This window comes from Myxine glutinosa, chromosome 2, assembly GCF_964187855.1.
Source record: "Myxine glutinosa chromosome 2, kmMyxGlut1.1, whole genome shotgun sequence".
NCBI classification, from domain to species: Eukaryota; Metazoa; Chordata; class Myxini; order Myxiniformes; family Myxinidae; genus Myxine; species Myxine glutinosa.
In genome coordinates this window covers 232,018,410-232,162,588 of record NC_136262.1, presented here as the reverse complement: position 1 = coordinate 232,162,588, position 144,179 = coordinate 232,018,410, and positions in this window count along the sequence as shown.

The following is a 144,179-nucleotide window of genomic DNA, read 5'->3' as shown; positions in this document are numbered from 1 at the left end:
AGAGTTGTGCCAGAGATGGCAGACGCGTCCTGAGGTGAGCCAGAGAAGCAGCTTTGGCTCCACCAGCAGCGTTGACTCCACCAGGCAGCTTCAACCCGTTACCCCGCGGGAACCAGATAGCGGTGGCATCGGTGGCCGTCGAGGTCCAGCCGACGTCCCGTGCGTGATCAAACCCGAACCATCTGCCCCAGCTGAACCTTCCCATTCCTCCTTCCAGCATCCATTCCTGCCATTCCATCCTTCTTGTGTACGTGAGTTTGTTTTGTTTGTCTTGTCCCAGGGTTAATTAAGCTTGTATAGTTAAGCTAGTATTTTCACTGTGTCACCTGCGTTTTCCATTTTCCCTGTATATAACCTTGACTGCTCCTTTTGCTTAGTGTGTGTAAATAATAAACCCTGTTATTCTTCTGTACGTCTTCTTCTTCCTCTTTACATTCGGTCGCTTTAGAGATTTCCAAATTGAATAACTGTGGCGCGATTTTGGCCAACGTCCAGGAATCGGGTTAGTCGGGGTAACTGTTAGGGTCGCGGCGCCATCCGCTCGGCAAATCAACATCCTAGCCGCGGTCCGTAACAATACATTTCGTGGTTTCTTTGAGTTAAGTCTTCTATTTAACATCTCTTCCGTTTTAAGATTAGGAGTATATTCACTAATATACCAACACAAATCATTAATAACAAATTTATTATTATCACCAAAAGCATTTTGAGCCCCAAAAAGTAATCTATTTACATTATCATTCCTTTGTAGTTGAAATCTAATTTTAAGCCCATACAAAACTTTATCATAATCACAAAATCCAAATATACCTTTAAGAGGTACTGCTACGGTAAAAATATTCTCTGCTTTTGTTTCATCATTATACATTGCCTTCCTTTGACTATAACCAGAGTCAGCATTTGTTCCCGTTGACATATCAGGAATAAAACCTTCAACAGCTCCCTTACCCATTCTATCACTAAACGAATATAGTGTAAATTTCATCATTTCAGATGTAGCAGAGACATAATCAACCGCTTCAACCTCTTGTGTTCCAATATACAGGCGAACACTATCAAACATTTTCCAGAAGAAATCATTTACGAGTGTAGCATTAGTATTATTCGCAGCCTTAGTGAATTTAAATTTACACAGCAAGAAACTATCAGCTACATTCAAGTAAGTTTGTTGATTATTTATTTCAAAACTTTTTGTTCCGTTTGAATTCCAGTCTGTTCCTGTTATAGCATTTACCTTGAAATAGTCTTCCTTTTTAGTGGAGTTTGAAATGATAATCGCATCATCCAAATCATAGATACTATCAATCGCTTCCATACTTGTATTTATATAGTATTAAAATCGTTGAAACCCTGACCCAAGTATTTTAATGATTTTTTGTCGTTCTTGTGAAGATAGATGAGTTTTACCTTTTTTTATTTCTTTGATTGCTTGTAATTTATGAGACTCCTTTTGAGCATCTTTTATACTCTTTATAGCACCCGCAACTGAGCCCACGGCAGAAGCAGTTGAACCAATTAGGTCTTTATGTTTAAGAATGGTTGAACCAATACCCATTAGAGTATCAATTATCCCATCTCCTTTATTTCTAAATTGATGTCCCACACCCCGTTGTCTCTTTGGTTTATAGTACCCTCTACCAAGAAACATACCTTCACCCTTATAGTATGGTGAAAGGAACATCCCATCCCCTGTAATTACTTTATATTTTCCCAACTCGTGTTTTCTCACAATAACCATTATTTATTTATTGAAAAACTTCACGTAGGTGAATTCTGATGGATATAATTTCTTCATTAAAGGAGATCATACGATTATCTTGATCGGTTATCCTAAAATTTACTCTGTATATGGTTTTTCCTGACACAGGTAAATAGACAAGATTTTTTGGTTCCATATTAAATTTATAACCAATCGGGGTTGAGTATGCGCTGAATGAAAATATTGTATTTGTTCTTATTCCATCGTTATAAGCACCATCAATCAAATCACAATGAATTAATACTGAATTTATACCGGAGGATATTTGAATGACATTATCACTGTAAGATGTCCCGTTAGTTTCAATCTTTTTTGAAGAGAAACCCAATAGCTCTCTAAACGATTTTTCAATCGTGAAATCAACTTTATAATTATTTTTAAGTTTAATAGTTGATTTTGAAGTGTGTTTTTGAATATCTATTACCATATTTTTTGGTTCATCACCTTGTTCTTTCATAAGGCAAGAGACTTCAGAAGATATTTGAGAAATCTCGTAAGCTCCGAGTGAAACGGTTATAGTTTTATATCCACTTCCTGGATTATAACTAAACTTGTTGTTTTTCTCTGTGATATTAAACAAGGTATTATAAGTTTCCATCGACAATAAAGATGCCTCAAATTCTTTTGTGGGGTCAAGTTGTAGTGGGTAAGGGAATATAAATTTAAAAAACCACCTTTAGAGGCCATTTTTCCCCGCAAAGCGGGGGTTGGCCTTTTTCGGGAACCGTGGTTGTTGTTGTTTTTCGGTCCCCTTTTTGAAGCGATGTTTTACAGCCGGATGCCCTTCCTGACGCCAACCCTTTTTGCCGCCTTTAACAACAAACAGGGAATTACCAGTGAACTGGTACTCAATTAGCCGACCTCGGAAGGATAAGAGGCTGAGTCAACCCCCCTGGCGTTAATTCAGCGATCGACCAGGATTCGAACCCAGGATCCTAGGTATCCTAAGCTGGCACCCTAGCCGCTAGCCTAAGCTGGCACCCTAGCCGCTAGCCCAACACCAGGGATTGTAGTGGGTAAGGGAATGATGCTGTGTAATCACTCGTTGTGAAATTAAAACTAGGAATTGTGCTTCTCATCTTATTTAATATCTAATAAAATATCTTTGTATTGATATTTATTAATTATTTTCATATTCATCAACTGGTCTAAAATGGCGGATGTTTCATTCAAACAATTGTTGTTTCCAGCCTTCTTACTACCTAACAACAATAATAGTCTATTAACTAATTGTGATGGGTCATTTGGAAGAAAGCTAACACCAGAACCAAGCTTACTTAAAGCATCAATAATATGTTTCTCCTTCTCATTCTTCTTACTTTTACCAGCAACAGAAACTCCATAATCAAGTGCATTTAGCAACTCAATATACTCTCTATCTTCCTCTCTTTCCATATCAAGTGGTTCCTCAAAATATTTTGAACCGCTAAATCCGGAGTTTGTTAGAAGAAACATTAATCTTGGAGTTAATTCAACATTTGGTTGAGCAGAACTTAAGAACACCAATTTATCATTAAATATCAATAACTTTTCTTTCACAAGATGAAACTGTACTGGTTCTTCTGTTGGAATGAGACCTGCTCTGGTTTTTGAACCCGCCGAATATTCATTGTTTTGAAGAGCTTCCACAACATAATTATGGGGTTGATTTACCTCCTCAAGTTTCCGAAATAATCCTTCATCATCATATTCTAATTCTCCAAGTTCTTGCTCTGTCATTTGACTGAAATCTTTGAGTATTTGAAGTTTTTTCGGAGTAAATTCTAACGTGGGAACTGTAGGTGAAATCGTTTGTTGAGTTTTTAAAAGTGGTTGAAAAAATTTCTCTTGTTTTCTTTCAAAGGCTTCTTCACCAGTTAGTTTCTGTCTCCGTTTCTTCTTTATCTCTTCCTGTTGCTTTACAACTTTTGAAACCAACTCTTGATGTTCTTTAAACTTTCTTGCTCTTTCTTCGGTATTCATTTTCTGTATTTATTTATTGAAAAATATCATTTTATGAATTGTAAAGGTCAATGGGAAAATTTTCCTTTTCTTCGTCATTATAGTAAATGTGTTGAAATAAATCCTTTTCTTTAAATATTTCATCAAATTCTTTATTGGTATTAATACGAGTTGTTATTTCTTCTTCACTAATACTTGTATCTCTGCTTTTCATACATTTGCGTTGAGTCTCCTCATCGATATCAAAACCGAATGATAAAATCTTAACTCCATCACCACACAAATGTTTAATAATTTGTCTCATTCGTTCAGGATTAGTTTCTAAAATCCCAAGACCATTAGATTTTACTTTATTTAACTCACTCTTACAATGTGAATATTTTGTAGAACCAAGAGAAATCTCCTCAAATATTTGACCTTCGTTCCTCAATCGCATATGTTCCTCCATTGAAATGTAGTAATAATCTTTCCCTTATACTTCTCCTGGTCGCATTGCTCTGGTTGTAGTACCTACAAAACGAATCATAGGGTGTTTTAAAAAAAAACTTACCATCTTTTCATTTTTACTATTCAAGAGTTTAGATTTATGAAAGTTCTTTCCTGAAGCAGATTTACCCACAAGATTAATAATAGGTGTCATTTATGTGTGTAAAATATCAGTTAGTATCTCATCTTGTTTCACAACAATATATTTATATTTTCCAATCGTGTGTTTCATATAATTTTCAAATTCTTTTTTACGACATAACGTAGAGCAATTATCTCTCCAAAAATTATTTACATCTATTGAATTTAACTTAAATAAAATAAAAGTATTGGCATTGTTTCTTATTGAGCGTCGAGGGAGTTGAAAATATGACTGACTAAGATAAATACAATTACAAGAAGAATGTCTCCCTCTTGTATAGTAGCTATCCATTACTGTTTGGTTTCTCTCATTAACACAATCATCAAAGATGACGAGGTTCTTTTTTGATTTATCTAAATCTTGAGGTGAAGGTATATCATCCGTATTATCACTGAGAATACAAGTTATGGGTTTTGGTTTCGGTTTTGATTTCTGTGTATCACAAAATAATTGTATTATATCTTCAATATTATAATCATTTAGTTTGTTTTGAAGTTTAAATAAACCGATAATGTCTTCCTTTTTAAGACCCGCATTAAAACCCTGTGATAGTAGTTGATACTTGGGTTGAAAACTTGACTTCGTAAAAATTATTAAATTATCATAATCTAAAAAGTTGGGGGTAAGGAGCATCTTTAAAAGCAAACAGGTTTTTCCACATCTGCTTGAACCGACTATTAGACATCTTAATGAATTTGGAAGATTTTTATGGTTGTTAAATTTTATCTTGTTTTCCCAAACAGGTAAAAAATCATTCATTTATATATTTGGAAAACAAGTCATCTAACTTTTTTTGAGCTATTTTAGAAACTCCATATTTTATCCTGAGTTCAGGTTTAATTTTAAAATAATTCATTATTTTATTTATATAGTATCTTGAATTAACATTTCCATTAAAATTATTTTGAATAATAAATATCATTAAACCCTTATACATTTCCTCAATACAAAGAGTCTCTTCCCTTGAAAGAAATGGTGTATTATCATCATAATACTTAACATTCATCTCTCTTATTAATCTTGTAAAGTAATTCATTTTTGGTTCTAATTTAAAAGAGTTATATATATTTTTATATTTTTTATTATCATTAATTAGAAGATAATCACAGAAAATACAATGTTTATATGAACCCTCATTATTAAGCCCTATTCTATCACAAGCTGGACAATTCTCTAATTTATCATATGGAGAGTCTGGAAATTCTAAATATCCTTCAGAACTTATCATATTTATATGGTAAATTTTTACTTAAACTAAACGCAAGTTTATTCGTTAATAAATACAATGTTTCAAAGCACAAAAGACAAATTTCAATCAATCTCTACTTCGGTGGAAGATATAGAAAAATATGTCAAAGATGTTAAATTGAACAGAGATAAATATGGAAATTTTTGGGTAAAACCAGTTATGGAAAATAACATGAGCCCCTCTATTTCATTTAAAGGAAGAGCTCTAACTATACCTGGAAAGACATCCATTAAAGTAAATCTAACAAAAGTTTCTCCTCTACTCCTGGCAATTTATTCAAAGCTTGAAAAAGTGATCGATCGCGATACTTTGAAAAAGAATGATAAGACCATCAACAATACTCGTGGAGAAATTTGTATTTACTTTAATAATCCAAAGGGTGTAGATCTAAGTAAAATGAATGATGTTAATATTTCTGGTGAAATGTCATTTCGTTCTATGATAGTTAGAGATTATTTAAAGATAACTTTTGATATTAAAAATGTAGAGATTGAATCTGTTAATGAAAGAAAGTATATAGATATTGATGGGAATATTTTTCCTGCTAATTAAATATGAGTCATTACAGCAGTGAAGATTTTACTATTTTATTGAACTCGGACGATAGTGATGATAGTATTTCATTGAACTCGGACGATGGTGATGATAGTATTTCATTGAACTCAGATGGTAGTTATGATGCTAATAGTTTGTGCTCAAATGATAGTTATGAGAGTAGCTGTATTGTTGACTCTGAGTATGATTCTGAGTATTCATGTGATAGTTATGACTCAGATGATTCTGAGTGAAAAAGTGTTTTAGTTTAAGTATAGTTTCATATAGAAAAAGCCTGTAAAAAGGCACTTTCTTCTATAAGTGTTTTACTTTAAGCACAGTTTCATCTTTAAAAAAGCCTCTAAAAAGGTGTTTTACTTTAAGTATAATTTTGCTATATAAATATGATCAAAGCAATGTATTGCGACGTTTGTGAACAAGAATATAAACAATACAAAAGACACCTTAAAACTAACAAACACACATTTAATCTACTTCACCTACTATCTCCTATTCAGAAGGAAACAAAACACTGTTCTGCCTGTAATAAAAATATCCTCAAGAAAGGCTTCGAAATACATCTTAAAACAAATCAACATTTATCAAATTTTATTACAACTAAAAACAGTGATGGAGCATTTAAAGGACATATTAAAATAAGAGTCTTTGACTTCAAACCTTCCGAACCAAAGTCCATAGTTGATGCTGTAGAAATAGTTAAACATGCTGTTCAAACATTGATTGAAAAAACACTAAAAGAAATGAAACCACTTAAATTTTATATGGGAGTAAAATTAGAAATGACAAAGGATGAAGGAGTTATAGATACACCAAACATGAGAACTGAGCCACACTTTATATTTTCATATCAAGATTTTAAAACATCAGGAGTCTATGATGAACTTATTAAACAAGAGCAAGATGTGGATAATTCAATCGTAGGAAGTGGATTCAATATAGGAAAAATTATTTTCATAGACATTCATATTCTTAAATCAGATCCTCTAAAAGTTTCTTCTTACATTGATTTACCTAGTGTTATCAAAAATAGAAAAGCAGTTATCAATATCAAAAATAAAGACAATAAATGTTTTCTCTGGTCTATTCTAGCACACTTACATCCTCCACATTTTCATGATGAAAGAGTATCTCATTATAAAAAATATGAGAATACATTAAATACGAAATATCTAAAGTTTCCTATGGCTTTAAATGATATTCCTAAATTTGAAAAGATGAATAATTTATCAGTTAATGTTTATGGTCTAACAGAAACAAACAACATTCAGGTTTTAAAGCTTTCTGACAATTGTAAACAAACTCATATTAATCTTCTATATTTTATTTCAGAGGAAAATTCACATTATACATACATCAAAGATATTGCTAAATTAATAAAACCACAAGTATGTAAAAGAACAAATAAAATATATATTTGTTTGCATTGTCTTAACTTCTTCAATTCACAAGAAAGATTAGATAAACATTCAAATTATTGTGGTGATCATAAATCAACGGTAATCAATATGCCTAAGGAAGGCTCAAAGATCACATTCAAATATGAAAAGAAAAAGATCAAACATCCGTTTGTAATATATGCTGATTTTGAAAGTATCCTAGAAAAAATAAATACTGCTTCTCCAGATCCAAAAGAATCATACACAAATAAATATCAAAAACATACTCCTTGTGGTTTTTGTTATTATATCAAATCATCCGTTGGTGATAAATATAACAAGTTAGAGGAGTATAGAGGCTCAAATACCCCAGAGGAGTTTGTGAAACGACTAGAAAAAGACTGTGTTCGATTAACCAAGATAATGAGAGAAACCAATAAACCAATGTCCTTAGACGAGTGAAGAGAAAAGGGAATTTAGAAAAAACAATGTTTGCCATATTTGTGTGGAAAAAATTGGTGAAGGTCTAAAGGTTAGAGATCATTGTCATCTCACTGGTAAATATAGAGGTCCGGCTCATCAAAGTTGTAATATTAATTATAAACTCCCCTCTTTCATTCCTGTATTTCTTCATAACAATGCTCATTATGATACGCATCTATTTATTAATGAACTTTCAAAGACATCTGGACACATTTCAGCAATTCTTAACACCGATCAGAAATACATTTCATTCACAAAAACAATTCACACATCTCCTATTACTCATATCAGATTTCTTGATACATTTAAATTCATGGCAAGTCCATTGGCCAACTTGATTCAAAATCTAAAAGAGTTTCCATGTCTTTCAGAGTATTTTTCAGATAAAGATTTACTAACACAAAAGGGAATTTACCCCTATGACTATATGGACTCATTTGAGAGATTCAATGAAACACAACTTCCTTCAAAAGAAAATTTCAATAACAAATTAAACAACAGTCATATATCTGATAAAGATTATGTACACGCACAAAATGTTTGGGAAAAATATAACATCAAGAATCTTGGCGAGTATCACGATTTGTATCTCAAAACTGATGTGCTTTTATTGGCCGATGTATTTGAAGCCTTTAGATCTGTTTGTCGCACTGGATATGGATTGGATCCTGCTCACTACTACACAGCACCTGGATTGGCTTGGAGCGCGATGTTGAAAATGACAAAACAAGCTTTGGATTTGATAACCGATGTTGATATGCTTTTGATGATTGAAAAGGCAAAAAGAGGTGGAATTTCACAAGTCTGCTCGAGCAGATATGCAAAAGCAAATAACAAATATCTTCCAAATTATGATTCAACGAAAGAGAGTTCTTCCTTGATGTACTATGACGCAAACAACTTGTATGGCTGGGCAATGTCTCAGGCTCTTCCTTATGGAAAACCTAGATGGGTAAAGGAAAAAGACTACAAAAAGGTTTTACAAGATGTCTGTATCTCTACACAAAAAGAATTGGATGATTCAAAGGTTGGTTATTATTTTGAGGTCGATTTAAAATATCCTGAAGAACTTCATATCAAACATGAAGATCTTCCATTTGCTTGTGAGAAATAAAGTCCAAAGAAAGAATGGTTGAGTGATTATCAACGATCGTTTGATATAGGTGAATCAACAGAAAAATTACTTTCTACATTATATCACAAGAAAAATTATGTTCTACACCAAAGAAATTTGTGACAATATTTATCAAAAGGTCTAAGAGTAGAGAAGATCCATAGGGTTCTAAAGTTCAATCAAAGACATTGGCTAAAGGAGTACATCTATCTATATAATTCCAGTAATCTCTGTACGTTTGTACGTTTGTACGTTTGTCTGTCTGTGACCGCTGTTTCTCGGCAACCACGGGTCCGATATACTTTTCACTTGCCAGGTATATTGCTGGGGACCCGAGGATGTGCCTTTTCAAGGTTTCATATTAATCGGACAATTACTTACCGAGCTATGTCCAAAAAACGATTCAACCAATCAGAGAGCAGCGAACGATCGCGTGTGCCGGCGTTGCGAATGGACCAAACCATTCCATGTAAATAGAGGGGGGGGTTCTGTGGTCGTTGCGAATGGACGAAACCATTTCATGTAAATAGAGGGGGGGGGGATTGTCACTGTACTCGCAAGCCGTTCGCCGTTCGCTTTGGCGTTGCGAATGGACCAAACCATTTCATGTAAATAGAGGGGGGGGATATAATTTTAGATAGATATATAGTACGGGCATATATATAGTACGGGCATGCCCTAGTTGATTTTAATACACAAAGAAGAACAGAGTCAAAAACAGATTTGGAGAAAGACTTTTATAAATTGATGAATAATGCGGTCTTTGGTAAGACCATGGAGAACGTGAGGAAAAGACAAAATATCAGACTATCAACATCTTGGGAACAAGCATCAAAATTAATTAATAGACCGAGTTTTATAAGAGCCGAGGTCTTTACTGAGAACTTTTGTGCGATCCATTTGGTTAAAGAGAGTATTGAAATGGACAAACCTATTTATATTGGAACATCAATTCTTGATTTATCAAAGTCATTAATGTATGATTACTTCTATAATAACTTGAGGAAGAAATATCAAAATGATGTTAATCTACTTTATATGGATACAGATAGTTTTATTTTGAAAATTAATACTGATGATGTTTATTCAGACATGAAAAAGGACATTAATATCTATGATACAAGTAATTACAGTCCAGAGAGTGAGTTGTTCTCTTCTAAAAATAAAAAGGTGATTGGAAAGTTCAAGGATGAATTAGGAGGAAATGTTATGAGTGAATTTGTGGGATTGAGGGCCAAGGCTTATGCTTATAAATACTGTTACAGATACGACTTTGATGGTATGGTGGGCCGAGCGGGATGGCCGCCGTATCCGTACAAGTTACCCGATTGTGCCCGAACGTTGACTAGCCGCGCTATGCTGGCTCAATAAGAAAAAGAAGACACCCGGCTGGATTACAATCACACAATACGACACCAACGTTTCGATTCTCAAGTATATTCGTACGGAAAAAGGTTAGATTACAGGGGCTAGAGGTATATTACAGGAAGACAGGCACTTAGACACACTCTTATATTATCCCCGGACAGACGACAGACACACGGGACAAAATGCTGACTCACACGGGGGTTGATGAAAAGGAAAGGCAGGTCGCGATGGCTCAAGGTGCACTCTTGGCTCAAGGCAGAATCGACTCGGTCCGGTCCAGAGATGCGGGGAGGTATCGTCGCACTGGGGGTGGCGGTGGCTTCTCTCTCCAGTCTCCAAGCTGAGGCGCATCTGACGTCACGTCCGGCAAGCGGCTGCGTATATCCGGCGGGGAGTGACACGCCCTCGGCTCGTTAGCTCCGCCTCGTGGAATCGGCACGTTGCTTCTCATTGGGTGCGTGCGGGGGGGGTTACTGGCTCCGCCCCTGACGAGGAGCTGACAGCCAGCCCCTTCGGGGTAACCCCGTGGAGCGCATGGTCTGGAGCTAATCGAGCCGGTGTGAGGACGCATCCTCCCCCGCTCCGCCGCCATCTCCTCTGTTGTTGTTGTAATTGTTGTTGTAGTTGTTGTTATTGTTGTTGTTTGGGGAAGAAGATGGGAGGAGGTATGGGAAAGGTCCTAAACTCACTACTGATGCCATATAATCACATTCTGGTGCAACGAAGAGTCATAATTAATGGAGACGAGGCCTTAACTGACATAGAATAAGAATAACTAGGAAGATGTCCGAAAGTTGTCTACGTGTGGTGCGGTGGACCTGGGCACGACATTTAATGGGGGAATAAGGGGAAGGTCGGCTCTACTGATTGTTATTTACATGCAATGGGACTAGGGAATGGGGGACTGGGGAAAGTTGGGGAGTATTGGAGAAAATAGGGGAATATTTACAAGCGGATATGGAGGCCAAATTCCATATTCGCAACAATACATTGTGAATAACGTTGAAAAGACTGATAAGAAGTTAAAAGGTGTAAAGAAAAATGTTATTAAAGAAACAATAAACTTTAAGGATTATTATAACTGTTTAACAACAAAGAAAGAAGAGTTTAGAAAGATTAATGGAATAAGAAGTTATAAACATCAATTATATTCAGAAGAGGTGAATAAGAAAGCATTGGGGGCTTTTGATGATAAGAGGTTTATTTTAGAAAATGGAATTGATAGTCTCCCTTATGGTTATACTAGCAGAAGTACCCGGCATTGCCGGGCGGGGGAGGAGGAGGGGAGGGGGAAGAGGAGGGGAGGGGGAAGAGGAGGGGAGGGGAGGGGGGGGAGGGGGGAGAGGGAGGGGGAAGGGGGGGAGGGGAAGAGGGGAAGGGGGGGAGGGGAGGGTGTGGGGGTGCCCGGGGGAAGAAGGGCCCCTCCCCCCTACCCCTTCCCTTCCCCCTCCTCCCCTCCTCTCCCCCCCCCTCCCCCCTCCCCCTCCCCCCTCCCCCCCATTCCCCTCCCCTCCTCTTCCCCCTCCCCTCCTCCTCCCCCTTAACACCAGGGGGGTTGACTCAGCCTGTCATCCTACCGAGGTCGGCAAATTGAGTACCAGTTCACTGGTAATTCCCTGTGTGCTGCAAGAAGCGCCTAACAGGGTTGGCGGCACGAACCCGGAAGTCGGAACTCATTGTCGTCAAATAAATGTAGCATGTATGTTTCACTCTCTGTCACATGCCGTTGGTCCCATGTCAATCGGATGAAGTTGAAAAATTAACATTACGAAGTTTCTCTGGGACGTACTGATTCCGAATAATGAAGTTGAAAAATTAACGTTCCGAAATACGCTAATTACGCTAACAGAAGCGCTGGTGCTGCAAAGCGCTAGAGGGAGCGCTGCGCTCCCTCCCTTCGATTCCCTCCCTCTTCTGCTAGCACTTCTGTGCTAATACGCTAATTTTAAAACCCGAAGTTTTTTTAAATTTAAGGTGTGCTGTAGTTGCTCTGAGACGTACTGATTCCGAATATGCCTTTGGGTTTTCTCTGCGATGAGTAGTTCTCGAGTTATAAGAGGACAAACAAACATACTTTACTGCTTTATATATATAGATAAGTATATAAGTGATAAGTTAAAAAGGGGATTAGGGATTTTAACAGGCTACCGCCGCCTTTTTTTACTATTATATAAATGATAGAACCAAGTATCAACCAGACTAAAGAGTGGAGGTGTAATCAACCTTGGTATATAAATGGAAAACATAATGAATGTGAAAAATATCAAATAAGACTTATTGAAAAGGCAACTGGTAAAAAAGTTCACAAAACAAATAAGAGAATTAATTTAAATACTGGTGAGTTGGGTAAAAAAGATGGAAATATTTTTGAGTGGACGGAAAACTTTGATGGTTGTCAGGAAAATATATACTTTAATTAAAAAATGGTGTGTGGCACAGGAGGCGCTCAAACAAGAACATTGAGGGAGGTTTATCATTTTATCTCAGCTCAGTTAAAATATCTTGACAAAGAACCAAACTCAAACATATACTTTGTTAATGTATTAGATGGTGATGGAAGTTGTAGGAGAATTAAATTATTTCCCACACATAAACAAATATTTGTAGGATCATTGTTTCAGTGGTCTACTAAACAACAATGATCATTGATAGTAAGAGTAAAAGGCCCATAAGACCAAGGGGGGCAGGAATCGAGGTGTTAAGGGGAAATGAAGAAAAGTGATGGTGAGAGGAAAATTTACATGTAAGTGAATGGAGATTTGGAGGTTCAATGAAGGATTGGTTCCAAGCTGTTAGTGTTCAGCCTGGTACATCAAGATGGGTTTACCATTCGACCCTAGCTCAATTAAAATATCTTCATTATGTATTAGCCCAAGTATATTAATTGGCTCATAAGGCCAATAAGCTCATGGTTCAAAAGGCCAAAAGGCTCATAGAGTCTTTTGGATTAATAGGGGTGTTTTCCAAAAGTGGGAAAAGACAAGGGGGTAAACGACATTAGATAGGGATTTCCCATGTTAAATGGGTTTGTCCCAGGAACAACATTTATCATCTACTCACGTGATACGCACACCGCTCAGGCGTACTCGATTAGCGTGGCTTGTGCGAGGTCTGGCCCCCGTTTTCGCAGTAGCGTGGGTCAAAGGTACGTGCGGCGTCGACCCGATACCCTTTCCCACGTTCGCTGCGGAAGTGGCGATTCGGAATCGTGGACACGTAGTCCCAAGGCGAAAAAGGGGTTTAATACCCCCTTTGTAACGTGGACGGGCTTCGGGAGATCCGCAACAAATTGGTGTCAGGAGTGGGATAATTGGACCTAGAGTGCGCTTCACGCACTCAAAAATTACAAGCGCACAAAATTTAGTGTAAAACCAAATTATATTCGTATCATGGCTGGCCAAGGTGGTCAAATGCCGGTGGGGGTAGTAGAGGAGGAATTAATGACCCAGGACCAACAGGAGCAGTTCATAGAGGAGGAAGTTGAAGTATGGGTGGCAGCAGGTGAGGAAAATGGCGGCACCTCACACGTGGCGGCGGAAGCCGAGGCCGCGGTGCCAGCGGGTTTGGACATGCCGCTACTCGTGGCGCAAATGATGGCGTACATGAAAGAAATGAGGGACAAAGCAAGGTGCAACATGGAAGGGTTGGAAAGCACAATGGGTGGCCAAATGAAAGAAATGAAGGAAGGGTTGGAAAACAAAATGGGTGGTCAAATGGAAAAATTGGGGGACGAAATAAAAGAATCCAGGTGTGAAATGGAAAAAATGAGGGCAACGTCCAAAAGGGAGATAAAAAAAATGGGGGAGGACATTGGGCGCAGGTTAAGCGGGAAGGTCGCGGTGGTAGGCGACGAGGTGATATGGTGTGTAGAACGCATGGGGTGCGAGCTTGAGCGAAGGACAGCCAAGTTGACCGGGGCTATGGGAATCGTGACGTGGGGTGTAGAGGAGCCGGCGGTCGTCGCATTGGAAACCCAAATTTTGGGGGCGCCGGCGAAGGTCGAGAGGGAAAAGAAAATTTCGTGCGTGCCGACGATCGTCGAGGAAAAAGAAATAATTGGGGTTAAAAAGACGGGAGAGAAAGTGAACAAATCAAGGGAGAAAGTAATGGAACACGCGCAGAGTCTGTGTTTGCACCGTGATGCCGGGCTTGCTAAATCAATAAAAAGTTTGCAGGTGCTGGCGGAGAATGAGGGCCCCGCGGTGAGTAGCGAAAATGGCGCGAATGGTGTTTGGCGCGAACGGGTGCTCGGCGTGCTTGGGGGAAAGGCGAGACCCGGGCGTTCATGATGGGCCCATTGTACGGTGTACGAGTGAGGGTGGCACGGAGTATGAGAGGGAGTACGTGGAGCGAGAGTGTGTTACAGAGTGTGTAATGGAAGAGTGTGCACCAGAGTGTGCGAGGGCCGAGTGTGCACCGGAGTGTGCGAGGGCCGAGTGTGTGAGAGACGAGTGTGCACCGGAGTGTACAAGTACGAAGTGTGAGGGAGAATGCACACTGGAGAGTGTGTGGGTAGAGTGTGCGATGGCCGAGTGTGCACCGGAGTGTGCGAGGGCTGAGTGTGTGGAAGAAAGGTGTGCATGGGAGGGTGCGACACCAGAGTGTGTGGAAGGTGTGAGTGCACCTGGGTGGTGTGCACCCGAGTGTGTAAGAAAAGGGTGTGCACAGGAGTGTGCGATAGCGGAGTCCGAGAAAGAATACATAGCGTAGTGTGTGGGGGCCGCATGTGCGCCTGGGTGTGCGAGTATGGAGTGAGTCGTGTGTGGTGAGGACGTGGCTCAAGCATCGACCCAGACCGGGGTAGTCCTTAGTGGGACAGGTAGCGTACGTGAGCCCCCGGTGAGTTGTGTGCAGCAGGGCCCGGAGGGAATCCGTGCTGCGTCGGTCTCACAAGGACCGGCGTGCACGATTCGTACCGGCCCCCGCACTGTATGGTTGGTGCCGTATGGCGGCAAGGCTGATCGGCCGGGTTCAAGGGGAGGTAGGAGTTCTCGGAGCCCTGCACCTTATCGGGTGCGGTGCGCTGACCGTGGCCGGCTGGGTCATCGTGCGTGCGACCGCGAGGCCCCACGCAGGGATGGAGCCCGGCACTTGGGCCCATCAATCCCTCCCCCCTTGGATCGAAATGCCGGACGGAGACCCCACACAGGCGACCAACCACCCCCATGGATCGCTCGGCCCTTCGAGGCTGAGGTGTGATGACGTACATCCACTTGGAGAGGCTCGTAGTGTAGAGGACTGTGGAGAGTAGTGTACCCCACGTGGGGGAATGTTAGTGTGACCATTCCTCACATGGGAGGGCCCATGATCATTAGTTTAGGGGGATGGCAGTGTTAGGCACATGGAGGGGCCAGCCCTGGTGGCCTCCATGGGGCACCGAAGCTAGCCGAGGGAGGGCTAGGATAATTGTTAGGGATCTAGAAGACTGCAGAGACTGAGAATTAAGTAGTGACACCTGAAATATAGGGGGAACGTAGACAGTTTAGGTGGTTGTTAAAGGAAAGGGAGTGCATAGTTTAAAGGGACGACGGGGAAGTACGAATTTAGGGGAAATTAGTTAGGTAGATGATGCTGTGTGTTTGAGGAATTGTGAGATAAATGGAATTGTATTGAGGTGTGTGTGTAAAAGTAGTGGTGTGAGAAAATGGTGTGTAAGATAAATGGTGTGGAATGATTGGTGTGGAGTGCATGGTGCGAAGGATTGAATGGGGGAGAAGTGGAACCCATTCGCGAAAGCCCGTGGGGTTAGTGTAAAGCCAGGTAGAGGGCATAGGTAAATTGTATGAATATTGACACCTGTGGTGTGGGTAGTAGCAAGAAGTGCTTTGTTGGGTGCAGTAGTCTGTGGAATGGCTGGGTGTGTGGCTTACTTAGTGCGTATGGTTATTGGGGCACTCCGCCACTGGTAGTTTGTCGGCCAGGTGAGGCCGTAGGTAGGCTCTGGGAGCCGATTAGGTTAGTTGTGAGTGGGGCCTGAGGATCCCAGGAGAGGACCCGGGTTGCCCGATGCCAAGGTGGGCAAAGAGGGGGTAAGTGCCAGGGAGGGTCTTCCCCAGTTAGGTAGTCGTGAGGAGCAGGTAAGCACGGGTGGCGGCATCAGTGGCGGAGGTGCGCAGGTAGGTAGACCTGCTGGTAAGGCCACACGACCCAGCCCCAAAATTGTGCGAGGGCACGAGTGAAAATTTGCGGGAGTGAGACCCAAATTTGGAGGGCACCACAGTGTAGGCAATGGGAATTCGGGTTCTTAGAACCACATAGTTTAAAGAGGCCAATTGGCAGGGTACGACCCCGGGTAGTGTAAAAGAGTAATGTTAGTGGTGTAGTTAGGATGAGAAATCCCTTCGCACCATCCACAGCCATTCACTGAGGAGGACGAGCTCCACACCAAGGCTCTGTAAATGATTGGGAGTAAGACGCATCACGACGTAAGAGTGACATTGTGTTTGTTCCATCCATTCCTTCCTGGGAGGGATTGGGAGACGAATTCGGAATTAGAGGGGGATATTGGAGACAAGACGTAGTGACGGATTGTAAATACAAGGGGGGCTAGTGTAGTGTAGGCAACGGTGGGTTGTACGGACGGCGAGGGACAAGTTTGCTCTGCTCGCTCTTCCGCGTCCCTCACACCGCACCAGGCATGGTCGTGCCTGGTCACCTTGTTTTTCTATGTGCCACTGCGTCCTTTCCGCTTGCTTGTTGTGCCTTGTGTGCAGCACGAACTGTGCAGCACCATCACACCTGAGCAGCATCCATTCTGCACCCTTGTTCCATCTGTGCAGCCAAACTGTGCAGCACCTTGCTGCCAGTCATTTTGTTGCACCCTTGCTACATATGTGCAGCCGACCTGTGCAGCACTTTGCTGCCAAACACCTCTTGCTGCACCTTGTCACACTTAAGGACCACAAGCCTTGTGGCCTTGCACCTCTGCTGTGCAGCATCTTGCAGCAAAATCATCTTGCAACTTCGGACCACTTGTTTGAGTGGCATTGATGCCACGCAGTTGGACCACATGGGAGTGGCCCTGCTTGGCAGTGAAAAATAAAAAGCATTTTTATTATTGTGTGCTAGGGATGAAGAAGATGTGTAAGTTTATATGGCCCTGATGCTTAAAATGGCCTGTATGCCGGTCAGGGCCAGCCACTTTTGTTAGATGCACACGGAAGAAGCAAGAAGCAAGATGCAAGATGCAAGCAGCAAGTGCCACATTTTTGAGTGTTTTGTTGTTTCTCTCCCCTCCAATCTTCTCTTCCTAAAAGTACAGGTCCTGGGTCATAGCATTGTAAATAAAGTTAAGTTCTGTGCTTGTAAATATAAGAATGTTGCCCACCGGCTATGTGTTTAGTTTGAAAATTCCGGAAATACTCGGGTAGTTGTGGGTGTGAAACTGTTAGATAGCTGCTCAACGCAATAGGAGGGACATATTTAGTGCCAAAACTGTCGTACACATGGGTCAGAGTAAATGCTAGGGGGAACCACACCTATGTGTCACATTTAAACGTAATGGTAATTTTGCATGCCAGGCTCTACCGGTCGTTCCATTGTTGGGGTCGACTCGGGACGAGTCTGGCGAGAGAGGGGTGTAGTGTTGTGGTTTTGAGAATAAAGGATGACCCCCCACCCCCCTTGTAGGTAGACGCACCACAACATGTAGCCTCGCTGTAGTTCAGTTATTTCTTAGTAAATGTAAGCATAATGTCCTTTCCTGTGTTAGTTTTGCGTTGAGCAGGCCAGTGAGCTTAGGTGTTCTTTTGAGCTGGAATCCCACGTGCTCGGCCTGAACAAGTCTGGCAAGGCCGAAGGGAGGAGCTGCAGGAGGGAGTGGCCAGTAAGCAACGAGCCGCCAATCAGAGCTCGAGGGGAGTGGCTAACCACGGCAACGGGAGGCGGGGCATGGAACATTCGAGTAAGGCCGGGGCGGAGCCATAAAACCCTGCTCCGGGCCACCCACCTCAATTCAGTCGCGCAGCCCTTGAGTCGAGTCAGTTGAGAGGGAAGCGAGAATGCATGAGGTCGAGGCATCAAGTCAGAGTCAGGGTATCAGAGAGAACGAGTCAGAATGCTTGTAACTGCTCGAACTGCTTGTACTAGTGTCGTTGTACACGAACATTCCCCGTGCCCCGTGCCCTGTGCTCTACCTGTATTAATCACGCTTGAGAAGACGACCCATTCCAGGCCACAGATGCGCAACCTCCTTGCCTGTGCTCCCTGCACATGCTGTGACTGCCAGAGGGCCACGCGGAGCGAGCTGTCCGGAGTGGACGACGTCAGGACGCGTTTGGGAACGCGAACTCTTCCTTCCTCCTTTTTCCCCATGTGAGTGAGTGGGCCCTTTGTCTGGGACTTTAAGTTAACATTGCTTTAGTGCCTGCTCTGTGTCTCTTCGGATCATTGTACATTAATAATAAATCGTGTTCTTCCTCTTATTTGACCGTTCCCGTCCCTTCCATCAATTGGCCTAGCATAGTACGAATAGAACCGCTCGAATCGGGATCAATAAAAGTAACGGCATGAGTCACGTGATATGCACACCGCTCGGGCGTACTCGATTATCGTGGCTTGTGCGAGGTCCGGTCCCCGTTTTTGCGGCAGCGTGGGTCAAAGGTACGTGCGGCGTCGACCCGATACCGTTTTCCACATTCGCTGCGGAAGTGGCGATTCGGCCTCGTGGACACGAATACCCAAGGGAAAAAAGGGGTTTAATCCCCCCGTTATAACGTGGATGGGCTTCGGGAGATCTGCAACAATATATATATATATTTATATATATACACAGTCGTGGCAAAAAAAATTTTTTTGGCACTCTTGCACTTTTTTCAAATAATTCACCATTTCTTCCAGAAAATTGTTGAAATTAAAAAATATTTTGGTATCCACAAATGTATTTCATTGGTTTGCAGTGGAACAAAACAAGCTGAGAAAATTACTAAATCTTAGCTTATTCCACAAAGAAATCCTAAAATAACCTGGACAATATTATTGGCACCTTTTAGAAATTGTTAGAAATAATTAGATTTCAAGCAGGTGATTCTCCTTTACTTTGGAATTGAACTCACCTATGGTGAGTTGCAGGTGCCTGCAATATAAAAATAAATAGCACCGCAAAGCGGGCACAACCCCTCGGCCCATGCATGGTGGAAACCAATTTCAAGATGGCTGCCGTGGCCGCCATATTAAAAATCGCCGCGCGCCCATGAACCTTCCACTACTCAACCCCAACACACACTGCAAAAATGGATTTAATCAGACAAGCCGTTCTGCTCGAAATTGATGGAAACCAATTTCAAGATGGCTAATGTGGCGGCCATATTGAAAATAACAGCGCGCCCATTTTCGAAAGGCACCTTCATCAACTCAACCCCAACACACACTGCAAACATGGATTTAATCGGACAAGCCGTTCTGCTTGAAATTGACGGAAACCAATTTCAAGATGGCTGCCATGGCGGCCATATTGAAAATCGCAGCGCGCCCATTTGCGAAAGGAACCTTCTTCTACTCAACCCCAACACACACTGCAAAAATGGATTTAATCGGAAAAGCCGTTCTGCTTGAAATTGACGGAAACCAATTTCAAGATGGCTGCCATGGTGGCCATATTGAAAATCGTAGCGCGCCCATGAACCTTCCTCGACTCAACCCCAACACACACTGCAATAATGGATTTCATCGGAAAAGCCGTTCTGCTTGAAATTGACGGAAACCAATTTCAAGATGGCTGCCGTGGTGGCCATATTGAAAATCGCAGCGTGCCCATGAACCTTCCTCTACTCAACCCCAACAAACACTGCAATAATGGATTTAATCGGAAAAGCCGTTCTGCTTGAAATTGACGGAAACCAATTTCAAGATGGCTGCCGTGACGGCCATATTGAAAATCGCAGCGTGCCCATTTTCGAAAGACACCTTCCTCTACTCAACCCTAACACACACTGCAAACATGGATTTAATCGGACAAGCTGTTCTGCTCGAAATTGACGGAAACTAAAAGTTGACGGACGCCCGGATGGCTGCCGTGGCGGCCATATTGAAAATCGCAGCGCGCCCATTTTCGAAAAGAACCTTCCTCTGCTCAACCCCAACACACACTGCAAAAACGAATTTAATCGGACAAGCTGTTCTGCTCGAAATTGACGGAAACTAAAAGTTGACGGACGCCCAGATGGCTGCCGTGGCGGCCATATTGAAAATCGCAACGCGTCCATTTTCGAAAGGAACCTTCCTCTACTCAACCGCAACACACACTACAAAAATGGATTTAATCGGACAAGCCGTTCTTCTTGAAATTGACGGAAACCAAAAGTTGCCGGATGCCCGGACACCCGCCCGTGACGACAATACCCCTTAGCCCAATTTGGGCTGAGGGGTGATCACTCTTTCAACCAGTTTTAATCGAGGAAAGGAGTCATTCTGCTGTTTTGTGTCACTTTGTGTACCGCAATGAGCATGGAGAAAAGAAAGAAAACCAGAGAATTGTCTGAGGATGTCAGACACAAGATTATAGCCAAGCATGGACAATCTCGAGGCTACAAGTCCATCTCCAGAGACCTTGATGAGGACTGGAGTAGTTTTCACAAGAAGAGTGGGCCAAACTACCAGTAGAGAGGTGTAGGAAGCTCATTCATGGATATAGGAAGCGCTTGACTGCAGTTATTTTATCCAAAGGTTGTGCTACCAAATATTAAGTCTCGTGTGTCAATAATTTTGTCAATGTCTTTGCTATTTCTTTTCTGATTTAAAAGGATATATTAAGTTCTGAATCAAAAACAAAGGTTCTGCAATATTAACAGTGAAATAAAGAATTGTGTAGATTAAATACTTTTGAGAATTTCAACTTATTTTTAGGGAAACTTGTTTTCGGGAAAAAAGTGCAAGAATGCCAATCTTTTTGGCCACGACTGTGTCTATATATATATATACACAAGGTGAGCCAGAAATAGTCATTTTTAACACTCGTGTAAAGGTAATAAAAAGTTGTATTTTAAAACAAATTCTTACAAGAAAGTGAAGTCCATAACATGCCATTTACTTGTGGAAAAGAACATCGAGGAGATGCGCACAATTTCGTCAGACACATTCCTCCAATCTTGGACGCCAATTATTCATGACTTTCTGCAACATGGCAACGTCAATATCATTGATTTCACATCTGATGTTTTCCTTAAGTTCATGAAGAGTTTGTGGACGGTTAACATACACTTTGTCCTTTAGATATGACCACAATAAATAATCACATGCAGTCAAATCGGGTGACCTCGCTGGCCATGGAATATCGCCGTTTCTGGAAATGACATGCTCTGGAAAGAGCACCCTTACAGTAGTCATGGACACCCTGGCGGTGTGGGAGGTTGCACCATCTTGCTGAAACCACGTCATTGGGCTCACTTCTGCAAATCAGTTTAATTCACTGGAGAGGAAGTTAGAAACCATATCGATATATCGAGCTGCAGTAACAGCTAACCCCCGCTCTTGCAAGGAAAATGGCATTAAAATGCATGTTGTTGTTGTTGTTGTTGTAGTAGTAACAGTGACGGCATTTCCGTTATTGTTCTCAAAGAAGTAAGGCCCTGTGATGCTGAATGACGAAAGGTCACACCACACTGTGACTTTGGGACTGTGTAACGTTTCGTGTGCATTTCTCTTGGGTTTTCGCTGCCCCAAAAACAAGTATTTTGCTTGTTGACAGAGCCACCCAGATGAAAATGTGCTTCATCAGACATGAACAAATTGTTAGCAATGTTTTGGTTTTCATTTCCGTCCATAAATGAAAGCATTCCCTCACAGAAATTATTGCGGGCAATCTCATCGTCTTGGCTTAATTCCTGGACAGTTTGAATTTTATAGGGATAAAAGTTTAAATCCTTATGCAATATGCGGCGTAGTGGCGTGTGAGAAATTCTTAAGGCTGATGCATGCTTATGGCTGGAGCGATGCAGCCTTCTCAAAACTGACTCCCTGACATGCTCAATGTTTTGTGCCGTTCTTACTGATTTGGGTGCTCCCGGCGGTTTCTCTTTTAAAGATGAACCAGTCCTCTCAAACTTCTGAACCCATAACTTGATAGCACTTGATTGAATTGACGTTGTGCAGCAGTTGCACTATCATTATTCTTGTAAAAAGCTTTGATAGCTAAAGCACGTTCTACACCCGACCAGTTCTACATGGTCACTCAAATGTTCTGCCTGCAAAAAATTAAACTAAATCAGTAAAAAAAAAAAAAAAACTGCATGTTATGTACTTCAATATCATGAATGAATTTATTTTGAAATACAATTTTTTATTTCCTTCACACAAATTTCAAAAATGACAATATTTCTGGCTCACCCTGTATATATACTGTCTATATATATATATATATATATTATATATATATATATATATATATATATATATATACATATATATATGTATATATATATATATATATATATATATATATATATATATATATATACATATATATATGTATATATATATATATATATATATATATATATATATATATATATATGTATATATGTATATGTATATATATATGTATATGTATATATATATATACACAAAGAATTAAGTTAAGCACCCCCCCCGTTTTTTTACAACCTCGCACATTACAAGTTTGTTGTCGTCAAAACAGTGTAATATACCCATGATATTGCTATATTTTCTGGAGAAGTGATATTATGGTCACATAAAAACATAACAATCATGCCGTTTTCAATATTTTATTCTGAATAATTTAAGGTGAAATTTTTTGGGAATTTTAGGCATATTTTCACCTCAATTTAAGTATGGAGCTATAGGTCCATCACGGACAGTGTGGATGACGTTTATGTTTTCTAACGTACAGTCATTGTTCTGAGAAGACCTCTAGCGATCTTTGCGTCAATAACGTGTGTAGGACCCACGTGATCGGATCACTGACTCAACCCTACGTCTCATAGACCCTGTAAGCCGTCGTATGCGTTGCTGTGGCAGGTTGTTCCATTCCCGATGTAATGCACGTTCCAATTCATCCAGATTGGCTATTGGAGGGACCATCTTCGCAATTTGTCGTCCCAACATGTCCCAAACGTGCTCGAGGGGGTTCAGGTCAGGACTGTACGCAGGCCAGGGGATGGTTGTCACAGCACCTTGCTCCAGCAAGGCTCGGACGCGTCTCGCACGGTGAGGCCTGGCGTTGTCCGGAAATCCTGAATACCACCGTAATCCCGCACTTCGATGACCACACCCTCGCCAGCAGACCCATCTTCATGGATGACAACGCCAGGCCTCACCGTGCGAGACGCGTCCGAGCCTTGCTGGAGCAAGGTGCTGTGACAACCATCCCCTGGCCTGCGTACAGTCCTGACCTGAACCCCCTCGAGCACGTTTGGGACATGTTGGGACGACAAATTGCGAAGATGGTCCCTCCAATAGCCAATCTGGATGAATTGGAACGTGCATTACATCGGGAATGGAACAACCTGCCACAGCAACGCATACGACGGCTTACAGGGTCTATGAGACGTAGGGTTGAGTCAGTGATCCGATCACGTGGGTCCTACACACGTTATTGACGCAAAGATCGCTAGAGGTCTTCTCAGAACAATGACTGTACGTTAGAAAACATAAACGTCATCCACACTGTCCGTGATGGACCTATAGCTCCATACTTAAATTGAGGTGAAAATATGCCTAAAATTCCCAAAAAATTTCACCTTAAATTATTCAGAATAAAATATTGAAAACGGCATGATTGTTATGTTTTTATGTGACCATAATATCACTTCTCCAGAAAATATAGCAATATCATGGGTATATTACACTGTTTTGACGACAACAAACTTGTAATGTGCGAGGTTGTAAAAAAACGGGGGGGGGGGGGGGGGGTGCTTAACTTAATTCTTTGTGTATATATATATATGTATATATATATATATATATATATATATATATATATATATATATATATATATATATATATATATAACGTTTATGGGGGTAGGCAATGGAATATAGTAGTCCAGGTAGAATTGTATAGGTAGTGTGGTCCGAATGTCGTGAAGAAGAAGAAACCCCCACATACCATAAGTAGGGAATCCGTTCGACCGGATGTCGCGTAAGAGTGTATCTTTGTGCCCATGACAAGGAGTGGGGTTATGTTACTTAGTTAGGGATTAATGGTAAATCCCCTGGATGTAAATGGCCTCTGTGATTTCTCCTCTTTCCTTTTGACACACACCACACCAGCCATGCAGGCTACACCTAAAATAAACATTTAATAAAAGTACCTGGAACCAGGACATTGAGCACCGCGAATGATACCCCCAAACAGCATCACAAAGGCAGGCAGGTCCGTGAGGCCATGCCCCAAAGAACGATTGGTTAGGGTACCATAGAGTGATGAGAGGGACTCGCTGATTGGAGATCGCACAGGGATCGTCAGATGACGTCAGAGCCTTGAGAACAAAAGACTGGAGTCCCGACATTTTGCCCTCTTGGGTCCTGGCTTTGGTGGCGAGCAAACGTGGACATTTACTCCTCTTATGCCAGGGACATTGCAAGCAAAGGGGCACATACACGGTGCTCTATTGCTTTGGGTCCTCGCTGTGTGCGGTTGGAGTTCGGGCTCGCTCTTGGTGGTGGCATTCGCACACCACACCCTCTCAGTTCCTGGTGTTTGCATAAGGCGGATGCAGTCACGCATGTTTTCCTCTTGGGTCCTGGCTTTGGTGACGAGCTGCTGCATGTACCTCTCTCTCGTCATCTGGATTTCATCGCGGGCGGTCGTGTCCCGGCATTTTGTCTCGTGGTCCCTGGCTTTCATCGGTTCGAGCGACCACTTTGTCCTTTCCTTGGCTCATCGGTGCTGACTGGGCGTCATCTGGGTGCTGTGTGGAGCAGACGGCGAGCAGACAGATGCAGCCTGCTTGCATCGCGCTCGGGTGCTGGAGGAGCGAACTGCGCACCAAGCCCTGTCCCCGCAAACGGACTTCGCGTCAAGGCGTGCAGTGTGGGACATTCGACGGCCCCGGACGGTCATGGACGCCAGATGGAGTGCAGGCAAACACACCACACAAACACTACACATTATTTTCACCTTTATTTTTCCCTTTGTGTTGTATACGAGTCCGTGGGGGAGGGTCCCTCGATTATGAATTTTAGTTTACTGTGCATTCTTCTGTTAGCGGCATTCCTTTCAATAAAGCCAGTATCTGTACATTTTAATTCGGTGTCGGTTTGAATTGATCAACAGGGTCGAAGACGATCGGTGGAGTCCGTACAGGTAAGAGCTTCGCTATCCCCCGCTGCTCTCCCCAGCGCGTATAAGGAAGGTCCGCCATCATTGACTGAACACCTCGACTGAGTGTTAAGCTTGCTCGGCTATCCATCCCCAGGGGTGTTCACCCTGGGAACACAACAACCAGTGTCAAAGAGTGGAATATGAACTTTCTGACACCACGACAACTGGTGTCAAGAGTGTGGGATTTGGACTCGTCGGTGGACACTCGGTGTCTGAGAGTTGGCTGGTCGACACCGGCTGGGTGCAAATTGCGCTCAGCATTTGGAATCCAATTTTTTCACGATAGTCTTTCTCTCGTCGAGGAGCAGGTGATTGTAGTACTGAGGTGTCCAAATTTTATAGTCAATTGGGTCGGGAAGAGCGCAAGACAGCACGTCGCTAAATTTAAAATCTTTTATTTTTGTCTGAGGTAAAAATATGCACGTGGGAGAACTGCTTTCTCACCCTGGATGGCGGAAGCGAGTGAGATGGCTGAGCAAATGGAGGGTCCCGAAGATTATGGAAGTGAGTCGGAGGTGAGTTTGATGAGAATAGGAGTGGAACCTCCCAAATCCCATGCATTAGTCCACCCCCATCCCCTATGAGGGAGCCGAGGACAATGGGAATAGACCCGAGGGCTTTCCAGGCCATGGTTGACCAACTAATGAGGGGAATAAACGCCAATAGTGACAAAATTGATGGCTAGAAGGGAGAGTTAAAAGAGGTAATGAATAACAATGGGGAACGGTTAGAAAACCAAATTGAAGGATTGAAAGGAGATATGAAGGGAATGAGTAAACAAATTGATAGAAATATGGCCAAATTGGATGCCTTTAGTGAACTAGCGAAGGGAAGGACTGAAGAAACAAAAACCCAAAGAGAACAAACGGATGAATTAAAGGAAGACCTAAAGAATGAAATGGGGGCTAGGGGCAGGGATGGGCATTAGAATGTGATTTCAAACGGGAAGAGATAGCATTGGAAATTGAAGGGGGTGAAACCCAGTGTGATAGACTTGGGGCACAGGAGAGGGAATGTCTAGAAGTAAATAGGGAAAGCTCAAATTTAAATGGGGAATATTTGTCTGCAAATGACCTGGAAGGTTGTCGGGCTTGCGTGGATGCCAGAATGCACCAGCAGGGGGGAGGAATTGGGACTTTTGCAGCACCAGGGCGGTGGTTCAGAGCAACAGGGGGTAAAAATATTGGAGGTTCGTGTGACGGAACCGGACCAGGTGGTTATAGATAAAGACCTGTTGGGGCCACAATTGATTGATGGGGATGAGAATGATTTAACACAGCGGATGGAGACCTTGGACAGTATCATCGAGGAAGAGATTGCTCAGGTCCAACAGAGTCTGTGGGATGAGGTGAGTCGGTCCATCACATGTCCCCAGGATGAGACTAAGGTGACAGAGGGGACCCTCACGACGAACAACAATTGGACACCAGAAGCTCCGAAATTGAATACCCAGCTGGGGGGGGGGGGGGTGTCTTGGCCCCGAGCTGGATCCAGACATGGAGGAGTCAGGAAATAGAGCCTTGGAAAAGCCAGCTGCAGGGAGGGGCAGAAAAACCCAAAGAAGGGGTTGTTACCTGCAGCTGCGGTTGTTGGGCACACGAGGCCAAAAGTTTTAAAAGGAAATTTAATTTGAGATTTAAATGGGAGTTGGATTTGGAACAGCCTTGGCGGGAGGTGGTCCCCGGGCTGTGGAATTCGGACAAGGAGAAGTCATTGGGGTCGGCCTCGTGGGAAATTGCCCCACTTGAAAATTTGTTTATGCCAGGGGGGCTGTGCGGGCAGGATTTGGACATGGGGTCTAACCGTGGGTGACATGGTACGACCTGGGCTCCACGGGGGGACTGGTGGAGTGTGGCCTCCCTTGTCCATAGTGGAGCCACCCGAGAGAGTGTCTCAGGCTGGCAGGGTCACCGGACCCTGGTGGGGGTTAAGACCTCTGGGGGTCCGACGTGGTTTCATGGGTGGTGTACCATGAGAGCCACTAGGGGGAGGTGTTGTGGGCTGCGCTTTGGTGGCGGCACCACGGATGGCCAACAAGGGCCTGATGTGGTGACCGCCCGGGCATGTGGCTGACAGCCTCTCCCTGAGACTCTGGGACAGCCAGCATGTGATGACCTGCCACGCTGTGCTGGTCTATGGACATGGGTCAATCCGCATGGACAGGGACGGATTATAGCCCACCGGACAACCATTGGGGCATGTGGATTGTGATGGTGTGAGAATGATCTTCCACAGATGATCTGTTGTGATTTGTGGACTCTCAGCTTGGGAAGAATGCCATGGGATTGAATAAGGAAATTGGAATGAGCCCGATCATACAGGGCAATGCTTGGCTGGCAAGTGTATGGAGAAGCACCCTTCTTTGGTGAAAATGGTGAAATGTGGAAAAATTGGCACGGGTAATCTGAGGGTTATATGTAAATTTAAGGGTGAATTTTGTGAAAAGGCCAGGTGGACACTGAAACCAGTGGCACCATTATTGATCCAGGTGTGTTCGACCAAAGTGTTGGAGGCTGGGATAAAATCTATAGGTTAGCAGGACACAGCCTTCAACTGGCTACAGGGGCGATGGCACCAATATTTGGACGCAAAGTTGTAGGGATGGAGTTGGGTAGTCTGGGTGTCAACGTGGTGTTATGGGTGGCGGAGGTGTGCGGGACCATGTCTTCTGGGATTGAGTCTCCTGGTGGAGCATGGCTGTCGACTGGGCCTTAGGCGTGGTGAAGTGTGGGTGGGCACTGGGGCCTGCATGTGGGTAGACTGGGGGATGTGAGAGGTGCAGGGGACATGATGAGGATGCCATGCACTGCAACCGTGCCCCCCAGGTCCGAGGCCTTGGGAATGGCGGAGTTGGCAGCAGGTGCTCACCGCATTGGCCAGCTGGGGCTGGTGGAGCCATGTTCCTCACAGGGGTCTGAAGGATGGATGGTGGGCCGCACCCTTATGGACACTCATGGGCCATGTTGGCATTTCAGCTGCTCAACTTACCCCATTGCCCTTGCACGGTAGAGGGGCCGAGCTGTTGCAGCCAAATGTAGTAGTGAAGGAGTCCGGGCTCCAGCATGATACGGACAAAAGGATGGCAAGGCACAAACTCGTCCGAGAAGATATTTATTCTCAAAACCAACTCGGGAACACTGTAAAGCCCGTTTATCGGGCTGCATTATAAAGCACAACCAGAAACCGAAACCGAAACCGAAAGCCACGCCTCTCAAGCGAGGCGTGCTTCGGCGGTCACGTGATCAACAGGTGTAGCTGATTATACCCGCATGCGCGGCACGCTTTGTTGGTCACATGACCAGCCACTCTGGCGCCGCGGATCCCCACCGGTGACGTCACCGGCTGGAGCAAGGAGATTCTGATGCTGGTCTTGCTTGGGGGCCCCATGGGTCACTAAACACGCCCCCCCCAGAATGGACTTGGTCCAGGGAGGTCAACCTGAGGGGGGCCCGGATGACCCGACCGAAACGACCCCTGGCCAGTCGCGGGGGGGGGGGGGGGGTCCTGTGTGGTGGTGGGTGGTCGGACGGGGGGTACAGGCAGGGGGGGTCCGGTGTGGTGGCGGGTGGTCGGACGGGGGGTGCAGGCAGGGGGGGGTCCGGTGTGGTGGCGGGTGGTCGGACGGGGGGTGCAGGACGGGGGGTGGCCAAGGGGCCGGGCAAGTCCTCGGGGGAGGCTGCCGAGGTTCCTCGGGGGCCTCCCGAGGTTGCAGTTCGCGGGTGCAGTGCCGAGAAGGCTCGAGCGGTGCACGCGAAAAGCGGGTGAGCCAACCGAGGGGCTGGTCAAGGCCTCGGGGGAGGCTGCCGAGGTTCCTCACGGGCCTCCCGAGGATGCCGGTCTGGTCAAGGCCTCGGGGGATGCAGTGGACGGGGGGCGGCTGAGAGCCGGGAAAGTCCTCGGGGGAGGCTGCCGAGGTTCCTCACGGGCCTCCCGAGGTTGCAGTTCGCGGGTGCAGTGCCGAGAAGGCTCGAGCGGTGCACGCGAAAAGCGGGTGAGCCAACCGAGGGGCTGGTCCAGGCCTCGGGGGAGGCTGCCGAGGTTCCTCACGGGCCACCCGAGGATGCGGGGCTGGTCAAGGCCTCGGGGGATGGGGCCTCCCGAAGATGCAGGGTCAGAGAAGTAGTTGCGGTTGTAGTTGTAGGTGCGCGAGGGTGACGAAGCGGCCGTGCCGCGAACGTCAGTGCGCGCGAAGGTGACGAAGCAGCCGTTCTGCCAACGTCAGTGCGCGCGAAGGTGACGAAGCAGCCGTGCCTTCAGAGGGTCTTGGAATAGGTTCGCCCCTCCGGTCGTAGAGGAGGAGCCGAGCGCGGTGCGCGAACCTCATAGTCATGGCCGTCGTCGTTTCCGAAACTCCGGCATTTCGAAACCGCGTTCGAAACTGCGCCCGAAGCCGTGCGGGAGAAGCCGGCGTCACCAGCCTAGGTGGCTTCCCTGGCTTGGGTGTGCTTGCCGTGTCCGTTCGCAGCCCCCGCATCCGTGCGGGGGCAGTCGGGGTTGCGTGTTCAGATCACGTCGGGAGTTCACCAGTGAAGAGCCGGGGCTCTTGCTTGATACGGACGAAATGACGGGCAGGACACAAACTCGTCCGAGAAGATATTTATTCTCAAAACCAACTCGGGAACACTGTAAAGCCCGTTTATCGGGCTGCATTATAAAGCACAACCAGAAACCGAAACCGAAACCGAAAGCCACGCCTCGCTTCGGTGGTCACGTGATCAACAGGTGTAGCTGATTATACCCGCAGGCGCGGCACGCTTTGGTGGTCACGTGACCAGCCACTCTGGCGCCGCGGATCCTCGCCGGTGACGTCACCGGCTGGAGCAAGGAGATTCTGATGCTGGTCTTGCTTGGGGGACCCATGGGTCGCTACAGTAGTGTAGTAAAGGTCACTGGAGGAGGCGGATCCACATACTTGCCAGTACAGTCGGATAAAAAGGAAATTTGGGAAATCGATTGGCCCCATGCTTAAATTTGGAATTCGGCTAGGGTGGATGACACTCTGGGACCCGACCAACCTACAACTACCTGCACGTAAAGGTGAGGCCTTGATGCTCATTGTCCCAGGGTTCAGTACTTGCTTATAGAAATTGGGACATGAGTGATTTGGAATGGGGGCAGGTGAGAGTGATGGCATAGTTGGTGAGGGGATTGGAATGTGTGCCACAAAGTGTCTTGTGTGTGGCGTTTGTTTATGTGTCAAGTTTTTTGTGTGGTCAGAAGAATGGAAATTGGGTTATGGTTGATTTATGTAATTGAAATGTGAATGGGGAATTCACATGTAAACAGGCAATGGCAGCATTTCTGTTTGACATCTTCTTATTGGAATGTGGTTGAGAATTGAATGACAGCGGGGGAGGAAATGTTATTTTGGATTTTGTGTGTGGGGAAGTGTTACGGATCCATCACTTCCGCCTTTGTTGTTATTATATCCTTGTAGGATTTTTAGTTTCAGGTAATATTGTGGTTAAGATTTTTGTGTGAAATGGAGATGACTTTAGTAAAAGGTAAAAATAAATGTTTGTGAAGGAAAAAGGAAAACGTGGCAAAGAAACCAGAAGAAGAGAGATCGAGATTGGCAGAGAGAGGAGAAGACAGCTTTTAGTCACATTGAGGATGCGAGCGGACTTTATTTGATATTGGTCGTGAATGAGTTGAGGCCTCCCGGGGGAGGGATTGCCCATGACATCGTCCTATATTGCAATTGCAATTAAACCTGCGTCTCAGGTTTTATCACCAAGTGTGAGTTATTGTTGGAGGGAGTAAGCGCCTCCATCACAGGCCTATACGCCATTTTGTCCTCGAAGATGCTGTCTGCTTGGTGCATTTGGTTTTGTCACTGGGATTCCCATATCGACATCATAGTGTGGAGATTGCCGTTGGTTTACATATCGGCTCAATTCCCATATCGACCTCTCACCTTGTAACTCCTCATTCGCCGTCGTGCAGATAACTGCCTGTTCTCGTTGTTCTGCACGGCTTCAACCAGCGTGGGGATCCGTGCACAGACTTTGGGTAATTTTACCTTTCACTCACGTTTGACGTGTCATGAGTTTATTGCTTTGAGAGCATTGGGGAATGGTGGTACCATCACATGTATTGTTCATTTGATTCAAGTGACATTTTCATTGTACTTTCTTTAATAGTGTTATTATTACCCTCGCCAGAGGAGAGGGTATTGCATTTGAGTCCGTTTTTTTTTTTTTTGTCTGTCTGTTTGTTTGTCTGTTTGTTTGTCCGCACAGAATAAATATGATTTTCTCTGCAACCTTGGTCCGATTGACAGGAAAGTTTCACCATAGGTGCAACTCCACCTGTGTAATTTTTTAATTATAATTATGATGTCATAGGTCACGTGGTTCGGCCGCCATATTGGAAAAACTGAAAAGATTTGCACCTCTATATCTCCGAAAGCGCAGAATATAAAAAATTGAGACATGGCTCATTTTAAAGAACTCTCCATGGGGGAATAAAATATGTTAATGATGATGTCATAGGTGCCTCCATTATGACGTCATAATTTGACAAGTACAAAACGTCATTCTATCAAGATCAAATTTCTTGAGCGTCATGGAGGCATAAATTGGTGGAGGAAAAAAATAATGATGACATAATCGGTTACGTGGTTCGGCCGCCATATTTGTTTTAACACAAAAGCCTGCCTGTTGTTCTTGCCATTCTGCATGACTTCGACCTTCACCCAGCATGGAGATTTGTGCACGGACTTTGGGGATTGTTACATTCCACTCACGTTTGGCGTATCGTGAGTTTATTGCTTTGAGAGCATTGGGGAATGATGGTACCATAATATGTATTGTTCATTTGATGCAAGTGATATTTTCATGGTACTTTCTTTCATAGTGTTAATATTGTGTATGTGAGAGTTATTAATACAATTACTTGTTTTGCTCGACGATTGCTTTGGTGTGGTTTTACCATGGTTTATTAGAACACTCAGAATAATAAATATTTCTGCTGCATTCCCTCACGAGACTCTGAGGTGCACTGTACCCGGGGTTTGGGGAGGAACATGTAACAGGAAGTTGTGTGTGTCTGCAGGTACAGATCCAGCTCTGAAGGAGTGGTGACTGCTGCCCTCCCCTGAGGTAGTTGCCCCTGACAGCCAGCGGTGTCTGGAAATTGGGAGCTCGTCGGCAGGGGGGGAGGGGTTCTGGTTGGGCACTCTGCGGTATGGAGACCACTGGCGACCCATGCAGCTGTGTGAGCCTGAGGCGATGGAGCCTGGAGTGGAGGCCTGCCCAGTAGGATGACAGCTAAGTAGCTGTTTGGCTGTCACGGGTCCAATAATTGACGGGATGGGTGAAGAACTCGTAAGTCAGGCGACTTGTTTTTGAACTGCAGGCACCACAGCCTGAAGCGACCCCACCATCTTACTTGTATGGTACCTCCCCGCTGCCCAGTTGAGGATCACACACACGTGTTATGACATATATGCCATGGTCTTACAGGGGTGAAATAAGTGTTGATGATTATTGCAATGTGAGTGAATGGTAATGGAATTTGTGAGTGAATGGGGGAAAAATCCACCGAGTCATGTCACTCACCTGTAACACCAAAACAGCACCTGCGGAAATTCAGGCAAATTGGGATGGCTTCACAGGTAACGTTGGGTATTGTGGCGTCCACCTGGGGACGTGGTCTGTAGAATGGGGTTGTACAAATGTTATTGAATTTTGCAATTTTTGGATAAGTTTTATGGTTAAGGTAGTTTTTTGTGTGTTGCTGACATTTGTTTTACCCACCCCAGGAGTTAGGAGCAAGGACTTCAAGTTTTGTAAATATGTGAATTGTTGCTGAAGGGGTGTATAATGATAAGGAGACTAGGTAAGTTAGCTATGGCTTGCTTCCCATAGCCCCTCCTAATTTATTTCATAGACTAATTAATTGTGAGTCGGTAAGTGTCAAGGCTGGAAAGGTAGCGCCTGCAGTGAACCTTGCGTGAGCTTCGGTTCCAGGACGGGGGGGGGGGGGGGGGGGCTGTATTACATTTATGGGGATTAGGCAATGGAATAAAGTAGTCCAGGTGGAATTGTATAGGTAGTATGCTCTGACTGTCGTGAAGAAGAAGAAACCCCCATGTACCATAAGTCGGGAATCTGTTAGACCAGCTGTCGCATAAGAATGTATCCTTGTGCCCATGACGAGGGGTGGGGTTATGTTAATTAGTTAAGGATTAATGGTAAATCCCCTGTATGTAAATGGCCTCTGTGATTTCTCCTCTGTTCCTTATGACACACACCACACCAGCAATGCACACTACACCCAAAATAACCATTAAATAAAAGTACCCGGAAGCAGGACATTGAGCACTGCCAATGATACCACCGAACACCATCACAAAGGCAGGCAGGTCCGTGAGGTCACGCCGCTTAAGAAAGATTGGGTAGGGTACCATAGAGTGATGAGAGGGACTCGCTCATTGGAGCATGCATGGGGATCGTCGGATGACGTCAGAGCCTTGAGAACAAAAGACTGGAGTCCCGACATTTTGCCCTCTTGGGTCCTGGCTTTGGTGGCGAGCAGACGTAGACATTTACTCCATGCTCTATTGTGTTGGGTCCTCGTAGTGTGCAGTTGCAGTTCGGGCTCGCTCTTGGCGGTGGCATTCGCACACCACACCCTCTCGGTTCCTGGTGTTTGCATAAGGCGGACGCAGTCACGCATTTTTTCCTTTTGGGTCCTGGCTTTTGTGACGAGCGGCTGTGTGTGCATCTCTCTCGGCATCTGGATTTCATTACGGGCGGTCGTGTCCCAGCATTTTGTCGTGTGGTCCCTGGATTTCATCATTTCGAGCGACTGCTTTGTCCTTTCCTTGGCTCGTCGGTGCCGACTGGGCGTCGTCTGGGTGCTGTGTGGAGCAGACGGCGAGTGGATGGGCAAGATCTGCTCGCTTCACGCTCGGCGGCTGGAGGAGTGAAGTGCACGCCAAGGCCTGTCCCCACGAACGGACTTCGCGCGTGGGGATGCGGGACCATTGACGGCCCCGGATGGTCACGGACGTCAGACAGAGTGCAGGCAAATGCACCTCACAAACACTACACATTATTTTCACCTTTATTTTTCCTCTTGTGTTGTATACGAGTCCATGTGGAGGGTCCCTTGATTAGGAATTATAGTTTATCGTGCATTCTTTTGTTACCGGCATTCCTTTCAATAAAGCCGGAATTTGTACATTTTAATTCTGTTGGTTTGAATTGATTAACAGGGTCGAAGACGATCGGTGGAGTCCGTACAGATAAGAGCTTCGCTACCCCCCGCTGCCCTCCCCAGCGCGTAGGTGACTAAGGGTTGGCGTCAGGAAGGGCATCCGGCCATAAAAACATGGCCTCAAACAGGGAACCATGATTGTCATGGGGCCCGCAAGGCCAACCCCCACCCTAGTGGGGAAAAATGGCCTTAAAACGATCATTCATATCGATTGATGACGCTACCTTAGTTGCTGTTTTGTCATGTTTACACCAATCATAACACAAACAATTATTTTTGCACAAATGTATTTGTATTATACTTGATATTACATTTTATGAATAATTGAAGTTGAAGATTTAAGTTGAAAAAAAATCTTTCTTTTTTTTTCAAAAAAAATTCAAAAAATTAAAATATTTTTTTTCCAAAAATTTCAAAAACAATACCCTGAGGACATACACACGGGAGAAATAGGTGCATACCAGAAGGTTGGTACGATTTTACAAAAGTTTGAGGGAGTAGTTCAGTGACAAGACAGACTGCACAGATAAACTACATGACCAAAAGTATGCGGACACCCGAACATCGAACATCTCATTCCAAAATCATGGGAATTTATATGGAGTTGGTCCCCCTTTTGCTGCTATAACAGCTTCCACTCTTCTGGGAAGGCTTTCCACAAGATGTTGGAACATTGCTGTTGGGATTTGCTTCCATTCAGCCACAAGAGCATGAGTGAGGTCGGGCACTAATGTTGGGCGATTAGGCCTGGCTCGCAGTCGGCATTCCAATTTATCCCAAAGGTGTTCGATGGGGTTGAGGTCAGGACTCTGTGCAGGCCAGTCAAGTTCTTCCACACCGATCTCGACAAACCATTTCTGTATGGACCTTGCTTTGTGCATGGGGGGGATTGTCATGCTGAAACAGGAAAGGGCCTTCCCCAAATTGTTGCCATAATGTTGGAAGCACACAATCGTCTATAATGCCATTGTATGCTGTAGCATTAAGATTTCCCTTCACTGGAACTAAAGGGCCTAGCCCGAACCATGAAAAACAGCCCCAGACCATTACTCTTCCTCCACCAAACTTTACAGTTGGCACTATGCATTCGGGCAGGTAGCATTCTCCTGCCATCTGCCAAACCCAGATTTGTCCATCGGACTGCCAGATGGTGAAGCGTGATTCATCACTCCAGATAACGCGTTTCCACTGCTCCAGAGTCCAATGGCGGCGAGCTTTACACCACTCCAGCCGACGCCTGGCATTGCACATGGTGATCTTAGGCTTCCTGGCACTTTTCTCACCAATTATACGAGGTGTTTTGCAGTTGCCTTCCCAGTGTTGTTTCTCTGTGCTCCACCCATTGCCTTCCCAGTGTTGTTTCTCTGTGCTCCACCCATTGCCTTCCCAGTGTTGTTTGTCTGTGCTCCACCCATTGCCTTCCCAGTGTTGTTTCTCTGTGCTCTACCCATTGCCTTCCCAGTTCCCAGTGTTGTTTCTCTGTGCACTACCCATTGCCTTCCCAGTGTTGTTTCTCAGTGCCCTACCCTTTTAAATCCTGAGCATCAAGCAAGGGAGCAGCATGTACCATTTGTGAAGTCTTTGATATGACTCAGATAGGTTTTCAACCACCACCACCACCACCACCACCACCACCACCACCACCACCACCAACACCACCGACCTCCTAGAATGTAAGTGGACTCTCTATCCATGACACCACCCAGTATTGCATCGATCACAGAGATCTGTCGGTGTGTTTTGTGTGAAAACTGTTTTATGTTTGGAAAGATGACTGAATTTACCGATTTGCAATGGATCAATAACTGTTGTGTTCACGTTTGAGCTTATAGTGGGGCGGCTTAGCCCAAATATTCAAAAGAATTGTGCATTTTGTGATACAAGCACCAAATTTGGCACAAATGTACATTAATATGTTGCGAACATTTTCAGATATTGGGCCACTTGAAATTCCGTAATTTTTTTTTTCAAATTTTTTCAAATTTCGTAATTTCAAATTTTTCGGGTGACACCGTCACAATTTCGGTCTTCGAGGCCGGCCGATAGGCAAAGTGTGACCGGAAGGAACGAGGTTCTCCTGACCACGTGGCCCTCGATCTGGGAAGCGAGAGGCGTTCCATTAGTGGACGCGCCCCTCACGCCCGACTTATGGGCGGCCCGGCAGGCCGTTTGTTTTGACGTTCCGTGACAGGCCCCGCACCCCCACCTCCGGGCCGACCGGAAGCTTGTGCTGAGTACATCATACCTGAACAACTCAGTGAGGCAGAACACAGCAGTGCACACCAGGGTGACCCCTTCAGTGCATAAACCAATTAACCTGTCCACTGCAGGGCATATAGAAATGAAGTTATTTTCTGCATATAATAATAATATAAGTTCAGTTCTATATAACAATTTCTGTTATCACCACTACCACTACAACTACCACTACTACAAGCTTTGTCTGGAATTTTGTGGACTAACAGACAAACAGACATACAGACAAGCTGGGATCAAAACATTACCTCCTTCCACCATTGAGTGTAGAGGTAAACATCATGGAAATTATATCATGCCCTAGATTTAATTCATGCTTACCCATGTATTTGCTTCACTGGTTCACAAGGTCTTTTGCATACATGTAATTCAGACTCTCGTCTTCATTGCTGACCACACAATGTTCGCAACATATTAATGTACATTTGTGCCAAATTTGGTGCTTGTATCACAAAATGCACAATTCTTTTGAATATTTGGGCTAAGCCGCCCCACTATATCGGCCGGCCTCGAAGACCGAAATTGTGACGGTGTCACCCGAAAAATTTGAAATGACGAAATTTGAAAAAATTTGAAAAAAAAAATTACGGAATTTCAAGTGGCCCAATATCTGAAAATGTTCGCAACATATTAATGTACATTTGTGCCAAATTTGGTGCTTGTATCACAAAATGCACAATTCTTTTGAATATTTGGGCTAAGCCGCCCCACTATATCGGCCGGCCTCGAAGACCAAAATTGTGACGGTGTCACCCGAAAAATTTGAAATGACGAAATTTGAAAAAATTTGAAAAAAAAAATTACGGAATTTCAAGTGGCCCAATATCTGAAAATGTTCGCAACATATTAATGTACATTTGTGCCAAATTTGGTGCGTGTATCACAAAATGCACAACAGGTTTGCTATGCTGCTACACTATTACGAAGGGAAACAAATCGGGTGGTCACAGGTTGCTTTTGACAGGTGATTGTTCGGTACAGGTTGTTCAGCACACGTTTTCTCTGCGTTCTGTAAAGGTGGTCACTAAGGCAGGATTGACTGTGTATATATACAGTGCATTCAGAAAGTATTCAGACCCCTTCACTTTTTTCACATTTTGTTATGTTGCAGCCTTATGCTGAAATCGTTTAAATTCATTTTTTCCCTCATCAATCTACACTCAATACCCCATAATGACAAAGACAAAATAGGATTTTAGAAAGTTTTGCAAATTTATTAAAAAGAAAAAACTGAAATATCACATAGACTCTCCATGGGGAATAACATATGTTAATGATGATGTCATATGTGCCTCCATTATGACGTCATAATTCTACAAGTACAAAACCTCATCCTTTTCGGATGAAATTTCTTGAGCGTCATCTCTGGATAAATTGCTGCAGAAAAAAAAACAAATGACGTCTTCGATCACGTGTTTCGGCCGCCATCTTTTTTTTAACATAAAAGCCTTATTAAACACCAAAAACCTTTTTTATGAAATGGCTGAACAATTCGAGGCGAAACATTACATGCATGATCGCATACCCATGACAAGCAAAAAGTTCCATGATGATGATTTCATATGTCACATGGTTTGGCAGCTTTGGTTTTTTGAAGAATAAACCTTTAAAAAGCTACTTCTCCAGAATGGCTGAACAGATCAAATGGAAACTTCATACGTATGTTCCCCATGCCTTGGGGAAACCATGGTGCCCTTGAATTTTTCATACGTCACATGGTTTGGCGGCCACATTGGATTGAACAAAAAAACTTTAAGAAATCATATCTCTTTAAGCGCTTCATTGATTGATGTGAAACTTCAAAGAAATATAGTAGTCGTAAAGTGGAACATGTGTCTGAAATTTAAACGTAATTGGTCGTACGGTCTGACAGCCAGAAGTTGTTATTGCTTGAAGAAGAAGAAACTCTACTAGATTATCTTCTCCAGCCATCTGAGTTTTCCATATATCTATTAATTATGTACTGTATGAAGTCAGTGGCATCCTGTCTATTATTTACGTACGTCTATTAATTATGTACTATCGTAATGTACCTTTCGACACTTTGGACTGCTGAGACCCATTGGACCTTTGAAGAACCTTTAAGACTCCCCCCACCCCACCCCCCAAGACCCATAAGAACACCAAGACCCCAAAATACCCTGAAGACCCTTAAATACCATGAAGAACCATAGAACCAACTCCAAAGATCCCAAATACCCCGAGAACACAAAAGAGCCATAGGACCCTTATGACCCAAATGACTCCGAGGATGAAAAAGACCCCGGGGACTCAAAAGACCCTGAAGACAGCCTCATTAAAAATATATATTTAAAATACAATTCGGAATTCAGTTTTATAAATAGGACGTCATGTGTCACATGTGTCTGATGAAAGTGGGGCAAAATAATGAAAGAATGTACAAACACACCACACAAAATACACAACACAAACACGTCCTGGTAAGGGTCTGAAATCTATGATTGCTCTTCCTTGTTTTAATTGCGTTTCGTGTGCGGATCTTCCGACTTTCATGTTTCAGTGCATTTGCATTTTCTCATTCATCAATTATGTACGCTTACCACTATCGTGTGCTCTGATCTGGATTGCGTTTTCTATCTTCAAATTCGACTCGGTTTTCAGTGTGACAACAAAGTTCAAATTTGACCAAGTGAGATATTAATTAATCACTTGAGAAAATAATTAAAAGAGTAAACTAGAACGTTACTCGGTAGAGCGCACACCTCTGCCAGAATGATCAGCTTATGGTTTGTATCCCATTGATGGGCCGGATCTGGATTCGGATCTGAAACAAAATCTAATCACTTGTTTTTGGCACCTACCCAACTCATCCACCTAGTTTTGTAATACTCCATCCATAACTTTTTAAAATATCATATTTATACATATAAACGCCATTGTGTCTCTCTTTGGCTATGTTCCTTGTGCATGGCCGCATCGTTTAAGTTACAAACATGAAACTCGGGGTACAAATAATACTTTGTGTAGAGGGTGACATAAGTTATGTGGCCGCGGACCCACGCGTGGATGTGGGCAGCGGGGAGAGGGTGGGTGGGCGTAAATTATCTATGTAAATTGTACCATGTAGCGCCACCTAGTGGTGGTGGCAAGGGTATTGCAATTTCCTTTCGTACCTGGGCAATGCTGAGGTTAAAGGATTCTTCACATGGGTAAATTTGTCCTCCTTCCCTTCCCTTCTCTTCCGATCCCCACTCAAAAAAACGTGAGTATGTGGAAGGGGATTTTGGCAAACACGGTGACTAATTGGTCATCAGCGGTGATTAGGCTCCGCTCGTGCTATATAACATTATTTGAGGCATCTCTCAATGGTGGAGAATCACTAAAAAATATATATATAAATAAATAAATAAATATATATATATATATATATATATATATATATATATATATATATATATATATATTGTATCCGGATCCACATTCTGATCTACACCGAAATACAATCAATTAGTCCTTGCCACAAACCCAACCTGTCCACCTGGTTTCATCAGATTCCGTCCACAACTTTGAGATATCCTGTTTGCAGACAGACAGATGGGTGAAAACATAATCTCTGTCCACCTTAGGTGGTGGAGGTAATAAAGGTTACCAAGGCAGGTTTTCTTACTGTATACATTTGGGTAATTGTGCTTGAATATTGTCGCTGTGCTGCAGAAAAATGGCAGTCAAGATGGTCACAAACCTGTACAGAAAGACCACCAGTCTATAAAGGCCACTTTTTCGTTTTCCTTGAGTGGTCGTTCTACACAGGTTTGAAGGTATATACATACATACATATATATCTTTTGGTGCTTTTACAATTTCATTTTGATTCTAGTTTAGTTCGACAATGTCACAATCACCTTGTAGCTCTGGCAGATTGTAATTAAGAAAGACCCTTCAGGGGTTCATATTACCCCCTTCCCTCTCGTATTGTGCCATGTCAGTTTCATTTTTGTTTGCATGTGGATGCATGGTAATCTTTCCCACTGTTGAACGTTTCCCTGATCTGTGCCTTCCTCTCGAGTCCAATCCACTGACAATCCCTGTCCATGCCACACCTTTAATGCTCAAATTTCTGCCTCTTTTCCACGTTTCCCCACCATTTTCCATGCCGAAGAGACGGTGTTAATTGGGTTTATTTGTTCGCTTCACTAATTTCTAGAAGGATATGGTTAAACTGCACACTCTTCCACTCTTGTCCAATCATAAAGTGACACTGTGAGTGTGTCCTTCTTTTAATACACATCTGGTGGATATATAAAGAGAAGCATATCCATAAGAGTCGTTCCTCTTTACATATTGAACCAGCCATGGTGGTGTAATGGTTTGAGTGTGGGAGGTTGGTGGTTCAAATCCTGGCCCAGTCATGCCAAAGACTTCACAAAAATTGTACCTACTGCTTCCTTGCTTGAAGTTCAGCATTTAAAAAGGAGGGAGCACGGACAAACAACCTGAAGTTGGTAATAACTAGTGAGGTACCCGTGTTACGCACGGGTGGGAGGCCAGAAGCAAACAGACGATGCAGAAACGGAGAATGCTAAAGCATGAAACCAATAAATTCCACATTCCTGTAGCATCTTCAGTCACACGTCAGACATGGACAGCAAGTTTGTGAAGGACTTCCATGAAAAACGTACCCGTTGGCAAACAAACAGGTACGTATTGTTGCGGATATGAGGACTGTATTTTTTTGATTGTGTGTATTATTATTATTGCTTGAGTCTGGCCCCTCCTGCCTCCAGTGTTGTATAAAGGTCAAAAGGGCGTCCCGGTAGTTAATTCCATAAAAGCATACATTGAAGGACACTATAATACCCTTGTTCAGTAGTTTATTTCCTTATTCTGTGTATCAGGTTAAGGCTTTGTCTTCCATTAAAATGACACTCCATTGCACCAAGTGAAATAGATAGATTCCCTTCATTCCCATTCCCAAAAACCTCCATTTCCCCTTTCGTCATGGCCAAGCATCAATTTGCCAATTACATCCCCTCCAAAGCCGCCATTGAACATGTGCTTGGGTCGGGGAAGAAAGGCGTGCCCGCCCGTCGTCATCAAGGGCGGAGCCAGAGGGTCGCGCGACCAACCATGGCCGAGGTGAGCACACCGATGGGCGTGTCCTGAAGGCCGGCGGCTTAATCGCCAGAGGCGTTATAAAAGCGCGGGCGCAAGAGTGATAAGGAGGGAGTCGTCAGAGCAAAGCTGCGTAGAGAGGTCCATGACAAGAGAGGTCCATGAGTAGGGAGGTCCATGACAAGAGAGGTCCATGACAAGTGCAGAGCTGAGTTGTGTGGTTTTGGGAAAGAGCTGGGTTGGTCGTCAGTGGTGGTCAGTGGTTGCGTTGAGTGGTTGCGTTGAGTTGTCGGTGGTGAAGAGTGGTTGGACCAGGAAAGAGAGAGAGGAGAGAACCCGTCACGCCAGACCCCCCACCAGCGCGTCGGCTCCACCAAGCAGCTCCGACCCGTGATCCCGCGCACACGACAGGATCGGTGGCATCAGCGGCCGTCGAGGTCCAGCCCGACGTCCCGTGCGGGATCAAGCTCCAGCCAGCTCCGTGCCGTCCTCCCCCTCCAGCCACACACCTCCTTCCAGCCAATCCACTCTGCAATTCCCCATTCGTGTACGTGAGTTTGTTCTGTTTGTTCTGTCCTGGGGATTTAATTAAGCTTGTATAAGGAATTTGCACTGTGTCTCTAAAAAGCTTCTGTATATTATTTTCTTATCTTTCCTTCTCCTTGGTTATTTTGAGCCTGTAAATAGCAAATAAATTAGATTCATATTTCCAACCTTTTTGTCTGCTTCTTCTTCACATCCGTGTCGTCTTTGTCTTTTCCCTCATTGAGTAGCTGTGGCGGGATCTGGCCAACGTTTGGGGAATCGGGTTTAGTCGGGGAAAAACTGTTCGGCCGCGGCGCCTCCGCTCGGCAAACAACATCTTATCCGCGGACCGTAACAATTGGTGTCAGGAGTGGGATTCGGACCTGGGACTAAATTTATTTAGCCCAAATTTTGGAACACCAATTGTACTATTGGCAGTAACAATTGGTGTCGGGAGCGGGGTCGGACCCGAAGCGCGCTTAACGCGCTCAAAATTACGAGCTGCTGGAAATTGTTTTGTTTTTAAAGAAAAACCCGAATTTTGAAATCGCGCCATGGCTGGTCAAGGCGACGGGATGTCGGTGGGAGAGATAGACGGGGTAGAATCGACCCAGGACCTCGGGGAAATGTATGTGGATGAAAGAGAGGAGGAGAACATTGGCAATGTGGTTGAGGAGGTTTCAGGCGCGCAAAATGGCGTCCTCGCGCACGAGGCTTCAGGCGCGCAAAATGGCACCTCGCACATGGCTACGGCGGCCGCACCCGCTGCACAAGTGGGAGGGATGGCCCAAATGCAGGCCTTCATGGAGCAATTTATGGCGCAAATGCAGGCGTCCCTCAACCTGCAGAGGGACGAGACGAGGGCTCAGGGTGAGCGATTGGAGGGCCAAATGGGAGACCAAATTGGAGGTTTGAAAAACAGTATGGGGGCAATGAGGGACGAAGCGAGGGGTACCGGTGAACGGTTAGACAAGAAATTTGAGAGGCTAGGAAGCAAAATGGAGCGAATCGGCAAAATTGCGGACAGAATGGGTGACCGCATGCAAAAATGTGGGGAGACCATAGATCGCATGGTGGGCGAAAGGGTCCCAGGGGTGCACGACGAGGTAACGCGGGTCGAGAAGCACTGGTTGAACGAAGTGGAGAAAAGCGCGGGTACAATGACGGGGGTAGAAATCGCGACACGGGGTTTGGAAAAGCCGGCGACCGATGAGGTAGAGGGAATTTTATTAAAGCCAACGGTCGTCGAGGTGAGTAAAGAAAAAGTGGAAGTGGGCATTGAAATTGAAGAGACCGGGGACTTAGAAAACCACTCGCGGCGGGAGGAAAAGATGGAATATGTACAAAGTCCCTGCTAAAATCATGATGATGTGCTCACTAACCAAATAACGAGTTTGCAGGTGCGCGTGGAGAAAAGGATCCCCCAGGTGAGTCGTGCTGTATATTGTGCAGGTAGATTTTGTAGAAGGGGGTTTGGCGCGAAGAGAATAGTCGCGCCATTGGGATCGATATGGCACCCGGGCGTTGGTAAAGGGTCCCGTGTGAGTGGAAATGGCACGCGTGTGGAAAAAAAGGGTGCGTCAACGAGTGGGTGTGTTATAAAGTGTGGGAGTGAAACCGAGTGCGAGCGAGAATGCACGTCGGGGTGTACGGAGTGTGACACGAGGAGTGAGTTGGTGGTGGAGCGGGTGCGAGAATGCACGCTTGGAATGGTTGAGGGTGTGCGAGGAAGAACACCTGAGTTGGTCATGGCGCGGGTGTGGGAGAGCACATCGGAGCGCGGTAGTGGGTGGATGCAAGAGTGCACGCCCATGGTGAGTGTTACGGAGGACGTAACGGAGGAGAGGTGTGGACCGAGGTGTGCGCAAGAGGTGTGGTGTGTAACAGGGAGTGTGTTGGTGGAATGGACGGACGGCATTGGAACGCCGGGTTTTGTGAGTGTCAAAAGGGTCGCGTGTGCGTGTGGGCATGCGAGTAAAGCATCGACGTTGGACGGGTTAGCGTTTAGGGCGACGGATAGCCGATGCGAGCACTCGGGGCGCGGTGTGCTTTGTTGGATGCCAGGCCCGGCGCGGATCGAAGCTGCGTCGTTTCTCTTCGAAGCGTCGTTGCCGATTCGGGCTTGGCCCCGCCCCGCACGGTCGAGTCCGGGCTTTGTCGGGCGAGGCGACCGGCCCGGTTCAAGGGCGAGAGGGAGGAAGCGGAACGGTGCCCCCTGGCGGGGACGGGGTTCCGACCGGGGGAGATTGAGTCATCGGGCCCGGGACCGCAAGGTACCGCGCCGAGATGGTGCTTGGAATCTCGGCCCGACCAAACCACCTCCCTTGAACCGAAAGCCGGACGGATTCAACCTGCAGGCGACCAAACCACCCGAATTCAAAGCCGAGTTTAATGATGTCATGACGCACCGAGGGTAGGATATAGCGGGGACTGTGATGATGATAATAGTGATAGTGGTTTTGATCCGAAATTTAGAAAAGTGAATAGAATTGGCAGTAATTGGAAAATTTTTGATTGGTTGGAATTTGGACGAGCCAAATTGGTAGTGGGAGATGCCCGATGTGGTGGGATGGCCAATCCACCATCCCTCACAGCGGGGGCAAAGGAGCACTAGTCTTATTGGGTTTATGGCAGTGAAAACGAGCCTGGGAGGGTTAGGATATAATGTGTAGGGCCCTAGAGATGACATTAGGTAACGTTAAGGTTAGGTAGTGACTGATACCTGTAGTGGGGACGCAGGTAGATTAGTGTGGATTATAATGACGAGGGAGCGCAATAGTTTAAAGGGACGACTGGGAAGCGCAAGTTTCAGAGGGGAGTAGTTAGATGAGATGATGCCGTGTGTTTGAGGATTGGAAGTGTAGTGTGAAAAGTGTGTGAGGAACAGGTGTGATTGCACAGGTGTGCAACTGAACAGGTGTGTGGGGCAGTGTTTGAGTGAGTGATGGTGATGAGTATTGTGCTGACCAAATGGTCCAGGAAGGAAGGAGGGTGCAGGTGGCACCAGGTGTGATTGCACAGGTGTGCAACAACAGGTGTATGGAGAATGGTTGTGTGAAATACATGGTTGTGTGGAATAAATGGTATGGAGTACATGGAGTATTGGAATGGATGGTCGTGGAGTGAGTATGGTGGAAACTGTGGAGCGGAGTGGATGGTGCGGAGGTGTGAATGGGGGAAGAGTGGACCCCCATCACGAATACCCGGGGAGGGTAGTGTAAGTGTTAGGTAGAGGGTATAGGTAAATTGTGGTTGGATATTGGCATCTGTGGTGCGGGTGAAAGAATGATATTTGGATGGGTGCATTAGTGTTGTGGAAATGGCTGGGCGTGTAGCCTGTTAGTGTGTGTAGTTGGTTTGGGCACTCCACCACTGTGAGGATGTCGGCCAGGTGAGGCCGCAGGTGGGCTCTGGGAGCCGGTAGAGTTGTTGTGGATGGGGCCCGAGGATCCGGAGGACGGACCCGGGTAGCCCAGTGCCAGAGGGCACCGAGGGGTGACAGAGCCAGGAGGGGCCTTCCCCAGTTAGTTAGGTTAGGGTGAGGAGCTAGGTAAGCTCAGGTGGCAACTGCAGTGGTGGAGGTGTGCAGGTGGGTAGACCTGCTGGGAGAGCTACACGCCCCAGCCCAGAAATTGTGCAAGGGCACCGGGAGATAAATCGGGGGAGTGAGACCCCAAATTGAGAAGCACCACAGTTTGGTCAATGGGAATTGGTTTTTAGAACCCATAGTGTAAGTTGGCCAATGGATTGGCAGGGAAAGACACCGGGTAGTGTAAAGTGTGTTAATGTCATTTAGAAAGTAGTTAGGATTGAAATCTCCTCGCACCATCTACATCCACTCACCTGAGGTAATGATGGTACTCCACACCATGCCATGGTTGTTTTAAATTATTTTTGATGCAAATGTTTTGGATTGTGAGACGCATCATGACGTGGGTGTGACATTGTGCTTGATGTTCCATCTCTTCCTCCTTATGAGGATTGATGATGAATTGGGTGATGGCAAATTTTGGATAGAGGGATTGTGGGAACGAATTTGGTATAGGGGGAAGATGTGACGGTAGCGACGGATTTGTAAACGTGTAGATTTTGTACATATGGGGTAAGGGCAAGGGTAGTGTAGGTGACAGGGGGGGTGACGTACGGTAGGGACGAGCTTTTCTCACTTCGCTCTCCGTACGCACTTCACCTTGCATTGCCTTATTGATGTGTACCCTTGAGACCTTACCCCCCGCTCATCTGTCTTCTCCCCCTTTTGTCTCCCACATGAGGGCCTGTGCGCCACTGGGCGCTGAGGGGAGCGTGCGTGAGTCCGCCATTGTGCGCCCGGAACTCCCAGAACCAGCTGTCTGCATCGATGCACCACATTATGGACCACATGTCTGTGGCCGAGCACCACTTATGGACCCCATGGGTTGGGGCATGGCCCCTCTGCTGGAACCGGCCATGAAGGCCCGAAATCTTGCTGGTGGACCTTGGCCACAGGGCACCGATGCCCCACAGGTGAACCACACTAGTCGGCCCTGTGGGCCATAAATAAAATAAATAAAAATGGACACGTTGGGTGCATTTCATTTTATGCTCAAATAGGCCGCCAGTCAGAAAATGAGAGAAAATGACAACATCTGGAAGAAAGCAAATAGCCAGCAGAGGGAGCCGAAGAGCAAGATACCACCTGCAGGGTTAGGGGTTGTTTGGTTATTTTTATTGATGAACAATGATGACTGTGCACCGATTGGTGCTTGAGGGTGCTTTGGTGCATTATGGGTGCTTTCATGGTGCATTGATGCAGAGCAGACTGTCTCCCCCCCCAGAAAGAACAATCACAGGTCCTGGGTTGCGTTTTGTAAATAAAGTAGCTTCAATTGTAAATAATGCTCCCCACCGTCAGTGTATAGTTTGAAGACCATTCCGCAATTCGGTTAGCTGTGGGCGTGAGTCTGTTAGTCAGGGTGCAATGGAGCAGCGGAACATATTTATCTATGTTTTAAAACTGTCGCACTCAGGGTCAGGTTAAAAGTAGAGGGAACTACACCTACGTGTCACACTAAATAAAAGTTGTAGGCCCGGGATGTGCCTAAGAGGAGGAGGGTGCAGTATTGCGGATATGAGGACTGTATTTTTTTGATTGTGTGTATTATTATTATTGCTTGAGTCTGGCCCCTCCTGCCTCCAGTGTTGTATAAAGGTCAAAAGGGCGTCCCGGTAGTTAATTCCATAAAAGCATACATTGAAGGACACTATAATACCCTTGTTCAGTAGTTTATTTCCTTATTCTGTGTATCAGGTTAAGGCTTTGTCTTCCATTAAAATGACACTCCATTGCACCAAGTGAAATAGATAGATTCCCTTCATTCCCATTCCCAAAAACCTCCATTTCCCCTTTCGTCATGGCCAAGCATCAATTTGCCAATTACATCCCCTCCAAAGCCGCCATTGAACATGTGCTTGGGTCGGGGAAGAAAGGCGTGCCCGCCCGTCGTCATTAAGGGCGGAGCCAGAGGGTCGCGCGACCAACCATGGCCGAGGTGAGCACACCGATGGGCGTGTCCTGAAGGCCGGCGGCTTAATCGCCAGAGGCGTTATAAAAGCGCGGGCGCAAGAGTGATAAGGAGGGAGTCGTCAGAGCAAAGCTGCGTAGAGAGGTCCATGACAAGAGAGGTCCATGAGTAGGGAGGTCCATGACAAGAGAGGTCCATGACAAGTGCAGAGCTGAGTTGTGTGGTTTTGGGAAAGAGCTGGGTTGGTCGTCAGTGGTGGTCAGTGGTTGCGTTGAGTGGTTGCGTTGAGTTGTCGGTGGTGAAGAGTGGTTGGACCAGGAAAGAGAGAGAGGAGAGAACCCGTCACGCCAGACCCCCCACCAGCGCGTCGGCTCCACCAAGCAGCTCCGACCCGTGATCCCGCGCACACGACAGGATCGGTGGCATCAGCGGCCGTCGAGGTCCAGCCCGACGTCCCGTGCGGGATCAAGCTCCAGCCAGCTCCATGCCGTCCTCCCCCTCCAGCCACACACCTCCTTCCAGCCAATCCACTCTGCAATTCCCCATTCGTGTACGTGAGTTTGTTCTGTTTGTTCTGTCCTGGGGATTTAATTAAGCTTGTATAAGGAATTTGCACTGTGTCTCTAAAAAGCTTCTGTATATTATTTTCTTATCTTTCCTTCTCCTTGGTTATTTTGAGCCTGTAAATAGCAAATAAATTAGATTCGTATTTCCAACCTTTTTGTCTGCTTCTTCTTCACATCCGTGTCGTCTTTGTCTTTTCCCTCATTGAGTAGCTGTGGCGGGATCTGGCCAACGTTTGGGGAATCGGGTTTAGTCGGGGAAAAACTGTTCGGCCGCGGCGCCTCCGCTCGGCAAACAACATCTTATCCGCGGACCGTAACAATTGGTGTCAGGAGTGGGATTCGGACCTGGGACTAAATTTATTTAGCCCAAATTTTGGAACACCAATTGTACTATTGGCAGTAACAATTGGTGTCGGGAGCGGGGTCGGACCCGAAGCGCGCTTAACGCGCTCAAAATTACGAGCTGCTGGAAATTGTTTTGTTTTTAAAGAAAAACCCGAATTTTGAAATCGCGCCATGGCTGGTCAAGGCGACGGGATGTCGGTGGGAGAGATAGATGGGGTAGAATCGACCCAGGACCTCGGGGAAATGTATGTGGATGAAAGAGAGGAGGAGAACATTGGCAATGTGGTTGAGGAGGTTTCAGGCGCGCAAAATGGCGTCCTCGCGCACGAGGCTTCAGGCGCGCAAAATGGCACCTCGCACATGGCTACGGCGGCCGCACCCGCTGCACAAGTGGGAGGGATGGCCCAAATGCAGGCCTTCATGGAGCAATTTATGGCGCAAATGCAGGCGTCCCTCAACCTGCAGAGGAACGAGACGAGGGCTCAGGGTGAGCGATTGGAGGGCCAAATGGGAGACCAAATTGGAGGTTTGAAAAACAGTATGGGGGCAATGAGGGACGAAGCGAGGGGTACCGGTGAACGGTTAGACAAGAAATTTGAGAGGCTAGGAAGCAAAATGGAGCGAATCGGCAAAATTGCGGACAGAATGGGTGACCGCATGCAAAAATGTGGGGAGACCATAGATCGCATGGTGGGCGAAAGGGTCCCAGGGGTGCACGACGAGGTAACGCGGGTCGAGAAGCACTGGTTGAACGAAGTGGAGAAAAGCGCGGGTACAATGACGGGGGTAGAAATCGCGACACGGGGTTTGGAAAAGCCGGCGACCGATGAGGTAGAGGGAATTTTATTAAAGCCAACGGTCGTCGAGGTGAGTAAAGAAAAAGTGGAAGTGGGCATTGAAATTGAAGAGACCGGGGACTTAGAAAACCACTCGCGGCGGGAGGAAAAGATGGAATATGTACAAAGTCCCTGCTAAAATCATGATGATGTGCTCACTAACCAAATAACGAGTTTGCAGGTGCGCGTGGAGAAAAGGATCCCCCAGGTGAGTCGTGCTGTATATTGTGCAGGTAGATTTTGTAGAAGGGGGTTTGGCGCGAAGAGAATAGTCGCGCCATTGGGATCGATATGGCACCCGGGCGTTGGTAAAGGGTCCCGTGTGAGTGGAAATGGCACGCGTGTGGAAAAAAAGGGTGCGTCAACGAGTGGGTGTGTTATAAAGTGTGGGAGTGAAACCGAGTGCGAGCGAGAATGCACGTCGGGGTGTACGGAGTGTGACACGAGGAGTGAGTTGGTGGTGGAGCGGGTGCGAGAATGCACGCTTGGAATGGTTGAGGGTGTGCGAGGAAGAACACCTGAGTTGGTCATGGCGCGGGTGTGGGAGAGCACATCGGAGCGCGGTAGTGGGTGGATGCAAGAGTGCACGCCCATGGTGAGTGTTACGGAGGACGTAACGGAGGAGAGGTGTGGACCGAGGTGTGCGCAAGAGGTGTGGTGTGTAACAGGGAGTGTGTTGGTGGAATGGACGGACGGCATTGGAACGCCGGGTTTTGTGAGTGTCAAAAGGGTCGCGTGTGCGTGTGGGCATGCGAGTAAAGCATCGACGTTGGACGGGTTAGCGTTTAGGGCGACGGATAGCCGATGCGAGCACTCGGGGCGCGGTGTGCTTTGTTGGATGCCAGGCCCGGCGCGGATCGAAGCTGCATCGTTTCTCTTCGAAGCGTCGTTGCCGATTCGGGCTTGGCCCCGCCCCGCACGGTCGAGTCCGGGCTTTGTCGGGCGAGGCGACCGGCCCGGTTCAAGGGCGAGAGGGAGGAAGCGGAACGGTGCCCCCTGGCGGGGACGGGGTTCCGACCGGGGGAGATTGAGTCATCGGGCCCGGGACCGCAAGGTACCGCGCCGAGATGGTGCTTGGAATCTCGGCCCGACCAAACCACCTCCCTTGAACCGAAAGCCGGACGGATTCAACCTGCAGGCGACCAAACCACCCGAATTCAAAGCCGAGTTTAATGATGTCATGACGCACCGAGGGTAGGATATAGCGGGGACTGTGATGATGATAATAGTGATAGTGGTTTTGATCCGAAATTTAGAAAAGTGAATAGAATTGGCAGTAATTGGAAAATTTTTGATTGGTTGGAATTTGGACGAGCCAAATTGGTAGTGGGAGATGCCCGATGTGGTGGGATGGCCAATCCACCATCCCTCACAGCGGGGGCAAAGGAGCACTAGTCTTATTGGGTTTATGGCAGTGAAAACGAGCCTGGGAGGGTTAGGATATAATGTGTAGGGCCCTAGAGATGACATTAGGTAACGTTAAGGTTAGGTAGTGACTGATACCTGTAGTGGGGACGCAGGTAGATTAGTGTGGATTATAATGACGAGGGAGCGCAATAGTTTAAAGGGACGACTGGGAAGCGCAAGTTTCAGAGGGGAGTAGTTAGATGAGATGATGCCGTGTGTTTGAGGATTGGAAGTGTAGTGTGAAAAGTGTGTGAGGAACAGGTGTGATTGCACAGGTGTGCAACTGAACAGGTGTGTGGGGCAGTGTTTGAGTGAGTGATGGTGATGAGTATTGTGCTGACCAAATGGTCCAGGAAGGAAGGAGGGTGCAGGTGGCACCAGGTGTGATTGCACAGGTGTGCAACAACAGGTGTATGGAGAATGGTTGTGTGAAATACATGGTTGTGTGGAATAAATGGTATGGAGTACATGGAGTATTGGAATGGATGGTCGTGGAGTGAGTATGGTGGAAACTGTGGAGCGGAGTGGATGGTGCGGAGGTGTGAATGGGGGAAGAGTGGACCCCCATCACGAATACCCGGGGAGGGTAGTGTAAGTGTTAGGTAGAGGGTATAGGTAAATTGTGGTTGGATATTGGCATCTGTGGTGCGGGTGAAAGAATGATATTTGGATGGGTGCATTAGTGTTGTGGAAATGGCTGGGCGTGTAGCCTGTTAGTGTGTGTAGTTGGTTTGGGCACTCCACCACTGTGAGGATGTCGGCCAGGTGAGGCCGCAGGTGGGCTCTGGGAGCCGGTAGAGTTGTTGTGGATGGGGCCCGAGGATCCGGAGGACGGACCCGGGTAGCCCAGTGCCAGAGGGCACCGAGGGGTGACAGAGCCAGGAGGGGCCTTCCCCAGTTAGTTAGGTTAGGGTGAGGAGCTAGGTAAGCTCAGGTGGCAACTGCAGTGGTGGAGGTGTGCAGGTGGGTAGACCTGCTGGGAGAGCTACACGCCCCAGCCCAGAAATTGTGCAAGGGCACCGGGAGATAAATCGGGGGAGTGAGACCCCAAATTGAGAAGCACCACAGTTTGGTCAATGGGAATTGGTTTTTAGAACCCATAGTGTAAGTTGGCCAATGGATTGGCAGGGAAAGACACCGGGTAGTGTAAAGTGTGTTAATGTCATTTAGAAAGTAGTTAGGATTGAAATCTCCTCGCACCATCTACATCCACTCACCTGAGGTAATGATGGTACTCCACACCATGCCATGGTTGTTTTAAATTATTTTTGATGCAAATGTTTTGGATTGTGAGACGCATCATGACGTGGGTGTGACATTGTGCTTGATGTTCCATCTCTTCCTCCTTATGAGGATTGATGATGAATTGGGTGATGGCAAATTTTGGATAGAGGGATTGTGGGAACGAATTTGGTATAGGGGGAAGATGTGACGGTAGCGACGGATTTGTAAACGTGTAGATTTTGTACATATGGGGTAAGGGCAAGGGTAGTGTAGGTGACAGGGGGGGTGACGTACGGTAGGGACGAGCTTTTCTCACTTCGCTCTCCGTACGCACTTCACCTTGCATTGCCTTATTGATGTGTACCCTTGAGACCTTACCCCCCGCTCATCTGTCTTCTCCCCCTTTTGTCTCCCACATGAGGGCCTGTGCGCCACTGGGCGCTGAGGGGAGCGTGCGTGAGTCCGCCATTGTGCGCCCGGAACTCCCAGAACCAGCTGTCTGCATCGATGCACCACATTATGGACCACATGTCTGTGGCCGAGCACCACTTATGGACCCCATGGGTTGGGGCATGGCCCCTCTGCTGGAACCGGCCATGAAGGCCCGAAATCTTGCTGGTGGACCTTGGCCACAGGGCACCGATGCCCCACAGGTGAACCACACTAGTCGGCCCTGTGGGCCATAAATAAAATAAATAAAAATGGACACGTTGGGTGCATTTCATTTTATGCTCAAATAGGCCGCCAGTCAGAAAATGAGAGAAAATGACAACATCTGGAAGAAAGCAAATAGCCAGCAGAGGGAGCCGAAGAGCAAGATACCACCTGCAGGGTTAGGGGTTGTTTGGTTATTTTTATTGATGAACAATGATGACTGTGCACCGATTGGTGCTTGAGGGTGCTTTGGTGCATTATGGGTGCTTTCATGGTGCATTGATGCAGAGCAGACTGTCTCCCCCCCCAGAAAGAACAATCACAGGTCCTGGGTTGCGTTTTGTAAATAAAGTAGCTTCAATTGTAAATAATGCTCCCCACCGTCAGTGTATAGTTTGAAGACCATTCCGCAATTCGGTTAGCTGTGGGCGTGAGTCTGTTAGTCAGGGTGCAATGGAGCAGCGGAACATATTTATCTATGTTTTAAAACTGTCGCACTCAGGGTCAGGTTAAAAGTAGAGGGAACTACACCTACGTGTCACACTAAATAAAAGTTGTAGGCCCGGGATGTGCCTAAGAGGAGGAGGGTGCAGTATTGCGGATATGAGGACTGTATTTTTTTGATTGTGTGTATTATTATTATTGCTTGAGTCTGGCCCCTCCTGCCTCCAGTGTTGTATAAAGGTCAAAAGGGCGTCCCGGTAGTTAATTCCATAAAAGCATACATTGAAGGACACTATAATACCCTTGTTCAGTAGTTTATTTCCATATTCTGTGTATCAGGTTAAGGCTTTGTCTTCCATTAAAATGACACTCCATTGCACCAAGTGAAATAGATAGATTCCCTTCATTCCCATTCCCAAAAACCTCCATTTCCCCTTTCGTCATGGCCAAGCATCAATTTGCCAATTACATCCCCTCCAAAGCCGCCATTGAACATGTGCTTGGGTCGGGGAAGAAAGGCGTGCCCGCCCGTCGTCATTAAGGGCGGAGCCAGAGGGTCGCGCGACCAACCATGGCCGAGGTGAGCACACCGATGGGCGTGTCCTGAAGGCCGGCGGCTTAATCGCCAGAGGCGTTATAAAAGCGCGGGCGCAAGAGTGATAAGGAGGGAGTCGTCAGAGCAAAGCTGCGTAGAGAGGTCCATGACAAGAGAGGTCCATGAGTAGGGAGGTCCATGACAAGAGAGGTCCATGACAAGTGCAGAGCTGAGTTGTGTGGTTTTGGGAAAGAGCTGGGTTGGTCGTCAGTGGTGGTCAGTGGTTGCGTTGAGTGGTTGCGTTGAGTTGTCGGTGGTGAAGAGTGGTTGGACCAGGAAAGAGAGAGAGGAGAGAACCCGTCACGCCAGACCCCCCACCAGCGCGTCGGCTCCACCAAGCAGCTCCGACCCGTGATCCCGCGCACACGACAGGATCGGTGGCATCAGCGGCCGTCGAGGTCCAGCCCGACGTCCCGTGCGGGATCAAGCTCCAGCCAGCTCCATGCCGTCCTCCCCCTCCAGCCACACACCTCCTTCCAGCCAATCCACTCTGCAATTCCCCATTCGTGTACGTGAGTTTGTTCTGTTTGTTCTGTCCTGGGGATTTAATTAAGCTTGTATAAGGAATTTGCACTGTGTCTCTAAAAAGATTCTGTATATTATTTTCTTATCTTTCCTTCTCCTTGGTTATTTTGAGCCTGTAAATAGCAAATAAATTAGATTCGTATTTCCAACCTTTTTGTCTGCTTCTTCTTCACATCCGTGTCGTCTTTGTCTTTTCCCTCATTGAGTAGCTGTGGCGGGATCTGGCCAACGTTTGGGGAATCGGGTTTAGTCGGGGAAAAACTGTTCGGCCGCGGCGCCTCCGCTCGGCAAACAACATCTTATCCGCGGACCGTAACAATTGGTGTCAGGAGTGGGATTCGGACCTGGGACTAAATTTATTTAGCCCAAATTTTGGAACACCAATTGTACTATTGGCAGTAACAATTGGTGTCGGGAGCGGGGTCGGACCCGAAGCGCGCTTAACGCGCTCAAAATTACGAGCTGCTGGAAATTGTTTTGTTTTTAAAGAAAAACCCGAATTTTGAAATCGCGCCATGGCTGGTCAAGGCGACGGGATGTCGGTGGGAGAGATAGACGGGGTAGAATCGACCCAGGACCTCGGGGAAATGTATGTGGATGAAAGAGAGGAGGAGAACATTGGCAATGTGGTTGAGGAGGTTTCAGGCGCGCAAAATGGCGTCCTCGCGCACGAGGCTTCAGGCGCGCAAAATGGCACCTCGCACATGGCTACGGCGGCCGCACCCGCTGCACAAGTGGAAGGGATGGCCCAAATGCAGGCCTTCATGGAGCAATTTATGGCGCAAATGCAGGCGTCCCTCAACCTGCAGAGGAACGAGACGAGGGCTCAGGGTGAGCGATTGGAGGGCCAAATGGGAGACCAAATTGGAGGTTTGAAAAACAGTATGGGGGCAATGAGGGACGAAGCGAGGGGTACCGGTGAACGGTTAGACAAGAAATTTGAGAGGCTAGGAAGCAAAATGGAGCGAATCGGCAAAATTGCGGACAGAATGGGTGACCGCATGCAAAAATGTGGGGAGACCATAGATCGCATGGTGGGCGAAAGGGTCCCAGGGGTGCACGACGAGGTAACGCGGGTCGAGAAGCACTGGTTGAACGAAGTGGAGAAAAGCGCGGGTACAATGACGGGGGTAGAAATCGCGACACGGGGTTTGGAAAAGCCGGCGACCGATGAGGTAGAGGGAATTTTATTAAAGCCAACGGTCGTCGGAGGTGAGTCGGAAAGCCAACGGAGGTGAGTAAAGAAAAAGTGGAAGTGGGCATTGAAATTGAAGAGACCGGGGACTTAGAAAACCACTCGCAGCGGGAGGAAAAGATGGAATATGTACAAAGTCCCTGCTCAAATCATGATGATGTGCTCACTAACCAAATAACGAGTTTGCAGGTGCGCGTGGAGAAAAGGATCCCCCAGGTGAGTCGTGCTGTATATTGTGCAGGTAGATTTTGTAGAAGGGGGTTTGGCGCGAAGAGAATAGTCACGCCATTGGGATCGATATGGCACCCGGGCGTTGGTAAAGGGTCCCGTGTGAGTGGAAATGGCACGCGTGTGGAAAAAAAGTGTGCGTCAACGAGTGGGTGTGTTATAAAGTGTGGGAGTGAAACCGAGTGCGAGCGAGAATGCACGTCGGGGTGTACGGAGTGTGACACGAGGAGTGAGTTGGTGGTGGAGCGGGTGTGAGAATGCACGCTTGGAATGGTTGAGGGTGTGCGAGGAAGAACACCTGAGTTGGTCATGGCGCGGGTGTGGGAGAGCACATCGGAGCGCGGTAGTGGGTGGATGCAAGAGTGCACGCCCATGGTGAGTGTTACGGAGGACGTAACGGAGGAGAGGTGTGGACCGAGGTGTGCGCAAGAGGTGTGGTGTGTAACAGGGAGTGTGTTGGTGGAATGGACGGACGGCATTGGAACGCCGGGTTTTGTGAGTGTCAAAAGGGTCGCGTGTGCGTGTGGGCATGCGAGTAAAGCATCGACGTTGGACGGGTTAGCGTTTAGGGCGACGGATAGCCGATGCGAGCACTCGGGGCGCGGTGTGCTTTGTTGGATGCCAGGCCCGGCGCGGATCGAAGCTGCGTCGTTTCTCTTCGAAGCGTCGTTGCCGATTCGGGCTTGGCCCCGCCCCGCACTGTCGAGTCCGGGCTTTGTCGGGCGAGGCGACCGGCCCGGTTCAAGGGCGAGAGGGAGGAAGCGGAACGGTGCCCCCTGGCGGGGACGGGGTTCCGACCGGGGGAGATTGAGTCATCGGGCCCGGGACCGCAAGGTACCGCGCCGAGATGGTGCTTGGAATCTCGGCCCGACCAAACCACCTCCCTTGAACCGAAAGCCGGACGGATTCAACCTGCAGGCGACCAAACCACCCGAATTCATTACTCGGCTTTACGAAGCCGAGTTTAATGATGTCATGACGCACCGAGGCTAGGATATAGCGGGGACTGTGATGATGATAATAGTGATAGTGGTTTTGATCCGAAATTTAGAAAAGTGAATAGAATTGGCAGTAATTGGAAAATTTTTGATTGGTTGGAATTTGGACGAGCCAAATTGGTAGTGGGAGATGCCCGATGTGGTGGGATGGCCAATCCACCATCCCTCACAGCGGGGGCAAAGGAGCACTAGTCTTATGGGGTTTATGGCAGTGAAAACTAGCCTGGGAGGGTTAGGATATAATGTGTAGGGCCCTAGAGATGACATTAGGTAACGTTAAGGTTAGGTAGTGACTGATACCTGTGGTGGGGACGCAGGTAGATTAGTGTGGATTATAATGACGAGGGAGCGCAATAGTTTAAAGGGACGATTGGGAAGCGCAAGTTTCAGAGGGGAGTAGTTAGATGAGATGATGCCGTGTGTTTGAGGATTGGAAGTGTAGTGTGAAAAGTGTGTGAGGAACAGGTGTGATTGCACAGGTGTGCAACTGAACAGGTGTGTGGGGCAGTGTTTGAGTGAGTGATGGTGATGAGTATTGTGCTGACCAAATGGTCCAGGAAGGAAGGAGGGTGCAGGTGGCACCAGGTGTGATTGCACAGGTGTGCAACAACAGGTGTATGGAGAATGGTTGTGTGAAATACATGGTTGTGTGGAATAAATGGTATGGAGTATATGGAGTATTGGAATGGATGGTCGTGGAGCGAGTATGGTGGAAACTGTGGAGCGGAGTGGATGGTGCGGAGGTGTGAATGGGGGAAGAGTGGACCCCCATCACGAATACCCGGGGAGGGTAGTGTAAGTGTTAGGTAGAGGGTATAGGTAAATTGTGGTTGGATATTGGCATCTGTGGTGCGGGTGAAAGAATGATATTTGGATGGGTGCATTAGTGTGGTGGAAATGGCTGGGCGTGTAGCCTGTTAGTGTGTGTAGTTGGTTTGGGCACTCCACCACTGTGAGGATGTCGGCCAGGTGAGGCCGCAGGTGGGCTCTGGGAGCCGGTAGAGTTGTTGTGGATGGGGCCCGAGGATTCGGAGGACGGACCCGGGTAGCCCAGTGCCAGAGGGCACCGAGGGGTGACAGAGCCAGGAGGGGCCTTCCCCAGTTAGTTAGGTTAGGGTGAGGAGCTAGGTAAGCTCAGGTGGCAACTGCAGTGGTGGAGGTGTGCAGGTGGGTAGACCTGCTGGGAGAGCTACACGCCCCAGCCCAGAAATTGTGCAAGGGCACCGGGAGATAAATCGGGGGAGTGAGACCCCAAATTGAGAAGCACCACAGTTTGGTCAATGGGAATTGGTTTTTAGAACCCATAGTGTAAGTTGGCCAATGGATTGGCAGGGAAAGACCCCGGGTAGTGTAAAGTGTGTTAATGTCATTTAGAAAGTAGTTAGGATTGAAATCTCCTCGCACCATCTACATCCACTCACCTGAGGTAACGATGGTACTCCACACCATGCCATGGTTGTTTTAAATTATTTTTGATGCAAATGTTTTGGATTGTGAGACGCATCATGACGTGGGTGTGACATTGTGCTTGATGTTCCATCTCTTCCTCCTTATGAGGATTGATGATGAATTGGGTGATGGCAAATTTTGGATAGAGGGATTGTGGGAACGAATTTGGTATAGGGGGAAGATGTGACGGTAGCGACGGATTTGTAAACGTGTAGATTTTGTACATATGGGGTAAGGGCAAGGGTAGTGTAGGTGACAGGGGGGTGACGTACGGTAGGGACGAGCTTTTCTCACTTCGCTCTCCGTACGCACTTCACCTTGCATTGCCTTATTGATGTGTACCCTTGAGACCTTACCCCCCGCTCATCTGTCTTCTCCCCCTTTTGTCTCCCACATGAGGGCCTGTGCGCCACTGGGCGCTGAGGGGAGCGTGCGTGAGTCCGCCATTGTGCGCCCGGAACTCCCAGAACCAGCTGTCTGCATCGATGCACCACATTATGGACCACATGTCTGTGGCCGAGCACCACTTATGGACCCCATGGGTTGGGGCATGGCCCCTCTGCTGGAACCGGCCATGAAGGCCCGAAATCTTGCTGGTGGACCTTGGCCACAGGGCACCGATGCCCCACAGGTGAACCACACTAGTCGGCCCTGTGGGCCATAAATAAAATAAATAAAAATGGACACGTTGGGTGCATTTCATTTTATGCTCAAATAGGCCGCCAGTAAGAAAATGAGAGAAAATGACAACATCTGGAAGAAAGCAAATAGCCAGCAGAGGGAGCCGAAGAGCAAGATATCACCTGCAGGGTTAGGGGTTGTTTGATTATTTTTATTGATGAACAATGATGACTGTGCACCGATTGGTGCTTGAGGGTGCTTTGGTGCATTATGGGTGCTTTCATGGTGCATTGATGCAGAGCAGACTGTCTCCCCCCCCAGAAAGAACAATCACAGGTCCTGGGTTGCGTTTTGTAAATAAAGTAGCTTCAATTGTAAATAATGCTCCCCACCGTCAGTGTATAGTTTGAAGACCATTCCGCAATTCGGTTAGCTGTGGGCGTGAGTCTGTTAGGCAGGGTGCAATGGAGCAGCGGGACATATTTATCTATGTTTTAAAACTGTCGCACTCAGGGTCAGGTTAAAAGTAGAGGGAACTACACCTACGTGTCACACTAAATAAAAGTTGTAGGCCCGGGATGTGCCTAAGAGGAGGAGGGTGCAGTGTTGCGGATATGAGGACTGTAATTTTTTGATTGTGTGTATTATTATTATTGCTTGAGTCTGGCCCCTCCTGCCTCCAGTGTTGTATAAAGGTCAAAAGGGCGTCCCGGTAGTTAATTCCATAAAAGCATACATTGAAGGACACTATAATACCCTTGTTCAGTAGTTTATTTCCTTATTCTGTGTATCAGGTTAAGGCTTTGTCTTCCATTAAAATGACACTCCATTGCACCAAGTGAAATAGATAGATTCCCTTCATTCCCATTCCCAAAAACCTCCATTTCCCCTTTTGTCATGGCCAAGCATAAATTTGCCAATTACATCCCCTCCAAAGCCGCCATTGAACATGTGCTTGGGTCGGGGAAGAAAGGCGTGCCCGCCCGTCGTCATCAAGGGCGGAGCCAGAGGGTCGCGCGACCAACCATGGCCGAGGTGAGCACACCGATGGGCGTGTCCTGAAGGCCGGCGGCTTAATCGCCGGAGGTGTTATAAAAGCACGGGCGCAAGAGTGATAAGGAGGGAGTCGTCAGAGCAAAGCTGCGTAGAGAGGTCCATGACAAGAGAGGTCCATGAGTAGGGAGGTCCATGACAAGAGAGGTCCATGACAAGAGCAGAGATGAGTTGTGTGGTTTTGGGAAAGAGCTGGCTGGGTTGGTCATCAGTGGTGGTCAGTGGTTGCGTTGAGTGGTTGCGTTGAGTTGTCGGTGGTGAAGAGTGGTTGGACCAGGAAAGAGAGAGAGGAGAGAACCCGTCACGCCAGACCCCCCACCAGCGCGTCGGCTCCACCAAGCAGCTCCGACCCGTGATCCCGCGCACACGACAGGATCGGTGGCATCAGCGGCCGTCGAGGTCCAGCCTGACGTCCCGTGCGGGATCAAGCTCCAGCCAGCTCCGTGCCGTCCTTTTTTTCTTATATTATTATATATTATTTTCTTATCTTTCCTTCTCCTTGGTTATTTTGAGCCTGTAAATAGCAAATAAATTAGATTCGTATTTCCAACCTTTTTGTCTGCTTCTTCTTCACATCCGTGTCGTCTTTGTCTTTTCCCTCATTGAGTAGCTGTGGCGCGATCTGGCCAACGTTTGGGGAATCTGGTTTAGTCGGGGAAAAACTGTTCGGCCGCGGCGCCTCCGTTCGGCAAACAACATCTTATCCGCGGACCGTAACAGTATGTTCCATACCCAGTCATTGGCGAATCTGCATATGGCAATCCGCGAATTCACGTTTAGAAAGTAGAAACCGTCACAGCATTCCATCATTCACTTGAACTCGATATCTCTTTTTTCATTCCAAACAGCATAACTCCAATCACAAATGAAATATCATTAATATAAAAAATATACTTAACAACATTCGTGACATAAACAAATATTTAAATCCTGATGTGAAGTTCCATACGGTTGGGTGAATACAATTACGAATTCAAAATCGTAATTGTATTCACTCAATTCCAATCATCAATTAATACTTTAACAAAACGATTAACACGATTAACGTTTAACGATTTAACATTACGATTGAATGACGGTTTTATTTGGATGTTATCAAACCCGCCATTGCCGTCATCTGTCCACTTCTGCATGTTCATAATTCTCATCAAAATCTAAACAGTATTAATTTTGTAGAATTTCAATAAAAGCCACATCACTGTTCATATCGGTAAATATTATTCCATCGTGTTTGGAAAAACTGCAAAATTGGAAAATTGGAAAACTTGAAAAAATTGGAAAAACAATATAGCCTATTTTACACTATAGCCTATTTTACTCCCAGGGGTCCCAGGATTACCCACCCAAAATATCGTTGCGATCGGTTGAGCCGTTTTTGCGGTACCTTCGAACGGACGGATGGACATTTGGTGAATTATAGTAAGATACCACCCCAAGCACTTCCACTCACCAGTCAGCTCACAAAAGGCTCATATATGCGATAATCAATATGGGCTTTGGGAGAGTTGAAAACAGAATTATCATTAATTAATCAACAGCTGTTTCACCTTGGCTTTACCAATTGGCTCTTACGATTACAGAAGAGGATGAAAAGAAATACTTGTCGATTGTCAACAAAATCACAAGAAGCAAGATAATAAACCACTAATTGCAGATGACATCAAATAATATATTTATTTTTAGTATCTCATCAGCTTAGGACACAAGGTGTGTGTGTTAGCTGTGAGATGTTTTTGAAAAAGGAAAGATTTCCCCAAAGACCACAACAACTCAGGGGAAACATTGAAATATTTCAAGGCGACGTTGAAAGCATCGGTCTTGGAGAGTTTTCTTTTTCTCGACAGGAGCAAAGCTCATGAAAGGCCAACGTAGTTTAGTAAGTCAATGTCACATATGGGTTGAACAACAGGGTGAGCAGACAGGATGGGATAAAATGACAGTGGGACAATCATCAAGGGAATGACTGAACAAGAAAATAGGGAAGGAAACTGAAAGCAGCAAGTAAAATGGTTCATATAGGAAAGGTTAATGTGGGTAATAAGGACCATGGGTAAGGAATGGGGATAACAAGAGATGGCGGTGCACTGGTTGTTAACCTCCTGAAGGGAAGAGCGAGACAGAACAGCCCCCTAGGCCTAGAAGGTGGTTCCATAGATGGGAGAAGTGAAGAATAGAAGAGTTAAGGAGTGCGGTCATTCTGGATTTTGGATGTTTAATCAGGAGGAGGTTCCGGGAAGATCAAACTTATCCTGGGGTAGATAGTGAGGGTAGGATGACTGCGAGCAGAGTAGACCATATGCAGAGGAGCGGAAATCGGCTTCCTTTTAGGATTTGGTGATTGATTATTCAGGATGAATTTTCTTGAGTCTTAAAATATTACTTAAAATTCATTATGTGGGGTTCAGAGTTTGAAAATTACTAACATAATTGGACAATGAGATATAGGTGAAAAAGGAGGTACAAATCAGCCCCACAATGCAGGAAGCAAATATGACAACTATGACAGCAAATATGACAGCAAATATAAACCGTCCAATGATGTGTCGGAAAGTTAAGTAATCAGACATATGAGTTCCGTAATTATTATCTTGTCATGGTTCAAGTCTTTCTACTCTTCCTGAGAAGTACTCATGAAGGGAACTGGCAATTGCATCAATCAAGTATTCATTCTATGTTGCTTAAGATTTTTGGCTATGAGCACATCATGTACAAAAGGTATCTACCTGTGTTTTGGCTAGAAATGAAGGTTGGGGAAACGTCTCTTCCTCATGTGCATGACCGATTCACTCAAGGCGAATTCACAGTGTAACGAAGCCTCACAGCATTTTCACAGACATCATGTGACCAAACAATAGAACAGACAATTGACAAGTAATCCTAGACTAATGGTGGCATGGTTGGCCTCAGCACAAATGACGGACTTATAAATCGATGGATTTGGTCTCACCATCAACATGCTTCCATCACACAAGCGACAAGTGGGAACATGGCAGGGATGAGCCAGGAAGACAGCAGGCACTTGGACTTGTCTGCAAGCCAGAATGTCACAAGACCGGAAATCGGTAAGGATCATCATAGAGATAGTCAAATCAATCCTTTCAAAAATGAACATGAAGAGCTAGTTCTCCTCAATTCTGGAACTATGGCTATCGAAGACATTTCCAGGGACATTGGTGCAGCACACAGTAAAGGAGAATAAGCCGTTGTAGAGTTTTGTGAGAAGCGTCTGCGACAAGAAACCGAGAAGTTATTTGACCCCCTTAAAAAGTTTGAGGCCAAGGTTTCCATTAAGAGTGACAGATCACTATTGGCCAGACTTGTCATTGCTGGGTGATCTCCAACTGTCATCCTGAAAGAATTGCTGACATACAACCTTGGAGCTGTGCCACTCGCTCTAGCAACAGGGCAATTAGGACTCGTAAAGACAAACAAGGCAAACCTGATGCATAGTATTGAAAAAGCTGTGAAAATGGACACTATGAGTCACCACAGGGAGGCACTCTCATCCTAGACGGCATGGCAGTGGTTCAGCCATTTAATCCTTCCCGACTACAAGGACGAAGAACCTTTGCAAACTCCGCCAACGTACTCATCCTTCGTGCAATGTAGTCAGAATATATGCAAATTAATCCAATGAAGTCCATTTTGTTACAGATACAGTGCCTTCATAAAGTATTCACACCCCCTGACTTTTCCATTTTGTTGTGTTAGAGCCTGAATTTAAAATACATCAAAATTTAAATTTTTGTCATCGATCGACACAAAATACCCCATCATGACAAAGTGAAAACTTGCTTTTGGAAATTTTTACAAAATTATTGAAAATGAAACACAGAAATATCTAATTTACAGAAGTATTGCACCCCATGAGTCAAAACTTTGTAGAAGCTCCTTTTGCAGGAATTACAGCTTTGAGTCTTCTGAGGTACATCTGTATCAGCTTTGTACATCTGAATTTGGTAAGTTTCTCTGATTCTTCCTTGCAGATTTGCTCAAGCTCTGTCAAGTTGGATGAGGAGCATCGGTAAACAACAATCGTCAAGTATTTCCACAGATAATCAATGGGATTCATGTCTGGGCTTTAGCTGGGCCACTCAAAGACATTCACATTCTTGTTCTGAAGCCATTCCAGTGTTTCTTTGGCTGTAGGTTTGAGGTCATTGTCCTGTTGGAGCATAAACCTTCGCTGCAGGCTATGGTCTTTTGCATTCTGAAGCAGGTTCTCCTCAAGGATTTGCCTGTATTTGGCTCCATTCATTGTTCCCTCTATCCTTACAAGTCTCCCAGTGCCTGCCGATGAAAAGCATACCCAAGGCATGATGCTGCCACCACCATGCTTCACAGTAGGGTTGGTATGCACCTGAGCTCAATTTGAAGTGTCATAGCAAAGGGGTTGAATACTGTTACGTATTACTTCCCCAAACCCCGGTTACGGTGCACCTCAGAGTCTGGAGCAGGAACACGGCAGAAATATTTGTTATTCTGAGTGTTCTAATAAACCATGGTAAAACCCCACCAATGCAATTGTAGAACAAAACAATTAATTGTATTAAGAACTCTCACATACACAATAATAACACTATGAAAGAAAGTACAATGAAAATGTCACTTGCATCAAATGAACAATACATGTGATGGTACCATCATCCCCCAATTCTCTCAAAGCAATAAACTCATGACACGCCAAACGTGAGTGGAATGTAACATTCCCCAAAGTCCGTGCACGGATCCCCATGCTGGTTGGAGATCAAGTTCGTGCAGAATGGCAAAACAACAGACAGGTATTAGCGCAACTGTGGATGAGGAGTTACGAGGTGAGAGGTCGCTATGGGAATTGAGTGGATATGGAAACCCACGGCAATCCACACGGTGAGGTTGACATGGGAATCCCAATGACAAAACAAGATGTACCAAGCTGACAGCCTCTTCGAGGATAAAATGGCATATCGGCCTGTAATGGAGGCGCTGGCTCCCTCCAACAATGACTCACACTTGGTGATAAAACCTGACGCAGGTTGAATTGCAATCACAATATAGGACGATGTTGCAGGCAAGCTCTTTCCCAGGAAGCCTCAACTCCTTCGCGACCAATATAATAAGAAACCGCTCGCGACCTCGATGCAACTTTACGGCTGTATCTCCCTCATGGCCGTCTCGATCTCTACCCAGCTACACCTCCTTCTCTTCCGGGTCCTTTGCGGCGTTTTCCTTTTTCCTTCACAAACATTTATTTTTACCTTGTACCATAGTCATCTCCATTTCACACAAAAATCTTAACAACAATATTACCTGAAACTAAAAATCATACAAGTAAATCATCAACAACAAAGGCGGAAGTGACGGATCCGTAACAATACTTATTCACTCAAATAATGTCAGCTTTTCAGTTTTAATTGATTTGTAAAAAATTAAATAAAATTATTCCTCCACCTTGACGGTACAAGGTATTATGTGTATATCAATGACAAAAATCTCAATTTAATCCATTTAAAATTCAGGCTGTAGCACAACAAAATGTGAAAAACGTCAAGGGGTGTGAATACTTTCTGAAGGCTCTGTACCTATCGTGACATCCCCATTAAAAAATGCAGAGCATAAACTAGCTGGTATGTCTCACAATGCATAAGAGTGTTTGGACAAAATTTGACCCAGCAATGGAAGAAATTCCTTGCAAACAGCAAGAACAAAGATAATTTCATTGACGATCTACTTGAGAGTTGGAGTGCTTACAAGCCAGAGGATCTAAGTCCTAAGAGGAGTCACTGTGGTATTTCCATGTAAATATTTATGCCATGTAATACCTCCACCAGCAAAGCTGGATGAACCGGTGGTTTTGACACTAGTTGAATATCTAGCTTGTGATCACAGAGGCCGACACAAGAATGATTCTCCATGTTTTGTAAGCTGCAAGGGCATGTGTTAAGATCATAATATGCAGTCCGGATAAGGATGTCCTTGTCATCGCTCCGTCTCTGCGATCCGATATTGATGCAAGTGTCTTCTTTGAGACTAGTGAAGGTAGTCATAAGCGTACACTCAATCACCGAGCCATCACAACTAGTACTGGGAAATCAGTCTGTAAGGCACTCATTGGCCTCCATTGCTTGACTGGGTTGTTAGTCTTCAAGCACACCTCAAGGACATGGATGGCAGATGATTGATGGTCAACTGTCCATTCTCTGGTCACTGCTTCCTCCAACTCCTGAAAGTGTGTTCGCACTTGCTCAATGCACTGGGAATTGTGGAAAGACTCGGTGCTCCCATCCATCGAAGCGCTCATGTCTGGCAAATAATCTTCCCTGTACAGATCTTTGAGACTGTGGCAGAAATGTTTGTAGCAATGTCGCTGCAACAGATGACGCAAATGATTTCGAAGATGACATTGATGATGATAGTCTTGATACATGAAATTGACTTGCAAACAATGTTCTAGGCATTATTAACACATCTGATAATACATTAGTAACTAAGTTAGTAACTGGTAATGGCATGGCAAGGGGATTCTTGTTTGTAGTGCAGTTCTGATATGAAATGTGTGGTGATGGAGGTACAGTAATGACTCAGATGGAGATAAAGATAATTGTGATGTTTAAGGGTTACAAGAAGAGAATTTTACAATTTTGAAGAGATCGGGTGTTGTGAGCACCTTTGTTTGAGTATAAACTTGCTTTCGAATGGGTTATCAGTGATGCACATGTACGTATGTATGACTCTTCTTATTATTTGTAACAGTTTCAATTGCATGCTGGTTCATAAAAGAGGGCATCAGAATAGAAGAGGTGAAGAGTGGAGAGAGAAAAGGGGAAATAAAATAATAATTGAGCCATACATGCACAGCAATAAATCAGTATACACTTCAGTGGTACTTAAATTGGCAACATATTCACCGCTAGTCTGGTCACGCTCAGTCGTGCCAAAACAAACGGTTTGCCTTACCGAAACGTGTTGATCCATTTCATATTTTAGAGTGTATTCGGTGAAATAGAAATGATAAAGATCAAACTCTTTTAAGTTATGTGAAGAAATATGTTGACAACATCGTTCCAAGATGGGCAGAAATGCGACTTTTTTAAAACCGACTTCCAATCCTTTTCTAAATAGTAAAGTGAAAACCCTCATCTTCGCTTTGTCATTAGATCATACACTACATCCATTACAGCTAATGCTGCTTGGCCAATTTAGGATCTTCATTTTAGATACAGTGCATTCAGAAAGTATTCAGACCCCTTCACTTTTTTCACATTTTGTTATGATGCAGCCTTATGCTGAAATCGTTTAAATTCATTTTTTCCCTCATCAATCTACACTCAATACCCCATAATGACAAAGAGAGAACAGGATTTTAGAAAGTTTTGCAAATTTATTAAAAAGCAAAAACTGAAATATCACATTGACATAAGTATTCAGACCCTTAACTCAGTACTTAGTTGAAGCACCTTTGGCAGTGATTATAGCCTCCAGTCTTCTTGGGTATGACGTGACAAGCTTTGCACACCTGGATTTGGGGATTTTCTGCCATTCTTCTCTGCAGATCCTCTCAAGCTCACTATAATTCACCAAATGTCCGTCCGTCCATCTGTCTGTCTGTCTGTCTGTTCGAAAGTACCACAAAAACGGCTCAACCGATCGTAAAGATATTTTGGGTGGGTAATCCTGGGATCTCCAGGAGTAAAATAGGCTATTTAGTGTTTCCAATTTCAGCTTTTTTCTCCAGCATTCTCAGGTTTGGACTCCCGCATAACATTCGCGTTTGGATAATGTTCATTGTTCTCATTGTGACGCTGTTGTTTTCCCGGGTGCTGCACAAACGGCTGCACCGATCGCTGCACAGATTCCACTCCACAAACGGCTGCACCGATCGCTGCACAGACTCGATGACCTCGGTGTTACATGCTCCTCAACGACCCCCTGGTCACGGTGTACCTCCGAGCCCCGAGAGGAGTCACGGCAGAAAAATGTGTTATTCTGTGTGTCAAAGATCAATGGAGAAGCCACACCAATGGTTACTCACAAACAAATATTGTATTAAGATCACACAAGAATAACAGTACAACAATTATAGTATTCCAAAGTACAATCAATATGTCCTATGATGGTACCATCAGTTTTGTAATATTTAACTCACTATGCTCCAAGTGAGTGAAACACGAACATTCCCCAATGTCTCTTATTCCCGGCTTCGAGACAAAATTGTTTTGCTCCTGCGATCGCCAGCCCGATGTCCAATCGAGACCAGAATCCCATGCGGATCGCAAGTACAGTAACAGTCACACAGCCAAAGCTGTACAAAGGCGCCCTCAATGCGACTGGGAAATCCAAAGGTGCCCTACAGGCGACTGAGAGATCACACCCTCGGGTATGGATGAGTTAACCTTCAAAAAGCCTCGTCACACACACGCCCCAGATCGATGTCTGAATGCGGTGAATATGGTCGAAAAGAGACAAAACCGCGAGCGAAGTACAAGTCCTGCATGAGTCAAAATGGCCGACGACCCGCTCTTGAGACGTAAAGGCCTGGCGATATTTCTCCTCGAAATCCACCGGCAAAACCCTGACATGCAGGTTGATCGGTCACAGCGATGACAACTCTGTCGCAGGGACCCCTTTCCAGGGAATCCGAAAGTTCGCTAGTGACTCTTGCTCGCCAACGTTCTCTTCAGAACCCGGAGCAACTCGGCTTTCTTGTCCGACCTCTCTCGCTCCACCCTCTTTTTCTCCTCCTCTTCCTCTTCATCGCCAACCGGTTCCTGTTTCATTTTAAAATATTCCTTTTACCTTTTGACAATAATAATTGCTATTTCCCTCAAACAACAATAATAATAATACATGGAACCAGAAATGTCTCAAGTGGATGAAAGCCACCACAATGGAAGTGACGAATCCGTAACACTTCCCCCCCTCAAGAAAGAAAGTTTGAACATAGGGAAAACTTTCTTTGCAGGCAAAACAATTTTTTTTGAATGAAGGTTAAGGGGTTGTGATCAAAAATCCAAAACAAAGCAAATCTATAGCACTTTTTTAGGGAGGCCGAGCTGAGAGCCAGGTTTCATGGTGGTTGGGTGGTGAAGCCTGGAAGTATTCACGACATGGACGCCTTTAGGAACGTGGAGTTCACGGTTAATCCATGTAGGAATCTTGGCTCGGCTGCTCCGCAGCATTCAGTGCTTCAAACTCTTCCTAACTTTCATAATAATCACGTTTGGAGCGCTTGTCGCTGTAGTCACTTGAATAGCGGTCTCCTTCTCGCCCACTACCCTGATAATCATCCCTTCGGGAGCTGCCGTAACTCTGGGAGCCTCCATAGTAATCTCGACTGCGGCCACCACCAAAACTACCACTCCCACCCCGGGAGCCATAGCCACCCCTGAAACTACCTCCACGTTTTCCTCCTCTGTAGCCCCCTCGACGCCCATGGCCTGCCTTCTCTACTATTAAGGTCCGACCATCCAAATCCTTGCCATTCAAATCCTTTTCTGCATCTTTGGCATCCTTGGTATTTTCAAACGTGACAAAGCCAAACCCTCTTGACTTTTGCATCGCCCTGTCTTTTATCAGCCGCACTTCTAAGAGTGGTCCATATTGGCCGAAGACAGAGTCCAGAAAAACTTCCCTGGTTTTGAAGTTCAGTCCACTCACAAAGAGCTTGCCAACATTGCCTCCATCCCTGACTTGGGTGTGCTGACACTTAGTTTTTGGGTACCTGACAAGACGTGCCGGTGCAAAGCGTGACGTTACTACCTTCCTCTTCTCTTCAGAGCGCTTCCTACCCATAGCACGAGTCACGGCACAGGATGGAAAGATACCCGGAATCTTCTGCTCTAACTGTGCAGTGTTATTTTCCATGCTAGGCTTTTCAACAAACATCGGGTTACCAGAGACTTGACCACCGGCCAAATCATTCCCGATAACAAAAGATATCCCCTCTACAGGTAGAGTGGCTTGTAAACCTACGGTGACCAGTCCTGGCACCAAATCAGACTTTAAATGGATAACATGGAGTGGAGCTTTAACACAGCCACCAACCCCCTGTAAAAGAACACTCACACCAGTTGCCGTCTTCTCTGACCATGGCAAAATGCCTTCCAGCATTAAAGATTGATGTGCTCCTGTGTCCCTCAATATCCTAACAGGTCTCTGGTTGGTCAAGTCTCCATCCAGTGACACAAACCCCTCTGAAATAAAAGGTTTGTACCCCTCTTGAGCAGGGTAATTCTGTGCTGCCGTAACTTTGGCATGGGAACCTTCACAATGCACTGTCCTCCAAGGACGATTTCTCGCATTTGCCAATGCATTCGGAGTTGTACTAATCTGACTCCGCTCCTGATTTTTCCTTTCCAGGGCATAACATTGGGACACCAAATGTCCAGGTTTCTTGCAAAAAGCGCAAGTAGGCCCGGAGGAAAAACTCGTGGTCTGCCTCGAGCCCCCCCGGAAGATAAGTCTGTCTTGGAACTGTAGACTTCTGATCCCTAAGAGTTGCGGCAGCAGGTCTGTCCTCATAGTCATTTCTAGGCCGCCCCCAAGAATCTTCATTCTCCGCACCAGATGTACCATAACTCCCCTGGCGAACTCAAGGCGGGAAGTTAGATTTGTGGAACCCCATCCTGTGTGTGAAGGCATAGTCATCTGCCACAGTTGCTGCCTCATACAACTTTGGTACTTTTCTCTCACCCAGATGCACTTTAATGTCTGCGTAGACACACTGTTTGAATTCCTCCACCAAGATCAATTGTCGTAACAGGTTGAAGTCTTTCCCAACCTCCTTCGAGTCGCACCACCGATCAAACATGGCTTCCTTCATTCGGGCAAACTCCACATGGGTCTCACTCTCCATCTTCCTGGCATTCCGGAATTTTTGCCGGTAAGCTTCAGGGACCAATTCATAGGCTTTGAGAATGGTTTTCTTCACTATCTCATAATCTACACAATGGTCAATCGGTAAAGCCAAAAATATATCTTGAGCTTTACCCACCAGAACACTTTGCACGAACATAGTCCAGGACTCCACAGGCCATTTTAGCATTTGAGCCACTTTCTCAAAGTGTAAAAAAAACTTGGCTACCTCTTTTTCATTGAAGGGTGGAACCAGCCTCACATGTTTACCAACATCCCAAGTGTTCTGACTAGTTGTCGAACTAGCCGGCATGGATGCTACCTCTCCCCGTTCTCTCATTAATTCCAGTTCCTTGAGTTTAATTTCCCTCTGACACTCCATGTCACGTTCCTTTAACTCCCTTTCGGCTCTTCTTTCTCCTGCTCGTTTCTCCTCGAGTTCTCGTTCCTGTTCTACACTTTTTTCCGCGAGTTCTCTTTTCTTTCCTTTTTTTTTTTGTATACAGAATCGAGGTTCGTGTAAGAGCTAACATTTATTTCACAAACAAATCAAACAGACAAACAAAATATATAAAAAGAGGGAGCGGAAGACAAGATGGGGAGAGAAGGGGAAGCACACAAACACAACATTTGAGAGCAGGGAGATGTGTGGGAGGGAGAGGGCTTGGGGGGAGGAGGCGTGGGAAATGGGGAAGGGGGGGGGGTGGGAGAAGTATAAAACACAAGGACACCAAGGACTTCCAGGACAGAAGTTGGTATTTCAAAAAAGTGGATTTGGGGTGAAATTAGCGGGGGTAGAAAAGATCAAGGTTTTGGATGGGGGAAGATAAGAGATGGTGGTGAACAGCTGTTTTAAAGACCTGGAGGGTGGAGTGGGATTTAAGAGAGTGAGGGAGTTTGTTCCAGAGGCGGGAGAAAAGAGGAATGAAGGAGTGAAGGTGAGCAGAGAGTCTTGATTTTGGCAGTTTAACCATAAGAGGGTTGCAGGCAGATCTTGTGCGACCTGTAGGAATATTTGGGGGACAGAGCCCAGAGAGAGCTGGGGGGGGCAAGGCCAGAGAGGAGTCGGTAGAAGATGGAAAGACCACCAACCTGCCTGCGGTGAGTGAGTGAAAGGCCCTTGGAGTTAGCTTCACCGCGGGAGATTCCAATGATTCTGAACGCTTTGGTTTCAACAACGTGAAGATGAGCTAGGTGTAAGGCAGGAGCACCAGCCCAGAGAGGAGAGCAGTATTCCATTGAGCTGTGGATGAAAGCCTTGTATGTGGTGAGGAGCTCAGGTGTGCCAAGGAAGGACTTCGCACGACAGAGGATGCCCAGTCGGCGACTGGCTTTGGAGGCCAGATTGGAAATGTGGTTTTCCCAGGAAAGATCATGGCAGATAGTGGGACTCAAAAGCTTGAGTGACAGAACTTCTTGGAGAGGATTATTCAGAAAGTGGAGGGGAGGGTTGTCCAGTCGGTCTTTTCAGAGAGACATCGTAAGAGTGTGAGATTTGTCCGGATTGAAAGACATGTTCCACTTGTTTGCCCAGTCTGTGATTTTGTCCAGGTCTGCAGAGAGTGAGGAGGCTGCAGACTGCCGATCTGAGGGATGAGGAATGGAGCGACAGAGAGTATAGTCATCAGCAAAGTGATAGAGAGGATTTTTAAGAGAGTCAGAGAGATCATTTATGAAGACCAGAAAAAGCACAGGGCCCAGAACACTGCCTTGGGGAACTCCAGCCTGAACTGGAAGAGGAGATGAGAGAAACCCATTCAGGGCCACACGTTGACTGCGACTAGAGAGGAAGTCCACCAGCCATGCGTGGAGATTTCCATGGATACCAAAGGAGGAGAGTTTGGTGAGCAGAGCGGGGTGCCAGACCGTATCGATGGCACGTGATATGTCAAGGGAGACAGCTCTAATTTCCTGTTTGGCATTGAGGACCTCCATCCATTGTTGAGAAAGCAGAAGCAGCATGTCCAGAGTAGAGTGACCAGGTCTGAAACCAAACTGATGATCAGAGTTCAAGCCATTGGAGAAGAGGAGAGATTTCATATATGAAGCAATGATGGATTCCATGACTTTACTGATAATTGGGAGAAGGCTGATTGGTCTGTAGCTGCTAGGATCGGTTTTTGCACCTTTTTTGTGCAGAGCGGTGATGTTGGCTGATTTCCAAGCAGATGGCAGTTGACCTTGAGCAAAAGAGAGGGTGAAGAGAACAGAGAGAGGGAGTGAAAGAGCGGAAGAACAGGATTTTAGGACCCGTGGGCTGATGCCGTCAGGTCCAGTTGCAGAATCAGAGTCGAGGGTTGACAGAAACTTTTCCACCTTGTCAGGAGGAAAGGACACAGAGTCCAGGAGCAGCTGGGTATGACTGGGTACGGTGGGTACAGAGAGGGATGGGTTTGGGACACAAGATTTAGAGGCAAACACAGAGTTGAGGCATTCAGCTTTTTCACTTGCGGAGTCAGCCGTGTAGCCATGTGAGTTGAGGGAGGGGATGGAGGGGGAACAAACACCAGAAACAGATTTGACCAGACGCCACCAGGATTTGGAAGAGGGAGACAGATAAGAGAGTTCGGTCTTGAGAACGGAGAGATATTGTTTCCTGTCTCTCCTGAGGGTGGACACACACTTGTTTCGGGCTTTGTGAAAGGAAATGAGATTTCCTTCCGTTGGATTTGCTTTCGAGGAGACGAAAGCAAGTTGTTTCTGGGCAACAGCCTCACCACAAGATTCTGTGTACCATGGACGGGAGGAAGGGTATGACAACTGAAGACGAGATGGGATAAATCTGTGCATGAGAGAGAGCAATTTACTTTGGAAGAATTCCCAGGATAAGTTGATGTCAGAGGCGGTAGAGATGGGAGACCAGTCCAGATGATTGATGGCTGCTTGAAGTCCGTGCCAGTTGGCCTGAGTTAAATGCCAGACTCGTCGACGCTGAGGAGGCTCTCTGAGAATGGTCAGAGAGATGTCCACTTCAACAAGCACATGATCAGATGAGCCGATTGGAGCAGAAGAAGAGCAGCAGACATTTTCAGGGAAGTTAGTCATAACCAAGTCCAGAAGTGAAGCTGCTCCGTTGACTGAGATCCGGGTCAGGAAATTGACAGATTGTGTCAGTCCCAGTGAGTCGCAGAAGTCCTTTGCTGAAGAGCCATGGCTGGTGAGAGAGGTACCCACACCCAGCCAACTGGAATAAATGAATGAATGATCGTTTTAAGGCCATTTCCCCCGCTAGAGCGGGGGTTAGCCTTGCGGGCCCCATGACAATCATGGTTCCCTGTTTGAGGCAATGTTTTTGTGGCCGGATGCCCTTCCTGACGCCAAGACAACTGGCATGGTGACAATTGAAATCACCACATATGAGGAAGAGAGAGTTGGGATGGGTAGATAGAAGTTGGTCCATATTATCAGACAGCGAGATGCAGATGGAGTCATCACTGTTTGGTGGACGGTACAACACACATATGAACAAAAGGTGGGAGCGAAGGGGAAGCCGTAGCCAAAGGTATTCCTGGGGTTGAGGTTGAGAGAGGGCAGTGCAGGGCGAGTGAGGAAGAGAGTTTTTTTATAAAGATAGCAATCCCACCTCCAGGACGAGGCTCAGATCTATCATACCGGGGGAGGGAGTAACCTGGGAGAGATACCAAGGAATCAGAGACATCATGAAGGAGGAAAGTTTCTGTTGAGCAGATCACGTCTGGTTTGTCAGAAGCAACCTGTATGGAGAGATCAGTCAAGTTTGAGCAAAGGCCCTGGATGTTTGAGGTCCATACCGTTAATGAAGAGGAAGGGGGAGCATCGGATACAGAACAGGGGGGGGGGGGAGGGGTATGGTAAGATGTGGAAGAGGAGGAAGTGGTAGGAAGAGCTGTTGAAGGTGTGTCAGAGATTTCAGAATAGCTTGGAGAAAGGGAAGAATGGGGCGGACAAAAGGTTTGATGGTGATTGGGTGAGGCACAGTGAGGTGTTTTTTGAGGAGGGGGACGAGCGAGGCAGAAGGTTGGGGGAGATGAAGGTGAAAGTTGGAAGGGGGAAGAAGCGGGGAGGACACTTTGAGGAGGAGGGGTGATAGGGGAGTCTAGGAGGGGAGGAGCGAGGGAGAGTCTCGGAGGGGAGGGGTGTGGGGGGAGTTTAGGAGGGAAGGGGCAAGGGGGGAGAATTGAAAGGGATGGGTGATGGGGAAGATTTGGAGGGGAGGGGCAAGGGGGAAGATTTGAAAGAGATGGGTGATGGGGAAGTTTTGGAGGGGAGGGGTGATGGGGAAGTTTTGGAGGGAAGGGGTGATGGGGAAGATTTGGAGGGGAGGGGCAAGGGGGAAGATTTGAAAGGGATGGGTGATGTGGAAGATTTGGAGGGGAGGGGCAAGGGTGAATATTTGAAAGAGATGGGTGATGGGGAAGATTTGGAGGGGAGGGGCAAGGGGGTAGATTTGAAGGGGAGGGGTGATGGGGAAGTTTTGGAGGGGAGGGATGATGGGGAAGTTTTGGAGGGAAGGGGTGATGGGGAAGATTTGGAGGGGAGGGGTGAGATTGGATTTTAGAAAGTGTACGATTAATGGGAAACGAACATTTATTGCAAAATGAGTTTCTTGTGACCTTTGAGTCAAAAATACATTTGAGGACGCTGAAGGAGGGGTGGAGTGCAGGAGAGTTTCGGGAATGTAGAAAAGAGGAACTGTAAGAGATGGAATTTTTTTTTGGAATGAATAGATTTGGTGAGCAAGTCGAAAGCATCCTTTTATAGAAGAAAAAGAAAAAGGTGTTATAATATACGACAGAATACAGTTATTCACGGGAAAGTTTAAACATTTTTAAATTGAGCAGTGAAAACTAGCTGGAGAAATGGAAAATGGAAATGGGGGTGAAACACGTGATCGAAGAATGAACGAACAAATAAGAACAACGAATAAACGAATAAGAACAGAGAAGGAAATTTTTTTTTTTTTTTTTTTTTGAGTTGAGATTTTAAACAAGGAAGTATGGGATGAAAGACTGGGACAAAAACAGAGAACGAAAGTAAGTAATTGCAGCGCAATCGACGGACTGCTGAGAGAAAAACAAAGCCTCAAGGTCGGACACGGTAGCCTACTAGTACTAGGCCTCAAAATACGCGACACAAATTAACCGACGATTTTGTATACAGGTATGAAAAATTAACACCGAGAATCTTTCTAAAGACACACTATAGACTATAGGTACACACACGGAAAGATAGATACAGTTTCGACAAAAACACAATTGTGAAAAATTACTTAACTTCGAAACCGTGAGCGCATGGACAGCTTTGAAAAAGACGTGACTTCCAATCTTGCGCATGCGCAAAAGTCCAACTTTCAGCACTCCTTTCCTCTGTTCTTCTCTCCTCGAGTTCCCTTGCAGCTCTCCTTTCCTCTGCTCTTTCCCCTGCTCTTCTTTCTTCTGCTTTCCTTTCCTCTACTTTTAACCTTTCCTGGCTCTGCAGTCGCATCTCCATTTTCCGGAGCTCCACATTTTCTTTTTCCTCTGGTAACCAATCCAAGGCTACCTCTGTCCATGTGCCCTGTCCCACCAGAGATTCTATCACCAATGTCTGGCATCTTTGCTTTCTTCATACTAGGGCATGCCCGTACTATATATATATCTAAAATTATATCCCCCCCCTCTATTTACATGAAATGGTTTGGTCCAAAGCGAACGGCTTGCGAGTACGGTGACAATCCCCCCCCTCTATTTACATGAAATGGTTTGGTCCAAAGCGAACGGCTTGCGAGTACGGTGACAATCCCCCCCCCCCCCCCCTCTATTTACATGAAATGGTTTGGTCCAAAGCGAACGGCTTGCGGCGTTTGGTAAAGAAATCGCCATAGCGTGCACAAACGCGCAGGAAAGCGAAAGAATCGCAAATTAGTTTTAATTAGTTTTAAAACATAGTTTAACGCCAACATAGCGGCAACATAGTTTGCCAACGTGAAATAAATGAATACGCTCTCAAATGTGCCGTCCGAGGCAGAGTCTGTTCGCCACGTTCGGCACACGTGATAGCTCGCTGCTCTCTGATTGGTTGAATCGTTTTTTGGACATAGCTCGGTAACTACTTCTCCGATTAATATGAAACCTTGAAAAGGCACATCCTCAGGTCCCCAGCAATATACCTGGCAAGTTTAAAGTATATCGGACCCGTGGTTGTCGAGAAACAGCGGTCACAGACATACAGACATACAGAGATTAGTGGAATTATAGATAGATTAACTCGGACCTCCAAGTTAAAATGTCTGGCCAATATCAAGAGTTCCAATTTTTTTAACGCTTGGAACTGTGCCTCACTAGGGAATGCCGCAAACTGTTCTGTGCCAAACACCATGGTGACTATCAGTTAACACCTGCTAACCTTCACACAAAAATTTCCAAATTTTTTGAAAAATTTGGGAATGTTAGGAAAAATTCAAAATTTGGGAATTTTGGGAATGCTAGGGAATTCTATCCTGGACGAATGTTATCAGGGAATTTAATCCCAGACGAAGACCCAATTTCGAGCCCCCGAGTCAATTGGACGAGCCCCCAATTTCTGTTACGTGCTCCTCCCCGACCCCCTGGTCACGGTGTACCTCCGAGCCCAGAGAGGAGTCACGGCAGAAAAATGTGTTATTGTGTGTGTCAAAGATCAATGGAGAAGCCACCCCAATGGTTACTCACAAACAAATATTGTATTAAGATCACACAAGAATAACAGTACAACAATAATAGTATTCCAAAGTACAATCAATAGGACCTCCTGTCCTATGATGGTACCATCAATTTTGTAATATTTAACTCACTGTGCTCCAAGTGAGTGAAACACAAACATTCCCCAATGGCTCTTATTCCCGGCTTCGAGACGAAATTGATTCGCTCCCGCGATCGCCAGCCCGATGTCCAATCGAGACCAGAATCCCGTGCGTATCGCAAGTACAGTAACAGTAACAGTCACACAGCCGAAGCTGTACAAAGGCAGCCTCAAGGTGACTGGGAAATCCAAAGGCGCCCTACAGGCGACTGAGAGATCACACCCTCGGGTATGGACGAGTTAACCTTCGAAAAGCCTCGTCACACACACGCCCCAGATCGACGTTTGAATGCGGTGAATATGGTCGAAAAGAGACGAAACCGTGAGCGAAGCACAAGTCCTGCGCGAGTCAAAATGGCCGACGACCCGCTCTTGAGACGTAACAGCCTGGCGATATTTCTCCTCGAAATCCACCGCCAAAACCCTGACACACAGGTTGATCGGTCACAGCGATGACAACTCTGTCGCAGATGACAACAACTCTGTCACAACTCATCCCCTTTCCCGGGAATCCGAAAGTTCGCTCGTGACTCTTGCTCGCCAACGCTCGCTTCAGAACCCGGAGCAACTCGGCTTTCTTGTCCGACCTCTCTCGCTCCGCCCTCTTTTTCTCCTCCTCTTCCTCTTCATCGCCGTCCGGTTCCTGTTTCATTTTAAAACATTCCTTTTACCTTTTGACAATAATAATTGCTATTTCCCTCAAACAACAATAATAATAATATATGGACCCAGAAATGTCTCAAGTGGATGAAAGCCACCACAACGGAAGTGACGAATCCGTAACATCGGACAAAGACCTTTTATAAGGACACGGGTTGAATCTCTGCTTGGGAGAATTCTAACCCATTTCAACTGAAGGAAACACGTATCGGGAGTACATACGACATAGCGATTGTGAACACGATTATCGATTCACGATTCACGATCATAGTGTATCGATCACTGTGGGACATTTGGTGAAATATTGTAAGATACTGTTTAGATTTTGATGATTTGCGTGTGATATGATTTAACGGATGTTTATATGAATCGTTTAAAATAAAAAAAGCCTTCAATTTCTGATATTTTACCTTTTCATTTGGGCCTACCAATTGAAGCCCCGCCCACAGGGCGGCGGGTACCGTTGTGGGCGTTGAATCCCTGCTTGAGAGAATTCCATCCCCCTCGCCACCATCACGGCCATCTATCCAACTTACAATCCCACGAGATATGCGGAAAGGACGACCCAAAACCAATATAAACATCATTCGTATATAAACATCATTAAAAGTAAATAATGACCTCGGGAAAAGTTCAAAAACATTTATTCTCTACATGAGAGAATTCCACATAGCTATTTGGGTGGTGAATACGCTAACAGATCGCTGTCTCCATCGATCTTGCCAAGGCCGTAACACCTATCGGCTCAAAATCCTTTTAACTGTTCATTTGGTAGTTTTTACAATGAAGGAAACATTAACAATGTTGTTAAAAGTTTACTTTGTGATTAATTGGAGTTATGTTGTTTGGAATTAAAAAAGAGACATCGAGTTCAAGTGAATGACGACATGCCATGATGGTTTCTACTTTCTGAACGTGAACTTCGCCGATCGCCATAAGCAGATTCGCCACGGTCCCACGATCGATGTTTCTATACATGAACGTACCCGTTTTTTTTGCGAACGGGTACGTTTTTCTTGGAAGTCCTTCACGAACTTGCTGTCCATGTCTGACGAGCGACTGAAGGTGCTACAGGAATGTGGAATTTATTGGTTTCATGCTTTAGCATTCGCCGTATCTGCATTGCCTGTTTGCTTCTGGTCTCCAACCCGTGCGTAGCATCCACACACACGGCACGTGCACGGCACACACACGTAACATCCATATACATGTGATTGTGTGGAATGTGGGGCATTTGGTGAATTATAGTAAGATACTGTTTAGATTTTGATGATTTGCATGTGATATGATTTAACGGATGTTTATGTGAATCGTTTAAAACAAAAAAAGCGTTCAATTTCTGATATTTTACCTTTTCATTTGGGCCTCCCAATTGAAGCGTTTCCCATAGGGCGGGTGCCGTTGCTAGTTGGAATAATGCATCAAATCGATGAGACTGAATCATAAAGCAGTTTAAAAATTAACATTATCCAAGCAAAAGTAATCAATAATAACACAGCCAGACTGCACCCCAAACAAATGCAATTCAAGAACATAAGCACATTTTCCTTAGAAATAAAGTAAATAAATATTGAATACAAAAGCAATTCCTTTCAACCTCAAAACAAAAAAAAGAAGCAAACACCTTTCATAGACTAGCCTGAGTTGAATTCACAGTTCTCCAATAAACAATTGCCTTTCAACTTTAAATTTAACCTTAGTAGGTCAAAACAACACAACTTCCCATATAAAACAATTCCCTTCCAAATTTATGCAACCAACCAGTTGACACTTGTGCCATTGGTTTTTTTTGTTTTTTTTTCCAAAGGACAATCCCCCCAGAAATATTTCAGCTTCTCTGGTTCACAAGAGCTCACATAGGGCACACAGCAGGACACCGAGACACATTAGCCACATTCATCATTTTACATGGCAATAGATCACATGCAGCCAAATGGGCCAAGTCACTTTGAATTCAAAGCAAGCATCTTTTTGAGATATTTTTTCCCCAAATGACAATACTATCATTTTTCGAAAACGTTTTTGAAACAACAAGACTGATAGTCTAACAACGGGATAGCCAGGCTTGTTTGATACTTTAGTTGAAGAGGATAGTATGACCTAGTTGGGGATACCAGTTAGAAGTTAACAAATAATGTCAGTATATATATATTTTGACTTCAGGCATGAACAGCGGGTTGTTGAATGACTTGGTTAAAACAATGATGAATGGCAAACGATATACCAATAAATTCCACATTCCTGTGCCACCTTCAGTCGAACGTCAGTCATGGACCGCAGGTTCGTGAAGGACTTGCACAAAAAAACGCACAGTCTGAATGTTGCTAAATCTAGTCAATGGCCAAACTGCAAATTGGGAATCCGCGAATGTCACGGATGGAAACCTTACATCATTTCCTCATTCTGCTTTAAACTCAATATCTTCATATTTTCATTTCAAACAGCATCGTTCATCATTCCAATCACAAACTAGAACGGCACTCAGTAGAGAGCATACCTCCACCTGGTTGGCCATATCACTCAATGGTGAAGATTCACTTAAAAAAATTCTACTAGCTTGATCCGGATCCGGATCTTCACCAAAATTAAATAAATTCTTCCTCGTCACACACACAACCTGTCCACCAAGTTTCGTCCAAATCCATCCATATCTTTTTGAGATATCCTGCTATATGTTTGTTTTAGCCCGATCTCCCAAAGGTGAAGAATCACTTAAAAAATTAAATTATTTTTGTATCCGAATCTATATTCACATCTTCACCAAATATTGAATCTATTTGCCCTTTTCACACATACACACAACATGTCCACCAAGTTTCGTCTAAATCCGTCCACAACTTTTTGAGATATCCTGCTATATATCATTTTTTGGCCATATCACTCAATAGTGAAGAATCACTTTAAAAGTTCCTCTAGCTGGATCCGGATCCGGATCTTCACCAAAATTGAATCAATTCTTCCTTGTCCGACACTCAACCTGTCCACTAAGTTTCGTCCAAATCCGTCCTCAACTTTTAGAGATATCCTGCTATGTATCGTTTTTGGCCCCATCTCCCAATGGTGAAGAATCACTTAAAATATCTCGTAGCCGGATCCGAATCCAGATCTTCACCAAAATGTAATAATTTCATCCTTGTCACATACGCTACATCTCTGCCAAATTTCCTCTGAATGCGTCCACAACATTTTCAGATATCTTCTTCACAAACAGACAGACAAACGGACAAACAAGCGGAAGACAGGAGTGAAAACATAACCTCCATCCACCTTTGGTGGCGGAGGTAATCATAATTGTATTGAGGAATTTTCTGAAACCTCTGACCTACCCGATGACACCCGCTGGGACCACAAAACCTTCCACAGAAGGTTATTATATTTCCTTTTCGTAAAATATGCAACTGTAATGGTTACTAGTTGGTAACCCACATCTGGTGAAACTTCCAAGATCCAGAGTCATTTTTGTGTAAAGCGGTAATGTTTGCTGATTTCCAAACTGATGGCACATGACCTTGAGCAAAAGAGAGGGTGAAGAGAACAGAGAGAGGGAGTGAAAGAGCGGCCGAGAAGGATTTTAGGACCCGTGGGCTGATGCTGTCTGGTCCAGTTGCAGAATCAGTCGAGGTTTGACAGAAACTTCTCCACCTTGTCAGGACACAGAGTCCAGGAGCAGCTGGGTTCGACTGGGTAAGGTGGGTACAGAGAGAGATGGGTTCGGGACACAAGATTTTGAGGCAAACACAGAGTTGAGGCATTCGGCTTTGTCACATGCGGAGTCAGCTTTGTAGCCATTTGAGATAAGGGAGGGGATGGAGAGGGAAGATACACAACAAACAGATTTGACCAGACGCCACCAGGATTTGGAGGAAGGAGACAGGTTTGAGAGTTCAATCTTGAGTGTGGAGAGATAGTGCTTCCTGGCACTCCTGACGGTAGACACACACTTGTTCCGAGCTTGGTGGTAGGAACTGAGATTGCCTTCAGTTGGATTAGCCTTCCGAGACGCAAAGGCAAGTTGTTTCAGGGCAACTGCCTCACCACAAGATTCAGTGTACCATGGACGGGAGGAAGGGTAAGACAACTAAAGACGAGATGGGATAAATCTGTGCATGAGAGAGAGCAGTTTACTTTGGAAGAATTCAAAGAAAGAGTTGATGTCAGAGGCAGTAGAGATGGGAGACCAGTCCAGATGATTGATGGCTGCTTGAAGACCATGCCGGCATGCCAGTCGGACTGAGTGAAATGCCAGACTCGTCAACACTGAGGAGGCTCTCTGAGAATGGCCAGAGATGTTAGTGTGTGAGAGCTAGGGTTGTGTGTGTGAGAGCACGGGTTTGGTGTGTGAGAGCTCGGGTTTGGTGTGCAAGAGCTCGGGTTTGGTGTGCAAGAGCTCGGGGTTGGTGTGTGAGAGCTCGTGTTTGGTGTGCAAGAGCTCGGGTTTGGTGTGTGAGAGTTCGGGTTTGGTGTGTGAGAGCTCCGGTTCGGTGTGCTACTCTTACTCTCCAGTGTCGAGCTCAAGCTGTCCTAACAATAGGACTCACTCTCCAAACTCGAGCTCTCATTCCCCTAACCTAGCTCTCAGTCTCAGAATCCTAGTTCTTACTCTCTAAAGCCAAGCTCTCACTCAATAAACCATAGCTCTTGCCCCCTGAAACCAATCTTTACACACTGAATCTTGCCCCCTGAAACCCCTGAACTCCATCTCTCACATCCCAAACTCCAGATTTCCTGTCTGAACCCTAGATCTTGCTTTTCAATGCCTAGCTCTCACACACCGAACCCGAGCTCTTGCATATCAAACCCGAGCTCTTGCACACCAAACCCGAGCTCGCACACCAAACACGAGCTCTCGCATACCAAACCCGAGCTCTCATACACCAACCCCGAGCTCTCACACACCAAACCCGAGCTCTCGCACACCAAACCCGAGCTCTCGCACACCAAACCCGAGCTCTCGCACACAAAACCCGAGCTCTCGCACACCAAACCCGAGCTCTCGCATACCAAACCCAAGCTCTCAAACATTGAACACGAGCTCTCACACACAGAACCCTATCTCTCACACACTAAACCCGAGCTCTCACACACAGAACCCGAGCTCTCACTCTCAGGACCTGAGCTCTCACACACCGAACCCGAGCTCTCACACACTGACCCCAAGCTCTCACACTCTGAACCCGAGCTCTCACTCTCAGGACCTGAGCTCTCACACACCGAACCGGAGCTCTCACACACTGAACCCAAGCTCTCACACTCCGAACCCGAGCTCTCACACACCGAACCCGAGTTCTCACACTCTGAACCCAAGCTCTCACACTCTGAACCCGAGCTCTTACACTCTGAACCCGAGCTCTCACACTCTGAACCCGAGCTCTCACACTCCGAACCCGAGCTCTCACTCTCAGGACCTGAGCTCTCACACTCTGAACCCGAGCTCTCACACTCTGAACCCGAGCTCTCACTCTCAGGACCTGAGCTCTCACACTCTGAACCCGAGCTCTCACACTCTGAACCCGAGCTCTCACACTCCGAACCCGAGCTGTCACACTCCGAACCTTAGCTCTCGCTTGATGAACCATAGTTATCACTCTATGAACCCTAGTTCTTGCTATACGAATGCGCCTTAGCTCATTGTTGATTAATATTTCTCTCTTTTCATTGACCCTGATCCAGGGTTAATGTCACATCTTCTAGTTAGTTCATCATATTGTGGCCATCCCTGATAAATATTGTGGCCATTCGTTCCTCGAGAAGTAACTCATGCTATCTTATTATGCCATATTTAATGAACGTATAACAACAGCATTATCAGGATCATGAAATGTGCTTCTTAAAAAGGCAGCGGATATGAAAAATATACATTGGGGCAATGCCGAAGCTGTGCTGAAGATAAGAAGAGCAATTCCCAGTGCATGCCTTGATGTTGTTATGGAATGCACTGTGTGGAGATACAAAGATTGGCTGCATTCTTGCATTGTCTCACATTGAGGTTCGACTCGGTGCAGGCCCGCTCTATGGTTATCATGGCCTGGCAGACGTGGACGTGACCACACAAATATGCGGTGAGAAATGGAAAGAGGGTCTTCATTTCATGAAATTGTTCCAGGAAAGGACAAAGGTGACAAGATTGAAAATTTCTATAATTCTCAATAATAATTATAATGAGGCAAAATTCCACCAAAAGCCCAATGAGCTCATTCAGTAGGTTTGCTCTCCTGCCCTAACGCAAACATTAACCCTGTTGACCAAACTCGTCTTCCCTGCCAGCAACATATGCTCTTGGGGCTGTTGCCTTGACAATGATAAAGCTGACTTGTTTAAAACTTAAAGCTCGTCAGTGTCTGTAACTAACAATGAAGCGTGTGTATGGCTGGCCGTTCTCTTGAGTTAAAAAGTTGCAGGATTCACACAACGTTTGACAAAATTTCTCGCATCTTAATTCCTCAGTCAACAGCAGGATGACATTGGAAGAAATCAGTAGTGACGTCACAAAGGAAAGTGGGATGCTTATTTATTATCTTATCAACCATGAGCTCATTGCTGTCGTTAGCATCTGATTGTGCTTCATTCCATCGAGCTGGAAGGTTCTAATTTATTTTTGATCTCTGACAATTAATCAAAAAGTTCCAGTATCTTATCATTTCATTAATATGCCATGGTTGACTCATTGTGCTTCCACTTATCTTCTACAATGCTTTTTCCCTTCCTTTTGTACTCGGCAAAGGAAATGCCAGCCTGTCTCAATGAGACCCAACAGCTCAATAGATCATGTAATACGTTTTATAGCAAAAATCAAATGTAATATAAATATTTTTGAGATTAAAAAGGAAAGTTTATGTGAACATTTTTGTAAATTTAATACAAATGTATGACTCTCATCCCATTGTGAGAAAATGAAAGAAATTGCAATGCTGTCTTAGTGCTTCATGGTATCTTCAACATTAGTTACTCTGGCTATTTCAAATTAGACAAGGCTTGAGGTGTTGGCATTCATTAGGTTTATGGAATACTTTCAACATAGGAGCGCCAACCTATGGATATTTTAAAAAACAACATTACATGATGATTGGATGGACAATGAGGTCAGCGTTTCAAAAAAAAAAAAAAAAAAATTTATCCAGGTATGGGTTGCAAGGTGTTTCACATACCAAGAACAAACCATCCAATACCAATGGATTTTCAAATAAATCAGACCTCCGCTTGCACGTTCAGCTTGTGTAATAATATAGCATAAACCAATTTTAATAGCATATATATATATATATACAGTGCATTCAGAAAGTATTCAGACCCCTTCACTTTTTTCACATTTTGTTATGTTGCAGCCTCATGCTGAAATCGTTTAAATTCATTTTTTCCCTCATCAATCTACACTCAATACCCCATAATGACAAAGAGAAACCAGGATTTTAGAAAGTTTTGCAAATTTATTAAAAAGAAAAAACTGAAATATCACATTGACATAAGTATTCAGACCCTTTGCTATGACACTTGAAATTTAGCTCAGGTGCCTCCCACTTCTCTTGATCATCTTTGAGATGTTTCTACACCTTGATTGGAGTCCACCTGTGGTAAATTCATTTGATTGGACATGATTTGGAAAGGCACACACCTGTCTATATAAGGTCTCACATCTGACAATGCATATCAGAGCAAAAACCAAGCCATGAGGTCGAAGGAACTGCCTGCAGAGCTCAGAGACAGGATTGTGTCGAGGCACAGATCTGGGGAAGCCTACAAAAAAATCTCTGCTGCATTGAAGGTTCCCAAGAGCACAGTGGCCTCCATAATTCTTAAATGGAAGAAGTTTGGAACAACCAGGACTCTTCCGAGAGCTGGCCGCCCCGGCCAAACTGAGCAATCGGGGGAGAAGGGCCTTGGTAAGAGAGGTGACCAAGAACCCGATGGTCACTCTGGCTGAGCTCCAGAGATCCTGTGTGGAGATGGGAGAAACTTCCAGAAGGACAACCATCACTGCAACACTCCACCGATCTGGGCTATATGGCAGAGTGGCCAGACGGAAGCCAAACAGTTCAATCTTGGTTTCATCAGACCACAGAAACTTGTTTGTCACAGTCTGAGAGTCCTTTAGCTGCTTTTTTGCAAACTCCAAGCGGGCTTTCATGTGTCTTTCACTGAGGAGAGGCTTGTGGATCCTGGTTCGATTCCCGACATACACACACGTACATGTCGAAAGATTTGTAGCTCAGGATCAGGATTTATATTGTAAATGATGGCACACTGAGCAGCAAAATAATTAAAAATTCTTTATTAATACCCTGACGTTTCAAGAACAAAAACTAGTTCTCTTCCTCAGAAGCATTGAGTGTGGTGTTAACCGTTAAGTTCCCTTGGGGGCGGTTCAGGTGATGGATTGGTCCAAGTCCTTGCCAATCACAGGGCTTCCCTGCATTCAAATGACTAGGGCATACAAAGCACCATGCAATCAATTACAACGTCAAAAACGGCAGAACTTTTTCTGTAAGGCTCACCTTGCAAAAGATTGATTTGAGGGTTGGGGAGTGGCGGCTGAAGCCCGAATCATATCCAGGTTCCTCCTGATTACTCCATCTTTGCTCTTTAGTTATTCGGGTTCCTCTGATGAATCCAAATGCAGTATTTGGTCTTCAATTTGATTAAATAAGCAAATAAAAAAAAAATTATTTCCTACCTTTAAAGTTGCTTTTTTAAGCATTCTTTGGCATATAATTTAACTGATGGCAATCTTTCCATTGCATTTTATATTGATTGTTTCCATTGTAGATTATTTGTTAAAAGTGAAAATTCAAAGGACACATTTTTTATGGCGCTGTGTTGTCCATTGCAGCTTTGTCTGTTTATTCCTATGAGTGTGATGGATCGATTTTGATGCAGACGGCTTTGACTCGTTCCATAACCTAACATCAAATCCTGCTTTCCATGAATCAATCCAGAATATATCTATCACATGCTTCCCTTAAACCCATTTAATGGGACATCATTCTGTCATCCCTAAAACGTCCGTAACTTCACGTTTCTTGACTTCCAGAAATTTATGACAGGCTTAGATTTCAGTTGCTCGAGGTTAAGCATGCCTTCTCAGAATGGACAACTCTTAGTATTAACTGGAAAGATAGAAAATAAAACATTTTTGCTTAAAGGAATTTATTCATTCTGATTAGATAACACACGTTCCTCATCATTTTCAATAAGAAATTGTGATTTCTCTCTAAATGATGGAGCAAACTGCTTCTGCTGTCTCAAAAATGGATGGAGGTCCTCAATACCAAACAGGAAATCCGAGCTGTCTCCCTTGACATATCTCGTGCCTTCGATACGGTCTGGCACCCCGCCCTGCTCACCAAACTCTCCTCCTATGGTATCCATGGAAACCTCCACGCATGGCTTGCGGACTTCCTTTCTGGTCGTAGTCAACGTGCAGCCCTGAATGGATTTCTCTCATCTCCCCTTCCTGTTCAGGCTGGATTTCCCCAAGGCAGTGTTCTGGGCCCTGTGCTTTTTCTGCTCTTCATTAATGATCTCTCCGACTCTCTGGAAAATTCTCTCCATCTCTTTGCTGATGACTCCACTATCTGCTGCTCCATATCTCAGCCCTCAAATTGGCAGGCTGCAGCCTCCTCACTCTCTGCAGACCTGGATAACATAACAAACTGGTCAAACAAGTAGAACATGCCTTTCAATCCTGACAAATCTCACACTCTCACTTTGTCTCTCCAAAAAGACCGTCTGGACAACCCTCCCATCTACTTTCTGAATAATCCACTTGAAGAAGTTCTGTCACTCAAGCTTTTGAGTCTCACTATCTTTCATGGGAAAACCACATTTCCAAGCTGGCCTCCAAAGCCAGTCGCTGACTGGGCATCCTCAGTCATGTGAAGTCCTTTCTGGGCACTTCTGAGTTCCTCACCACATACAAAGCTTTCATCTGCAGCTCAATGGAATACTGCTCTCCCATCTGGGCTGGTGCTCCTGCCTCACACCTAGCTCTCCCACGATGGTTGGTATCTCCTGCAATGAAGCTGATTCTGAGGGCCTTTCTCTCTCTCACCACAGGCAGGTTGGTGGTCTTTCTGTCTTTTACCGACTTTTCTCCGGCCTTGCTCCGTCTGTGCTCTGTCCCCCAAATATTCCTGCAGGACGCACAAGATCTGCCAGGAACCCTCTTCTGGTGGAACTGCCAAAATCAAGACTCGCTGCTCACCTTCACTCTTTCATTCCTCTTTTCTCCTGCCTCTTGAACAAACTCCCTCACTCTTTTCAATCCAACTTCTCCCTCCAGGTCTTTAAAACAGCTGTTCACCACCATCTCTTATCTTCCCCTAACCAAAACCTTGATCTTTTCTACCCCGTTAAAACACCCCAAATCTGCCTCTTTCAATCCCCAACTTCTTTCCTGAAATTCCTAGCAGTGAAATTCTTAGTTGTGTTCAATTGCCTTTTACAGTGTACCCCTTCCTCCTCCCCAGCCCTCCCCCTTCCACAGATCTACTGACGTCCCTGTTTTCTACTGGTGTTGTGCTTGTGTACTTCCATCTTTCTCCCCCTCTTGTCTCCCGTTCCCTTCATTGCATGTTTTATGTGTCTGTGCATGTTTTCATGTTCAATGTGTTAGCTCTTACACGAGTCAAGATTCTGTATACAAAAAAAACAAAACATAAAACTTTGCATATAAATGCCTTTCTCGTTGTGTGTGTGTGTGTGTGTGTGTGTGTGTGTGTGTGTGTGTGTGTGTGTGTGTGTGTGTGTGTGTGTGTGTGTGTGTGTGTGTGTCTTTCATTCTGAAACAAAAGGTCAAAAACAGGCATGCACGAGATGACATTGCATTAGGCACAGTGGTCGGTCGCATACCATCATCGTCATTGTTCGCACAGCACATGACTGCCAGTTAGCATCAGTTCTTGCAGGTGTGCAGATATGCTGCTGATGCAGCATACAAAAGTTAGTTAGACAAAAGTTAGACAAAGTCAAACTGCAGCAGTTTTGAGGCTTTTGTATGCAGTTTTGAGGCTTTTTTATGCAGTTTTGAGGCTTTTGTATGCAGTTTTGAGGCTTTTTTATGCAGTTTTGAGGCTTTTGTATGCAGTTTTGAGGCTTTTGTGTGCAGTTTTGAGGCTTTTGTATGCAGTTTTGAGGCTTTTGTATGCAGTTTTGAGTCTTTTGTGTGCAGTTTTGAGGCTTTTGTATGCAGTTTTGAGGCTTTTGTATGCAGTTTTGAGGCTTTTGTGTGCAGTTTTGAGGCTTTTGTATGCAGTTTTGAGGCTTTTGTGTGCAGTTTTGAGGCTTTTGTATGCAGTTTTGAGGCTTTTGTGAGCAGTTTTGAAGCTTTTGTATGCAGTTTTGAGGCTTTTGTATGCAGTTTTGAGGCTTTTGTGTGCAGTTTTGAGGCTTTTGTATGCAGTTTTGAGGTTTTGTGTGCAGTTTTGAGGCTTTTGTATGCAGTTTTGAGGCTTTTGTATGCAGTTTTGAGGCTTTTGTGTGCAGTTTTGAGGCTTTTGTATGCAGTTTTGAGGCTTTTGTGTGCAGTTTTGAGGCTTTTGTATGCAGTTTTGAGGCTTTTGTGAGCAGTTTTGAAGCTTTTGTATGCAGTTTTGAGGCTGTTGTATGCAGTTTTGAGGCTTTTGTATGCAGTTTTGAGGCTTTTGTATGCAGTTTTGAGGCTTTTGTATGCAGTTTTGAGGCTTTTGTATGCAGTTTTGAGTCTTTTGTATGCAGTTTTGAGGCTTTTGTATGCAGTTTTGAGGCTTTTGTGTGCAGTTTTGAGGCTTTTGTGTGCAGTTTTGAGGCTTTTGTGTGCAGTTTTGAGGCTTTTGTATGCAGTTTTGAGGCTTTTGTATGCAGTTTTGAGGCTTTTGTATGCAGTTTTGAGGCTTTTGTATGTAGTTTTGAGGCTTTTGTATGCAGTTTTGAGGCTTTTGTATGCAGTTTTGAGGCTTTTGTATGCAGTTTTGAGGCTTTTTTATGCAGTTTTGAGGCTTTTGTATGCAGTTTTGAGGCTTTTGTATGCAGTTTTGAGGCTTTTGTATGCAGTGTTGATGCTTTTGTATGCAGTTTTGAGGCTTTTGTATGCAGTTTTGAAGCTTTTGTATGCAGTTTTGAGGCTTTTGTATGCCGTTTTGAGGCTTTTGTATGCAGTTTTGAGGCTTTTGTATGCAGTTTTGAGGCTTTTGTATGCAGTTTTGAGGCTTTTGTGTGCAGTTTTGAGGCTTTTGTGTGCAGTTTTGAGGCTTTTGTGTGCAGTTTTGAGGCTTTTGTGTGCAGTTTTGAGGCTTTTGTATGCAGTTTTAAGGCTATTGTATGCAGTTTTGAGGCTTTTGTATGCAGTTTTGAGGCTTTTGTATGCAGTTTTGAGGCTTTTGTATGCAGTTTTGAGGCTTTTGTATGCAGTTTTGAGGCTTTTGTATGCAGTTTTGAGGTTTTTGTATGCAGTTTTGAGGCTTTTGTATGCAGTTTTGAGGCTTTTGTATGCCGTTTTAAGGCTTTTGTATGCAGTTTTGAGGCTTTTGTATGCAGTTTTGAGGCTTTTGTATGCAGTTTTGAGGCTTTTGTATGCAGTTTTGAGGCTTTTGTATGCAGTTTTGAGGCTTTTGTATGCAGTTTTGAGGCTTTTGTATGCAGTTTTGAGGCTTTTGTATGCAGTTTTGAGGCTTTTGTATGCAGTTTTGAGGCTTTTGTATGCAGTTTTGAGGCTTTTGTATGCAGTTTTGAGGCTTTTGTATGCAGTTTTGAGGCTTTTGTATGCAGTTTTGAGGCTTTTGTATGCAGTTTTGTAAGGCTTTTGTATGCAGTTTTAAGGCTATTGTATGCAGTTTTGTAAGGCTTTTGTATGCAGTTTTGTATGCAGTTTTGAGGCTTTTATATACAGTATGAGGCTTTTGTATGCAGTTTTGAGGCTTTTGTATGCAGTTTTGTGGCTTTTGTATGCAGTTTTGATGCTTTTGTGTGCAGTTTTAAGGCTTTTGTATGCAGTTTTGTAAGGCTTTTGTATGCAGTTTTGTATGCAGTTTTGAGGCTTTTGTATACAGTATGAGGCTTTTGAATGCAGTTTTGAGGCTTTTGAATGCAGTTTATGTTCCTAAACATGGTCAAGGATGATTGTGGACACCTATTAGTATTTCTGTATGGTTACATAAGGAATAAAAAGTGATGTAAAAAGTTATATAAAACGTTCTATCAAAAGTTATATCAGGGAAAAAGTTATATAAGAATTTAAAAAAAGAAAAAAAAAGAGCAGCACCTATTGGCTGCCCCTTGGCTCATCGGAAAATGAAATGGGACCTGAGTTCTATAAACACATATAATCCACTTACTATAGCAGTCTCGAATCATCAACCTGTTAATGGATAAGCAAAAATATATATTTCAGGCAATCACTGCTCTCTCTGTTTTGAACGCACTTCGAAATTAGCAGCCAATTTGAACGAGTAATGTGTTGTTGTCACATTATCAGTCGGAATAGAATGTCGCAAAATATTATGATTTAACATAATTTTCGTTGCCTTCCTCCTCTGAAACTGAAATATCTGAAACGAGAGCCACACCTGGTAGAAGGCATACCTCCGCCAGGCTGAACAGTTTACGTTTTATATCCAACTAGTTTAATGTGCCCGGCTTTGCAAGGGTTCTTTTTGAATGAATGTAATCTTCTGTACATAGGTCTGACGCGAGCCCAGTATCAGTTAGTACTCAACGATTCCTTGTTGTACACCGCTCCTTTCCTATGCCATCTCCAGGCATTGCAAATCGTCATTGCCGGGCACCGAAGGGGGCTCGGCAGTGACGCACGCTGAAAGAGAGTACTCAGTTTTCACTCTGGTTGTTTGTTGTACACCGCACCTTTCCTATGCCATCTCCAGGCATTGCGAAACGTCATTGCCGGGCACCGAAGGGGGCTCGGCAGTGACGCACGCTGAAAGGGAGTACTCAGTTTTCACTCTGGTTGTTTGTTGTACACCGCACCTTTCCTATGCCATCTCCAGGCATTGCGAAACGTCATTGCCGGGCACCGAAGGGGGCTCGGCAGTGACGCACGCGGAAAGGGAGTACTCAGTTTTCACTCTGGTTGTTTGTTGTACACCGCACCTTTCCTATGCCATCTCCAGGCATTGCGAAACCTCATTGCCGGGCACCGAAGGGGGCTCGGCAGTGACGCACGCTGAAAGGGAGTACTCAGTTTTCACTCTCGTTGTTTGTTTGTTTTCTTGCTTTCTTTCTTGTTTTCTTGGTTGTCCGGACGATATCTCAGCCATCCTTTGAGCTAGGAAGCTGAAATTTCGGCACAATAGTGAGCAAGTCCTTTGTCAAAAACCGTGTTTTTTGTTTTTTGAATAATCAATTAATTAAGGAGTTATTTAATTATTAGCGATTAATTAAGTACTTATTTAATTAATCAAATTTCCTTTCTCTTCTGACCATTAACTCAGGCACCTTTTGAGTTCGGAAGCTGACATTTGGACATGCCAATGACCAGGTGATTTGGCTGCAAAGGCTATTTTTGATTTTTTAATTAATCAATTAATCAATTAATCGATTAATTATTTAATTATTCGATTAATGACTAAAAAAAATTTTTTTTAAGTTACAGATTCTGATGAAATGGTAGTGGTTTATGTGTTCTCTGACCGAATTGATTAATAATTTAATTTTTTCATGATTATTATTTATTTATTTTCATTATTAATCATTTATTTATTTTCTTTCTCATTTGGCCAATATCTCAGGCACCTTTTGAGCTGGGAAGCTAATATTTGGACATGACGGTGACCAAGTGATGTGGCTATCAAGGATATTTTTGATTTATTGATTAATCATTTAATCGATTAATTATTTATTGATTGATCGATTAATTATTTATTGATTAATCAATTAATTATTTAATTTTTTCTTAATGAGTTATTTAATTAAATTTCTAAAAGATACATCTTCGGATGAAGCACTAGTGGTTTAGTTATGCTATTAGCCAATTGGTTTAGAAAATATTTTGTGATAATCTTTTATTGATTTTAATTATACAATTAATCAATCAATTAGTGTACACCTCTCCCTCCCAATGCAGCCTCTATGAGCTGCACTGCGGTATTGTCGGGCGCCGGAGGCGGCCCGGCAATGCCGCGCTGTAGGATATTTAATTATTTGGCCTGGGGGCGGTGTACTTTGAATGTATCTGTACTTGTTAATCATTTATTTATTTTCTTTCTCATTTGGCCAATATCTCAGGCACCTTTTGAGCTCAGAAGCTAATATTTGGACATGAGTGACCAAGTGATGTGGCTATCAAGGATATTTTTGATTTATTGATTAATCAATTAATCAATGAATCGATTAATTATTTAATTATTCGATTAATTACTAAAAAAAAATCTTTTTTCCCAGTAAAGGTGGTGGTTTATGTGTTCTGTGACCGCTTTTTTTATTTTCTTTTTTTTGTTGTTGTATACTGAATCGAGGCTCGTGAAAGAGCTAACATTTACCTCACAAACAAATCAACCAGACAAACAAAATATATAAAAAGAGGGAGCGGAAGACAAGATGGTGAGAGAAGGGGAAGCACACAAACACAACATTTGAGAGCAGGGAGATGTGTGGAAGGGAGAGGGCTTGGGGGGAGGAGGCGTGGGAATGGGGGGGGGGGGGGAGGGAGAAGTATAAAACACAAGGACACCAAGGACTTCCAGGACAGAAGTTGGTATTTCAAAAAAGTGGAATTGGGGTGAAATTAGCGGGGGTAGAAAAGATCAAGGTTTTGGATGGGGGAAGATAAGAGATGGTGGTGAACAGCTGTTTTAAAGACCTGGAGGGTGGAGTGGGATTGAAGAGAGTGAGGGAGTTTGTTCCAGAGGCGGGAGAAAAGAGGAATGAAGGAGTGAAGGTGAGCAGAGAGTCTTGATTTTGGCAGTTTAACCAGAAGAGGGTTGCAGGCAGATCTTGTGCGACCTGTAGGAATATTTGTGGGACAGAGCCCAGAGAGAGAGAGCTGGGGGGGGGCAAGGCCAGAGAGAAGTCGGTAGAAGACGGAAAGACCACCAACCTGCCTGCAGTGAGTGAGTGAGAGGCCCTTGGAGTTAGCTTAATCGTGGGAGATTCCAATGATTCTGAATGCTTTGGTTTCAACAGCGTGAATGATTGATAATTTAATTTTTTAATCATTATTATTTATTTATTTTCATTATTAATCATTTATTTATTTTCTTTCTCATTTGGCCAATATCTCAGGCACCTTTTGAGCTGGGAAGCTCATATTTGGACATGACAGTGACCAAGTGATGTGGCTATCAAGGATATTTTTGATTTATTGATTAATCATTTAATCGATTAATTATTTATTGGTGAATCAATTAATTATTTAATTTTTTATTAATGACATTTAATTAAATTTCTAAAAGATAAATCTTCGGATGAAGCACGAGTGGTTTAGTTATGCTATTAGCCAATTGATTAAGAAAATATTTTGTGATAATCTTTTATTGATTTTAATTATACAATTAATCAATCAATTAGCATACACCTCTCCTTGCCAATGCAGCCTCGATGAGCTGCACTGCGGTATTGCCGGGCGCCGGAGACGCCCCGGCAATGCCGCGCTGTAGCATATTTAATTATTTCGCATGTGGGCGGTGTACTTTGAATGTATCTTTACTTGTTGTACACCGCTCCTTTCCTATGCCATCTCCAGGCATTGCAAATCGTCATTGCTGGGCACCGAAGGGGGCTAGGCAGTGACGCACGCTGAAAGAGAGTACTCAGTTTTCACTCTGGTTGTTTGTTTTCTTGCTTTCTTTCTTTCTTGCTTTCTTTCTTTCTTGTTTGTTTGGTTGTCCGGACGATATCTCAGCCATCCTTTGAGCTAGGAAGCTGAAATTTCGGCACAATAGTGAGCAAGTCCTTTGTCAAAAACGGTATTTTTTGTTTTTTGATTAATCAATTAATTGATGAGTTATTTAATTATTAGCGATTAATTAAGTACCTATTTAATTAATTAAATTTCATTTCTCTTCTGACCATTAACTCAGGCACCTTTTGAGTTAGGAAGCTGATATTTGGACATGCCAATGACCAGGTGATTTGGCTGCAAAGGCTATTTTTGATTTATTAATTAAACAATTAATCAATTAATCGATTAATTATTTAATTATTCGATTAATGACTAAAAAATTTTTTTTTTTCAGTTACAGATTCTGATGAAATGGTGGTGGTTTATGTGTTCTGTGACCGAATTGATTAATAATTTAATTTTTTAATGATTATTATTTATTTATTTTCATTATTAATCTTTTTTTTTTTTTCTCTCTCATTTGGCCAATATCTCAGGCACCTTTTGAGCTGAGAAGCTAATATTTGGACATGACAGTGACCAAGTGATGTGGCTCTCAGGGATATTTTTGATTTATTGATTAATCATTTAATCGATTAATTATTTATTGATTAATCAATTAATTATTTAATTTTTTATTAATGAGTTATTTAATTAAATTTCTAAAAGATACATCTTCGGATGAAGCACTAGTGGTTTAGTTATGCTATTAGCCAATTGATTATGAAAATATTTTGTGATAATCTTTTATTGATTTTAATTATATAATTAATCAATCAATTAGTGTACACCTCTCCTTCCCAATGCAGCCTCTATGAGCTGCACTGCGGTATTGCCGGGCGCCGGAGGCGGCCCGGCAATGCCGTGCTGTAGGATATTGTACACCGCTCCTTTCCTATGCCATCTCCAGGCATTGCAAATCGTCATTGCTGGGCACCGAAGGGGGCTCGGCAGTGACGCACGCTGAAAGAGAGTACTCAGTTTTCACTCTGGTTGTTTGTTTTCTTGCTTTCTTTCTTGTTTGTTTGTTTGTTTGTTTCTTGGTTGCCTGGACGATATCTCAGCCATCCTTTGAGCTAGGAAGCTGAAATTTCGGCACAATAGTGAGCAAGTCCTTTTCAAAAACGTTATTTTTTGTTTTTTGATTAATCAATTAATCGAGGAGTTATTTAATTATTAGCGATTAATTAAGTACTTATTTAATAAATCAAATTTCCTTTCTCTTCTGACCATTAACTCAGGCACCTTTTGAGTTAGGAAGCTGATATTTGGACATGCCAATGACCAGGTGATTTGCCTGCAAAGGCTATTTTTGATTTATTAATTAATCAATTAATCAATTAATCGATTAATTATTTAATTATTTGATTAATGACCAAAAAAATTTTTTTTTTAAAGTTACAGATTCTGAAGAAATGGTTGGTGGTTTATGTGTTCTCTGACCGAATTGATTAATAATTTAATTTTTTTATGATTATTATTTATTTATTTTCATTAATAATCATTTATTTATCTTCTTTCTCATTTGGCCAATATCTCAGGCACCTTTTGAGCTGGGAAGCTAATATTTGGACATGAGTGACCAAGTGATGTGGCTATCAAGGATATTTTTGATTTATTGATTAATCAATTATTAATTAATCAATTAATCAATTAATTATTTTATTATTTGGTTAATGATAAAAAAAACTTTTTTTTTTTAAGTTGCAGATTCTGATGAAATGGTGGTGGTTTATGTGTTCTCTGACCGAATTGATTAATAATTTAATTTTTTTATGATTATTATTTATTTATTTTCGTTATTAATCATTTATTTGTCTTCTTTCTCATTTGGCCAATATCTCAGGCACCTTTTGAGCTCAGAAGCTAATATTTGGACATGAGTGACCATGTGATGTGGCTATCAAGGATATTTTTGATTTATAATTTAACAATTAATCAATGAATCGATTAATTATTTAATTATTCGATTAATTACTAAAAAAAAAATGTTTCCCCCAGTTACAGATTCTGATGAAATGGTGGTGGTTTATGTGTTCTGTGACCGATTTATTATTATTATTATTATTTTTTGTATACTGAATCGAGGCTCGTGAAAGAGCTAACATTTACCTCACAAACAAATCAACCAGACAAACAAAATATATAAAAATAGGGAGCAGAAGACAAGATGGTGAGAGAAGGGGAAGCACACAAACACAACATTTGAGAGCAGGGAGATGTGTGGAAGGGAGAGGGCTTGGGGGGAGGAGGCGTGGGAATGGGGGGGGGGGGGGGAGGGAGAAGTATAAAACACAAGGACACCAAGGACTTCCAGGACCAAGGTTGGTATTTTAAAAAAGTGGAATTGGGGTGAAATTAGCGGGGGTAGAAAAGAACAAGGTTTTGGATGGGGGAAGATAAGAGATGGTGGTGAACAGCTGTTTTAAAGACCTGGAGGGTGGAGTGGGATTGAAGAGAGTGAGGGAGTTTGTTCCAGAGGTGGGAGAAAAGAGGAATGAAGGAGTGAAGGTGAGCAGAGAGTCTTGATTTTGGCAGTTTAACCATAAGAGGGTTGCAGGCAGATCTTGTGCGACCTGTAGGAATATTTGCGGGACAGAGCCCAGAGAGAGCTGGGGGGGCAAGGCCAGAGAGGAGTCGGTAGAAGACGGAAAGACCACCAACCTGCCTGCGATGAGTGAGTGAGAGGCCCTTGGAGTTAGCTTCATCGTGGGAGATTCCAATGATTCTGAATGCTTTGGTTTCAACAGCGTGAATGATTGATAATTTAATTTTTTAATGATTATTATTTATTTATTTTCATTATTAATCATTTGTTTATTTTCTTTCTCATTTGGCCAATATCTCAGGCACCTTTTGAGCTGGGAAGCTAATATTTGGACATGACAGTGACAAAGTGATGTGGCTATCAAGGATATTTTTGATTTATTGATTAATCATTTAATCGATTAATTATTTATTGGTGAATCAATTAATTATTTAATTTTTTATTAATGACTTATTTAATTAAATTTCTAAAAGATACATCTTCGGATGAAGCACGAGTGGTTTAGTTATGCTATTAGCCAATTGATTAAGAAAATAATTTGTGATAATCTTTTATTGATTTTAATTCTACAATTAATCAATCAATTAGCGTACACCTCTCCCTCCCAATGCAGCCTCTATGAGGTGCACTGCGGTATTGCCGGGCGCCCTGGGCACCCCGGCAATGCCGCGCTGTAGGATATTTAATTATTTGGCATGGGGGCGGTGTACTTTGAATGTATCTGTACTTGTTCTTTCTTCTGTCGGGATGTTGTCGGGATGAGAGAATTTTGAAAGCATGTGTTGCAATCAGTCAGATATTCCTATTAAGTGCATAAGTTGTACTTCAAGAGAATTTTAAAAGAAGAAGAAGATTTATTGCGAAATGGCCCAGTCCAGCCGAGGCGGCCTCGACCGGCCTCGCCACCTAGCCTATAACCTTCCAGAAGCCCGTCCCGACATTTTTTGTTGCAGATGTTTCCTCCTATCTTTCACCGCTCAGGAGATTAGCACGTGCAGACAAACAAAAAACAAACAAACAAACAAGAAGACATCATGCAGAGCACGATACTTGCAAAATCAGCCCCCCAAAAGGAAAAAAAATTCCATTGATACAGTAAATTGTCCATTTCATCAAGATTAAAATTGACAATCTTGATCAAAGCTCGGATCAATAGGAAGAAAAGTGACAATTTTTCAGATGAAAAATGATGATTTTGGAAGGTTGACCTTGAGTTGACCTTTGACCTTTTGACCTCAAAAATAGTTAGCTTCCCTATTTCGTGACTCAATGTGCAAATGCTGTTCAATTTTCAAGTCAATCGGATGAAAATTGAGGATTCATGAAACTTGGCCTATGTTGACCTTTTGGCCTATGTTGACCTCAAAAATACTTGGTGGTTGAATTCAGTGACCAGATATGCAAGTTCTCTTCAAATTTCAAGTCAATTGGATGAAAATTGAGGATTTTAGAAATCTGGCCTATGTTGACCTCAAAAATACTTGGTGGTTGAATTCAGTGACCAGATATGCAAGTCCTCTTCAAATTTCAAGTCAATTGGATGAAAATTGAGGATTTTAGAATTTTGACCCATGTTGACCTTTTGGCCTATGTTGACCTTAAAAATACTTGGTGGTTGAATTCAGTGACCAGATATGCAAGTCCTCTTCAAATTTCAAGTCAATTGGATGAAAATTGAGGATTTTAGAAATTTGGCCGATGTTGACCTCAAAAATACTTGGTGGTTGAATTCAGTGACCAGATATGCAAGTCCTCTTCAAATTTCAGGTCAATCGGATGAAAATTGAGGATTTTAGAAATTTAGCAAAGTTGGTGACCTTTGGCCTATGTTGACCTTTTGACCCCAAAAACAATAGGCTTCTTGCTTTTGACCAACGCTACCATTTGGCGAAGTTTCATAAAGATCAGTTGAAAATTGTGACCTGTAGGCCGGTGACAAACAAACAAACAGACAGACAGACAGACAGACAGACAAACAAACAGACAGACAAACAGACAGACAGACAGACAGAACCACAAACGCAACTGACCAATATACTTGAAAAATCTTCGATTTTGCAAGTAACAAACAGACAAACAAGAAGACGTCATGCGTAGCACGATACTTGCAAAATCCGCCGCCCCCCCCCCCCTGCCCCACCCCAAAAAGTTTTCCAATGATACAGCAAATTTTCCATTTCATGAAGATTAAAATTTACAATCTTGATCAAAGCTCGGGTCAACAGGATGAAAAGTGACGATTTTTCAGATGAAAAATGATGATTTGGGAAGGTTGACCTTGAGTTGACCTTTGATCTTTTGACCTCAAAAATAATTCGTTTCCCTATTTAGTGACTCAATGTGCAAATGCTGTTCAATTTTCAAGTCAATCGGATGAAAATTGAGGATATTAAAAATTTGGCGTATGTTGACCTTTTGGCCTCTGTTGACCTCAAAAATAGATGGTGGTTGAATTCAGTGACCACATATATAAATCCTCTTAGAAGTTCAAGTCAATCAAATGAAAATTGGTGATTTTAGAAATTTGGCCTATGTTGACCTTTTGGCCTGTGTTTACCTAAATTATAATACGTGGTTGAATTCAGTGACCAGATATGCAAGTCCTCTTCAAATTTCATGTCAATTGGATGAAAATTGAGGATTTTAGAAATTTGGCCTATGTTGACCTTTTCGCCTATGTTGACCTCAAGTATACTTGGTGGTTGAATTCAGTGACCAGATATGCAAGTCCTCTTCAAATTTCAAGTCAATCGGATGAAAATTGAGGATTTTATAAATGTGGCCTATGTTGACCTTTTGGCCTATGTTGATCTCAAGTATACTTGGTGGTTGAATTCAGTGACCAGATATGCAAGTCCTCTTCAAATTTCATGTCAATTGGATGAAAATTTAGGATTTTATAAATGTGGCCTATGTTGACCTTTTGGCCTATGTTGACCTCAAGTATACTTGGTGGTTGAATTCAGTGACCAGATATGCAAGTCCTCTTCAAATTTCAAGTCAATTGGATGGAAAATGAGGATTTTAGAAATTTAGCCTATGTTGACCTTTTGGCCTATGTTCACCTAAAATATCATTTGTGGTTGAATTCAGTGACCAGATATGCAAGTCCTCTTCAAATTTCAAGTCAATTGGATGAAAATTGAGGATTTTAGAAATTTGGCCTATGTTGACCATTTGGCCTATGTGGACCTCTAAAATATCATTTGTGGTTGAATTCAGTGACCAGATATGCAAGTCTTCTTCAAATTTCAAGTCAATCGGATGAAAATTGAGGATTTTAGAAATGTGGCCCATGTTGACCTTTTGGCCTATGTTGACCTCAAATATACTTGGTGGTTGAATTCAGTGACCAGATATGCGAGTCCTCTTCAAATTTCTTCAAGTCAATTGGATGAAAAATGAGGATTTTAGAAATTTGGCCTATGTTGACCTTTTGGCCTATGTTGACCTCAAAAATACTTGGTGGTTGAATTTAGTGACCAGATATGCAAATGCTGTTCAATTTTCAAGTCAATCGGATGAAAATTGAGGATTTTAGAAATTTGGCCTATGTTGACCTTTTGGCCTATGTTGACCTCAAAAATACTTGGTGGTTGAATTCAGTGACCAGATATGCAAGTGGTCTTCAAATTTCAAGTCAATCGGATGAAAATTGAGGATTTTAGAAATTTAGCAAAGTTGGTGACCTTTGCCCTATGTTGACCTTTTGACCTATTGACCCCAAAAACAATAGGCTTCTGGCTTTTGACCAAATCTACCATTTGGTGAAGTTTCGTGAAGATTGGTTGAAAATTGTGACCTGTAGGCCGGTGACAAACAAACAAACAGACAAACAGACAGACAGACAGAACCACAAACACAACCGACCAATATACTTGAAAAATCTTCGATTTTTCAAGTAACAAACAGATAGGGGTGAAATATGACCTGTCCGTCCACATTTGGTTTAAAAGTATTCTTAAATTTTTTGGTGGCGGAGGTAATGAAGTAACACAAGAAGCATTGCTTTCTTAACTAGATGGTATTCATAGAATACTTACAGCAGTCAACTTGTTGCAAGCCAACTCTTCTGTTTTTGAACATTTTTTTTTCTTTGATCCAATATGGCTGCCAAACCACGTCAGCGATGACATCATAAATTTATATTCTCCAACATAATTGTTGCATAGATCATGCTCAATAAATTTCAAACTGATCAGACTAAGCGTTGTCCCTGTCGAATTATGATGTCATAATTATGGCACCAATGACGTCATCGTTAACAACACCTATTCCCCATATGGAGTTCTTTACAATGAGCCATGTTTCAATTTGTTCCATGCAGCGGTTTTGAAGATAGAGAGGTGCAACATTTTTCGGTTTTTCCAAGATGGCGCCTGTACCACATGACCTATGACGTCATGATTATTATTAAAATATTCTACAGGAGGAGGCGCTCCTATGGTGAAAATTTCGTGCCCATCAGACAAACAGTTGCTGAAATTTTTTTCACAATGATCGAATAAGTGTACTTGTCGAATTATGATGTCATAATGAAGGCACCGATGACATCATCATTAACAAATCTTATTCCCCAAGGGGAGTACTTGACAATGAGCCATGTTTCAATTTTTTCCATGGCGTGGTTTCAGAGATATAGAGGTGCAACATTAACAGAAAAAACAATTTTGAATTTACAAAAGATTCGGCTCAGATACAGAAACAGAGATGACAATCTCTTGCACTCAATAAACGCATGATACAAATGTTCAACATTACCACAAAAAGGACATATATTTGACACAGCAGGGTTAAACTTCTGAACTAACACCTGTGTGGCCAGGACGTTATGGACCAGTCTCCAATTTAGGTCTCCTGTACGTCCGACAGTAGGACACCTGTACATTTCATCCCAATTTGGAGTGAGAAATGCTCCTGCAGGTAAAAACTCTTCCCACTTGTTTCTTAAGGGTGCTGCACAGCCCAGTAAGCACACCTCTAGACAAATTCTATACATTGCCCTTTTCCCCATGATGTGGAACACGCCGGATTCTTCGCTGTTAGAGAAAAACACACCATGTTGTTCCTGGGCAGTGCCTGAGAGTTCAGGGAAGGTTAAACGAAAATTTACTTCTTCATTTACCCCATTCCACCCAATTTTTAAATCTAAAAAAGTCTGGAATACAATCTTTATGACCCTGCTCACTATTCTAATTGAACGCAAGCCAATTTTTCCAGAAACAGCGCTGGCAGACAACCATCGCTTCAAGGATAGCTCCATAAGATCTCACACTTTATTAAACCCATTGTTCGTAAAATGTTCCATAAAAGCTCGGCTGGTAGATATTTCAGCGAATAGTGAGTTTTGGAACAATGGCTCATGCACAAATCTCCTGGGATCATAAGAAATCTCCAACCGCTACACTCCTAGAGCTTGCCAGGCATTCAGGAGAGACCGATGAAATGCAAGGAGCCGAGCTCTATCGACCTGCTTCAAGTCCATAAGGAAAAGTTCCCGGTCATAGTCCATTCCACCTACTTGCCTGAGCAAGGTATTCGTGAGAGGACGCCAGGGCACAACCTCGCTGTACAGCAGACGTTTTATTGTCATTAGCCGAAAAGCCATTATTGTACTAGGGATGTGCACCAGGTTTTGACCACCTGAATTACGTGGTCTACACAACACATCTGGCTTAAGCCAGTAGTGGCCTCCCCAGAAGAAGTCAACTAGACCCCTCTGAATGTTGGTGATCAGAGCTTGAGGAGGCTGGAGTGCTATGATATTATGCCATACGATTGGAAGCACCAGGTCCAGGTTGTTTATTAACGTTACCCGTGCCTTAAGTGACAAGATATGGAGCATCCCTTTCCACTTTGATAGTTTCTGCTTAATGTTATCTAGGAAACCATCCCAGTTTTTATTCATATAGCTTGTAGTTCCCAAATGGATGCCTAAGTATTTAAACCCATCTGTTTTCCATAACATTCCTCCTGGAAGAGTTGGGGGAACCATATGTGAAGCCTGTGACCCAGATAGGGTATCTGGGTACAGAGAAAGAGCTACACTCTTGTTCCAATTTACTCTTGCTGATGAAGCAAGTTCAAATTTGGCAAAACACAGGGATAGCTCAAAAACATCTTCCTGGTTATTAACCACAACACACAGGTCGTCTGCATATGCTGATGTTACAATTTTGGAATTGTTTGACAAGGACAAACCAGATAAGGTGGTACGAAGGAGAGCCAGTAAGGGTTCGATGGACAGTGTGTACAACATGCCTGACAGTGGACAGCCCTGACGGATGCCACGCGGAAAAGGGAAAGGATGACACAGACTGTTATTTACTTTTAACAGGCATGATACATTGTTGTATAAAAGTTTTATGCAAGAAATGAATTTTTCTCCAAATCCTGCCTTAGTAAGAACTACAAACAAAAATGAGTGATCCACACTGTCAAAAGCTTTCTCCTGATCAAGGAGTAATAACCCAAAAGCGTGCGACACAGTTTGACCGATAGTAATCAGGTCTCGAACCAAGAAAATACTGTCATACATGGATCGTTCAGGTATGCAATACGTTTGGTCATTCCCAACTAAGAACGAGATGACCTTTTTAAGACGCATTGCAAGCATTTTTGACACAATCTTATAGTCAGTATTTAACAATGACACAGGTCACCAGTTTGTAATCTGCTGCAAATCCCCTATCTTGGGAATAAGACATAAGACAGCTCTTCTGCAACTCAGGGGCAATTCCCCCTGATTTAGGCTCTCGTGAAAAATCTCAATTAAAGCAGGACCCAGAACATTCCAAAAAACTTTGTAAAATTCAGCAGGAAGTCCGTCAATTCCGGGGGCCTTGCTGTCTTCGTGTTGTTTCACTGCTATTGTGAGCTCCTCCAGAGAAATGTCACATTCCAGTTGGAGTTGCTGCTCTTCAGAAAGAGATGGGAGAAGTTCAATCATCTCATTTGCCGTCGTTTTATCCACCGTTCTGGGAGTAAACAAGTTTGAGTAAAACTCTTGCAGTGAATGTTTAATGTCACTGTGGCAAGTCAGAACACCATCAGAAGAGCATAGACTCTGAATCTGCCGAGAAGTGTTGGCTGCCTTCTGCATTTTGAAGAAATCTTTGTTTGGCGTCTCGAGGTGTATTAAGGTGGGTTTTCATGGGACACGTGAACGGTTCGCGAAGGATGCAGATGTCGAAAAAATGGCAAAGTCCAACATTCGTATTTTAGGCTCCAAAAGTTCGCCAAACATGCGCGGGGTTCGGAAGCGTCGTCAATTTTTCGCAGGAGTCGTTTTTTGTTCGGCGGGAATTTCAAAAAAGTTTGAAATTCCCGCCGAACAAAAAACGACTCCTGCGAACAATTGACGGTGCTTCTGAACCCCCGCGCATGTTTGGCGAACTTTTGGAGCCTAAAATACGAATGTTGGACTTTGCCATTTTTTTCGACATTCGCATCCTTCGCGAACCGTTCGCGTGTCCCGTGAAAACGGGACTTTATACTCATCCGCAGGTGAATCATTGCTCCTGCCGCACGCTCTTTGACCAGTTCGGCCAGCAGGGTCTTTTTTCTATCAGCTGCTGATATTGGTCACTTCCCCAAGATGTTCCAGCTTCTTGTTCATATTTAAGTGCATCTGCTTTTAGAGCACTTATCAACCCAGACGTATTACTAGTGGCATACGAGCAATATTGTTGGCAGAAAATCCGAATTTGTGATTTGGTACAGTCCCACCACTGTCGCATATTGACATAGGAACACTTTTTCTTTTCGAATCCTTCCCATACCAGTCTGAAGGCATTTTTTAAAAGTTCATCTTGTAACAATTTCACATTGAAATTCCAGTGTACACTCTTACAGCAATGAAAGGGTAACATACTGTTGCGGAGATGAGGACTGTATATTTTTTGATTGTGTGCTGTACTATTATTATTATTGGTTATTCTGCGCCCCCCTACCTCCGGAGCTGTGTAAAGGTGAAAGGGCATCCCATAATTAGTCCACAAGCATACACATCAGCCAAATAATAGAATACCCCTGTTGATAGTTATCTCTTATTCTGTGTTTTAGAGTAAGGCTGTGTCTCCCATTAATTGAAGTACTCCATTGCACCAGTGAAAGAGAATAGATCCCCTTTCCTTCCCATCCCCAAAATCTCCATTTCCTTTTACACCCCCTTCCGTCATTGCCGAGCCTCGATTGCCCATATTACATCCCCTCCAAAACCACCATTGACCATGGGCTCGAGTCGGGGAAGAAAGGCGTGTCTCCACCTCGTCATAGAGGGGAAGAGGGGCGTGCCCGCCCATCGTCATCAAGGGTCGCGCGACCAACCAGGGCCGAGGTGAGCACCCCGATGGGCGTGTCCAAAAGGCCGGCGGCTTAATCGCCGGAGGCGTTATAAAGGCGCGCACGCAGGAAGCAAGTGAGTCGGTTGCCAGAGAGAGTTGGTCACAAAGAGAGAGAGTCGTGAAGAGTCAGTCAGTGGAGTCGGTGGTCAGTTGGTTGCGGTGAGGAGTCGGTGGTGGCGGTCAGTGGTTGCGTTGGTTGCGGTGAGGAGTCGGTGGTGAGGAGTGAGTGAACCAAGAAAGAGTTGAGGGTTTGGACCAGACGCGTCAGACAAGTCCTGGGAAAGCAGCGGAGGCCACAGCAGCAACAACACCCCACAGCCACTTGGGGCCTGGACGGCGGTTTTGAGCAAGGCCGTGAAGGAACGGCGGCTGCTAAACGCGCCGATCGTGCTGCAGGACCCCTTTGGACCTTCCTCTCCTTCCAGCCATCCACCTCCTGCCTTTCCATCCTTCTTGTGTACGTGAGTTTGTTCTGTTTGTTCTGTCCTGGGTTAATTAAGTCTGTATAAGCTAGTATTTTCCCTGTGTCACCTGCGTCTTATGTGCTTGTAAATAAACGTGACTGCTTTCTTTTTGCTTGTGTGTAAATAGTCAATAAATTCAGTAGTATTTCCAAACCTTTCTTTGCCTTCGTTTTCCTCTTTGCATTCGTCGTTTTCGTCTTTTCCCTCATTGAGCAGCTGCGGTGCGATCCGGCCAACGTTTGGGTGGAATCGGGTGAGTCGGGGATCCTGTTAGGTCGCGGTAATACACCACCGCTCGGTCAATATAACATCTGTCCGCGACCTGTAACAATACATTCCATTGCAATCATATGGTGATCAGAAAAGCCAGATGGAGTTATACATGTTCTCTTAACCAGATTCACCATTCCTTGGTTCACGTACAATCTGTCCAGTCGACCCATGGTTAACTGTTTTTTTGCACAGCACACCCATGTACATTGACGGGTGTTTGGATTTTGTAATCGCCATACATCTCTAAGTTTGTATTTTTTCACAAGTTGTGCCAAGGACTTTGCACTGGGTGGATGTGGCTCAGGAGTGTTCCTGTCCAGTCGAGGGTTGAGTGTGCAATTATAGTCTCCCCCCATACAAATTAAACAAGTCAAATCAACAGTGCTTAAACAATCCGCTAATTTTGGAAGAAATAGAGCCCTTTCAGCGCTGTCACTGGGGCTATACACATTAATAATGCTAACCTTTTTATTGCTGATAATAAAATCCACCACCATCAAGAAACCCTTACAAATCTCTCTATAGTGAATCTCAGATGGTTGAAGGCGAGGATGCACGATTATTGCCAACCCCACTTTAGCTTCTTCCACCGCACTGGAGAAAACATGGCACCCTTTAAACATTCTGCGCCACTCGTCTTCACAAGATTGGTTGATGTGTGTCTCTTGTAACATGAAAATATCAATATTTTCTTTCTCAAATAGTTGTAACACCTCCAGACGCAGCATACAGCTGCGGCCTCCGTTTATGTTGAGAGACGTTACCTTCATTTATTCTTTATTAATTTTCCTCCTCTTTGAGTTATTTTCCTGCCTTAGTGGCACACTTCCTCAACTGCTGAAATTGAGGTTCTGAGATCCCAATTTGCTGGGGTTCACGAATCATGTTTCTTGTAGTTTTTAGAAAAGCAGGTAGGTTTGGGGAATAATCCTGAATTCTGACTTTCCTTTTCCTGAAGGATTCATCGAGGAATTTTTAAACTTCATCTTCTGTAACTACAGTGTCCCCATCCTCATCCTCTTGGGCACAAAACCCACTACCTGCCAGGGTAGAGTAAGGTTCATCAAAATCAAACGCATCATCTTTGTCATTCTCTTCCTGATGCAAACTTATTTCTGAGGCACAAATCTCCCCAGGATCAGGAACATGGATATCGTTTTCATTCCTGTTTAGCTGCTCATCGTCACATGCAGCTTTCTTCTTATCATCCCTTTTATTTTGTTCGAAACGTGTAAGCTTACAGGTTTCTTGTGAGGGGCTGTCTGACTTATCTGTTTTGTCATTATGCCCGGCCATCCCTGCGCCCACCTCTGTGACCATTACATTAATGTCATGTAAGACATCAGGGTTATCAATATCCCCACTTGTGTCCTCCTGAGATGCGCGAGGATTCTCGATGTCTATATCACACTCAGAACCCTCAAACAGTTCGGCAAGTGGTGCAAACGAATTGCTTAGATTTAAACCCGGTTCCGGTTCAGTTTGCAATCCCAAACAGGGATTCTCTACACAAGCTCCATTTTGCAAGCTCGGCGACACATTTGACACAACAAGTACCTTACTTTGTACTGTGCTTGCATCCTTCACGACGGGACATGAACGTTTATGTCCTTTTTTACGAGCCACTGTTACGAACCCTTCCATATTGTCATCCGTACAGTCCTGTACAGTAGGAGAGGGATCAACCACTTTTGTCACACCAGCAGGTAGGGAGGAGTGGTCTACTGTTTCCTGTTCACCCATTGGTTGTGGGGAGGGGTCTACCATTCCACGTATCTCAGTAGGTGAGGGGAGGAGTCAACTGTTTCCCGATCACCATTCGGTCGTGGGGAGGAGTCTACAACATCATACGCCCCATGAGGTGGGGAGGGAGGAGAATCTGCAATCACCTGGTCTCAATTTTCTAATGATCTAACCAAACCGGGACAGGAACCCTTTACGTGTCCGTAAGCTCCACACCCATAGCACGTCATGACGTCCGTGGAGGCATACATTCTATAAGTATGGCCATTAATCTTTGCATGCAAAACTACATTTAGCTTTTGCACGCAAAACTACATTTAGCTTTTGCACATTTTCGGGCAATATCATGTAAACGACCCTTTTAAAAGTCATCACGTGTCGAAATTCACCCCTTGCCGAGTATATCGGCACCATTGTCACTTTTGATACGATCAGACCGAATTTTCTCAATTGAGCACACAAGTCCTCACCTTTAACAAAGGGAGGGACATTAGACACATTGACCTTCACCGCAGGTGTATCTAATGGGGAAAGCACGAGAAACAGGTCGGGCTCTATGAGAAGGCCTTGCTCCACACCGGAGTTCACCATGTGCACCTCCGATACAAACACAACAACCTTCTTGTTCATTCGAGAGGCTGCACGGATATTATGCGAGCCGACACATTTTCCGATTGCTAGAAGCACTTGCTCCATCTTTACCTCACTCGGAGGGTCGCACACCAGCCCATGCTTGCGAGTGAGCGACTCGTACATGTTATTCCTCAAACAATCGTTTGCCATATCAAATGTAAATTAAATAAATAAAAGGTGAGAAATCAACAAAACGATACCAACCACAAGCAACACCGGCAAGTGGAGGTAAAACCAAAACTAATGGACTAGGTCTGAGAACCGTTTAGAGCAGTGAAACAACAGTGCATGGACTAGGAAAACACAGCAAAATGGAGGCCAGGCCTCAAACCCGGATGTTCGAAAAGAAGGCAACCGAACACCACCTACCGTGTGCGCTCTCTCCCTCTCTCTTGTTCAACAATGAAAGGACCCACAGGGGAAACTTTACAAGCATAAACAAGGACACAAGGGAGGGAAATGGGGGATAGGAAAACCAACCAACACGACAGAGAACTCACAGCTCAACATGCACAGCCACCATGATGCCACACCCACGCACGACGAGAGAGAGACTGACTGTTTCTTCCTTTTATTACAAGAGTACAAAAAATCAGTTATGTTCAGTCACAAAGAAACAAAACACAATAAAATGGTCTCAAGGAAAGGTTATTTTCAAATCATCATCATCAAGTGTGCATATGACATCATTAAAAACCCACTTTTCTTTAAAACATGTTAAATTCTTGTTCATTTTAAAAAACCGGTACTCTAGCTTTAGTCTTGCATTTACAAGAGCCTTAAGGGTGAGCAGTACATCACATGACGAGTCAGAAGCGTTTCCCATTTTTTTCTTCCTGGATTTATAAATTGCAAACTTGGCCTGACCAATTAAAAAATTCATTAAAACCACATTCCTAAGGGAAGACGGTCCTAAAACACCATAAATAAAAACATTGTGATTGAAGAGGGAACCAAGCAAGCTTCACAAAGCGTTCCTGAAGGAATGTAAAAAGAGGTTGCAATCGTTCACACTCCAGGTATATATGCGGTAGGGTTTCAATGGATGCACAGAAAGGGCATAGATTAGAGTTAGCAGTAGAAAACCGGTTCAGTAAAACATTATAAGGTAAAATCCAGTGTACAAGTTTCCATTGAATATCTCCAACATACTTTGGAGTAGGCAAGAGATAAAAACTTCGCCAATTGGGGCAATTGGGTGGTATTGGGGGTAAAACATCCCGCCATCGAAGCCTCGGGTGCTCAGAAAATGTTTTTGCGTATAAAATTTTAACGTACGCGTTGTACAGAGTTTTCTTTGGAAAGGCGGGAAGGGATAATGCAGTATCATCAGGGCTGTTCAGGCCAGGGGACAGATTAAGTGGCGGGCTGAAGACTAGGAGTTTGGGGAAGTCACCCGCTGTTTCCTCGGGGGAAGGGCCAAGTTCCTCGCAGGTATTACGATACGTTGTGGATATCCCTTGAAGGAACCGAGAGATGATCCTGACAGATTTTATTCCTGTTTTTTGTGCCACAGCGGCAGCACTCAGCCGGCAGCTCCCAGACTCTGTCATGAGGTCTTTCACTCGCAGCAGCTTGGCATCAACAAAACGTTGAACGAGTCCCCTATTATTCAAGCTGTTTTCCAGGAAGGGGTTGTAGCATAGGGGCTCGTTCAACAACATTTCCATGTTGTATGTTGCCATTTCACGGGAAAAGGACAGGGCTTGCCAGGCGTTCATCACCCCTTGGTAAAAGGTGGGCAGCAAGGATGAATCGATTTGATGAGGGTTCATCAAGAAAAGTTCTCGGTCGTAACCCAGCTTGCATGTAAGCTGTAATATGCAGTTAGCCAGAGGCCTCCAGAGTAGGGCTTCATCTCCATATACAAGTTGGCGCACGATATGAAGCCGGAAGACCATAATCCGGCTGCGGATATCAATAAGACCTTGGCCACCTTCAGCGAGTGGCAAGTATGCCACGGGGGGTTGGAGCCAGTGTTTCCCGCTCCAGAAAAAGTCGACAATGCTCTTTTGCAGTGTAATAAGAAGGCTCCCGGGCGGTTGTAGGCATATCATCTTATGCCATAGCATAGAGGCGACAAGATTGTTAATGACGAGAGTTCTTCCGCGGTACGAAAGTTGAAAAAGAAGTCCTTTCCAGCGGGCCAGTTTTGCCATTACCTTGTCTGGTAATCCCACCCAGTTCTGCTGCTCAAAGGTGTTGTCTCCGAGGAAAATACCGAGGTATTTAATGCCACTTTTCTGCCAGTTCACTCCTCCTGGTAGGACAATTGGCGGGCAATCTCCAGGTCCTATCCAAAGGGCTTCACTCTTCTTCCAGTTTACCTGGCCTGAACAAGCCTGACAATATGTTTTTAGTGCCTGAGCCACCGCAGTGACGTCAGTACTATTTTTTATATAAATACAGACATCATCTGCATAGGCAGAGACTTTTAGCGGTGTGGTAAGAATTGATCCAGTGAAGCCAGAAATGTGCGTACGTAATTGGAGCAGAAGAGGTTCGATGGCAAGAGAGTATAAAAGTCCAGATAGCGGGCAACCTTGCCGTACTCCCCGTTGTACAGCAATGGGGCTACACAATACTTGATTAATTTTAAGAACACTGGATATATTACAATACAAAAGTGTAACGTATGAGATAAAAATAGGTCCAAACCCAAAATTCTCTAAAACTCTAAAAAGGTACATGTGGTCAATACAGTCAAAGGCTTTTCCTTGGTCAATAAAAAACAGACCAACATTCATATTAAAATTGTTACAAAACCGAATGGTATCACGGTTAAGAAAGATGTTATTAAAAATAGTACGTCCAGGAATACAAAAGGATTGATGTTCTCCTATTAGTACATTCATAAAAGGTTTCATTCGATTAGACAAGGCTTTGGCTAAAATTTTATAATCCGTACATAAAACAGAAATAGGACGCCAGTTCTCTATAAGTTGAGTGTCCGCTTTCTTAGGAATTAAGGTGGTGACTGCTCTCCGGCAACTCCACGGCAGTTGTCCATCCTCTAAACATTCATTCAATACCCGCAGTAGGTGAGGTCCAATGGTGTCCCAAAAAAACTGGAAAAATTCACTTGTCAGCCCATCCAGTCCAGGGGCTTTATCAGGTTCCAAGGCCTTCAAGGCAGCGGTGAGCTCAGGTAACCTAAGAGGATCCTCCAACTGCTGCTTCTGATCCTCCGCCAATGTTGGAAGGTTAGAAACAAGTTCCGATATTGCATCCTGGTTAATGTCATGTCGCATAAACCGTTGTTTAAAATGTTTCCGGGCACATTCCCTGATTCTGCCATCTTCAAAAAGGAGTTCCCCATCATGGAGCAAGCGTGTAATCATTGACGAAGAGGCCCCCCTTTTAAGGCTGAAGAAGAATTTGGTTGGAGCATCAAGGTCGTGTATGTACCTCATCTTCAGGCGCAATAAAGCATTTTGTGCTCGCCTTTCGGATATGGAATTCAGTAAGGCCGTTTTTCCATGGATTTGTTGCCTCATTCCCTGGTAGCTCACACTTGCAGTTCCCTGAAGCTGTTCCTGTAATTCCAGGATTTCATCTTCAAGTAAGGTTGTGGTTTTTCTTTTCTCTTGAACACCATACGCACGATATTGTTGGCAGAACAGTCTGATGTGCGTTTTGGCATTATCCCACCATTGTCTGAGGTTTGAGAAATTCCCTTGGGAGGCAACCAGAATATTCCAAATTTCCGGAAAAATGTCCTTAAAGGTACTATCATCAAGTAAGTTGTTATTAAATTTCCAAAAAGCACTCTTGTGTTTCGGGCAGGGGGCAGAAATTTTGAGAAATGTTGCGCTGTGGTCCGAGAATCCTGATGGGTAAATTTTGGATGACAGAACGAGGCGTTCAAGTGGAGGATTAATATAAAACTTGTCCAAGCGAGCAAGTACAATATTACCCTGAATGCATCGACACCATGTGTATTGCCTGATTGATGGGTGCTGTACCCGCCATATATCTGTCAAATTCATTTGATTTAAAAATTTGGTGAGAGGGATTGTGGAGGCAGGATGGGGCTCTGCACTGTTCCTGTCGAGTTGGGGTTGGAGGGTGCAGTTAAAATCTCCACCAATACAAACATGATTGTCTTGGTTTTTTAGGGCGTTTTGACTGTCGAGGGACGTTAGGTGTGTCCCAAGGTCATTAAAAAAAACTCGCCGAGCTACAGGCGTACTTGGGGCATAGATATTAAAAATAGTATAGAATTTTCCATAGTAGTGGAATTATAGGGATGCTAGGGATCCCTTGTGTATTTCGTCGAATTTAAGCGATGAAGGCGAAAAGGAGGGGCTAAGAATTATTGCGACACCGCCTTTGCGGGAGTCACCGTTACTAAAGAAGGACAGGCCGGGGAAGAGCCTACACCACTCTGCGACACAGCAGTCGTTGGCATGGGTCTCTTGTAAGAGGGCAATGTCAACTTTCTTCTGTAATAAAAAATCCCTTACTTGAACTTTACGGACAGAGCTACATCCTCCGTTAATATTCAGGCTACAAATGGAAAAACTCATTACAGCTATAAGGAGGAGTGACCACCACTCAATTTTTTGATAGCAGTTCATTCTTAGCTTTTTGCAACCACTTCTTTAAACGGTGACGTTGGGAGGAATTGAAATTAAAAACGTGGGGCCGTTTTACCATCAGTTTAGCGGAATGTATAAAATCAGGTAGCTCCGGAAAAAAGGTTTCTATTACAACATTCCTTTTTCGGAATGTGTCCTTAAGAAACCTTTTTATCTCGGAGGGAGGGATTGGAGGGATTTCTTCTTCCTTAAGGCTACCACATTCACTAACAGAGTCATCTATATCAGATGGCTCAGATGGTGTGTCACACTGGTTTTCATCATTTATCTCCTCACCGTCATCACATCCCTCCACGTTATCGGATGGGGCATAGTCCATAGAGGGGGGGGACGGGGAGGGAGAGAAATGAGCCATCTTCAGGGGAGGGGGGGGGAGGGGGGGGTACTAATTTTTGTGGTTCAACCATATCAGTTTCTAGGTCAGTAGACAAGGGCGAGGATTCATCCACATCTATGTCCTCCAATACCGAGAAACGATTTTCTGTGACGAGGGACAAATCTAGGCCAGAGGGGAGGGGCTGTCGGTTTTCAGTTGTAGGTTTTTTAAAGAGATGACCGTTTTCATCTGTTGTTTGCAGATGTCTTTTTCCTTTTGGGCAGACTAATTGAAACTCGTCCTGGTTAGTGGGAAGAGATTGCAAGGGTTTGGGGGGAGGGGGGGGGGAGGGAGGACGTGATCATCGGGAGGGGGATCCCATCGGCTACCACGGCGGGAGAGGTAGGATCAGTTATAGCAGGCAACAAGCTGTGATTGGACGATGTCGCCTGGGGGGTGAGATCTATAGTTAACAGGAGATGGCTGCAATTAGATCCTTCAGTAGAGGGAGGGGCCCCTGTTTCAAGGGGAGGGGAGGGGGGTACGGCGGGGGGGGTTTGGATTGGTGGTAAGAGGGTTTGGGTCGGTGGTGGACAGATTGGGATCAGTGGTGGTAAGGCTTGGGTCGATGGTGGGAAGGTTCGGGTCGGTGGTGGGAGGGCTTGGTTCGGCGGCGGGAGGGCTTGGTTCGGTGGTGGGAAGGTTTGGTTCGGTGGTGGGAAGGCTTGGGTCGGTGGTGGGAGGGCTTGGGTCAGTGGTGGGAGGGGGTGGACCGGTGGTGGGAAGGTGGGGGGGTTGCTTATTCCCGGTTCGAAGGGGAGGTTGCACTTGTGGAGAATTCTCTTTTTGGGGGCAGTCATGCTTAACATGCCCAAATTGTCCGCAGCCAAAACATTTTAGAACGTTGGTGGACACGTACACTGTATATTCGTTCTGTTGATGTTTTAATTTTATTATAAGGTTTAAATCCTTCTGGGAATTTTTTAAAATCATAAACACTTGCCGCCGGAATGAAACCACGTGCCTTAAATCGTTGTTTCGTGACCCGAAGGGAATCATGGAGATACGAGACACGATGGTACCGTATCGGGACAACTCTTTAATTAGTACATCGTCGGATACAAATGGGGGGCAATTTGATATCACGACTTTTATCGCTGGGCTATCTAGTGGGGAAATCATTACAAATAAATCTGGATCGATTGTCAAACCCTGTTCGACAATTTGTGGGACACAATCCACGTCGGACAAAAAAATAACGATCCGCTTGTTCATCCGCGAAGCGGCAACAACCTTGTCGATCCCGACAACACGACCGGTTGCGAGGACAACGTCCTCGACACTAACCTCACGTTCCGGAGGTACACAAAAGAACCCGTGCTTACGGGTCAGGCTCTGAAAGGCCGTAAATCGAGATAGTGCAGCTGCCATGCTGGAACAGCTGCACTTACAACCCCTCCCCAACTCGGGGAGGGTGAATATATAATACAATCTTCCCTACCCGAACTCCGGGAATGGGAAGCAATCAGACCTCTCCGATTTCCCTAACTTCGGAAAAGCGAGGCAACAAAACAAACTGAAGGAAAGATAAACGAAAGGAAAAAAAGGAAATAGAGGTTTAAGATGAAGGAGCAAACACCGATCGGGCGACGCCCAAAAACGGCGAACCCTTACCAGCGATCACCCTGTGCTCTCCGGCTCTCTCTCCCGTCTCAACGTATATGGGAATCACCAGGAAGACTCCACGAACAGGTACAAGGACACAGAGGGGGGAAAACGGGGGGGGGGGGGGGGGGAATGGAGCAACAACACAGAGCACTCACAGGCCTCCACAAGCAGACGCCATGACAGTACAACCAGCATGCAAACGACCAGCAGGGGGCGAGAGAGAGAGAGAAAGAAAGAGAGAGAAAGAAAGAGAGAGAAAGAAAGAGAGAGAGAGAAAGAAAGAGAGAGAAAGAAAGAGAGAGAAAGAAAGAGAGAGAAAGAAAGAGAGGGAAAGAAAGAAAGAGAGAAAGAGAGAAAGAGAGAAAGAGAGAAAGAGAGAGAGAGAAAGAGAAAGAGAAAGAGAAAGAGAGAGAGAGAGAGAGAGAGAGACTTTTGAAGTCCTTTTGTTGTCAAAATAATACAAAAAAATATGTTTTTATATCTTTACACCAACCATAAATACATGAAAAAGCAATGAAATGAAAAGGTTCCAGAAGTATCACGGCACACAATTTGCCAAAATAAACCATTAACTTTATACAACCAAAAAAAAAACTACAAAAATATTACCAGTTGGTTCTCACGAACCTCACACAACCCTTCATGACACCAAGTATTGGTGAATTCATCAAGATTGTTTGCATCCTTATAGAAACAAAACTCTAGTTTAAGTCTTGCTGACATGAGGGCATTGAAAAACAACATAACTTTGCATTCCCCGGCAGGTTTAACGTTAAATTTCTCCCTGCTTGAAAGATATATTGCCAGCTTGGCTGTTGCGACAAGAAACCTCATTAACCTGTTTTCCTTGCTTGACTTGGCATTAAAGCCGAAAATAAAAGAACGCAACGAGAAAACAACATTCATTCTGTGTGCCACAAGATTAAACCACCGAAACAAAGGAACCAATCTCACACAATTAATGAAGGCGTGGAACACGTCCTCCGTACATATGCAGAACGGGTAACATGTGGATGTCAGAGAGAAATGGTTGATTAACTTATTGGAGGGGACTATCCAGTGGATCAGTCTCCATTGGAGATCACCAGATCTTTTACTTATGAGCTTGCTATACATGGAGTTCCATACAGGTTCAGAGGGGGGTCCCACAGGCAACAGTCTCTTCCACCGGATTACTCCATTTAGCGGCGTATCCCCAGCAGTAACTTGACACATGACTTGTATAGCTCTTTACTGCTAGTCTCTTGAAAGGGACTTAACCCCATGCTAACCAGGGGTAAGTCTTCCAACTTGAAGTGCACCAGTAACCCAGGAAAAACCCACTCATCGTGCAATGGTTCGACCTCGTGGGACCAGCATACTCTCAGCAGTACCCCTATTCGTATCACCTCTCTCAACACTTTTGCAGTCACTCTTTTGGAACAAATTCCTGCTAGCTCGGCTACTTCTCAAGCTGATTTCCACCCGCAACCTGAAACTTGCCGGAGGTGCCATACTTTTGTGATGCCGGCAATTATGAAATGCTGGCAGAGGTCCCTACTTTTGGGCATGTTTGGGAAAAGCCGATTGCAGAACAAAGGCTCTTGTACAAACATATGGATGTCGTAGTTGTCCTCTTGACGGCACACTGTGAGGTTCTGCCAAACATTCAACACACTCTGATAAAAAACCGGAAGAGGAGATGTGTCAACTTGTTGAAGCAGGACCAAGAAACATTCGCGGCCATATCCCAGCCCGCCAGCTTGCCGCAAAATGTGGGTGGCCAAAACATGGTTTGGTAATTGCTCTTTCGCCAAAAGTTTTTGCACAGAGCATAGCCGAAAGGCCATTATACGGCTCCTGATGTCGACCATACTCTGGCCACCCTCAGCCAATGGACGGCATACAACGTTTGGCCGTAACCAGTGATGCCCTCCCAAAAAGAACTCCAACAGTTGCCTTTGCACTTCCTTCACCAAGCCTTCTGGTGGTTGCAGGCAGATGAATCTGTGCCACAAGAAGGAGGCGACTAGGTTCTTGACTACTACAACTCGGCCCTTATACGAAAGGTGAGGCAGGGCTCTCCTCCATCTACTCAATCTCTTTTTTATGCGTTCAGCAACACCTTCCCAGTTTTTCTGGCTGTACTGTGGGGATCCAAGAAACACTCCAAGAAAGCGAACAACTTCATCCACCCACTTTAAACTTGCAGGAAGGTGTATTGGCGGGCCTTGCGCCATTCTAGATGCGCTGTTCCTGACAGAGGGAACCCATAACGCTTTGCTCTTTTCCCAGTTGCACTTCAACGAGGAAGCTAAACCAAACAAATGTAGGCACTTATCAAGAGCTGCAATGTCGTTATTGTTTTTAACAATGACTGCAACATCATCAGCATACGCCGATACGACAACTGGAGGATGTTCAGGAGAGATACTCATTCCAGAAACGTTATTCCTTAGTAACACGAGAAGTGATTCCATTACAAGGGTGAACAGTAAGCCGGAGACAGGGCACCCTTGCCTTACCCCCCTTTGAACCTGTATGGGAGAACAAAGCTCATTGTTCACCTTAACTAAACTGAATATATTGTTGTACAATAAAGCAATATAAGTTCTGAAAATAGCTCCAAATCCACAGGCTTCAAGCACATGATTCAAAAAGACATGATCGATGCTATCAAAAGCCTTTTCTAAATCAAGAAAATTATACCAAAGTCATTCTGCACACAGTTGCCATCTATCAGATCTCTAATGAAAAAATATGTTATCATACATAGATCTACCTGGGATACAATAACTCTGATCAGGGTGAACCAAATCGCAAATTACCTTTTTAACTCGATTTGCCAGAACTTTTGAAAGGATTTTATAATCAGTGCATAGTAGAGAAACAGGTCTCCAATTTTTCATGTGTCGCAAATCACCAGCCTTTGGAAGAAGGGACATCACCGCTCTTCTCAAACTTAAAGGCAATTCTCCATGAGTCAGTGATGATTCAAGAACATGCATCAGTTCTGGACCTAATAGTTCCCAAAATTCCACATAAAATTCAGCCGGCAGTCCATAGAATCCAGGGGCTCTTCCCGAGTCCATTCCAGCCAGGGCTTGCGTTAACTCCTCGAGCGTAATTGGCGAGTCCATATCCAGCCGCTGGGGCTCAGTTAACGAGGATAGGTGAGAGTGAAGGAGCTGGGCTCCAACGTGAGTTGAAAGAATTGACGCGACCAAAGATGGAAATTCGTCCGAGTAGGTTTAATAAATGTATCACACTCGGGTACTCTGAAAAGCCCGTTTATCGGGCAGCAATATATATACACATTTATGTCGGGAAGTTTGCCCGGCAAAAGCTATACCGGGCATGCCCGGGTATCAAGGGCGGGCCTTGGAAAGGCGAGTCTGGACCTGCCCGGGCGTGTTTGGCTGCGGCCTGGCAAGTCGAGGCTGGGCGTGCCCGGGCGCTCTGGACGAGCCCTGGAAAGGCGATAGCGGGCATGCCCGGACGCTCTGGGCGAGCCCTGGAAAGGCGATAGCGGGCATGCCCGGACGCTCTGGGCGAGCCCTGGAAAGGCGAGAGCGGGCATGCCCGGGAAAGACGAGACTGGGCGTGCCCAGGAGGTTCGGGCGTGCCCGGGAACAGTGAGTCCGGGCATGCCCGGGAGAGGCGCGTCTGGCCGTGTTCTGGCCGGTGCAAGGCGATTGTGTGCGTCCAGCGGTAACCGCTACAAGAGGTTAAAAGTCTCATTGTTTCATCACAAACAACCTGTTTTGAAAACAGTTTGGAAAAGAAATCTTGAACACATAACCGTCTGTCTCTGGGATTTACAACAACAGCTCCGCCAGGATTAATTACAGAAAAAATGTTCTTGGGTGCTTTACTGACAGAATCCAGACGAAAAAAAGCTTTACTAGGGGTATCTAAAACCTTTAAGTTCTTAACCCTTAGTCTGAGCAACAACCCTGCTGCTTTCTCCTGGATTAACTCTCTCAACTGAGTCTTCTTTTCTTGTAATAACTGGAAGTTTCATGCGTTATTATTTTTAGCAAGTTTACCTTCGAGCTGTACAATGTCAGCTTCCAAACAAGTTATTGTTACATTCTTAACATTTGTAATGTTTGCTCTAAAGTCTAAACTGTTGACAAAACACCCGAATCTGGGCTTTCGTATTGTCCCACCAAAGATTAACTGAAGAAAAAGAGAGATTTCTTTCGATTTGATTAGCCCAGAAAACTTGGAAGGCTTCTTTAAATAGACCATCTTCTATAAGACTGGTATTAAATTTCCAGTATGCACTTTTATTTATTGACTGAGGAAAAAGAAACCCCATGGTTACTAAATGATGGTCTGAGAATATTGACGGAAAATAATCGGGAGAGACTATAGCGTTTCTAAAAGGTGAGTTTATATACTATCGGTCGAGTCTCGCAAAGGACACCCTTCCTCTGGTTAGGCGGCTCCATGTAAACTGAGGTTCATTGGGGGTAAAGTACCCTCCATACATCTAGCAAACCAACCCGAGAAAGGAAAAGGGATAAATCAATACATGATTCGGGATGAGGTTCTGCCGAGTTCCTGTCCATTACAGGTTCAAAGGTATAGTTGAAATCACCCCCGATACACACACATTGGTTTAGATCAACTGTCTGCAGGTGATTAATCACAGACGCAAAGAAAGCTTTCCGTTCTGTACTCTCACTTGGTGCGTACACATTGAATAATGTGAAATGGAAATTATTAACCTCCAGTTCAAGAGAGCTGAATCGGCCTTTAACGATCTCCTGGAAGAGGATTGACACAGGTACTAGCCCTGGTCGAAGTACGAAAGCAACACCTGCCGAAAGGGAAGACAGGTTGCTAAAAAAGCACTGTCCCCCAAAAACGCGACACCAATCATATTCTACGTTTTGGGTGATGTGCGTTTCCTGCAGTAAAAGTACATCGATATTTTTGCGCCGAAACAAACTTTGCACTTGAGCTTGGCGGTTGGGGTTTGCACCTCCACCGTTAATGTTCAAGGTGCCAAAGGTAATTTGCTTCATTCCTTATCAAAAGGCTTGATTGGGTGTTGCGAAATCTCAAGACCGGCTTTTGTAATAATTTTCCTGAGTCCGTGAAATTGTGACCTTGTTAGTGGAAATTCTTTGCCCTTTCTTGTTATTTCCTTTGCTGGTTGAATAAATGAACCTAAATCAGGAAATGTATCCCTGATAACTACATTTCGCTGTCTCTAGGTTTCATTCAGAAAAGAGAGTACGAGTTGAGGAGATATCATTGGCTGACTCAACTGAGACTGAGACAACTCGGGCACCTCGTCATCCTCATCAGATTCCGACAAGTCTGACAAGGTCCCTCCGGGATCGAGGATGTCGGCTTCCGTGGTCACTATGGGAATTGTCAGTATCTCTGGGGATTCGCTAGAGAGCTCCACTGTGCGATCCACGATGCCATGGTGATATTTGTGCTCGTCAGAAGTTGAAGCCTCGGTTTCATCCTCTTGTGGAGCACAATCTACCGAATCAATGAGCGACTCGGTAACACAGTTTTGAATCTGCATCGGTAGAGCAGCACTGTGGAGGGATGAGTCAGTCACTGTCTGCTCGTTCACAGTGACTAATGATCGTAACGGTTCGTTCGAGGGTTTATCAACATATTCAGCATTGCAACTTATTTCACTCATATAGCAATTTGCGTCCACAGAGTTGGTACACAAACTTTCAGACATATTATCCTCAATTGCAGCACCCGATTCACTATCCTTTTTTCCAAACCCGATGGAAGCATGAGGAACACATTGGGGTGTGTGTTCAGCTACACTGGCCTTCTCCAATACCACCTTTTTTGGATTTGTCATGTATGCAGTGCAAATGTTCACCGTTGTATCCCTACACCGGGACCGGGTTGTATCCCTACGCCAGAGCTCGGATGGCGCTGCTGTGAATCGGGCCTTGAACGGCAGAGTGAATAAACGCGTACGACAATTGATCGTAGTTTGTCGAGATACTTTACATGGCGACGAGGATAAACATCTAGACCATGACATCTTTCGGCCATATCGATGAATTCGACCCTCATGAGGAGGATTTTGACACGTATTCTGAGCGGTTGTCTTTCTACTTCGAGGCGAACGGCATCGCGACCGAAGGCCGGATGAAGGCCGTCTTCCTGTCCGTTTGCGGAGGTGAGACGTTTACACTCGTTAAAAACCTGATTCGGCCTCGGACAATCCAGGAGCTCACGTATGTAGAGCTCAAGGCCGCTTTGAAGGAACATTGCAATCCATCTCCTTCAGTCATCCTGTGTCGGTTTAATTTTTACATGTGCAGACAGCAGCAAGGTCAGTCGATCGCAGACTTCATTGCACACCTCAAAAAACTGTCACATCTGTGTGAGTTTGGGGACACGATCGATGACATGCTTCGTGATTTGCTGGTGGTTGGCATGTCCGATGACCGCACTCGTAGACGCCTGCTTGCTGAGAGAAGACTGACGTTCCAAAATGCCAGAGACACTGCCATTTCCATGGAAAGTGCTGAACGCAACGCTACAAGCATCGGTGCCACTCGCTCATCTGGTACCAGCCCTGCTGTGAATCGGTTGGATCATGTTCAGCCAAAACGTTGGAACAAGGCTCCTCGTCAGAAGCCAGTGCAGTCTCAAACCCACAACAACTGTTTTCGGTGCAACGAAAAGCACCCTCCGGAGACGTGTCGGTTCAAAGATGCCACCTGCCATTTCTGTTCGAAAACTGGCCATATTGCTCCAGCTTGCATCACTCACAAATCGGGAAAAGGAAAAGCTGCTGACAAGATTCATCAGTTTATCGGTTCGGAGGAACCCGAGCTTGATCAGGTGAGCTCTGTTTCTGACAACTCAGAATCGTATGACCTGCTTCATATTGATTCTCACCATAGGCGGGACCCTCTTCTTGCCAATGTTGTCGTCAACAATCGACCATTGCAAATGGAGGTCGACACTGGTGCAGCCGTCTCGCTCATCAGCCATGCTGTTTTCACAAACCTGTGGAGTGAGGCTGACCGACCCCATCTGAAACCTACTACCTATGGACTCTCCACCTATACAGGTGAGAAGATTGTTCCCTGCGGTACATGTGACGTCATGGTGGGCTACGATAACCGTGAGTTTCACCTACCCCTGATCGTCATTCCTGGAAAGGGCCCTTCCTTACTCGGCAGGAACTGGTTGAGCATAATTCGACTGAAGTGGGAAAGCATTCATCAACTCCGGGCAGCCAACGTTTCTCCTACCGCAGCATACACACTCAAAAATGTGCTGGATACGTACCCGGATGTCTTCAAGGATGAGCTTGGAACCTTGAAAGGACATACGGCTAAACTCAGGGTTGACCGGGATGCCAATCCTATATTTTGCAGGGCTCGCCCAGTCCCTTTCGCCCTGCGTGAGCGGATTGACAAGGAACTGGGTCATCTTGAAAATCTGGGGATCATCGAGCAAATCCAGTATGCCGAATGGGCGGCGCCCATCGTTCTGGTCATAAAATCGGACCAGTCCATCCGCATATGTGGAGATTATAAAATGACCGTGAACAGGTGTTCTTCATTGGATAAATATCCAATCCTGAGGATCGAAGACCTCTATGCTCGTCTCACGGGAGGCAAGACTTTTACGAAACTCGATCTCAAATCCGCCTATCTACAGCTCTGCTTGGACGAGAATTCGAAACAGTATCTTACCATCAACACGCATCGTGGGTTGTACAGGTACCACCGACTTAGTTTTGGAGTGAAATCTGCACCTGGAATTTATCAGCGTGTCATGGACAGTTTGTTTGCCGCCGAACGCAACGTCGTTTGTTACCAGGATGATATTCTGGTTACTGGTCGTACGGACACGGAACATCTACAGAACCTGGAGAGAGTTCTGAAGAAGATTTCGGACTCCGGCCTACGTTTGCGTCGAGACAAGTGCAAGTTTATGGTGCCATCAGTCACGTACCTGGGTCATACGATTGATGCCGAGGGTCTACACCCGACAGATGAGAAAGTCCGAGCTATCAAGGATGCTCCTTCTCCACGAGATGTGACCGAATTGAAGTCATACCTCGGTTTGCTTCAGTTCTATGGTCGTTACATCCCGAATGTGACCGACGTTTTGGGCCCCCTTTATCGGCTTTTGAGGAAAGGCGTCTCCTGGAGCTGGGGGTCTACTGAACAATCAGCATTCCAGACCTCTAAGGATCTGCTCAAATCGTCCAATGTTCTCGTTCATTTTGATCCAGAGAAGGATCTTGTGCTGACATGCGATGCCTGTCGGTATGGAGTGGGGAGTGTATTATCACACGTGATGCCTGATGGTACGGAAAGACCGGTTGCATTTGCATCCAGAACGTTGTCCCCGGCAGAGAAAAACGATTCCCAACTTGACAAGGAAGGATTGGGAATCGTTTTCGGCGTCGGTAAATTTCGCCAGTACCTTCTTGGACATCATTTCACGATTCGCACTGATCACAAACCGCTGATCAGTCTGTTTGGTCCAACTAAGGCGACATCTGACACACTACTGCCCAGGATCATCCGCTGGTCCCTGTTTCTCGCTGCTTATGACTACACCATATGTTATAAGCCCGGTTCGTCTATCACAAATGCAGATGCCATGAGTCGGTTACCCCTTCCAGAATCCGTTGATGATTCGCCTACACCAGGATCCATTATCGCACTGATGGATCATCTGGAAGATTGTGCTGTCGATTCAGGCCAGATCCGCACTCATACTCGACGAGACCCCGTTCTGTCCAGAACTGTCCAGGCTGTACAGCTTGGATGGCATTTGCTACCTGAGGGTGACCCAGATTTTGCGGCTTTTAAAGCATGTAAAAACGAACTCAGCATGGAAAATGGTTGCCTACTCTGGGGATGTCGTGTCATGATCCCGAAAAATCTGCGTTCCAGGGTCATGGATGAAATCCATGACTGTCACCCCGGGATTGTGAAGATGAAGTCACTCGCCAGAAACTATGTGTGGTGGCCGAATCTTGATGCTGATATCGAACATCATGTTCGACATTGTTACCCCTGCCAGAGCACCCGGAATACACCTGCGAAAGCGCCACTGCATCCCTGGGAATGGCCCAGCGAACCGTGGCATCGCCTACATCTCGATTATGCCGGGCCTATTAATGGCAGCATGATTCTAATAATTACGGACGCGCACACAAAATGGATTGATGCCTATGTGACGCGTGGTACTACGTCAGCCATTGTCATCGAAAGACTCAGACGCTGTTTCGCCACTCATGGTCTGCCCAGGATGATCGTGAGTGATAACGGTTCGTGTTTTCCCAGTACCGAGTTTGCCAAGTTCACACGTCGGAACGGCATCAAACATAAGTTTGTCAGCCCACATCACCAGGCTTCAAATGGCTTGGCCGAACGATCCGTGGGAATCATCAAATCCGGATTGCAGAAACTTCAGGAGGGAACCCTGGAAACAAAGCTGTCTCGTCTCCTGTTCAAATACCGCATCACGCCACAATCAACAACCGGTGTAGCTCCGTCTGAGTTATTGATGAAACGACACTTGAGATCGACACTTGACAATCTCAAACCAGACATATCATCAAATGTTTATCAGAGCCAGCTTAATCAAAAGTTGGTGCACGATAAGACGTCCAACAGTCGATGTATCAACATTGGAGATCCAGTGTTTGCCCGAAATTTTGGTGCAGGTGCGACGTGGCTACCGGGGGACATCATCGAGAAGCCAGGTCCACTGTCCTGTGTGATTCGCCTGCAGGACGGCTGCGAAATTCGTCGACATCAGGACCACATAACCTACCGTCACTGTGAGTCGATGGAGCCTGTAGCATCGTCACAGTCAGGACAACAGTTCGACCCGCCACTGCCGGAGATCGTCGTGGCCGCTCCAGCCGGCTCGGATGCCCCGAAAACCTCTGCAAACGCTACACCCTTCGTGGAGACCAAAGGAATCACCTCGGACTCTGTATCCACTGGTACACCGCGACCCAAAGGAATCACCTCGGACTCTGTATCCACTGGTACACCGCGACGCTCAATGCGTGAGAGAAAAGCACCCGACCGGTTGAATCTTTGAAGATGTTTTTTTTTTCACGTTGACACGTGTTCTATTTTCACGTATTTTCATTATTCTCATAACCGTTTGCACACATATTTTCACATGTTTTGGAAATGTTGCTTTTGAAATGTCAATTCTGGAAATCTAGCACGTATTGCTCTTGGTAATTTTGGACTTAAAGGGGAGGATGTCATGTATGCAGTGCAAATGTTCACCGTTGTATCCCTACACCGGGACCGGGTTGTATCCCTACGCCAGAGCTCGGATGGCGCTGCTGTGAATCGGGCCTTGAACGGCAGAGTGAATAAACGCATACGACAATTGATCGTAGTTTGTCGAGATACTTTACAGGATTACTGGTAGAAAAATTAGCAACCGACGCCCTTCGTTTTTTAGAACCAATAATAGGATCCTCCTCCATTCCTTCACTACATGAGGGAATCGCAGCAAAGGTTGTGCGAGTTGGGGTCGCTTCGGTTTCTGTAACAGGAAGTGAAGTGCGATCGTTATCAAGACTCGGGTTATGCGCATCGATGCTGCTATTGTTCGTCTCACTGCAGGAGGGAACAGCACGAACCGGTAAACTCACAGGATTAACTCCAGTCGGTTGAATAGGAACACGAGTATTCTTATCCTTTTTACAATCGGTGTCTAGGTGACCATTTTCCCGACACTTTGAACACGAAACCTTGGGACAGAAACGTTTAACGTGACCAAAGGCTTCACAGTGAAAGCACTTTAGTGAGGCTGACGAGGCGTACATTTGATACTCCCGATCATCGGATTTTACTTTAAATGAAATATTTAACCCTGCATCATCACCACGATCTGGAAGTACCATGTAAACTTGGCGACGGAAACTCATAACGTGTTTTATCCTCTTGTCTCGGCTCTTCAGGGGGATCATGGACATTCTCGACACAGCTGTTCCATAACGAGAAAGGACTGACATCAGTTTGTCATTTGATATAAATGGTGGTACGTTTGATAGGACGATTTTCATCGCTGGAGTATCCATGGGGGATGCTAACATAAAAACACCACCTTCTGTGGTTAAACCTGCACTCACAATGTCGTGAACAAAGTTTTCTTCGGACACGAAAATAACAACTTTTTGATTCATTCGTGAGGCAGCTCGGACATGTTCGCACCCGATTATTTTCCCCACTGCGAGTACCACATCCTCAGTGAGGACTCCTTCTGGTGGAACACACACAAATGCATGCTTCCTCGTTAGGCTATCAAACGCCTCTAACCGAGAGCATGCATTCGCCATACCAGCGAATTTAACACCCCCCACGTGTCCGAACCGGACAAGAAGGTATCAAACCTAAATAATCGAACTAAAGTAAGTAATAAACGTGCATTATAAGCACAAAAATGGCGTACAAAGCGCCGTCAAAGCCAGTAGGCCGCACCCAAAATGGGTCCGCTCTCAATCCCCTCTCTCTCGAAGACAAAGGTGTAGAACGGATGAAAACAAAATGCCAAAGTACACAGGATGGAAAGGAGAGGGGGGGCGGGGGCAGGAGAGGAGGAAATCTCACAACGGACTCACTACAACACAGAGCAGTTGCTCACAGCCGCCACGACGCCACGCCCAACACGAACCACCTGCAGGGGGCGAGCGAGCGCGAGAGATAGAGAGAGAGAGAGAGAGAGAGAGAGAGAGAGAGAGAGAGAGGGGTTTAGAAAACAGCAGCTAGACATAGTCAACAAACAGCAATCATAAAAGGAAGGTAAAAAAATAAAGCATAAAAATAATACAAGCACACATTTAAAAAGAAAAGGTGAGATCATTGTTGACTACTTTACACAGTGCGTTCTTGTAACACCATTTTTGCTTAAAAAGATCTAAATTATTTACGTTTTGGTGAAAATAAAACTCTGCATGTAGCCTGGCCACGGTAAGGGCCTTAAAAACTGTTAAAACATTGTAGCCAGCATCAGGGTTGGCAAGAAGTTTAGCTTTCCTTGTTTTATAAATTGCTAGCTTCCCTTCAGCTATTAAAAAATTGGTGAGCACAGATACGGCAGCATTCTTAGGATTCAATGGCAAACCAAAAACTAGAACGGGCACTCGGTAGAGCGCATACCTTCGCCGCAGCTACTGTTCTGTACTTGGCATGGGAGTGTAGGGAACAGAACAACAAAAATACGATTTTGACCTTTTCGTGACCTTGACCTTGACCTTTGACCCGATTGCTCCCAAAATCTAATCAAATGTGTCCCGTATAATAACCAATCATCCCACCAAATTTCATGCAATTCGGTTGAATACTTTTTGAGTTATGCGAATAACATACACACACACACACAGACATACAAATAAATACACAGCGATCAAAACATAACCTTCCGCTTTTGCGAAGGTAATAAACATACGTAAAGAAAAATAAACATTCATATGGCAGCACAATTGTGACAACAAAGTAAAAAGTGGGGTCAGCCTTGCACAGTCGACATAGGCATGATGTAAATCTTCAGAGGCCGTACAAAAGGGGCATGAAACAGAATTTAAAACACTAAAACGGTGTAATAAAACATTGGTAGGTAAAATCATATGTACAATTATCCAAGAGATATCACCAGTCCGTTTTACAATTGGTGGAGCATACATGGTGGCCCATTGTGGGCAAAGGGGGGGGGGGGCGGCGGTAACATCCCTCTCCATCAGGATCCAAACCTATCCTTGCATACGTAAGGATGCCGAATGGCAACACAGAGGTGGTACAGGCACTTGTTTTCAGCGCTAGGAAGTGGAGAGGAAGACAGGCACACAGATTCTGTTAATGCAGCCGATGATATTTGCACCTGATGAAGGGAGAGAACATGCATTGCAGGGTCATTGTTGTTGGCATCAAGATGAAGACCCAGTCCTCTGAAGGTATGCAACACTTCTTGAATGAGCTGGGAGACAGCTCTTACAGAGCGCATTCCAACAGCGGTTGCAATATGTCCTGCTGAGTGCCAAGTTTCATTCCGGTTATCCCGCAGGTCTCGTATGACATGCACACCAGAACTTGTGAAACATTGCACAAAGGCACGTGATCGAAGTATGTTGGGAAAGAGTGCATTGTAAAAGATAGGCTCGTCGAGGAAGTTGGTGGTGTTGTAATGAGCCATATCTCGGTGCACCACGAGAGGCTGCCAGGCTTGCAGCAGGTCTTGGTAGAAAGGAGGCAATGGGGAGATGTCAATATATTGCAGGTCCATGAGAAAAAGTTCCTTGTTGAAATCAAGCATGCCAGCCATTTTCAACAGGTAGTTGGCAGTGAGCCGCCATGGCAGCGAAGTGAAAAAAAGAAAACGGTGAACAGTGGCGACTCGAAAAGCCATTAGTCGGCTGACAATGTCAATGAGGCCATGGCCACCTTCTGCCAAGGGAAGGTAAAGGACTTCAGGCTTGACCCAATGCTTGCCGCCCCAGAAGAAATCCAGTAGGTGTTTCTGCAGTGTCAGCAGCAGTGCTTCAGGAGGGTGCAAAGCAATCATCTTATGCCACAAGGAAGCCACTACATTGTTAATCACTAGGGCACGTCCTCTGTATGACAATGTAGATAATATTCCTCTCCACTTCTCTAGCCTATTATCAATTTTATTAACTGTGTTAACCCAGTTCTTTGCCATGAATGCTGGAGTGCCAATGTACACACCCAGATAAAGGATGCCTTCCTTCTCCCACTGCAGGCCCCTGGGAAGACAAGGCAAACCAACAGCGGGGGGATGGCCAATCCATAAAGCTTTGCATTTGTTCCAATTGATTGCAGTTGTACATGCTGAGGAAAATTTTTCCAGATTATTTAGTAGCATGGTGACATCATCACTGCTACGCACCACAACACACACATCATCAGCATATGCTGAGGTGACAATTGGCCTTTCAGTTGGCAACACAGGAAAACCTGGTAAACTAGCACAAAGGCGGATTAGTAGAGGTTCAATGCAGAGGGAGTAGAGAATGCCCGATAATGGACACCCTTGGCGGACTCCTCTTTCAACCGTTAGTGGTGCACATAAACTGTTGTTGACTTTAATGATGCTAAAAACATGATTGTACAGCAACGAAACGTGAGAAATAAAGGCTGCCCCAAAACCAAACTGTTTTAGGGTATGAAAAACATATTCGTGGCTAATAGTGTCAAATGCTTTCTCCTGGTCAAGTAAAACTAGGCCAGCATTCTGTTTTTGTGCAGCACAGACATCCCACAAGTCCCGAATTAAAAAAATATTGTCATGAATCGACCGATTTAAAATACAAAAGGATTGATCAAAATGTATTAAAAAACTAAGGAGGGGCTTTATGCGGTTTACAAGGACTTTGGAAAGAATTTTGTAATCCACACTAAGCAGAGAGATAGGCCGCCAATTTTGTAAAGACTGTAAGTCTCCTTTCTTTGGGATAAGGCACACAATTGCACGGCGACAACTTAGAGGTAACACCCTCTTGTGAACTATACTTTAAAACATCTAAAAGTGTCGGACCGAGCAAGTCCCAGAATGCTTTGTAAAATTCCACGGGTAAGCCATCAAAGCCAGGCGCTTTATTATCATTAAGGCTATTAAGAGCTGTTAAAAGTTCACCCACTGTAAAATCTTGTTCTAGAGAGCGCTGCTGTGATTCTTGTAATCGTGGTAGATTTTGGGTAAAATCAAACATTTCTTGATCATTACTTTCCTTTGCAGTAAAAACGTTCTTAAAGAAGTCTCTGATAAGACACTTCAACTGAGCATTCTCCTCAACAATTTGTCCATCACTTGAACGTAAGCTTAGCAACAATCTATTAGATTTTGCGGCTTTTTCAAAGCTAAAGAAATCTTTACAACACGTTTCTGATGTAGATAAACCTTTTACTCGAAGTCGTGTTAGCGCCCCGAGAGCATCATCTTTAGTTAAAACATTCAGTAGGGCTTGTTTCTCATGAAGCCGATGGCATCGTACCTCCTCGTCAATGTTAGTCGCGTTTTCCTGCAGGTCAAGAATTTCCTTCTTTAAAATGCATATCCTGGCTTGCTTTGCATTAGTAAAATTATTACTGTATTGCTGGCAGAAGACTCGGATTTGTGCCTTTACATAATCCCACCATAGGCAAAGATTGGTGAAATCATTCCGTGATTCTAGAATCCGAAGCCAGAAATTTTTAAAGCATAATTTTTAAAAGGGGTCATTTAAAAGAGAAATATTAAAAGACCAATGAGAAGTATGCCTCTGAGGGCTAGGGAAAGAAAGACGCATTTTAATTAAAAAATGGTCAGAAAACCCAGAAGGAGTAATATCAGTAAAACTAACAAGGTTTAAAAAGGAGAGGCTGATATAAAATTTATCAAGCCTTGCAAGCGACAAGTTGTTTAGCAGGCAACGACACCAAGTAAATTGTTGAGTGTTCCCGTGCTGCAGTCGCCAAAGATCACCAAGGTCGTTCCGAGACAGAAGCGTAGACAGAGGCCTAGCACTAGCTGGATGGGGTTCAGGGCTGTTCCTATCTTTGGCTGGGTCTAATGTGCAATTAAAATCACCACCTAAGCACAAAAGGGTATCAGGGGCAAGATGATTAAGGAAGGTAAAGGATTCGGTGAAGAAAGCCGTCCTGGCTGTGCTGTCACTTGGGGCATAAACACTGACAATTACCATCTGCTGGTGGTGATATAAAAATTCAATGGAAGCTAGATATCCAGGTACAATTTCTTTAAAAACAAGAGAGGAGACGGGAAGATGTGCAGATATATAGAAAGCAACACCAGCACTAACCGAAGACGTGTTACTAAAAAACCAGGTGCCTTTCAGCTACAGCCTCCAATCTGCCATGCAACTCGCAATCGAGCGAGTTTCTTGTAAGAGAAGAATGTCTACCTTCTCATTCTCTATCAGCTGCATCGTTTGAACTTTGCGCAGGGGATTACGCCCGCCGTTTATGTTCAAACTTGCTTTTATCATGATGAGAAGAGTGGCCCACAAAGGATGATTATTCATTCAAAAGTTTCCTTGCTTTAACGATGTGTCTTTTCAATTGTTTACAAGAAGCGCTGGAAATGGCAACAGTTTCTGGATTCTTAATAATGATTTGCGCTTTTTGAACAAAAGCGCGCACATTGGGGAAAAAATCATTCAGGTTTACTCATTTCTTACGAGTGGTTTTTTTCAAGAAATCTAAAATATCAGAGGTTGAAATTGTACTGTCGAGACTACTATCTGGGGGGAGCTCCTCACCAAATGCACTTGATGCCAGGGAGGAGCAACCATCTGAATCATAGCCCTCATTATCCTCAGGGCCTTCACCCATTTGCTCGATGTCCATGGTTGTTTCAGAGGGGGAAACCGAGGGTGCAGTAGGGGCAACAAACTCGGCGGTTACATGTTTGGGTGGGTCAATAGTTGTAACAATGGCGATGTTATCTTTAGCAGAGGTACTGCAAGGTTGAAGTAACTCAGAGAGTGTAGGGGTGGTACACTCAGAAAGGGGAACACTGGTAGTGGTAGTTAGAGGTTGCAGGGCAGGGAGGGGAGGGTGAAGTGGAGGCGGTGGTGCAGGAGGAGAAGAAGAAGAAGAAGTAGAGGGAAGGGAAAGGGGAGGAGGAGGGGGGAGAAGAGCAAGGAGAGGAGGGTAAGGGATGTCGGGAATAGGAGGGAGAGGAGGAGGAGCAAGAGGAGGGGCAAGAGAAGGGGTAGGAGGAGGCAAGGAAGGGGGGTGGGGGGGAGGAGGGGGGACAGAAGGAGGGGAAAGAGAAGGTGCAACATCAGCGTCACTGCATGATACTTTTGAGGTGACACATGATTCAGAGGGGGGACAGTCTGACGACACAGAAGTACATGGGACCTGTGTTGTGGGGCGAGCACCTGTGACCACCTGAGCAAAGGAACGAAGGGCGGCTGAAGCAGCCAGAATTTTCGATCCAGGTTCAGCGGTGCTTTGAGAGGGTGAAAGGGGTCTTTTGGTACTTTTGGTTGTAGGAGCAGGTGCTTCATTTGAAGCTGCTGGCTCCATGTTGGTAGTGTTACCTGAGGGAGTTGGGAGTTGTTGGGTTGAAGGACCTTTGTTGGCAGCTTGATTCGGCATGTCTCTGGGGCATGATCTTTTTACATGGCCGAATTCACCACAACCAAAACACACCAGGGTTTCCGTATTAGCATACCCCATGTAAGTATGCCCATCGATTTTGAAGGAAAGTATCGCCTGGAACGCCGAAACACCCGCAGGTAGAATCATGTAGAGAATTCGGCGAAACGACATAATGTGCTTCAGTTTGTCATTTTGACTTCGAAACGGAATCATCGTTATCGGAGACACAACCGTTCCGTATTTTTTTAATTGGGATGTGATTTGTTCACCTTTAACAAAGGGGGGTAAATTCGAAATCACAACTTTTTTTGCAGGAGTATCCAGGGGGGAAAAGGGGACGTAAATATCGGGGTCGAAAAAAACCCCGCGCTCCACGACTTGCGCGACCCTCCGAACTTCGGAGACGAAAAAAACAAGACGTTTGTTCATGCGCGAAACCGCTTTAACATTCTCGATGCCGACGATCTCGCCGACAGCAAAGATTAACTTCTCCATGTCGATCTCCGACGGAGGAACACACACAACCCCGTGCTTTCGGGTTAGTGCTTCAAAGGAAGCATAACGTGAACTTTGACCCGCCATAATTATTCAATGGACGGATATATATGAAAAAAAGCAGCTACCACCGTTCAAACCTTGACAGGTAGCGAGAAAATGAAAGCGATATTTAAACGAAAGGAAAAGGTATAAGTAAAAGAAATAGAAATAAGAGATAAACGTGATAAACTAATTATACACAATGGTAAATCGATCGATAAAAGGCGCCGCCCAGAACGGAAAACAAGAACGTACCGAGAAACCGTCGAATGCTCTTCTCTCTCTCTCAAAGGATCAGACAAGGTGATAGAAAGGAGGACACCATAACTTAGACGATATGGAGAGAGAAAGAACGGGAAGAAAAGGGGAAGACAGCACACAAAACACAACGCGAACCGACAGAGACCCTGAGCACTGGGAAACTGTGATTACGTGCGTGCGGGCAACAGCTGTGGAAAGAGAGAGTGAGAGAGTGAGAGAGTGAGAGAGTGAGTGAGAGTGAGAGTGAGAGTGAGAGTGAGAGTGAGAGAGAGTGAGAGTGAGAGTGAGAGAGAGAGAGAGAGAGAGAGAGAGTGAGAGAGTGAGAGAGTGAGAGAGTGAGTGAGAGTGAGAGTGAGAGTGAGAGTGAGAGAGAGAGAGAGAGAGAGAGAGAGAGAGAGAGAGTGAGAGTGAGAGAGAGAGAGAGAGAGAGAGAGAGTGAGAGTGAGAGACTTTTAAGTCCTTTTATTATAAAACTACAAAAACAAGCATCAACAAGAATAAACCAAAAAACAGTTTTCAAAAGAATACAACCAAAGTCATAGAAAGTCAAATAAAAGGAGAAACAATCAATGTGAATGAACTACATTCCAAAACAATAGATTTCAAAGACAAGGAAACACCTACATGTAAATCTCTAATACATTTTCATTTGCCCCGCATATTTTTCCCACACACCATGTCTCAACAAAATCCTTAATGTTTGCATTTCTGCTATAATACTGAAATTCCAGTTTCAACCGAGTTGTGACCAGGGATTGGAAATGCATAATCACATTGCATTGCTCGGGTGGCTTGCCCTTGATTTTCGCTTTTCGCGACAAATAGATGGCCAGTTTAGCCTCTGACAAGAAATAATTTTAAAACATTAACAATTTTCCCTTTGCTGAAGTGACCCCAAGGCCAAAAATAAACAACCGGAGAGAAAAAGGAACATTAACTTGACCAAACACATTGTTCAGTAAAAGAAAAAGAGGACACAATCGTATGCAATCAACATACCCATGAAACAAATCTTCGAAATTATTACAAAAGGGACAGGTCACTGATACCATAGCATTGGAACTTGGCGAGATCTTGGAGACGGCGGCAGGGATTTTCGAAGCTCCACACGGTCTCCACGTTTTTCGAAGTTAAGTCTGTTCACAATTGTATTTTGTCGAAACTGTATTTATCTTTCGGTGTGTGAAGTTATTGTGTGAAACTTTGGTTGTTTCTCGGTGTTTATCTTGCATAAATTGATCGTCTGTTTGCCGTGTCGCGAGCAAGGCCTTGTACAGTGTGCACTGTACAACCTTGAGGCTTTGTTTTTCTCTCAGTGGTCCGTCGTTTGTGATCCAATAACTTTCGTTCTCTGTATTCCCAGTCTTTTCACCCATAGCCTACTTCCTTGTGTAAATCTCAACTCAAAAAAAAAAAAAAAAAAAAAAAAAAAATTTCCTTCTCTGTTCTCATTCGTTTATTCATTCGTATTCGTTCGTTCGTTCTTCGACCACGTGTTTCTCCCCCATTTCCCCAGATAGTTTTCACTCATTAACCTTCAATGTTTACACTTTCCCCTCAAGTTATGTATTCCGTCATATTTTATAACACCTTTTTCTTCTTCTTCTTTAAAAGGCTGCTTTCGACTTGCTCACCAAATCAATTCATCCCAAAAAAAATATCCATCTCCTATAGTGCCTTTTTTCTACATTCCCTAAACTCTCCTGCACTCCATCCTCCATCCAGCGTCCTTAAACGTATTTTTAACTCGAAGGTCACAAGAAACTCATTTTGCAATAAATGTTCGTTTCCCATAAATCGTACACTTTCAAAAATCCAATCTCACCCCTCCCCTCCAAATCTTCCCCATAACCCCTCCCCTCCAAATCTTCCCCATCACCCCTCCCCTCCAAATCTTCCCCATCACCCATCCCTTTCAAATCTCCCCCCTTGCCCCCTCCCTCCTAAACTACCCCCTCACCCCTCCCCGCCAAGACGCCCCCTCGCCCCTCCCCTCCTAGACTCCTGCCTCACCCCTCCCCTCCAAATCTCCCCCATATCCCATCCCTTTCAAATCCCTCCCCTTGTCCCTTCCCTCCCAAACTCCCCCCTCACCCCTCCCCTTCAAATCTCCCCACCCTCATTGCTTCTCAATTTCCCCCCGCTCACTCCCCCTCCTCAAAGCGTCCTCCCCGCTTCTTCCCCCTTCAAACTCTCACCTCCATCTCCCCCAACCTTCTGCCTCGCTCTTCCCCCTCCTCAAATAACACCTCATTGTGGCTCACCCAATCACCATCAAACCTTTTGTCCGCCCCATCCTTCCCTTTCTCCAAGCTATTCTGAAATCTCTGACACACCTTCAACAGCTCTCCCTACCTCTTCCACCTCTTCCACATCTTACCCTACCCCTCCTCCCCCCTGTTCTGTATCTGATGCTCCCCCTTCCTCTTCATTAACGGTATGGACCTCAAACATCCGGGGCCTTCGTTCAAACTTAACCGATCTCTCCATACAGGTTGCTTCTGTCAAACCAGACGTGATCTGTTTAACAGAAACATTCCTCCTTTATGATGTCTCTGATTCCATAGTATCTCTCCCGGGCTACTCCCTCCTCCGGTATGATAGACCTGAGCCTCGTCCTGGAGGCGGGGTTGCTATCTTTATCAAAAACTCTCTTCCTCACTCGCCCTGCACTGCACTCTCTCCACCTCACCCCCAGGAATACCTCTGGCTACGGCTTCCCCTTCGCTCCCACCTCTTGTTCATATGTGTGTTGTACCGTCCACCAAACAGTGATGACTCCATCTACATCTCGCTGTCTGATGATATGGACCAACTTCTATCTACTCATCCCAACTCTCTCTTCCTCATATGTGGTGATTTCAACTGTCATCATGCCAGTTGGCTGGGTGTGGGTACCTCTCTCACCAGCCATGGCTCCTCAGCAAAGGACTTCTGCGACTCACTGGGACTGACACAATCTGTCAATTTCCCGACCCGGATCTCAGTCAACGGAACATCTTCTCTTCTGGACTTGGTTATGACTAACTTCCCTGAAAATGTCTGCTGCTCTTCTTCTGCTCCGATCGGATCATCTGATCATGTCCTTGTTAAAGTGGACATCTCTCTGACCATCCTCAGGGAGCCTGCTCAGCGTCGACGAGTCTGGCATTTCACTCAGGCCAACTGGCACGGTCTTCAAGCAGCCATCAATCATCTGGACTGGTCTCCCATCTCTACCACCTCTGACATCAACTCATCCTGGGAATTCTTCCAAAGTAAATTGCTCTCTCTCATGCACAGATTTATCCCATCTCGTCTTCAGTTGTCATACCCTTCCTCCCGTCCATGGTACACGGAATCTTGTGGTGAGGCTGTTGCCCAGAAACAACTTGCCTTCGTCTCCTGGAAAGCAAATCCAACGGAAGGAAATCTCATTACCTTTCACAAAGCCCGAAACAAGTGTGTGTCCACCCTCAGGAGAGCCAGGAAACAATATCTCTCCATTCTCAAGACCGAACTCTCTTATCTGTCTCCCTCTTCCAAATCCTGGTGGCGTCTGGTCAAATCCGTTTCTGGTGTTTGTTCCCCCTCCATCCCCTCCCTTACCTCAAACGGCTACACAGCTGACTCCGCACGTGAAAAAGCTGAATGCCTCAACTCTGTGTTTGCCTCTAAATCTTGTGTCCCAAACCCATCCCTCTCTGTACCCACCATACCCAGTCGTACCCTGCTGCTCCTGGACTCCGTGTCCTTTCCTCCTGACAAGGTGGAAAAGTTTCTGTCAACCCTCGACTCTGATTCTGCAACTGGACCCGACGGCATCAGCCCACGGGTCCTAAAATCCTGCTCTGCTGCTCTATCTCACCCTCTCTCTGTTCTCTTCACCCTCTCTTTTGCTCAAGGTCAACTGCCATCTGCTTGGAAATCAGCCAACATCACCGCTTTGCACAAAAAAGGTGCAAAAACAGATCCTAGCAACTACAGATCAATCAGCCTTCTCCCAATTATCAGCAAAGTCATGGAATCCATCATTGCTTCTGATATGAAATCTTTCCTCTTCTCCAATGGCTTGATCTCTGATCATCAATTTGGTTTCAGACCAGGTCACTCTACTCTGGACATGCTGCTTCTGCTGTCTCAACAATGGATGGAGGTCCTCAATGCCAAACAGGAAATTAGAGCTGTCTCCCTCGACATATCACGTGCCTTCGACACGGTCTGGCACCCCGCTCTGCTCACCAAACTCTCCTCCTTTGGTATCCATGGAAATCTCCACGCATGGCTGGCGGACTTCCTCTCTAGTCGTCGTCAACGTGTGGCCCTGAATGGGTTTCTCTCATCTCCTCTTCCTGTTCAGGCTGGAGTTCCCCAAGGCAGTGTTCTGGGCCCCGTGCTTTTTCTGGTCTTCATCAATGATCTCTCTGACTCTCTCGAAAATCCTCTCTATCTCTTTGCTGATGACTCCACTCTCTGCCGCTCCATTCCTTCTCCCTCAGATCGGCAGTCTGCTGCCTCCTCACTCTCTGAAGACCTGGACAAAATCACAGACTGGTCAAACAAGTGGAACATGTCTTTCAATCCTGACAAATCTCACACTCTTACTATGTCTCTCCGAAAAGATCGACTGGACAACCCTCCCATCTACTTTCTCAACAATCCTCTCCAAGAAGTTCTGTCGCTCAAGATTTTGGGTCTCACTATCTGCCATGATCTTTCTTGGGAAAACCACATTTCCAAGCTGGCCTCCAAAGCCAGTCGCCGACTGGGCATCCTCCGTCATGCGAAGTCCTTCCTCGGCACACCTGAGCTCCTCACCACATACAAGGCTTTCATCCACAGCTCAATGGAATACTGTTCTCCCCTATGGGCCGGTGCTCCTGCCTCACACCTAGCTCGGCTTCACGCTGTTGAAACCAAAGCTTTCAGAATTATTGGAATCTCCCGCGATGAAGCTATCTCTGAGGGCCTTTCACTCACTCACCGCAGGCAGGTAGGTGGTCTTTCTGTCTTCTACCGACTCCTCTCCGGCCTTGCACCCCCAGCTCTCTCTGTGCTCTGTCCCCCAAATATTCCTACAGGTCGCACAAGATCTGCCAGCAACCCTCTGATGGTTAAACTGCCGAAATCTCGGCTCTCCGCTCACCTTCACTCTTTCATTCCTCTTTTCTCCCGCCTCTGGAACAAACTCCCTCACTCCCTTCAATCCCACTCCTCCCTCCAGGTCTTTAAAACAGCTGTTCACCACCATCTCTTATCTTCCCCCATCCAAAACCTTGATCTTTTCTACCCCCGCTAATTCACCCCAGATCCACCTTGTTTGAAATTCCAACTTCTTTCCTGGAAGTCCTGGCAGTGTCCATATGTTTTATACCTCTCCCACTGCCCCCTTCCCACGCCCCCCCCCCCCCCAAAGCCCTCGCCCTCTCTCAGATCTCTCGATGTCTCCATGTCTCTCGGTCCCTGCTCTCAAATGTTGTGTTTGTGTCCTTCCCCCTCTCTCCCCATCTTGTCTACCGCTCCCTATGTTATATGTTTTATGTGTCGGTTTGTCTTTCTGTGTGATTAATGTTCGCTCTTTCACGAGCCTCGATCTTGTATACAAAAAAAAAAAAAAAAAAAAAAAAAATCCAGATGGTTTACAAAAGTGTTTGTTGGCAATACCCCATGAGCCAGCCTCCATTGCAAATCACCTGACCTTTTTGATACAGGTGTACCATACATTGATTTCCATTCAGGTTCAGAAGGGGGGCCATTGGGTAAAAGAGCTTTCCATCTCATAACTCCTGCTGCAGAGGTGCTTACATTATTCAAAGAAAGACAGAACTGGTAAATAGATTTACTCTCAAGACTACGAAATAAACAAGAGCCAGTACTGACTGGGGAAGAAGTAGAACCCGTGAAAGCAACAAGTAAGTTAGGAAGCGAAGGATTATGGGATGCCCATTTAACCCCAGTACTCCACTGCAACCCAAGTCTGAAGGATGTACGAATGACTTCTACAAGTACCTGACCTGCAGCTCTCATTGATCGGGTACCAGTAACCTCAGCGACTTCCTTGGCAGATCTCCAACCACAATTTGCTGAGTCACGAAGATGCCAGACATTTCTGATGCCACCTGAAATGAAGTTTTGGGCAAAACACCGGCTCTTGGGAACCTGGGGAAAGAGTGGGTTGAGGAATAGAGGTTCTCCCGCAAACATTTTAACCTCATAGGACTCCTTTTGGCGGCTTACCACTATGGCTTGCCAAGCATTCAACAAGCTCTGGTAGAACAGAGGAAGGTGGGACACATCAACTTTTTGGGATTCGATCAAAAAAGTCTCAAGGCCGTAGCCGAGCATTCCAGCTTGCCTCAGTATTCGTTGTGCCACAGGGCACCAGGGCAGTTTTTCAGCATTGAGCAGACGTTGTATTGACTTCAGCCGAAACGCCATCAGCCAACACTTTAGGTCAATGAACCCTTGGCCACCAAGAGACACGGGGCAGCAAAGTACGTCCATCCACAACCAGTGGTAACCTCCCCAAAGGAAATTTACCAGTGTCTGTTGAATAGCTTTAAGCAAGCCTTCTGGTGGCTGCAAACAAATAAATTTATGCCACAGGGCAGAGGCAACCAAGGTGTTAATAATCAGTATTCGGCCTCTAAAGGACATTTGTGGAAGGAACCTTTTCCATTTGTTGAGCCGCTTGGTTGCCTGTTCTACCACTCCTTCCCAGTTAATATGGGAGTACTGATTGGGTCCAAGATAAACACCTAGCTATTTAACCCCTTCTCTTGTCCAACTTATGTCTTTTGGAAGAGACTGAGGGGGGGTGGCGGGAAGCCTACCGGATGTACCGTGAGCTGAGGACACACACAGAGCTTTGCTCTTTTGCCAATTGCACCGCAAACGTGAAGCAAGGTAAAACCTGTGTAAGGACTCAACAAGAATAGTTAGGTCCTTATCATTCTTAATGAGTACACAGACATCATCAGCATATGCTGATACCATGATGTGGTTCTCTTCTGCAGAAGGCACAAAGCCGGAAAGAGAGGCTCTCAGACTTATGAGTAGTGGCTCAAGAGAAAGGCTAAACAGCAACCCTGACAAAGGACAGCCCTGCCGAACACCCCTCTGAACCTGAATGGGTGGACAAAGACGATTATTTACTTTGCACAAACTAAATATGTTGTGGTATAACAATTTCACAAAGCCTATAAACTTTTCACCAAAACCAAACTTTTGCAGAACATGGAACATGTACGTGTGGTCAATGCTATCAAAAGCCTTTTCAATGTCTAGGAACATCAACCCAAGCCCCTCTTCCTCCTTAAGGCCACAGTCAATCAAGTCTCTAATTTAAAAAACATTATCAGAGATTGATCTTCCCGGGATGCTGTAACTCTGATCAGGTTGGACAACAGTGCCAATGACAACCTTTAGCCGATTGGCCAACAATTTGGGAAAATGTTTGTAGTCAGAGCACAGTAATGAGATGGGGCGCCATTTCTCTATCCGACGGAGATCACCACCTTTTGGGAGAAGGCATACAACTGCTCTTCTACAGCTGAGGGGTAGTATGCCAGAGCGTAGGCTTTCTTGTAGCACCAGCAGTACTTCTGGACCTAAAATGTCCCAAAACGCTGCAAAAAATTCCACTGGAAGGCCGTCGATCCCAGGGTCTTTCCCATGTTCAAAGCTACGCAGAGCTGTGCTTAGCTCCTCCATAGTAAACGGCTCTTGAAGACCTCGACACTGGTCACACCTCAACGAAGGCAGATAATTCGTCATATCATCAACCATATCTTTACACACAGCTTTCTCCGCAAATAAGCCAGAAAAAAACCTTTTCACAAGCATCTTAACATCACTTTCATTTTGTGTAATATTCCCCTTAGCATCTAGCAAGGAAAACATTTGCCTTTGGGACTTCTTAACCCCTTCTAACTGGAAAAAACTTTTGTTTGGGGTGTCAGAGAACTTCACATTTTGAATTCCGAGTCTAACTGACATCCCCATTACTTTTTCATGAATCAGTTCTCTTAAATAAGTTTTTTTCTCCAATAATAACTGAAGTTATTATTGGAGAAACTTTACCAGTGTCTGTTGAATAGCTTTAAGCAAGCCTTCTGGTGGCTGCAAACAAATAAAAATTATTTATGTCTGGCACCCAGCTCTGCTCACCAAACTCTCCTCCTATGGTATCCATGGAAATCTCCATGCATGGCTTGCGGACTTCCTCTCTGGTCATAGTCAACGTGTGGCCCTGAATGGAAGAAGAAGTTTAGGTTTAGGAGAAGTTTAGAAGTTTAGGAGAACACCAGAGTCCTTGCAGGAGGGTCTGAAAGGTACACCAAAAATAAAAGAATGTGAAGTGAAAGGAAAAGACAACTGATCAAAAAGGTGTGTGAGAATTGAGAAAAGAGGTATTAGTCTTTCGCATTTCACATAGGCATGAAAGAGATCCTCCTTCTGTACACAGAAGGGGCATGCTACTGGCACTGAGCTGTCAAGGTGATGAACAAAGGTGTTCGTAGAGAGAGCCCAATGTGCTAATCTCCACTGGATATCTGCTAGGAACCCATAAATAGGTAGTTTGTACATATTAGGCCACCGTGGCGTGGCAGGAGACCCTGGCCCTAACCTTTCTGACCACAAGGCCACTCTTGTTACTCCGGAGAAGGGTGATGCTTGGTTTTCTCGAAGGAGCTTGTGAATACCCGCCTTTGTTGCCAAATGAAAAGGGGAGACAAGTTCACCATTTGAAAGGAGAGCTTGGAGCACCTTAATTTCAGGGAAGGACAGCCGAAAATCCTCGACATTGTTGACACCTTCCCAGCCAATATTTAACTCCTTAAACTTCCTCTTGACAATGCGTATAATTTGGCTGACAACACGCACAGATCTTAAACCAAGAATGGTCACCACCCTGCCAGCAGACATCCATTTTGTCCCAGATGTATCCCTCAGGTCACAAACTTTGCCAACTCCTTCTTGAGTAAATTTCCTAATCAAAGTCGGACTATGAGGAATGCATGGAAAAAACCCGTTATAGAAAATAGGTTCTTGGATAAACATCTGACAATTATAAGCCTCAGGGCAACGATGAACCCCAAAGCCTTTCCAAACTTTCAGCAAACCCTGATAAAAAATTGGGATTGAAACGAAGCTGACACGGTCAAGGTTCACCAGGAACAAGTGCCTATCATAACACAGGCCTCCCGCTTGTTGCAGCAAAAAAACTGCAAATGGGCGCCAGCGCAGCTCTTCAGCATACAACAGACGTTGCACAGACTAGGCGAAAATCCATAAGCCGGGTGGACACATCCACAATTCCATGTCCACCCTCCTTCCGAGGATGGTACAGTATTCGTGGCCGAAGCCAGTGGTATCCATTCCAAAAGAAATTTATCAAGACCCGCTGGATGGCCTGAATCAACTCCTTGGGTGGCTGCAAGGCAATTAGTTTATGCCATAATCTTGCTGCTATCAAGTTATTTATGACAAGAGTGCGGCCTTTATAAGAAAGAGATCGCAGGAGTCCTTCCCATCGTTTCAACCGGTGTGTAATTTGTTCAATCATTCCTTCCCAGTTCTTCACTTCTACTTCCTGGTTGCCGAGATAGACACCAAGATATTTGACCCCATCTGTTTTCCACTCTAAATTCTGTGGGAGTGACGGTGGCAGTGTTAAAGAAAGGTTATCTGAACCGCACCATAAGGCTACACTCTTGCTCCAATTTATTTCGGCAGAAGAGGCCGCAGAGTAATCTTTAAGGCAATGCTGCACTGCAGCAACACTACTTGGGCCTTTAATCAAAACGCATACAGCATCAGCATAAGCTGTGACCACAAATCTTGAACCAAAAACGGCTCCCACATCCTGAGTTATTTGCTGCCTGATGGATGCTAAGAGTGGTTCAAGGGCAATTATATACAGAAGTCCAGAAAGGGGACAACCTTGACGGATACCCCGTCGGAAAGGAAAGGGGGAACATAAACTGTTGTTTACTTTCATCATGCAGAAGGTATTAGTGTATAACAGCTTGACATTAGAAAATGACGTTGCACGTTTTCTGCCGTTGCACGTTGCACGTTCGCCAAAACCCATCCGCCCCAGAACAGAAAACAAATATGTGTGATCAAGTCGATC